This window comes from Leguminivora glycinivorella, chromosome 2 (genome assembly GCF_023078275.1).
Source record: "Leguminivora glycinivorella isolate SPB_JAAS2020 chromosome 2, LegGlyc_1.1, whole genome shotgun sequence".
Lineage (NCBI taxonomy): Eukaryota > Metazoa > Arthropoda > Insecta > Lepidoptera > Tortricidae > Leguminivora > Leguminivora glycinivorella.
Window position 1 is genome coordinate 24,720,802 of NC_062972.1, and position 144,179 is coordinate 24,864,980.

Below are 144,179 nucleotides of genomic sequence, written 5' to 3' on the forward strand. Positions count from 1 at the left end.
TTATTATTAAAAATGTCAGTCTCCATTCAAGGTTCCGTTAACATATTTACGGATTTATGTTCTTTATTAAGAAAAAAAAAACATAATTTTGTTAGCATACTTTATTAATGGTAAATAATTTAAGGGCGGATTTTTATTTTGTTGTAGCGTTTTGAAAAACTTGTGTTTTTATAAATGTTGTTAGTTTGCATGATAATAATTGTTTTTTCGTGTTCATTAGTCATTCATCTACATAAAATTCAATGAAATTAATAACATTTTTGTAAAAACTCAGAAAAAAATGAACTTTAATCGGTGTTTCTGGAGCTGGGTGATCCACTGAGTTACAAACTTACTAATGTATAAAAATAACAAAAAAAGACGTATATATGTGAAATCTTTTATTAATATTAGAAATCAAAACAAAATGACCTTAAATTTTAAAAAAACAGTAGAATAAACACAAAAGAACCCTCTAAAAATCACTTTTACATATCCACTGAGTGACATTGTGGTCAAAAAACTTCAAAACTTTTTCGTAAAAACATAAAAATCTGTAGAAAAATTAACTATAAACTCCTATTAAATGTAAAGAAGATGTTAAATTTATATAATATCATACTCACAGGTAGGTAAGGCTAACAAAATCTTATAAAAATTTAAATTTACATCTAAGAAAATGCTAGGACAATTTCTCAGTGGAACGTAACATAAAACTAAGGGTGCGATTAACATGGAGCTAATTTAACTACGTCAAACAATTAAGCAAACTGTTTTTTACGTGGACGTTAATATCTCAAATACAAAAATAAAAAATTAACTGAGCCCTTTTCAGAAAAAGTGTACATATTCATTGTCTTCAAAATATTAACTTTTTGGACTCATTTTACACCTCACGTATAAAAATTGAGGCCCTTAATTTAGTAATTTGTTTTCTTTGTATATTGCATCACATTCATGAAAATAATTAAATTTCCATATAAAAAAGTGACGATATTTTTTTTTTTAATATAATATGATATGAAAATATAAATGTGTACTTATAACGCGGCTTTATCGTTCCACTGAGTTACTTTTTCATCCACTGTGAAACAATATTTCTCAATGGAACGTAACGGTTACGCCTTTGAGAATTAGAAATTAATGTACAAAGAAATATTTAAGTAAATAAAAACATATTGTTATGATACAAAAATAATATTTTAACGCCTCTAAGTAGTGGACATGGAAAAACAATAATTTGGACTTCAATTTTATTACCACAAAACTAAAATCGTTTATTTATTTATGCATAAATATCAAACGTGTAAAAAAGTGATATAGAATTTGTGCAATACATGCATTTTCTTATCATTATTAAGAAAATCCTTTCATAATTGACCTGCAGTTTTGATTTTCAACACTTGAAACATTTCTAATAGGAAAGCTGTACAAAATGACACCTTGGAGTCAAATGTAGGTACCCCTTGTAATTTTATCCATTACTACCAGAAACGTTCATAATGGCTAAACGTACACTGTTCATAATCTGACTATTCTGACCGGCAACTTTATTAAATAATGCTCATTTTATACAAGGTGCACTGGTCTGGTGCAACGAAAATAATACGGATCCACGTTGAGGGCATATTTTAATCGTGTCCCGATTAGGAAAAACTAGAAAAGAAAATGGAACGAGAGTTTTTAGATTGTTTTTTGGGCACATCGTCTAAGTCCTCCATAAGTACTACATTACGTCAGACAATACAATACAATACATTTATTTTCCAAATCTGCATTACATAAAGCCTTAGTTAATAATAGAAAAACAAACAATAGAAATATATAAGAGCTTCTTAGAACAAACAGTAGCCCTCACACTAGGTCTAGCCTGTATCGTGAGGACTGCAGCTTTGATCCTACGATTTACCAATTAAGTGCGAAGAATACAGATCTAATAATTTTCAGGCACTACAGGCAGTTTTATAACTAAGACGCCGGGAAAGAAAGGCTTACAGGGTGAGTAGGTATACGAAGAAATAGTGATACGAAACCTGTAAGCCCTTTTCATGGCGAGGAATGTAAGTATAGTGCTTATCTCAAACTTGCAATGAAATAGGCTAAAAAACTGACCTTGAAACTTTCCATTTTAAGAAATTTTCATACGCCGTCATGTATTTTACTTTGGATTTCGGGGGCAGTAAGTTACTCACGTCTACTGCTGCCTCCGCTTTCCGGAGGCGTCTCTACACTTTGAATCCACATCCACATCACTTTTGTCCGAACTCATTTTGAAATTCAAAAAGCTCTTGATAAATCCGAGCAAACATATATTTTTATTTAATTTCCGCGTTTAACCTTTTTTTAATCTGTTTGAGGAAACCTTTAACCAGTGACATTTACCGCATTATATAGTCTGGCAAAAAAAAGTAGAAATTAATAGGGGGCGCCGCCGTCTATGTAAACCGTTTTGTGTGTTTTTTTGTCTGACGATGTCGTTGTCCTAAGTATTATTTATACGTATTCTGTGGCGTTGTGTTAGAATTTGACGTATAGAAACAAATGACTCGAGCATTACTATCCTAGGTGGGGAAATTACTATGAAATTCCATTAAACATATCATCCTCACTCAACGAACCAGATACGTAGTACTTCCCGACCTAATTTGACGTTTGTACGTAATGACAACATTTCATTGCAAGTTTGAGAAAAATCTATTTTCTTACACGTCAAACGAATGACCCCACACGCACACAACAATGAACACCACTATTCTAGTTTCATCATTCACAGCTCTCCTCAATGCACTCGTTTTATTCTAAAGAATAGGTATCTTGCTTATGTAGATAATCATTTTAAATTAAACTGCAATACAACGGCGATGTAGCCAGTGATCACTCCGAGGGTCTGCAGTACCAGCCTAAATTGTATCGGTATGCCGTAGACTCGTACGCAGTGGAAACGCGCCCGTTTCAGCCGCAGCACATTCTTGCATACTTGCCGAAGGTCCTCTGAAAACCAAATTCACAGACCATTTCTAACTTACACCTATTTGAGACATCCAAAAATATGTTACCGAGCTATCGTGAGTCTCGTTCTAGCCAACACAATTACGGGAAAGCACGAGCGAAACGCACGACAAATCAGTATACTCGTAAGTGAGAATTGGCCTCGCAATAATAGGCTAGTTTCCTACTAGTCAAATCAGCTTCTTTTTAAGAACTGTCAAAACAATTTGTAATATGGAATTACGAGTACTATGAAATACTGAGGAGTGACGCGACGGTCAATTCATTTACTTTATATCTTTCTCTTTGACTTATTAAATAGAAATTATGTTTAAACATAAATATTTTCTTTTAATTATATCGTGCTTTATTTCGTGCACTGCATAATAGTATTTTATGCAACTGGTGGTTAAAAGAGGTCAAAAAAGGCGTGGGTAACAATTTGAGGCGAAGCCGAAAATTGTTAATATATACGCCACGAGCATTTTTTGACTCAGTTAAACACCGTTACATACAATACTTTTTCTACAACCAAGCACTTACCTTTATTACTAATATAACTTACTAATATAATTATAAATTCAACAAATACCTACTTTCAGTCATCTTAGTTATTTAGTGGACCACCTACCACTTTGAATATGCAGTTTGAGTGCAAACATGAAAATAAAACTGTCTATGGTATGGTTCTCTGAAGCCTGGCCACTAAGACGAATCGAGCCGCGTCGAATCGAGTTCTCATACATTTGAATGCGATTCGACGCGTCGCCAATGAACGCAGCAGAAAACAAACGAGACTCGACTCCGCGAATGCCAGGCTTTATCTGACATTCTAAGGTTGGCAACAATGTATTTCATACAATATTTTAATTTTCTACGATGAAGTGATTGGTTTGTTAAGTTGGTAGCAATGTATTACAGAACTTTAACAGCTATAACGTGCTACTGCTACAAAATGTTTTCAGGGTATAGACTGGATAGACTTGTCCTGATATCTTTTATGTAGGGTTTTAAAGTTCTATGCACGACCTTGTAACTCACGAATAACAGTACGGGAGTAGAAAAAATATTTTTATTTTAAGTATAGGAAACTAGCCTATTACGAATTCGAGGGAAGCCGGTCCTGTCGAGCTGGTATAACTTACAAGACATTCAGATGTAGGTACTCTGTGAGTAATCACTGGTCAAACTATACAATGCAAATTATATAGGTACAGTCAGCCAAGAAAGTGGTTCACCACTTTTCGACTCTATTTCAAACACATAAGGTCGAAAAGTGGTAAACCACTTTTTTGGCTGACTGTACATAATAATATCTTGTTGACGTAATCGTCCCGGCAAATATAATATATGTAAGTTTTATTCTAAATAAATAAATATTTAAATAAATAAATATATGGTAGGACATTCAACTTACACAGATTGACTGAGTCCAACGGTAAGCTCAAGAAGGCTTGTGTTGTGGATACTCAGACAACGATATATATAATATACAAATACTTATATACATAGACAACATCTATGACTCAGGTCAGGAACAAACACCTGTGCTCATCACACAAATAAATGCCCTCACCGGGATTCGAACCCGGGACCGCGGCTCAGCAGGCAGGGTCACTATCCGCTAGGCCAAATCGGATTCTAGTACCTAAGTAATAGTTTGGGAGCACTTTTCACTGTCTCCATACAATTAATGTTACGTATTAAAACTCATGGTAGCCACACTAGAATTTTAGAAGATTTCTATCTGGCTTGCCAACTCATGTCATGACGTGCAGTTGTAGGTACACTGTAAGTTCAACAGTTGCAGTGGCGAAACCAGTTTCAAACATTTCAGTATGCCTGTGTGCGTAGCCGAGTGCACAAAACGCTCACGAAACGCTCACAATAATATCTCTTTCATAGCTATCTATCTCTATCGCTCTTGCGTATTGGCGCGACAGAGCCAGACTTTCTGCGGCGTCTCGGTGGCGTTTCGCGTCGAAGAAATACCATTCGGCGACGCGCCCATATCATTCTTAGGGAAATTCAATTTTTTCCACTCCATAACTAAATAACTTTGTAGGGAAATGCGCCCTACCCGGGTGTCATGTAAGTACTGACTACCTCAAAGTTCAAACTAACACCTTCTGTAATGCACATGACTTTAATGTTAAATAAATGAAATGAAATGAAATAATCTGTACAATTTATTCATTATTACTTACCTGGGATGTCGACAGAAAGTAAGTTGTTACATATTTCATCGCCTTTTTGCATGAGTAAGTAAACACTTTCGCAGGCGTAACATACGAGAGTTAAGAGTGTAAGATTTTTAAGTAACCATATAATGAGCGAGAATCTCTTAAGTTGCAGAAGAAACTGAAAAAAGAAATTTTCAAATGTTTATTGCTCTCAGATAATCGTAACATGACTTTCATAACTTTCTGCAGACAGGCAGACATGGTGAAACTATAAGGGTTACTACGGAACTCTAAAAACATGAAATGAATTATTGTAAGAATATCAATCTCAAGTTTGTTTAAGTATGAAATACAAAAAAAGATATACTAGTAAGTAACTACTACTTATAATAATATTTTTAATGAGTGTCAATGTCAATACATGCTTACCGAAAAAAGACTTTGATCGGGGTATATTGTGTTTTTAATATCCATATTAACTTGTAAATATAGAAGGCTGTAGATAATTAAACCCAATACTTGACTAAAAATCTGTGAATATATAATTAAAATGTGTATTTCATGTAGGTATATACCTACTTGTAAATACTATATAAATTAAAATGTTACTCTTAAAATCATACGCAATATTAATACTAACCGGGACTTTGCAGACATTTTTGTACATATCGAAAGCATTAAACAGAAATTGGTACGTTTCAAGAAATCTTTTTCCGCACGGCATATTTTCATTCTCCGCCGGTAAAAAAAATGTTGACTGATGTTTCTGCATTTCACTTAACCACATTTTAAATTCTTGTTGAATAATACACATCATTCGATATAAGCTCATTATGTGTATATCGAAATAGATAAGAGGAAAGATGTTCAGCATCGATTCCAGATGAAATGTATCATAATAAGTAAAGTATATCATTACAAAATACACGAAAATAATAAACATGGAAATACTATTCCAAACAGTTAACTTTTTTAAGTAAATGTCTTTGTAGCGCATGTTTCTTAAAGCATTTTGAAGGTTTATGACGAGTGATGTATAGTCCATGGTGTTTCTGACGTTAGCGAAGAATATAGCAATAGAGAGACAGGAATAATAAATATTGTCAATATATATTAAAACGACACTGAATGTTGTTTCTCCAGAATTCAAATATAAGGCTACAAGTAAACGATAATAAATAGTAACGAGAAAGCAAATTGTCGTTATGAAATATTTAACAATTCCTGAAAAACTGGTTGGGGTCACAAATCCGCCAGATATTTCGTAATTAGGACACATGAACATAGTAATATATATTGGCTTAAGCATTTTTTCAAAGTTTTTGCTTAAGTAATTTCCAAAAAGTGTTTCTTTCTTCTGGAATCCAATCATTTTGTATATATACAGTTACTGTCTTGGATTAAATACGTCTTGCACATTTCTAAACAACTCAATGACTAAATGTGTTATGGCCATTTGAAATTGTAATTTATCATAGTTCTAGAACGAAATTGAGTTGTTAAAAAAGCTTCGTTGATGATGTAAATCGTTGAACAAATAAATTGCTTTGTAAATGCTGGAAAAAGCTAATGATTAATCAAAAGCTATTTATTACGTTCATGCTGTCACTTTGAATAGTTCTGTTTTGTGCCTAAGGGGATAAATGATGGTCGATTTTTTCATACAAACGTAGTCCTCCGACTACTCAATCGCTTTTTGTTAAATTGGAAAAAATTGTTAATCATAAATAATAAATGAATTAACATGTGTGAGACAACCTTGAGAGTAACATTAAAGTGTCTGACGGCACGTGTTAAAATAAATAATATAAGTATCAACTGCGTACAAAGTAAGTTGTTGTTATCTAATAGGTTCTATTATATAATAATAAATAAATAAATATTGAATACACAAAACACATTATCAACTATAGTCTCCCAATACTAGATTGAAAAGCAAAATTGTTTACTATGAGTGCTTTTCACATCACGTATGTGGTAATTTATACATTATGTTATATGTAATTATTTAAAACAAAAACGCACTTTCTACCGCGTACCATTCAAGTAGGTAGAATAGAATAGAATAGAATAGAAATAGTTTTATTCGTAAACACACAGACAATAAACAATATTTATGAATGACATAGGAGAATAAACTGCCACGAAATGGCCTCACCTCAGCATATTGCTGGCGACTTCCAGCGCTGGTCTTCCGGTGAGACCATTAAGTGAGAAAAATGTACGTGTTTTTTTCTTAAATACTGACGAAATAGTATTTACATGAAATGTCTGAATAGATGTTTCCACAATATTTAAGTAGTACCAAACTTTCGAGATAGATAGATCGCAGCATCTACCTAAATCAAAAACAAGTATTTGGTTGCAATGTAATTAATGTCGTTACAGATAAATCCTTATTGATTTTAATGCGTCATTGTAGCTTTAAATCTCACTTTTATCTAACACTGCAAAAATATAAGTATAACAACCACTTAGTTTTCTGGAAGTCTAGGAATTGTGAAGAATGTTATATCCGGATTTTTAGAACTGTTCTCCATACATCCATAAACACTACAGTAACGAAATTTCCTCGGCACTGACGTCATTTTCACACACGTCAACACAGCGCGCATACGCGGCCCCGACTGTCCAGCCCAAAATTTAGCAGTTTCGCATGGTTTCGCTGCATACGAGGGTAGTTTTTCGACACACCGCGCGGCGTGAAGTTTGTAAGAAGAGTTATTACTGCTTTATACTGTGGCCAAGGTTAACAGACATCTGATCTGAGAGGATGTTATTACTATTTTTCTGTTGGACAGAGCCGGGAAACGGTCTGAAATTTGTGGTTTTCCGCCCGAGGACAGAAAAATCTATAAAACTGCACATCATTAAAATGTATGCTCGTTCTAATGGCACTACATAATGGGTTAATAATGCTCATATAAGTAGATGATGCTAATAGAAATGTTTTAAAATTTTACACAATATATCAAGTTAAGGGTCAAATTGTGAAAACTAAGGTTTCAATTTTTTAATCCTGCGTTGAAAGACCAAACTGTACAAATGAGCATGATTTACATTGGAATAAATGAATAATGAATAATGAAAGTCGTATCGACAATGCGACGTCAAGTAAGCAATGACTTAAGATTTAAAGTGGCATAATATACTAGATCACTGTCGAGCACTGCACTGGTACTTTAGCCTTAGGTACAAAATTACAAATAGAAAAGAATAAAAATTTATTCTTGAACACAGGCAAGACAAAATACATATAATAACAACAAGATAGAAAGGAATGAAGTGCCACGAAATGGCCTTATCTCAGCATGTTGCTGGTGGCTTCCAGCGCTGATCTTCCGATGAGACCATCAAGTGAGAAAGGTTCACGGAGGATAACAAACAGAAGAAATACAAATCACATACAAGAAAGTGGTCAAGGGTGAATCTCAGCGTGATTTTTTCGTAGCGGAGCCCACAATGAAGACACAACCCGAAGACACAATGGAATGAATAGAAAATAATAGAAAATATATAAAAGTCTTTATTTTTTTTTTATTTTTTAGTTTTGTGGGTAGACCAATTTTGGTGGCGACCATATCATGAAATCGTAACAACTCTAAAACTACTAATTATAATGAAAGGTCATTGCTACATAACATTGGTAATAATTAGTTATGTAACATCGATATACCATTTCTACTAAAATTACAAAACTAAAAAAATCAACCAAAATTAGGCAAATTTCGAGTAGTTGAAATTCACCCTTAAATCATTTTTAAGGTACATACAGATATTCTCTATTAAAATAATATGCGCCAATGTTTGCCGTGGTTAATTTTATTAAAACTACATGTGCACTTGTTCAGTAACTTTGCCTACCAATTACTTAAATGCACTTGAAGCGGCTGCGCTTTGAATTTGGCCATTACGTTGCAAAGTGCTGCAGCTTTTGCGTTGCAGACGATGCATTATACCCACTGAACTATATTTAGACGAAACCATTTGTTTTCCTGACAATGTTACACTGACACTGTTAGGTACAGTCACCGGCATACATAAATAACTATGTGATGATTTCTGTACCTTGTCACTCGGAAATCGCGTCGTGTCGGAAATGTCATACGAAATTGTCAAAGGATTAAAAGCGACAAGGTACAGAAATCATTACTTATTTATGCCGGTGACTGTACTTACTTGTGATAGGAAATATATCTCTGGGTCTTTGACAGTTCATAATTTTTATGTTATTGCAATTAAGTAGGCATCACGTAACTAGACATTTTTTATCTTTTCGTTGCATCCATCGAAATTAACCCTATAAAGTTTTCACTGAGTTCCTTTGGCACGGTAATGCTAAGTAGATAGATGCGTTTGGTTGGTCTGTGATTATACTTTAATAAGGTACAGCGGGGCAACTCCCGACTGGGGACAAATGTAACTGATCCATTTTTTTCATTATTACACTATTAAGTTGAGTTCCACATGTATCCACTAAACACGCGTGCCCGGTGGACACTCTATTTAATAATGCAAACAAGAGAAATTGACCCACTGTACCTTATCTATTTTACTCATATTCATGAATTAATTGGACTTTCCATTGGTATAGTGTGGTAAAAACTTAAGAATTTCACCACCCCCAGTATTGTATTATATGATCCGACAACTGTGGGTCAAATATTGTTACAGCAACGGCAGGTAGTAATTCCTAAGTGCTTACTCAGCGCTAAAGCAAGCTGTTTTTATTTTCAGATAGTATTTTTCGCGAGTCCAAAAGAAACATGGACAAATGCTTTGTCATTTTTCATTAAGATTTTGCATATGCAATAAATATTTAGATATGAAAATATATCCTCTTGTTAAAGTGGTACCTATCTTCAAAATACACGAGAGATTGGATGCAAAATAAGCACATTACTAATTCACACAAAAAATTGTAGTTATAATATCCATAACCAAGACAAGCATAACGTCAGTAGGTATCATAGAGATAAAAAGGTTCTGAGAAACCCTGCGGCACACCAGGGGATCGATTTTTGAATTCGCCGTTCGGAAGTTAATGAGTTAGTTTATAGTTACAGTCGTTACAGAGTTTTTTATTTTGCAACATTTATGTTAAAGAGAATTTTATTTATGTCACATAAATAGTAAAAATCAGATATATATCAGAGATGACAGGTCGACGTCGCGTTTTTGACAGGCGGTAACTGTGAGGTAACCGAGAGCGGGTGGGCGATTGATGCAATCAATGCCTCAACGGTACAATAAATGCCTCTAGATTTGAGCAACGCACTTAAAGACGTAGTTTCTAAATGTAAACTTGTTCAGGTAAATAAATTGACTTTTTTCTCCTTCTTTTATTACAGTTACAATCAAACGGCAAACTTTTTTTCAATTAGCGTCAGATATCCAAAGATTTCTCGCAAACAAACACAAAGTATTAACGAGATGATTTGAGGAATTTAATCTAAAGATACAAACGGCTAGTTCACAAGTTTTAACGAACGTCTGCGCTGCACACAAAGAAATAAATTTACGTATCTGTATTGCTGAAAAGTCGACTTTATTTTCTGAGACTTAAATGCTAAATGATAGAATGCTCACTCCGGCGGCATGGCAAACAAATCGGCAGCCGGCAAAAAGGACTCAATAATGATACAAATAATTGCGAGCTGCTCTCAAACAGTCGTCTGCGAGATTTTTTGTCCCTACATCCTCTAGATATTTTGATTAAAAATGCATGTACAGATAAATACTTATTGGTTTAAAAATATCTTTATAAATAATATATGCGTTTCTTTTATAATGTCTGTTCCGAACCGTTGTAGAGGTTGTTTATCAGGTGTTTGAGGAAAAAGATACGAAATAGTACATTACGATACAAGTGCGTAAAAAAGGAAGTTCGAAACGAGTGGCGATAAATTAAAACACGACCGAAGGGAGTGTTTTAAACCGACATGAGTTTCGAATTGGGAAATAGGAAAGTGTGTGTGTCTGTATGTTTGTCCGTCTTTCACAGCAAAACGGAGTGACGAATTGACGTGACTTTTTAGGTGGAGATAGTTGAAGGGATGGAGAGTGACATAGGCTACTTTTTGTCTCTTTCTAACCCTCCACTTCCCTAATAGGGGGCGTGGAAGTTTGTATAGAATTTAACGCGTGCGAAGCCGCGGGCAAAAGCTAGTATGTTATATTATTAAATCCTCACCAGAAATACGAGTGGAGTAAAACTACTGCTGGAACTAGACTGCCAACCATGGATCCCATAGCGAAACCAGGTGGTTTTGACTTGCCACGAACACTCTGGTGTCGAGTAAACAGACTGAGGGGATGGAGAGTGACATAGGCTACTTTTTGTCTCTTTCTAACCCTCCACTTCCCTAATAGGGGGCGTGGAAGTTTGTATAGAATTTAACGCGTGCGAAGCCGCGGGCAAAAGCTAGTATGTTATATTATTAAATCCTCACCAGAAATACGAGTGGAGTAAAACTACTGCTGGAACTAGACTGCCAACCATGGATCCCATAGCGAAACCAGGTGGTTTTGACTTGCCACTGTAAATGCGCCATACGAATAAAATTAAATAAATAAACCAGAAATATGTGACTACTGTCAAGAGGGCGCTGTAATTCTGATGTATGCGGTGACAATTCAGTATAGTATGAAGAAAATAGTTCTCATGAAATTCCGCAACATGGCGCGTAGTCATATATTTCTGGTCAGGCTTTATATTATGTTTATTAACTCAAAAAACATAAATATACCTAGGTAGTTATGTGTTGTTTTCATTGTCAATGTCTCATCATCATCCTACTTGTGTTATCCCGGCATTTGCCACGGCTCATGGGAGCCTGGGGTCCGCTTTGAGAAATAATCCCAAGATTTGGCGTAGGCTCTAGTTTTACGAAAGCGACTGCCATCTGAACTTTCAACCCAAAGGGTGACTAGGCCTTATTGGAATTAGTCCGATTTCTTCACGATGTTTCCTTCACCGAAAAGCGACAACTATCAAATGGTTCCGAAAAACTCATAATGTACGAGCCGGGGTTCGAACCCGCGACCTCCGGATTGAAAGTCGCACGCTCTTACCGCTAGGCCACCAGCGCATTTTACATTGTCAGTGTCTGTTCCGAAAAATGGTAGAAATTGTTTAATAGGCGTTTGAGGAAAACGAAACGGAAGAGACATTGATTTCAAAAAACCCGGTAAATAATAAGTTATAGGTAAGTATTATAATTTATAAATAAAACATACAGTACATTCACCAGCTTATAAGCAGGTAAATTGAAACATTAAACCATGTAATGGCGGCATGTAACCGGCGCAAACTCCCATAATCCAAAACGCCTACTGCCGTGATCCAGAGGATACTTTATAATTCATGGAAACATTTTAGACAGCTCACGTCATGTGATCCCGCGGCGCAGTTAATTATTTAAAGTGCTTTATCTCATTTAGTTCCTGTTTAAGTACGAATAAAAATTTAAACGATAAGAAAATCTTTCAAACTAAACTTAGGTATGATAAATAATAAATATTAAATACATTAGAAGCGCTGGTGGCCTAGTGGTAAGAGCGTGCGACTTTCGCCGGGTTCGAACCCTGGCTCGTACCAATGTGCGAAATGTCATTTGATATTTACCAGTCGCTTTTCTGTGAAGGAAAACATCGTGAGGAAACCGGACTAATTCCAACAAGGCCTAGTTACCCTCTGGGTTGGAAGGTCAGATGGCAGTCGCTTTCGTAATAGTGCCTACGCCAAATCTTGGGATTAGTTCTCAAAGCGGACCCAGTCACCCATGAGCCATGGCAAATGCCGGGATAACGCAAGGAGGATGATGACATTAGATACTCTTACACATATTGCCTGATTTAGATGGCGTGCGAACTCGCATGCGATTTTAGTTACATTGCGGGTTATTGAGGTTACATACAATTTTGCACAGCCATCAAATACCGCAATGTAATAAAACTCGTATGCGAGTTCTCGAACCGTCTAAATGGGCCCTTATTGAGTATACTGTATTCGAACACACAGTCATACTTACATTTGTAAGGTGTACTCGGGTAATTCCGAACGTCAAAAACCGTCGGTAAATTCCGAAAATTACTATGGAATCACGGGTGATTATCATTTGAATTTCGGAATTATCCGACTAACGGCGTTACCCGAATACACCTTACATAGAATATATTTTATCACCTAGGAAGTAATATCTCACAAATAGATACCCCTTACCGATATTCGAACCCAGTACCTTCCACAGAGCAGCAGGCATGATCACTATCCATTAGGCTAGACCGGACGTCAAATGTCGGATGAAATGATTACGATGTGGGCGATAGGCCTAGCACTTTTTTATACTTTATACTTTTTAAGTATATGTCGGAGTATCGGGAGGCCGAACAGGTGTATTTGGAGGCGTGTTCGACATATTGATGTTGTGTGGGCGCGCACGTGCAGGATTCACGAAATAACACTCAAACTATACTTTTAAATCACTGTGTTTACTATTAGGATTAATTAACATCAAAAATATTCACCGATTACAAAAATAACTCGCGATTATAAATCAAAGACAAGAGTGGTTTTGTAAGCGACCATCTCGTGCGGGGCGCTGTCAGTCCATTGAACGAATGAATGACGTCCCGCGCCGCCATGACACTTACAACTCCATTCGGGATTACCCGCTCTTAAAATAAATCAAATGTCATGAACAAATCACAACTACCCGACAATTTCACAATTTAAAAAATAATCGAACAAAGTAAATAAACCGCGCGCCGTTATTATACTTGTTTAACCCTTAAATGCATGAATTTTTCTTTTAACGAGATATTAATATATGTGATAGACAATGGTTTTCTGACTCTGGGAAAAATAATAAAAAAAATTTAAGATCGATTTTTATACTAAATCAGTGTTAGAAGTTAAATAGGCCAAATCTTATTTATATAAATATATCGTAATTGGTAAGTTTTATTTTAATAAAATGACTACTATTAAAAAGGTACACTATTTGTGGAACCTCTATGATAAAATGTTTAAACATAAACTAATTACTAACTCCGAAAAAATCAGCCTAAATCACATACTAAAAATCGCCATCGTCCTTTTTTTCACACTTTTCCGCCATTTCATCTTAATCCTTAAATAATAAATAGTAAATCATTATATTATTTAATTAATTTAATTGTTTATTAAATTATAATAAATAATGAATACTAATGAAGCAATAAATGTGATTTTGGATAGCTACATATCGAGCCACGTGGCCCACGTGCCATCAAATATTATGATGCATATAATATACATCACCATGCATTTAAGGGTTAAACTTGTCACTGTAATATCACAACCATACTTCGGTTTCTTTCAAGAGGGGCACTGAAACTTGAGCAGTTTCTTAAATTATCGTCACAAAACTGACAGCGGGATAATTTTTGTTAACGACTTACGGTAATTTTGGGTCCCAAATTCTGAAAATTCCCACGTAGGCGTGAACCAATTGGAACCCTAGGCCACTGTAGAACTATGTCACAGTGACATTATAAATCAGATTTTAAGAAATCTCTTACTGCTTGCCATTTTGACATGGTTGTAGAATGGCCTAGGGTTCCAATTGGTTGACTGTACACTGTATGTAGATACATACAGTGTACAATCAAAGATCTAGATTTTCTCGGAAAACATTTAGAGTCGGTTGCATTCCATCAAACTCTCTCATTTTTTTCTATGGGACTTTTCATATATTTTTGCTGCGTCGTTGACGTGTCTGTGGCTCAATATTAGTATGTCATACTAAGTATAATATAATGTAAGGTGACATAAGTCTTATGTCACCTTACATTTCAGTATAAAAGTCATAAAACCCCGTCGGAGAGTTATATATAAAATTTAATCAACAGAATTAAAATACGGAAACTAAATTTTAAAATTATATCTCTTTACGAAGAGCGCTTCTAATTAAATCTACCATTTTATCGCGAATAAAAAGTTTGCCGTATGAAATGAAATTAATTTGAAACGATATTTTTTTCTTATTCTAGTTTCTTCAGGAAAGATTTCATTATGAGAAAGATATTTTATTCATTTTGCTTCTAGTCGCTATGGTAGATAAATTAGTGTAGGGCCCGTCCGAGTATATTAATGTTAAATAGTTTTACTTTATGCGTTTTGTGACGGCAAATTGTCAAAATGTCATGTTTGATAACTTTTTCTCTAGCAGAAAAAGTTACGAACATTTTTATAAACATTTGATTACATTTGAACAAGACCATCAACTACCACCACCATTTTTACATGACCATCAAAAATTTGCCATATAACAGTTTTAACTGTATAAAAAATGTAACAACCTACTCGTATTGCTTTCACTGATTTGATCACATAAATAGTGACTCATATTAGAACTAAGGGTACGGACCGGAGCTTTCTGCCCTTCTTCTCTCTATGAACTACATTGGTCACCTTCATAGGAAATTAAGAGCCTAAGCTCAGGCCCGAACATGGCCCCTCCAGTCAACCTTAAATTAGCAATAACCGAACAGTTTTTCCTGTATTTGTCACAGACAATTTGGACTATAAGTAACAAGTCAAAGGTCTTAACAAAAAATCTTAATGGAATGGTGGCCATTTGCAAATGTAAGAAGTACCTAGCATCCATTGGATCGTTGCGTCGACGATATTCGGGTCAGAACTGGATGAGCCTAGCATAGGACTGGGAGAAGTGGCGTACTAGAAGAAAGGCCTATGCTCAATTACTCAGCAGTGACAAAGGGCTTATATATTCATATACTGTTCATCTTCAGATGATGACGATGATGAATGCAGTAGCAATTTTTGACATCGGCATTCCAGGATTTAACGCCAATAGTTTACTTAAAACGCATCGCTTTTAATTTAAATCGCGATCATCAAAAGCAAATGAAACTTACGGAGCTGCATCGAAAAAAGAAAAACGGGGAAAAGTAAAATAAGGAGAATAAAGGTTCGTTCGATTTATTGTTGAAGTAGCCTGGGAGTAATGAAACTGAATAATGCATGCCGTGAAAACTGCCGTGGACTTAGGGTTGCAACGGTTTGGAAATTCAACCGGGGTGTAAATATTTAAGGGACTTGGTGACCTTTCGAACTCACAGGGAATAGGGAGAGGTTAGAGAATGAGATTTGAAATACGGTTCCTAGTTTTACTGGCTGCAGTATTTCGACTACCTAGTCTATTACCTACTACCGAATGTTAAATTAAGGTTTATTCGATTATTTTAAAAACTAGTTACTTGCTGGTTTTTCTACTAATGAACAGCAAAAGATTTACAATGATTTTAAATTCGTTGCTTAGTAAATGTTCAATCTGTTTTCAGACTTTTTTCTATCTAACAACGCAATACTCAGTTCGTAAACATAGTAAAAACCTCAATAAAAATAAAAACATTGTCCGATATCCACCTGTACCATCGCCAGCCCTGCAAAAGGTGCCTGCGCCGTAAAAGATTCGCGTGTGAACACACAGCGATTAGGATTTCATGAAGCTTTGACGCCGATGCGCTTTCTGCCCAGAACCGATGAATAACATTACCAAGCGTCCCGATATTGCTTCTGGAACCTTCCACATTTTAAATAAGAGCAAAGAAAGAAGGAATAAATTACAAAATAATCGAATTTTATACATTATTCTTATTTTCTAAAGGAAACCAAAATTTCAAATATGGAGGCCTATCTTTTCGTTGTTGTTAAAAATAATGACTTTTTGAATTTTATAATTATCATATCCGTACCTGTTTTTCACTTAGACTAAGTGCCATAAAAATATAAATCCATCGTTCAATAGAAATGGCCAGCAGGAACCATTAAGGTAATCCTCTTACCTTCTCAGCCACACTATTACAGAACTCCCAACACTTTGAAAAGCCAACCATCCATTGCTTGCCAACTTTCTGGGACTTGCTAGCGTTCCAATGACAGCCAGCAATGTGTGGCGATCAATGCAGAAATGTGCGAGATTGTAGAATTCTAAGATATTATAATACGGCGTAAGTAGATGGAGTTAAGGCAAAAGGTGGATGCTGCATTAAATAATTGGTCCATAATTTAAAGAATTAACATCGTCTATAAGAAGCTTAGGTACGTCGGCAGTTTCCTCTGGCTCCCATGTTTAAAGTAACTTTGTAGTCTGACCACGAAATCTACGTCAAACAGGGGGATTATCTAATTAAAAGTGTTGCCATTTTGCTACGTTCGGACGCCAATGAATAAATTTGATAATCTTTTTTAGCGTTCACGAGCGCTGTCACCCAACCAGAAAACTAAAGTATGTATAGAGGCCAATTCGAACATAACAGTACTTTATCCAATCGTGATATAATACCATGCTTTTCAGTCGATTACCATGTTTAGGCCACGAAGCTTGGCCTAATAGTACGGTAAGAGAGTGAAAAGCTTAATTATATCACTATTGTACACAATACTTTTTCTATGAGTCATCATCTTCATCATCAATGAACGAAAAATATCATAATTCAAGTTAAAATTAATGTTAATAGCGTCGTTCAACATCTTATTACCTGGCAACCAACTGTTTGCAATAACCGTTTTTGATTGGTCGATAACGCGATACATAAAAAAATGTGTTTCAAATGCAAAAAAAATTGCCAGGTATCGCAAATTAGTATATGTAGAACTTGTATAAAGATCTATTTCTGAAATTTTTTCAGTTACCTAAGGTGAAGTGTAATGAAATATTATAGTTGACTAAGTGTCAAAGACTATCCAATACTGAAAAGTCAGCACGTTGTGGTGTCCTAATTGACAGATGAAAGTCGACGAGTAGAAAAAAATATTATTTTAATAAAATATTATATTAAAACCATATCTAAATAATGTCATAGTTATCGATAGAGAAAAGTGGTGTGCTCTTGTGTTGGAGGTGAGTGAGTTAGTTGTGTTAGTTCGTTGTGCATTTTGAGACGTACGGTCAACAAAACTATTTGCTTAGCACCCTTGCATATAAAAGTATACGTTGAGGTGCTAAGTTTATACTATGCTGACCGTAAATATGAATGATAAAACATTATATTTAATGCCTACCATGTAATTTGAGGAAATATTAATAACGTGTATGAGTTTAGAAATGGAATTAAAAATAACATGTAATAAATACTTTAATTGAGCTGATTTCTTCTTCTTCGTCGAAACCTCATGACTGAGGGTCGTGACCACCATAAGTCACTGTACGTAGCAGTGCTCTGTACTCAGGCCGATCTTTTGCCTTCCTAAAGAATCCCTGGAGCCCAACGCGTGTGACCTTCATGATTGTGCTGAACCAGCGCGTGGGTAATCCGGCTCTTTTACGATGGCCGTCCACTGGTCCGATGATCAACGCCTTCTCAAGTCTGTCAGGATCTCGTCTGGCCAAATGGCCAAAGAAGCCTATAATTCTCTCCCGGCAGATAGCAGAGAGGCGAGTCTTGACATTAACACTACATTTTTGCAAATAAATATTGATTGATTGATTGATTGATTGAAGCTCTTGTAGAATAGATACGTTAGTGCGACGTGCTGTCCATGAAATTCCCAACATTTTACGTCAACACCACATTTAGAACGCATCTATTCTGGCCACCGTTTGCTCTTTTAATGTCCAAGTTTCCGCTACATAGAGGAATACGGAAAAAAGTAGTGTGCGCCTGAGGCGTACTTTTGTACTGCGTTTGATGTTGCGGTTCCTCCATATTTTCTCCAGACGCTTAACAGCTGATTTGGCCATTTCTCCTCGCCTTACAACTTCCCTGTCGCAATCTCCACAGTTGCAGATTAGAGATCCAAGGTAGACAAATTCTTGCACAGTATCCAGGTCACGGAGCTCATTAGTTCTCTCCATTTTACCACCTCTGGTTTTGCTATGTTGCTATGTAATTTGGTCTTGCTATGTTGTTGGTTGATGAGAAGCCCGTACTCAGCGCTTATCAGTTCAATCCTGTGCAGTAGTTCGGAGAGTTCCGCTTCGCTAGCTCCAACAATAGTGCTTTCGTCAGGTAATCGCAGATTGTTGATTAGATGGCCACCAATCTTTATCCCTCCAGTCCAACCATCCAGCACACGGCGCATGATGTGTTCACCGACCAGGTTGAAAAGCTGGGGAGACAGTATACAGCCTTGTCGAACTCCTCTCTCCGGTTTAAAGGATGCCGATACTGCGTCTTCTATCCGAACTTTTGAGCTGCCGTCCAATTACAGGTTCTGCACAAGGAAAACAAGATGTTCGGGTATATATCTCCTTCATCACCTCGAACATTTTAGACCAGCTTACGCCGTGGCTTGCGTGGGCGATGGTCGCGCGATGGTCGCGCGACGGTGATGCGACGCATACGAAATCAAACCTTATCGATATGGAAGTAGACGATGCGATGAGACACGACGGCGATGGTCGTGCGACCGTCGCCCACGCAAGACACGGCGTTGTGCAGTCAAACTGACCTGAGCGAAATTGAGCTGATTTAGGAGGTTTAATTTAGCCCTATTTATAACGTTTTGCCTATATTAACATTAAACCGATGAAGCGTTGATACCACAATCCCTACTATGAGTGTTTCAGAATAATTTACCCGGTAGTGATGTCACGAAAAATGTACGTACTCACTAACAAATAAAATTATTGGTTCATGTCAGTACCTACTAAAGTTGGGGGGCACTTTTCACATTCTTCATACGGTGAATATAGGTATGGAAAATGTAAAATAAATTATCTATTTATAACGCGGCGTTTTACCCATCAAAATTAAAGCGAAAAAGCGTTGATACAGGGACAGCGATATAAAAAATGTAGGTCTCTCTTCTTCTTTTTCAATCGTTCCCTCAATGCTGAGGATCGTGACATCATGTCATTCTGTTGAAGACTAGGTCCCTCCATAGGCATCTGTTCCTCGCCAAGCGCATGTAGGTATGTATTATGTAATTAGACATTTTTGGTTCCAGGTTGTTCCATTAAACCGTTTGAGGACTCTGATCACTTTCTTCATACAACATTTCTGGGACTTTTGCGCTTTCGAGTTACATATTCTATTTATTTAAAACGTCTTTAACTGATGGTAGAGGCTGTGTTACACACACACACACATACATACATTTCAATATTAATTACGCACTCGGCTAGTAAGTAATGAGGCATAACGGCGATCACGGCAGATTATAAATTACTAATTACAATTGAGTACCTATCAACACGAAAATTTCATGTTATATACATTACGATACAAGAGCGGAAAAGAGGAAATAAGACATGAGTAGCGAAAAATGAAAACACGGCCGAAGGAAGTGTTTTAAACATGAAATAAATGTCATATACAAAGAAAAAGTGACCAAGGCCTCCAAGTGTTTCGAGCTGGAAACGAACCAGCGTCCTCCGTTTACCGGACGGATGCCTGAACCATTCGGCCATCACGAAGGCAAGGGTCGAACAGTACAGACTGGCTGAATATGGACTGTTTAGTAGAGGGCGCCACGAGCCTTCGGAAATGTCATATACGTGGAATTTTCGATAAGTACTAGTTTGCTACTGATTTAAAAAAAACCGGCCAAGAGCGTGTAGTACGCTCAGTGTAGGGTTCCGTAGTTTTCCGTATTTTTCTCAAAAACTACTGAACCTATCAAGTTCAAAACAATTTTTCTAGAAATTCTTTATAAAGTTCTACTTTTGTGATTTTTTTCATATTTTTTAAACATATGGTTCAAAAGTTAGAGGGGGGGGGACACACTTTTTTTTCCTTTGGGAGCGATTATTTCCTAAAATATTATTATTATCAAAAAATGATCTTAGTAAACCCTTATTGATTTTTAAATACATATCCAACAATATATCACACGTTGGGGTTGGAATGAAAAAAAAATCAGCCCTTACTTTACATGTAGGGGGGGTAGGTACCCTAATAAAACATTTTTTTCCATTTTTTATTATTGCACCTTGTTGGCGTGATTGATATACATATTGGTACCAAATTTCAGCTTTCTAGTGCTTACGGTTACTGAGATTATCCGCGGACGGACGGACGGACGGACGGACGGAAGGACGGACGGACAGACAGACAGACATGGCGAAACTATAAGGGTTCCTAGTTGACTACGGAACCCTAAAAAGCCCTACCGTATATATGTATACGAGCATGTATTGTATGTAATATTTGTCGCCAGTTCCCGTTCGGTTCTTGTACACCGCTGTGCACATAAATCTTGTCAGTGTTTGCGTTACCGCCTAACGAACCTGCTGCATGTAACTTGCATCTAGTGTTGTCCTGGGAGCATTGAATATCGCTGGCATGTTGAAATAATGGCGAGGTATAAAGTCAGTCCAACAAGAGTAGAAAATATCTTAGCGACATTGAAGTGTCGTCCCCAACTGAGGAAGAAATCAACTTATAGTTTCAAATTAGTATTTTTTTCGCCTTACAGAAAGTACCACGGCGGGCGGGTGGTCTAGTGGTCATGACGTTAGCCGCGTAAGCTGAAGAAGTTTGATATCTTTTTATATTACTTATATTGTATTGTCATCTCAGTCAATACGAGTAAGTGTAAGAAAATGCGATGAATTTATTATGATGGCACTTTATAATTTCTATCTACTCTTTTGTGGTCAAGCTTTAGATTGCTAGTTTTATTCAATCATATCAATCAACGACCTTGCATTGCATAAATAGTGTGTTTTTTTCATTTGTTTATTAAGTATACAGTTAAATTGCAATCTAACATTATTTTAGAAATGTACAAGGTCACTTCTTTCCACCCTCTCCACTGTATAATATTAAATAAAAAAAAATGTTGGCAACATTAAATTGTTTTCGACAATATTACTGGCACATCACTATCCAAGTATCCATCTTAACTCTCTATACATAAACTTAGTAATAAACGATCCAAAGACAATATGTTTTTACGTCGTATCGCCTTCGGAAGGCTGCATAGTCGCCATGTTTATATTGTTTATTATAAAACTACAGTCTTCTCAACTTTGAACAGTTACCTAAAGTGAGAACTTTGTTGAATTTCATTGCAAGTCAATTCAAACGTAATACATCGACATAAAAACCATATATCCTAAATGTTTTAAGACATTTAGTCTTATGTCTTATTGTGGTGATGGCTCGCACGGATCTCGCGAGCAAGGAGGGCAAAGGATACAGGCGAGCCTTGCTCATGTGCATAATTATCAGTCACCATCAGTTTACCCTTAGTCGCCTCGCCTTATACGACACCCACGAGATGAAATGAGGATTGTGCTATATTGATGTTATTCGATAATACATATATGCACGAAATGATTGTAATCAAACTTTACAGTTCGTTTGATTATTAAATATACCAACATCAAAATGAATATCCGAAGTGCGTCTCGAGACATGCTTCAGATATCCTAATGACAGCTAGTTAGATTAGACTAAGAATGTATTTAAGTTAGGATCGGCCTGAAATTGTACTAACCCAGTCACTTTATTTGTTAGAGAAATACACTCTCAGTCTTAAAACGGAATCCATCTGCGTTAGTTTCAACAGGTGACAGATTTTATATTAACACTTCCATAACTTAAAACGAATATGAAAATTGAGCATCCTCTAAAAGCGGACCAGTTAAACGTACTCGTAACCACAGTCGGGCTAAATGGATTCTATCGGGAATTTGAAGAGCTCGGTGCAATGTAGCCGAGTGAAATTTTAATGTGATTAAAGGCAAACTTCACGGAATACGGGAGTGGTGCAAGGCGTGGGAAATCGCAGTCAAACAACTACCAATCGTATTGAATAATTGCTATAGTTCGACCTGTGTATTTTTAGTCGTAGGCACTGGTTATCGTAGCGTAGATGTTCTCAGGGTACTGCACCTCAGAGAGAACGTAAAAGCACGAAGCACGAGGCATTTTTGCCACAACTGTCATTTACCAACTCAGTATCATAAACAGACATTTTAATAAAATACCATATTATTTTCTACACTAAAATTATAAAAGTATGTTATACTTACAATTATATACTTCATTCGAAAGTATTTGTTTTAATCTGTATTATTTAAAATTTCCTAATTTAGTTCTGGAAATGTTGCATATTAAGAAACCTAAAGAAGCAGACATTTGGAACTATCGCTTTAATTGCTTCTTTGTTTACCAAATTTCTAATTCTAAAAAAACGAGATATAAGTAGAAGGTAACGAGGATACTTTTCGAAAATCATCCTTGTCCTCCTTGCGTTATCCTGCAATTTGCCACGGCTCATGGGAGCCGTAGACACTGGTCCGAAAGCGACTGCCATCTGACCTTCCAACCCGAAGGGTAACTAGGCCTTTATTGGGAATTAGTCCGGTTACCTCGCGTTGTTTTCCTTCACCGAAAAGCGACTATTCGCAAATACCAATGATTAATGTCTATATCGTGGTATCGATAGCGTTGTCTCTCGAAAAAACCTAACGAAACTGTTTTCCCGTTTTCCCACAAGGGAACTTCTCTAAAACTGAACAGATAAACAATTTACCGATGGCGAACAGTACGGTGACGGTGGTTAGACACTGACACCCTGGGAAATAATTGAGTCCGTCATTACGCTCAGAATTCAATGAACGTCCTCACCTCAAATTTGCAATTTTGCTCCCTAGTGACAAAATCTACTATTTACTTAGACCAGCGCCGAAACAGGAATAGGTAAAATTGAAAACGAGTCGGATGGAAATTTTATTCAATGGGGAATAAATTGTTAGTTTTAACTGAAATTTACGATCGGCCCCTGGTTTGTTTATTTATAAAGTTAAGGGATGATGTAGGGCGACGCGGTCGAGGTTAAGTTATGGCTTACTAGCAGAGAATTATGAGATTGGAAAAAGATCTAAACGTAGGTATAGTTTATAATAGACCTTTGAGGTTTGCTTAATATACCTTTGAGAGCATGATATGAGCCCATGGTTGACTTGTAGAGAATGCCTCCTAGGATTTGTACTTTTTTATCAAGATCCGAGAGAAGACACTGATTTAAACTTTCACGATTAATACACATAATTATTTTTAAAATCGGGACTAAGGGCCGGTTGCATCAAACCATTTGTCACCGTTAAAGCGTTCGTTAAATTTGATTGTATGGGAAGTTTCATAGATGTCTGCTGCGTGACGATGATGTGTCTGTCAAAATGTGGTTGATGCAACTGGATGAGACCACGGGGATAACGCCGTCCCTGAAACGTCGGAGGTCAGTTTAATGTGTATAGTCATACGCGATTAAGTCCCGATTTTAAAAATAATTATTTGAGAGGAGATCCGAGCTTACTACTGCCAGACCCTTATATTCTTATTTATCTAAACCCTTAAGTTTCGACATAATATACGCGTAGGTATATAACATAACGATTAGATTGTGAAACGTGCATTTCAACACAAACAATAAAATATTTACTGTTAAACTATATAGTTTCTATATAAACTATATAATTTCTCCACTACTCCTTTATACTAATGATACCACGAAATGATGTTATACAAAATTTCTCCACTAGTAACATATTCCAGTATTGCAGTTACTTTTAATGCGTTGTATCCGTTGCACGTGAAGTTCGAAAATAAATACTTAAAACAAATAAAGGCTTAACGAGATAGTTTCAGTTCGTAGCGCAGATTCAACTAGCATATTGGGACGTATCGGAGTGACCCTTTTGGCTCCCATCCAAAATTAAACTATCAAAGAATTTACTTCGTTAGCCGAGTATACGATTCGTATTTAACTGAAGCAAAGCCAAAACTTTTGGTAAGCTTTTTAAATCTCGGCGTAAGTTGTGTTCGAGTTTGTTACTTGTGTACATTCCTTACCCAATTGTCCTCTTTATTCCTATCGAAGTATCGACGTGTAACCTGCATAAAATGTTGCTCTTTGAAGCTAAAATTTCACATAGTATTGGTTAAAGTAGCGTTGCAGCCGTTGGAGGTGACCGTATTATGCCAGCTTAGTGTGTGTAACATAAATAACATATTTAATATACAATTTGAATAGTGAAGACCTTGTAGGTCAGGATTTGATAAACGTAACCAACATAACTTTTGATTGCATGACTTTGTTTGAGCTATATGAAAATTATACCAAACGTGTCTTATGTTTTGAAAACGAATTCTACTAGTAGATACCAAAAAACTTGACTAAATAAACTTGTAAAAAATATAATTAGTTTATACCTACTCGTCTAGACTCGTAATCGCTGTCGCTAGCATGTTCAATAATTTTAAAATTAGAACTACTCCACCCCTTCTGGTCCACACTCCACAGTTCAAGAGGTATGGCCGAAGACTTTTGATTGTGTTTACCGCCTTACTAGCACAAAGTTATGAAGTCAATAGTCGTTTTCCTTGCATTTCCCTCTATACCTTTTTATTTTAATGCAAAATGCCATAATTGTTATGATTCAGTAACATGCTACCCGTCACTAAATCTTGTCATTTGCATTTTTCCAATTCCGAATTCCAAATCATATAAGGCGATCAATGCGCTTTGATTCTATTAATCCGCTGTCTAATGATAAAGCCACACTGCCGTTTGCCTTATGTCTATCTCACAAAGGGTCTCCAGCCTGGATATAGTGGATATGTTTGACATTCAAATCGAATTCTGTTCCGGGCCGCTGCGACTGCACCAATGAAGCCGCGTTTATGAGGCTACCGGATAATGTTATTACTGGTGTGATGATTTCTGGCTCCATCAGCTTGTGTACTAGGTTGAATGGACTTTGATTAATAATTATTAATATTTCTAGTAATATTTACGAACGTAGTTATCTACTCATCTGATTCCACTGTGGTTTTTAAAGCTAGAGCAATGATTTTTCGTTAGGTTTCTTACGCTTACGCTATTGAAGCAATGATTACTTAAAACCGAAATAAATTACACATGTGAAAGAGAAAATGACCAAGGCCTCTAGTGCCTGAGGCTGGATAGCACAAGTTGAAATATTTTCAATAGATTGTAATTTGACTTGTGTTAATTAGAAGCAATGATTACTATGGTTGACTGTTTTGCAAAGAAGCCGCGTGTATGAGGCTACCGGATAATGTTATTACTGCTGCAAATGATTTGATTAATTTGATTTGAATGGACTTTGATTAATAATCATTAATATTTCTTAGTAATATTTACGAACGTACTCATTCCACTGTGGTTTTTAAAGCTAGAGCAATGATTTTTCAGTACGTTTCTGACGCCACAAACTAAAACAATAGTCAGATTCTATGAGGGACTATTTTGCAATGAAGCTGCGTTTGTGAGGCTACCGGATAATGTTATTACTGCTGCTATGATTAAAAGGCAAAGGTATTGTCATTTTTTCCATACAAACGTACTTTACTGTTCCTTCCGTAGTCATTGAAGCAGGAGCAATAGTTGCTATCTATGTCCAAGTTTTTGCTTTTTGTATACCATGTTTGTTGTTATGGTTCTTCAAAAATAGTCAAATTGGACCTTAAATTAGCGCACATCGGCGTCAGTCATCGGCGCTCATACTTACCTTATTTTAATCATTACTACTTAAAATATATGAAAAATAATTAGGGTAGAAAAAAAACTGCTCATAATTCATACATGGAACATTATAATATTATTTCACGTACATTACAAGTAAATAACAAAAATGCTATTAAAATTATCCGTTCAGAAATACGTCATCAGAAATACACAACATCATAAGTTAATTTTTGCTTAAAAACAGCTGTTTCAATGTAACTCACATATTATATCCATATTGAAATGTATGTGGAAATCACAATACGGCTCGTTTTATGATATCGGATATATGGCTCGTTTTATGATATTGGATATACGGCAGAAACTATAGAAATTGCTTGTAATCAGAAACGGAACACATTATTTCATTCACGTTTTGAATCTTCTATTCTCTAGAATACACTATATTAACCACAGATATAAATAATTCTGGGATCAAATCTGCAACAGGTCTAGTATATATAAGGGATTTTTCACCACATCAACTGGTAAAGGTCCTCTTGATTCTTCTAAAACAGATAGCAAAATTGCATTTTATACACAAGAGTGCAAAGAAATTTCATACTATTTTAACTTGATGTCTTAAGCTGGCTGGTAGAATTTACCTATAAATGCTGATTTTGAATCATAAATATTGTATAAATTGATGAATTTGATTTAGTTTGATGTTTTACAGTTAATATTTTGTTCTTGTTGGTGTGGTGAAAAATTTTGTTTTTGACTCGGCGGCAAAGTTTGTTTAACCTTTGTGCCTTGAAACCCTCGAAACGTTCAAGATTCCACATTACGAACCACTCGTTACGCTCTGCTCGCGGGGTTAGTATTGAAATATTTCGTTTGCTCGGGTATCAATATTGACACGTGCGGTTAAACAACAACTTCGCGCCCTTGTAAAACAAATAACTGTTAATGTCTGCCAGTTTACTACGTAAACTTGTAACAAAAGACCTGAAACAATTCAGAAATGGTCGAGAACTTCGATTATTTAAATATTTACAATACAACTATTTATTGACACAAATTGGTTTTACCTATCTTATGCTAATTGAAACATCAGTCTTTGAATAAAGATAATTTAAATATAAACGTCTATATACTTTATAATATAATGGTTGAGATCAACTCTATAAATTACTTCTAACATTAAGTTTTACATTATAGTGTCGTTTCACTTGACTTTACAGTATTGGCACGTCGTAAATCTGGGTGGGTACATTCAGCGTCAACAGTAGCGAATTTAATTAATACGTAGGTACCAAAAGTATTTGTTCACCTTAGAATATTCAATCGGATATTGAAAAGCTAAATCATTTAAATTATGATAATTTTATGAAATGTCAAAATGCTAGAATCTAAACATGGCCGGTGTAGTCGAAAGCAAGCTGTTATTGTCTTTAGTATAGAAATAGGTAAGAGATATTTTTTTAATGTAATTACTGTTAAAAAAATCACAAACTGATTCGCTACATTTGATGCCGATTGTACTTGCATTTTATTTATGTCTCTTGCACGAACTTGCAAATAAGTTCAGACGAAAAACATTTTTGTCAACATTTTTTTAAAAACATTGAGTGACGGAAACCCGCTCGGCGGGATGTATGTTCGTATATTCTTTTCTCCATAAAGCAGGAAAACTATAGAAAAAGCTACACTTGTAGCTATATTAAAATTGGCTGAATGCATTTATATTAATATCTATCCTCCAAAACTTTAGATCAAAATCCAACGTACCAACTTTGGTACCAACACAATTCCTCAGTAATATGTAAAATTATACAATTCAACCAACAAGTTGTTAGGTAAGGACAGCATCTGTACGTAAGCATATTGTTGATATGTCAGTTTAATAGTTCTATAATATTACGTATTATTTGTATCGTACAAAGTAGGTACATTTGCATCTTTATTTAAAGATTGTTTATTCGACAAAGAACACACATTTTTGATTATCATTTAATGCTTCAGTTGTTATCTGTGATGCGGTGTACGGCAGTGTCCTGAAAATGAAGCAAAAAAGGGTCATTAGAAAAAGTATAACATAAATAAACTAAAACAGTGATTGTGCTTAAAATAGTGGAAGGGATTAATCAATCGAGGTTTAATCAAAATCAATATTAAAGTGGAAGAGGAAGGACCTCAGAGGCCTTTCAACTGTTTGGTTCAAAGTCAAAAATGCCACCTCAAGCTAACTCCAACAAGCGATGAGGGCTACAGGAGATCGAGACCGATGGAGACAAATGGCAAGAGCTGACAAGTCACGATCCTCTGTAATGAGGGACCAACAAGGAAGAACAATTAATCTATGAGTTTGAAAAAGTATCTTTACGATAAATATATTCGAAACGAAATTCATAAACAAGTGCACCCAGTAATGCCACTTTTAATCTTAAGTCATTGTCAATAAATGAGCCAAAAGGGTTTCATCAATTTGGGTAGTAACGTGGCACGGATGGGTATTTTTACCTTACAGCAAAGACATATGTACCTAACTCCGTATAGACGGATAAAGCCTAAGAAAAAACGTACCTCAAAGCCATAGAGAAAAAGGTACGGTGGCCTAGATGGCGTTACACCTTTGGGGAACGCTCGGCTAGATGGCGCATATTAATATTTGACATTTTAATACATATCTTCAAAATTTTGCTGTCTTCCTGCCAATATTTCATGTTACTAGGTAGCTCATTAAATTTTACGAGCCGCACTGGGCGGCGCCAACGGCTCGGCTGCTTCTAGCACTAATGACCGCTAATTGACCTGTTACCCAATTTGGCTCAAACGAGACAGTTGTGTACAACGTGACTACACCGAGCGTAATTAATGACAAGGAGGTAATAGCCAACACCTAGGGACCCATTTGACTCGATTAAAGACAAAAGGTGACTTGATGAGAGATGTTTGACAGATTGCGCAGTGGGACAGTGCCTTTGTGTATCGTCTTTCAAGTTTGACAATATCGCGTGAGGCACTGGTTCCACCGCGAGCTAGTAAACTATGAGGTATCGGCTATAAAAACGAACAAAAGATAAGCATTCCCGTGCAAATAAAATAGACATGGCGATTTTTATAAGTAGTGCACCGCTAGGCGAGTAACTATAAACATCGCCGTGTCTCTCTTATATACATTAATATCTGGGCGACTGGGGTTCTATTTTAATATATCACGTCTTTAGATAAAAAAAAACTCTTATAAATACAAAAACAAAAAAAAAGACAAAAAACAAAAACTTAATTTCTGGCCGGGATTCGAAACCCTGACACCTACGATCTATCTGCGTACATTAGACCAACCTCGTGCGACTGAGCTAAGCGGAATCGATGCGCGCGCGGCGAAATTAAGGACCATATTTTACGTTTACAAATGCGAAAGAAAAACTCATGAAAACTCGAAAATATTAATCCGATCGTCGGTATATATAAATAAATAAATAAATATACAAGAATTGCTCGTTTAATAGTATAAGATTTTTATACCCGATAGCTCATAACTTACTAGCTCGTGGTGGGACCAGTGACTGAGTTCTGTCACAATCTGGCCCAAAGTATTATACTAAAAATCGATGTCAATCGTTTTTCGCAAAGTCCCACCAAATGGTGAAACTTAGTATGAAACTAGTGGCCTAAAATGAAGTCGATATCTTTAAACTCGGATTTTAAATGAAATTGTCAAATTTTGACAAGTTTTGTATAGAGGAAAGTTGCGTGACTCATTTCGAGGTAAGGTCAGTCCACGATAAGTTGACAACGATTTTGACAGCCTCGCCAGTTCAAATGTTATTTTAAACGTCAAACTTTGATAGCATTATGACGTTCACTTAACCCTATCAAAATCGTCACCTACTTATCCTTGCTTTACTTTATGTAATTTTTAATGTAAGGTAAAAAATGTTTAAAAATGTTTTAAAATTGATTTCCTATTTGAACTAAAATAGTTGAATCAAGCTAAAACGAGTCTTACTTCGCGGAATCGCTGACATGGTCGCTTTCGAAGTGCTGTCACTGTCGTCTGACTCCGAGCGAGCCTGGAAACTGGTCTCTGTTGGCAAAAATAGGATTTTTAAAATGTTGTCCATTTTATTTAAACATGAAAAACTAAGAATGAAATTTCACATTTTCTCAATAAAAATTATTAAGGCCATTTTTTTCAAAGTTTTCCATTTTTTATTTATTTGGAATATTTTATGTGGTTTCCACTCAGAATCGCGAGCTTTTTTAATCCTAATAAGAGAAAAATAGTGTCCCAAGGTTATTTTCCCATTTGTAGGGCGGTAACGGAATGGAAGGTTTGAAAAATGTATGGAAATCTTGGGACATTTTTCCTCCTATCAGGATCGAAAGACCACGCGATTCTGAGTATGTCATGTTACAAAAAAAGTAGGATGAACGACTTTGAAAAAAATGGCCCATATAATAATTATGTTATTAAATTTAAATCGAAGGAAAGTCTTCTTAGTTCATTTTTCGCTTAACGGAACGGGATCTGGTAGCTGTCTTTACTGGCCTACTATAAAAATAAAACGACGACGATTAAAAATTAAAGGTATGCCACTAAACTTCCCTAAACATAAGGGAAAATATTGTAACCGTTTTTGTATAATTGTTATGTTTAATTTTGCTGTTTAATATTTTATTTTGTATTATTAAATTAAAACGGGACTTAATCGCGTAAAACTTACGTTTTATATTTAACCCGACGTTTCGGACATGACATTACGTCCGTGGTCACGGGTAGACTGGCTGGGAGTTGTATCAACATCTTCTAGCTGTACGAGTTTTTCGAACTACCCGCACTTGATTGTCATCAGTCACTTTTACGCTAGGGTTGCCACTCTGCCTACATACAACACTCACGACATCCGATGGTATGAGACGGGAAAGAAAAGACGGGAAAGAAGGTGAAATTTACGTATGAATTGGAATCAGATCGAAGTTTGCCTTTTCTGGACATAAAAGTGATAGGTCGGATGGATGGATCCTTGGCGCACACTGTCTACAGGAAGCCTACTCACACAGATAGATACCTCAATGCTCAGTCTCACCACCACCCTCGTCACCTACTGTCCGTCGTTAATTCCCTAAAGAACAGAGCACATGACCTTTGTGACCCTGAATTTTTAGAGAGTGAGATGTCACACATTCAGGAGGTTCTTAGAAAGAATGGGTACAGGGTGGATTGTCGGCAACTGAGACGAAAGCCTGCGAAGAAGCATCCGATTGTTGCAAGACGACCGGCATTTATGCCCTATGTCAAGGGAGTGACAGACAAGGTTGGTACCATACTAAAGAAGTATTCGATACAGACTGTGTACATGCCGTTGTCGAAGGTGGCGGGGCAACTAAGGTCAGCAAAGGATGTTATTCCATATCAGACGCCAGGCGTTTATAAGATTGACTGTAGCTGTGGTAGTTCTTATATTGGAGAAACCAAACGCACCATAGCGGAAAGGGTCAAAGAACATATCGCGGCGGTCAAAAAACGACAAATAAATAAGTCTGCGGTTGCCGAGCATTTGCTAGAGTCAGGACCGAACCACTGGATTGAACTGCATAATCCCAAAGTCCTTTCAACTGAACGTCTTTACTATAGCAGGAAAGTACGTGAAGCGATTGAAATCAGGAAACATCGTAATTTCAATCAAAATGAAGGGCAAGGGATTTCATCTTCGTGGAATCAGTGATTAGCAAGTGTAAACGTGAGAAAACTTCCCGTCTCATACCATCGGATGTCGTGAGTGTTGTATGTAGGCAGAGTGGCAACCCTAGCGTAAAAGTGACTGATGACAATCAAGTGCGGGTAGTTCGAAAAACTCGTACAGCTAGAAGATGTTGATACAACTCCCAGCCAGTCTACCCGTGACCACGGACGTAATGTCATGTCCGAAACGTCGGGTTAAATATAAAACGTAAGTTTTACGCGATTAAGTCCCGTTTTAATTTAATAATATGAGTGAAGATCGTGTTAGTTTAAATCAATATATTTTATTTTGTGTTACTTGTTGTAATGTTTATTTAAAATTCACGGTGCTTTAGTTTTATTTACTGTCATACTGTGTAATTTTCTTTGTGTAAATAAATAAATAATAAAAAAAAAAAATAACTAAGGCATTATCAACACTTATCCCTAATAAAATATATTGGTGACCCGAAGTGGGCAGCTAAGGCTATCTAGAAAAAAGGTTAATGGTGCCAAGAGACGATCAATCAATTAACGAGCCCCGGGGATCTCCCAGACAGATTCATTAAACCTCTACGAAAAACTTACTTAAATGGAAGAAACAGTCATTAATTTTATCTTTAATTTATCAAGATTAATAGACAGTATTAAATTTAAGAGGATTCGGGGAAATTAATATTAATGTATAATTGGCTTTATGAAGTTATGGATTCGTAGAGGTAATTTCATGTAGTGAACAGCGTTTTAGTAATATACCTATTTACAAACAGGAATATTTTCGTTGTGACCAAGGATTATTTATTACAATAAATTTATTATAATAAATATTTATTATACAAAGAATCTTACCTCGATTTTTTAGCGCCACCTATTAAATACTATCATAACTACATTGATAATGCTTACAAATTTATTTTTTTCAAAATGTGTATTGACGTGATTTTATGATTTTAAAATAAAGAAATATGTCATTTGTTATTAATAAAAAATAAAAATACGCAAAAATATTTGGGGAAAATAAAATATGATTTTGGCCACTTCCAGGCTGCGAAACAGCGCCATCTAGTTTTAAGCCTATAAACAGCCCATACATTTAGGGGTACGCTTTTTTGTATGGGCTTTGTCAGTCCCGTATTATATCGTTCTTGGTTGTGACTGAACCGTCTATATTTTTTTACTAATTTTATTAACCGAAAGTTATTTTCTACTCTGAGCTTTAGTTGACTTTCTAAATTTTACCCATATGTCGTTTTGCCTCTCAGAAACGAATTTGCAACATACGGAGAAAACTATGTTATTGGTCGTACGACGTAGCACTACACCGTGACAGTGTAGAATTACTTACGAGTAATTCTACACTGTCACGGTTGTACAATCGTTGGTTGGTTGGTGGTCATACAATCTAAATATATAAAAGAAGAAGCTGACTGACTGACTGACTGACTGACTGACTGACTGACTGACTGACTGACTGACTGACTGACATATCAACGCACAGCCGAAACCGCTGGTCCTAGAGATTTCAAATTTGGCACGTAGGTTTCTTATATAGTGTAGAGGAGCACTAAGAAAGGATTTCCCAAAATTCACCTCCTAAGGGGGTCAAATGGGGGTTCAAAGTTTGTATGGGGAAACAAGATTAGTTTGACTATTTTATTCGAAACTTCACAGGAAGATTCCTTACGACATATGACTGAATACGTGTTTCAGGTTTTTTGAAAATTTAACCCCTAAAAGGGTGAAAAGGGGGTGATAAAGTAAAAAAATCAATATGGGTATCGTTTTTATAGTTTATCGGGTCGCTGATCACGATAAATACAACGTTTTTAAAATCTAACGAGGCGGAAGTGAAATACCTTCTCCCCTGTTGTGGTGCAATGGGGTTTAAATATCAAAAAAATATATAAATAAAAGAAGATATTGACTGACTGACTGACATATCAACGCACAGCCGAAACCGCTGGTCCTAGAGATGTCGAATTTGGCACGTAGGTTCCTTATATAGTGTAGAGGAGCACTAAGAAAGGATTTTTCAAAATTCGTCTCCTAAGGGGGTTAAATGGGGGTTCAAAGTTTGTATGGGGAAACAATGTTAGTTTCACTGTTTTATTCGAAACTTCACAAGAGGGATCCTAAAAACATATGACTAAAGACGTGTTTCAGGTTTTTTGAAATCTAACCCCTGAAAGGGTGAAAAGGGGGTGATAAAGTCCAAAAACTAATATGGGTATCGTTTTTACGGTTTATTGGGTCGCTGATCACGATAAATACAACGTTTTTAAAATCTAACGAAGCGGAAGTGAAATACCTTCTCCCCTGTTGTAGTGCAATGGGGTTTAAATATCAAAAAATATATAAAAGAAGAAACTGACTGCCTGACTAACTGACATAATATATCAACACACAGCCGAAACATAGGTTCCTTATATGGCGTAGAGAAGCACTAAGAAAGGATTTTTCAAAATTCTCCTCTTAAAAGGGTGAAATGGGGGTTCAAAGTTTGTATGGGGAAACAAGATTAGTTTGACTATTTTATTCGAAACTTCATAGGAGGATTCCTAAAGACATATGACTAAATACATTTTTCAGGTTTTTTGAAAATTTTACCCCTAAAGGGGTGAAAAGGGGGTAAAGTCAAAAACACAATATGGGTATCGTTTTTATGGTTTATCGGGTCGCTGAACACGATAAATAGGTACAACGATTTTAAAATCTAATGAGGTGGAAAAGAAATTTTCTCCCCTGTTGTTGTGCAATGGGGTTAAAATATCCAAAATAGCCATTAGTTGCATATATGTATATTATGTATATATCTTTATAATTATTAAGTTGACTTAGTTTAATTTAGATTAGTTTTTAATTTAATTGTATTTTATTTGTCTTAAGTTAACTACTAATATGTACTTTTTATGTTAATTTTGTTAATAAGTTATAGAATAAAATAAAATATGGTACTTACTTAAATAAAATATAACATAATCCAAAATAGCCATAAGTATAGGTTTAGTTTTTATCTTTACTTCTGGTTCAAGAGATTTCAAATTGACACGGAAGTTCCTTAGAGGACCACTAAGAAAGGATTTTTCAAAGTTCACCTCCTAGCATGATAATTTGACAGGGACAGGGACAGGGACAGGGACAGGTACAGGGACAGGAACGGGATAGGGTTAGGGTTAGGGTTAGGGTTAGGGTTAGGGTTAGGGTTAGGGTTAGGGATAGGGATAGGGATAGGGATAGGGATAGGGATAGGGATAGGGATAGGGATAGGGATAGGGATAGGGATAGGGATAGGGATAGGGATAGGGATAGGGATAGGGATAGGGATAGGGATAGGGATAGGGATAGGGATAGGGATAGGGATAGGGATAGGGATAGGGATAGGGATAGGGATAGGGATAGGGATAGGGATAGGGATAGGGATAGGGATAGGGATAGGGATAGGGATAGGGATAGGGATAGGGATAGGGATAGGGATAGGGATAGGGATAGGGATAGGGGGATAGGGATTGGGATTGGGATAGGGATAGGGATAGGGATTGGGATTGGGATTGGGATAGGGATAGGGATTGGGATTGGGATTGGGATTGGGATTGGGGGATTGGGATTGGGATTGGGATTGGGATTGGGATTGGGATTGGGATTGGGATTGGGATTGGGATTGGGATTGGGATTGGGATTGGGATTGGGATTGGGATTGGGATTGGGATAGGGATAGGGATAGGGATAGGGATAGGGATAGGGATAGGGATAGCCTAGGATAGGAATAGGAATAGGGGACGGGGACGGGGATAGGGATAGGGGAGGGACAGGGACGGGACGGGGACAAGGATAGAGATAGGGACGAGGATAAGAATAGGGATTGGGGTCGGACTAATCGGTGGGTAATCGATATCTAGGCAGTGTAAAATGCAGGTGGCTCAGTGCGAAGGGATTAGTAAGTAGGCATCGGCGAGTATCCTGCATCCGTAATAACTATTACATTCAATGTGCTGTAAGAAGATCGTTGTTTGCTTGCTTTTTAACCGACTTCAAAAAAGGAGGAGGTTCTCAATTCGATTGAATGTTTTTTTTTGTATGTATGTTACTCGATATCTCCGAGGATTGTGGAGCGATTTTCAAATATTTTTTTTTGATCGAACGGGTATAACTCAGAGATGGTCCCATTGGCACCAAGTCGGGGTCTGATGATGGGATCTTGGAGAAATCGAGGGAACTCTTCAAATGTTATAGGCACATGTAATGTTCTTAGTATATTTTTTAAAGGTACACCAGTATTTACGCCTCATCATCATCATTCCCTTGCCCTTTTCCCATTATTTGGGGTCGGCGCAGCAGATCATCTTCCTCCATTTAAGTCCGATAGTCATACTGCAAAAGGTTTTGGCATTTAGTTTTTACAACCGGCCGCCCGCCTGACGTCAACCCTCCAGTAACCAGTATTTACGCCTGATGGTAATAATTTTATGTGGCTGAGCTGATGATGGAAGGTCAACTCCTCAACGGTTAGGAGTTAAAGGATAATTCTTTCACTACTGTACATATATATTCGGACTGATACATATAATATCACTAGGAACCACTAAAAATCAACAAATAAATTAACTTTTTAACAAAAAATAAAACCGCCTTCAAAAAAAGCGTGTTACAAAACACGGAGAAACTAAAAAGCCAAAAATAATAAACCTTCGAATTCAGATTTCTTATCGGATTGCAATAATCTAAACATCCAAATTATAAACAAATCAATTATTTTTGGAGTCGGGGCCAGCCTGCGTATGGTTGGGTGGGGCAAACAGGAAATAGCAAGGCGACGAACAGGTCTGGTACCGACTACAAAAATAATTGATTTTTTTATAATTTGGATGTTTAGATTATTGCAATCCGATAAGAAATCTGAATTCGAAGGTTTATTATTTTTGGCTTTTTAGTTTCTCCGTGTTTTGTAACACGCTTTTTTTGAAGGCGGTTTTATTTTTTATATGTTTACGTTTGCAATAAGTACCTATAAGCAAAATGGAAAAAATTGTAAGCGATAATGCAAGGAAGTACTTTTTACCCTACCGACCATAGCGTCGAGATACTGGTTATGTGGGTTGTATGAAGTTTCCCCAGTATAAATATTTATATAGGTAAAATACAAACATATTCGTACCTACTACCTACGCTGTGGTCGCTGTGTAACAATTCTACAATAATTGCAAGAATTTCTTTTAAAACAATAGTAATATGTGTAAGGTACAGTCAGCCAAAAAAGTGGTTTACCACTTTTCGATCAATAGAGTCGAAAAGTGGTAAACCACTTTCTTGGCTGACCGTACAGCAAATAGATCAGTTACAATGGCCCCCCAGTCGAGAATTGCCCCGCTTACCTACAAAGAAACCTACGGATCCAAATGAAAATCTTATTTTTTGTAAACGTTTCAATAAGAATACTTTTATTACGCGGGCGAAGCCGCGGGTAAAAGCTAGTATAATATATAATATCGATCATTGATATTTATTGCAACCTATCAACTCTACACTTTACAGTCTAGTTCAGTCAGTCTGTGTTCTAACAACATAGTTTCATAAACAGAAAAATACAGTGATTTAATATCAGTGTCCTTGTCATCAATTACATCATACACCGCACAACAATAGCTACATTAGTATGGATAGGACAGTCCGCAAATCAAAGTGATTGGCAGCCTCCGCGCGCCAGTAACTGGCGCCCGCATCCCAAACGGCGGAGCCAGCAACTATAACAATGGAGTTCCAAATGCAGAGTTGTCACTCTAGCTTTGTGCTTTGTATGAAAATGGAGGGCTGTTGGATCTAAGTTTAGAATTTGGAATAGCTTTCGAGTAGTTCGAGTTCACCGACGGTGTATTTTGTCCTTGTACCAAAGAAACAATTGAAGTATACTTTTAAACGATACTAAATCTCCAGAGATCGTCAAAATATCCCCAAGGATATTTTATTTAAACTTTCAGTATGTAAAATAAATGTGTAAAGGGAGGGGCATTATTACGTGCGGACGCTGAGGGGAAAACCGGGGAAACAAATAATGAAAAACCTATTACAAAAAGAACTTATTTTTTTAATTCTAAGAAAAGAAAAACGCCAAAATAACGGATTAGGAACAACGTTTTCACCCCGCACCGACAAAATACAAAACTTATTAATATTAGACTTGTTAAAGATAAATAAAGACTGTATCAACTTTGTTTTATTTGCTATTACCGATAAAATACAAGCCAAGACTTAATAAGGCACATAATAAGGTACACATTTTGTCCTAAAACTCGACGTAAAGCATATGGTTTAGACAGTATTGACTTAATCCTCCCGAGTACCAATTACAATTCCGGACAAATGCTACTAGAAAATTCACAAAGTGCGTAAAAGACGATACGATTGCGAAAAAAATTGTATGGTGCGAACCTCAACGACACATGATCCACAAAGCAGAATATCTGGACATAGTCTAGCCACTGTTATTTAAAAAATATAGTTCAGGATCTGTGTATGGCGGCCATTTAGAGAATGTGGCATGGTGCTTACTCTAACTCCGACTTTGATGTCGAATTTGACTAGCATACATTGTTTATATCGATCTGGTTTAAGCACTGTTCAAACACCATGAATGTCAATTAGACTTTGGCCTATGGCTAATTTTTTTATCTGTTTCTCTCATCCTGCTAGCATCAAAAATTTACGGCAATCCGGAACGTTGCTCAAAATTGCGTTTTTTTAAATTATATAACTTCGCCGCATTTATTCTACAAGTACCCAATTGGAAAAACCATGGAGACGACTCTTAAAGAATATATTTTGGCAGCATATTAACCTTTGTTTGTTGAAATCGTACAAAGATTCATTGAAATATTCTCAAATTAAGCCAGATAGGGGTTGTCTTTATTTGCTAACCTTAATGAAAGTACCATAAAGTCCCTAAAATAAAAAAAATATCAGACCTTCTTATATCAAATAGTACTTACCAATACCTTAAGATCATACTCTCGGATAATAATACAAATTATGCTGTCAACATTTAGACGAGGTTTGTTTTGTCCTTATACTTAACGATACAGTCCTTACTTCGGAAAAGTATATAACACTGGGATAGCAAATACTTTCGGAGCGTTGTCATCTAATTATTATTCTAGTTATACACACAATTACACATACACATATCTCTTTAGAGGTATAAGTAATATCTAGCTCGCTGAAGTCACAAAACAGTCAACTCAGATTCGGCTACTGTTGCCAGCCTTGAAATATGAGACCGACCGAATTTATTCCCGACATCCAAAATGAAGATGTCTTAATTGGATTTCCGACTTCGTGTCTGGTAATTAAATTCTGAGTTCCTGTGTAAGTAGATTATAATAATATTTCGGGTTGATGAATAAAAGTTTGACGTTGATGTTCCTGAATTTGTTGACAATGCGAAAGTTTCGGTACCAAGTTTTGATGACGGTAAATGTAATTGCTGTCATTCAGAAATTAAGTATTTATAATCAAGAGTCACAACATTACGTAATGACTTTTAAAAAACATATTCTATATTGAGTTTTCTTCCCGTATTTACAATGAGGAGGCAAACAGATTTTTCATAACATCAGGGTACGTAGCCGAATGGCACAAACGCTCACGAAACGCTAACGAAACGCTCACGAAACGAAACGCTCGTAGATATTATCTCTATCACTCTTGCGTATTGGCGCGACAGAGCCAGACTACCTTTCGCGGGTTTCGTCTTCGTTTTGCGTCGCAGAAATGCCATTCGGCTACGGCACCAGGTGGCGCCACCATAACTGCCTGCCGTCGCTGTCAAATCACATAAGGACCTCCTGGGCAATTTTGACAGTGACCAGTGGACACATATGACACTCTGGTTAATAGTTTAAAACGCGATAAAAAATAGATTAAGTACTTGAAATTGCCCCCAATCGAAATTGCTCCGGTGCACCATACATTTTTCGAAGTTTTTCTAGGCTTGGTACCTAATCGTACTATCCTAACCTAGATCCAAATTACCCTCAAAAACATTTTCATGTGCTATTCGAGTTTTTAAATGACAATCCAGATCATTTCGTTTTATTTATTCCTTTAATTTAAGTATCTATGAAATAAAACAAAGACATAAAACCAACTTGAATCAATAAAAATAACAAAATATTCAATAAGGCGCGTACGAGACTTGATTAACGAAGTCCTTTAATTTCCTGTTACAATAAATTGATTCATATAAAGGAAATTAATATCCTGTTCTTACTTTATCCCACGTACGGATAGACAATATAAATTTGGAATGTATTATATATAAGAATACAACGATATAATAAGGGTTCTAATGAGACCCTTTAAGGTAAGTATTCTTTAACAATATGTCTATTTCAATTTTATGAATAACATTATTTTTGTTTTGTTATTGCAATTACGTTACAATTTCGTCTATGTACATCTCATGTTTTTTCCCATTCCGTTACCATTTTTTCATACATTTTGTATGGCGGTAAAGGAATGGAAGGTTTGAAAAATGTATGGAAATCTTTTGACATGAATCGCGTAAAAAATACCCATGTTACAAAAAAAGTGGAGTGGAAAACTTTGAATAAAATGGCCCAAGGACACGTTGCCAGCCTTGCTAGCATACTGTTGACGCTGCGTTCCGATTGAAATACAGTCTGGCTCCGTCGCCATTACAGAAAAACGATAGGGAACGTTTACAAAAAGAAAGCGATTGTGACGTTGGCTAGGTATCAAGACTTCCCGCCCTATATATTTCGAATTGTTAATGCGATGTTTATAAATTGAATATCAAATAAAAGCTGAAATTATATCTCAAGGAAAATAATGTTTCAGCCGCTTCGGTTCTCAATTTCTCATTATTAAGAATAGCGTATGAATATACGCGGTAACAATGATGCAAAACAAAACGTATTTTTACTTTTAACACAAGTTTTTATTTACCTAACATGAAATTTTTTTAATGTGTAAATAAGTGTACAAACGACTATATTTATACAGGTCAAATCGTGAAAGTTTTTGAAGCACTTTCCGACTAAGAAGATGATAAGCATTAAAACATGTAATAATTAAACAAAGTGACCTAGACGTGTTTGGAGTTTCAGTAATTATTTTGATGAGAATTAGAGGCATGCCAAACTAAGTTGACAGTGATTTTGTTTTTTTTTTTTTTCGCCTGTACTAGGGTTAAGCAAACACAATAATTTCAAATTATACGGACGGATTTGTCAAAATCGCTACAAACAAAGCTTGATCTATTTGCCAGTGGAAAAATGACAGTCAGCGATAAGTCTTGTACCAAAAATTTGATTTTCGCCAAAAACTTTTTAAAAATAGAAAGTTAGAAAGTCTGCTTAGTAGTTAAAACTGAGCACCGTTGCGAAATCTAAATAAGATTCGAACAAACGTTTCGACATCTGAAGCTACGGCCGCGATCAATTCCGTCCCAGTTACTGCGAGCATTGCTCACTCTGCCGGCAGTCCTGACTCGGCTGTGGGAGTATTCCAGCAAAAATTGCTTGGAACTAGTGCCGCAAAAGTCCTTCTGACGTGTCCTTTATGCTAGGGAGTGCATGTAGGCCGTTATTTTTAATATGTTGTGTGTCAATAGTTTGTTTTAGATTTTAGTTTAACTTACTACTATTATTATGTATCTTCTAGCAAGTGGAGTAAAAAAAGCGCTTAGCAATGGTTTTGCAGGTTCTCTGCTGCGTTTGCGAATAAAAATATTGTATTCCACTCTATTCCTTCCAAGTGGCATTACTTCAAAAGTAATCAACCGCCATCATATTACATAAAAATTTAGTATATTAATTAGTAGTTTAAATGAATGCTATGCCCGCGCCGCCCACGCCCTTACGCATTAAATTTTGAATATGAGTTTATAAAACCAACGAAATGAGATTCGTAAAACAACCACAAGAAGTATAATTATATAATTTTATGCTGGCATGCGGTGTCTAACCACATTTTACAAAACCAGTACCTAATATGAATATGTGGGAATAATATAAAATCATTTTCAACAATCTCAATTTCGTGTACCAAGTTAATTACTTTTACCAATTTAAATCGATAGCAGAATAAGCATGTTTAAAAGCAACAGAGAGACATTCAGTGAGATTTATCTCGGCCTGTTTCCTCTCTGAGTTGGCGCAGATCTGAACCGGACTTTATGTTAATTAAATCAACTTTTTAAGCAAAATACATTTTCTTTTTGCAATTAGAAACTGAACAGTTTCAAATTAAAAAAAACTCGCTTTCGGTTTATTTTAGGCTCTTTTCAGAAAAGGTTAAATATGAATATGCTACCGCTTTTTATAACGCGTGTTAATTGATTCAGAGAAAAGAAAAAATCCAGCTTCTACAATGGCTTTTATTATTGGTACAGAAATTAATTAAAAATTTTAATATTCTACTCGGCAATTCTGATATCAGTAATTATATTCTTAAAACTCGGTTCTTTATATTTATACGTATTGTTCCTAAGACCTAAAAGGGCCATTTTAGGGTTCTCGGTTCTTATATTTCTCCGATTTTTATATTTGTTCCTAAGACACTTCTAACGGGTGGGACACTTGTACGTAATTCTTTAGTATGTGCGACTTATTTATGCAAACTCTGTTAGTGACACACATATTAGTTTACATAGAAAACAACAAATTACTTGACGTACTTTCATATTTATAGTGAAGGCGGAGATAATACTTCATCAAAATAAATAAAAAACCACAATACATTTTTGCAACGGGTGGGACAAAAAATTGACATCCTTGATACACATGAATCGTATAAATGAAAACTCTGCTATTTGATATTACTTTTTAATACATATTAAAATTAAATTTTTAGTCAACAAACTGAACATATCATATGAAAACAAAAATTGACATATTATTTAGTATTTTTTTTTATAAAAAATAAATAAAGTGTGTCACGGGTGGGACTACCATTGTCACGGGTGGGACACGTACGTTTTATTAGGCAAAATGAGCGGCTTATAAGTTTTTTTTTGTCGATATTGATGCTAAAGTTTCATAATCAGAGTCACTCCAACTGCTCAAGTCTGTATCGGGGTATATATTTGAAACTCTGAGCTTGAAAGCTTCGCACCTTTTCAGATCCGAATTAGCAGTAGTGCCCACTAATAAATCTTCGTTGTTATAGCCTTTAAAAAAGTGCTGCGACTGTATTTTATCAATACCAGTGGCGAGTTCCCATCTACAATCTAGGATTCTCTTGTTAGTCTCGATTTCTTCTTCTGACAGATGTAAGATGTTGATGTTTTTAACGGTCTTACACGCTGCAGCCACAAAATCTTCAGCGTTGTTTATTTCAACTTTCCGCTGCTTAACTTGGCTCCAGACAGCTCTTTTTACTATTGCACCTACCCCATCCACGGCTCCTTTGCCATGGGATGTAGCAAAAAAGTACCAGGATCCAATAACACCAAAATCCTGGGGCATGTAACACAAATTGTTGAAATACAAGCTGTTTCTTTATAAAAAAACGGTTAATAACACGTGAAATAGTTGTAAATTGCACAAACACGTTCTTAAATCAGTACTTATGCTTAAGTAAACCCACCTTATAAAACCGTCCCACCCGTGACGAAACAATTGTCACGGGTGGGACCGATTTCAACAGCTAATAGATTCCAATTTTATTGACAGAAAGGGCCTGGCCGGACTGCCATGGTAAAATCGCCCCTGGCTAAATATGAAATATTGATTGCAGGATTATTCGTATTGTTACTACATGTACTACTACTGGATATTATGCCTCAAACTGTTTCCGTTTACGAAAAAAATTAAAAAAAAGAAATTTTGTTTTTTATTTTTTTCTTTAAAACCGCGTATCCGATTGAGTTGTTCTTTGGATATTTTATAGATATATTAGGGATACATCAATAAAAAAAAATTAACTTCCTGACTTTTTGTTAAATACATTTTTTTTTTAATTTATGTTTTAAATATTTTTTTACCACATACGAGTTAGCGACACCTACTATATTTTTATATAATAATCGCCATTTTATACTCTATTACATATATTTTTATCAAAAATATTAGTTTGGATCAACAATGTCAAAATAAGTTATTTATATATTACTAGTATTACCCTTTAGTACGTTGCTCCTGGAAAGTGATGTATGAAAATTTTGGCATAATTAATGGAAGATTTTTTTTTAATTGGGATATGTAGATTATAGGCCGAAATTATTTTTCATCAACCCTCCCCACCCCTCCCCCCTCTGCGTCACCCCTCTACCCCCCTTAAAGAGCCGAAAATGCGATTTTTCTCGATTTCTGACAAAACCGATGAAGATACAAAAAAAGCGTGTAGGAACGAAATACTTAATAAATTTACTACAAATCTCTCATAAACACTTTAGTGCTAGCACTTATAGTTTTCGCGCAATCCGTCACGAAAGTTGCTCCTTTCTGCAATTTTCTTTAATGAATGATAAGTTTTCTCCTTAAATGCTTACGAAATCGTCGGTTTGATAGTACTAAAATATTATAAACTCAGAATGAATTTCAGGGGAAAAAAATCACTACCATGGGTGGGACTTGAACTCACGGCCTCTAGATTGATAGATAAATGACGCTAGGGGTACCATTGATTCATATAGTAGAAAGCTGAAAGATTCGCTAGAAACTAGGGATGAGCTTTTGGTGGCTCAGTTGGTAGAGCCCTCGAGTTTCTATCCGGAAGCCGTGAGTTCAAGTCCCAACCATGGTAGTGATTTATCCCCTTAATTTTATTATAGTCATGAGTTTACAATATTTTAGTCGTATCAAACAAATTTCGTAAGCATTTTGGGACAACACTTTAATATTCTTTAAAGAAAATTGCAGAAAGGAGCAACTTTCGTGACGGATTGCACGAAAACTATAAGTGCTAGCACTAAAGTGTTTATGAGAGATTTGTAGTAAATTTATTAAGGATTACTTCGTTCCTACACGCTTTTTCTGTATCTTCATCGGTTTTGTCAGAAATCGAGAAAAATCGCATTTTCGGCTCTTTAAGGGGGGGTAGAGGGGTGACGCAGAGGGGGGAGGGGTGGGGAGGGTTGATGAAAAATAACTTCGGCCTATAATCTACATATCCCAATTAAAAAAAAATCTTCCATTAATTATGCCAAAATTTTCATACATCACTTTCCAGGAGCAACGTACTAAAGGGTACTAGTAATATATAAATAACTTATTTTGACATTGTTGATCCAAACTAATATTTTTGATAAAAATATATGTAATAGAGTATAAAATGGCGATTATTATATAAAAATATAGTAGGTGTCGCTAACTCGTATGTAGTAAAAAAAATATTTAAAACATAAATTAAAAAAAAAAATGCATTAACAAAAAGTCAGGAAGTTAATTTTTTTTTTATTGATGTATCCCTAATATATCTATAAAATATCCAAAGAACAACTCAATCGGATACGCGGTTTTAAAGAAAAAAATAAAAACAAAATTTCTTTTTTTTAATTTTTTTCGTAAACGGAAACAGTTTGAGGCATAATATCCAGTAGTAGTACATGTAGTAACAATACGAATAATCCTGCATATCAATATTTCATATTTAGCCAGGGGCGATTTTACCATGGCAGTCCGGCCAGGCCCTTTGATATCAGTATACATAAAGTTTTATTTTGTTACACTAGAACTAATTTATAAGTTTCAAACATAACCTTAAAGTCAGTCATTGAAAAACAAAACTTATGTATGTTTTCGTAACGGGTGGGACCACTTGGTTATTGGTTTTATTCATTTTTATTTTACAACAAAATTACTTACGTTTATGAAAATCCGCCAGCACGTATTGATTAGTAATTAAAATCAACGTAATTTTAATGACAATAACCGCGGCAAAGTTTAAAAAAAAACTGATGCCACAGTGTAGCCAATATGAAAAAAAAGTACCATAAATACGTAAGGTTCATTAATCAATGTTTGCACGTTTATAAAAAAATTAAAAATATGAGTATACTTTTTATTTTTACGGAAGTTTGAAATTCGAAGTATTTTTTATCGATAAATATATTAGTTGATGGTTTACGAAATACTATTAAAATAAACTTCAAGGTTTACTTTTCTGTAGAATCCCCCAGGGGCCACTTTTGGGGGGTAAAATTGAAAATTAAAAATCAAAGTTATTAAAACTATATTGTGTTACATATCAAATGAAAGAGCATTTTATAAGCATCTGAAATATATATTTTTTTATATTTTTAATTTTGGTAATTTAGAAGTAATTTAAGAAAATAAGAAAAAAAATACATGAGATAGCCCTCTACCTGTAGATTACAGGAAAACCTATTAGAAATCTACAGTCAAGCGTAAGTCGGACTTAAGAGAAAAAAACTCAGATTACGAATTTCACTCAGTGCCGCTGCAAGTAGTTACTAAACGTCTCAAAATTTTGTAAGCGCGTTGGACAGGTATAAAACTACTTAGCGTAAAATTTTCAAAAAAATACATGAGATAGCCCTCTACCTGTAGATTACAGGAAAACCTATTAGAAATCTACAGTCAAGCGTAAGTCGGACTTAAGAGAAAAAAACTCAGATTACGAATTTCACTCACTGCCGCTGCAAGTAGTTACTAAACGTCTTAAAATTTTGTAAGCGCGTTGGACAGGTATAAAGAAATTAATTTCTGTTTCGTTTGTTTTAGAAATTATTAAAAAAAAATTCATTTGCCAAAATGACTTAAGTTCCTACTAAAAAGGAGGCGCTTAAGACCGTTTAGAACTTCACTGACCATAATATTGCCAACATAGGTCCAAAAAAAGGTGTATATATACGAAAACAAAAAAACTGTGCCACCGACAACCAAAATCTGAAGTCCATTTTGCTCTATCTCTTATCGTTTCCGAAATATACGCAAAATCTTGAAAGTACGAAATTTAGTGTACGTTGCCATCACATGTCGTCAGGCGCTCATGACCTTTTTGTATGGAAATGTCGAAATCCGACTCGCACTTGACCAATTTTCCTAGAAAGTTGTGTTTTATTATAGTTTTGAAGGAGGTTTCTTGTTTTTAACCACCAACGCAAAAACGACGGAGTGTTATAATAATAATAGGTTTAACGCTTGACGTGTCTGTGTGGCATCATAGCTCTCGAACGAATCAATCGATTTTGATTTAGTTTTTAATGTTTAAGGTGAATTCGTCGAGACTTTTTTTTTTGTACCACGTAGGTGGCAAACAGGCATACGGTCCGCCTGATGGAAAGCGGTCACTGTAACCTATGGACGCCTGCCACTCAAGGAGTGGCACATGTGCGTTGCCGACTCATTAGAAACTTGTACAAACCTGTACTTAGAAGGGGCCTGGGTGCCGACGACTCAAAGGACAATCTATTGTCCTAATTAGTTCCGTAGGTCCTCCCGTCGTCAGCATACCGCACCCTCGTTGAGCTCTGGCTGCCTTACTCACCGGCAGGAACACAACAATGAGTAAGGTCTAGTGCTATTTGACTGTGGTCTTTTGTAAAGCGGAGGTACTTCCCCAGTTAGACTCTGCTCTACCTTAGAGTATATTCAATTTAGTATTAGAGTTATCAGTCAAGATATTCAAATGCAGCGCCATCTATTATTAGTTTCGACAACTTTTCATGTGACTTTCCAGGCCTAAAGGTTCGCACAAGTCTCAAGTCGCGTAAATTACTTAGTAAATTTTGCCGAGAGATGGCGCTAAATACAATAATGCTCATTAGAGTACCTACACTTCTAGCCAAAGACATATATAACTCCGTATAGACAGATAAAGTCTAAGAAAAAAACGTACTTACCTCAGTACCATACAGAAGAAGGGTACGCTCAGCTAGATGGCGCTAATATTAGTATTTGACATTTTAAAACATATCAAGCTAAGAATATGGGCCAAATTGTCAAAACTGAGGTTCAAAAGTCTTAAACCTACGTCGAGAGATGGCAGTCTATGCACTGTGATTACACATTTTACTTTGACTCTAACTCTATAATAATACTCGATCTTCTTTGCTTCTAGCACACCTCGGACACTGGCGATCAAATATATTGAAAGAGGCGCATTCCTAGCACACAGTCTTAGCTCGTGTAGGTGAACGTACTATGCTTGTATGAGTGAAATATAACAGGTCGACTGTTCGTGTTTTTGACAGGCGGTAACTGTAAGGTAACCGAGAGGGGGTTGGCGGCACTTTCAGCGGGGAGCGGGAGTGGCCATACTGTACGATAGTACTTTTTATTATACTGTGCTTCTAGACAAGTCTTATATGAGTACCAATTGTGGTAGGGGATAGTGAAAAAATAAGATCAAATCCCTCAGGGGCAACTATGGGCGTAGCGCAAGGATTTTATCGTCTATCGCGCGACCATGCTTCCCGTGCAGCAAGTAGATAAACTGTGTGATAGTCTGGGCAGTGCGTGCTTTGCCTTAGGTCAAGTTGCAAAGTCTGTGGCTCCAGAAGTAGCCTGGACATCCTATTTCGCCACTGTCCATTCATTAATACAGTACGGTGCGGAGCTCTGGGGACGTTGTGCCGCTCGCTCGCCGCGCTACAAGTACATGTCAGCGGCCGCGAGTTCGCTGCCCATTCATTGGCGACGACCTTCGCGCGGCGCAATAAAATTCAATGTTGGCTGCTCGCGTGCGGTCCGTTTGTTAATGTAGGTAAGAATTTAGAATGGCGGCATTTTGTGAATATCAAAGGAGTGAGCCCTCTGTACTGGTACTACTTATTATATATTCTGTGCCAAAACTAACAACATGTGTTCCAAGTACAACACTCGAAATGCCGTGAGCGTCAGAATGGCGGGTGTACATCAAGCAATCCTGGTGTGGTATACGTCAGGAGTTAGTGCTAGCAATGTGCCAAATGTGCGCCAAAATTCGAGCAATGTGCTCTTTAAACTCCAGAGATATTTAAGAAATTAATGATACCCGCCATTCTGACGTCAGGTTGGCGGGTGCACTTCCAGTTCTAGCTAATGGCTGCCTACTCAAGGGTGAAAGTACTGCCTAAGGTTAGTGCTCGCAATGTGCTTCCACATGTATGAAACACAAACTAATTCAGAGAGCCGTTGAAGAGTAATATGGGATTGAATAAATATATCTATAACGGCTGCTGAAATAAAATAGCAATGTTCATTGCCTGCAATGCAGCATTAACATGCAGGCGCTTTACACAAAAAAGTGATACTTATATAAGCTAAGGGTGAAGTCACATCTATCAGCATCGAGCCGCATTTTGTGTCATGAGAAATCGTTCGTTAGTTGCGTAACTACGCATGTTCATACTAACGAGTGTATATTTAAGTGTCACTTTTTTGTCCTGTACTAAGTCCTGGTTTGGGGAAGGTCTGCAGATTTTGACAGTATATTTTGTTCTTCAGAAGCGAGCAGTGAGGGCAATATATAACCTAAGCCCGCTTACCTCGCTACGAGACCGTTTTAGGGAAGTCAACATCATAACACTGCCCTCGCTTTTTATTTATGAAGTTATCATGTACGCCAGAAAAAAATATTTAAATTATAAAAAAATTTGCGACATACATAATTATAATACACGAAACAAAAATAAACTTGCAGTGCGCCGCATACGGTTGGCCAAAGTGAGGAAGTCGTTTATAGGCCAATCGATACATTATTACAATAAGATACCTAGTCACATTACAGACTTACCAGACAAAACTTTCAAAACAGTTGTAAAAGCACGATTAACTGAAAGATCTTACTATAATGTGTCAGACTATTTGAAGGACAAACTTGTTTGGGTGAATTGCAAAATTGTAACTTTAGAATAAATAGGCATTAGTGTACTAGTAATAAGTGTAGTAGTTAGTAGTAAGTAATAACAGTTGTTTTAGTTGTATGGAAAAACCTGACGGACATAAGTGTATCTTGCATACCTATATGGGAAATAAATAAATATAATAAATATAAAATATAAAATGTTGACAACTACAAAAACAAGCACGACCGTAGTCTGGAACGTTAAATTAAAGAATTAAGACATGCTTAGTTCTTTTAAGCTCAAAGCTTTGCAAATATGAAGTATGTAAGTAGGTACCTATTTACGGACAGTACCTAATCCATTATTTCAGTGTTATCTTGGAATTATTACAAAATAAAAGTAATTTTACAAAGGCAAGATTTACCTGTATCGAATCGGGGTCGCCCAGGCAGCCGACTTGGCAAGTCTTGATTCTCCACGTGGTCGAAGGTTCGGAAACCCAGGGCAAACTCGGCGTAGGGACTGATTTCGAACATTTCTGTTCGAAAAACCAGAATTATAAATGATCAAAAATCATTATCAAAAACAGATAAAAACTAAATAAAATCTGCCTAAAAATGTTTGTTAGTTCATAAAACTTATCCTTTTTCATATAAAATAAAGTTAATATAAGAAAATGAAAATTCACACCTCTTAATAAGTTATTAAGAAAATAGTACCTAGATATAAATAAATATTGGGGACACCTTACACAGATCAACTTAGCCCCAAACTAAGCAAAGCTTGTACTATGGGTGCTAAGCGACGATATACAATAATATACATACTTAAATAGATAAATACATACTTATATTACATAGAAAACATCCATGACTCAGGAACAAATATCTGTGCTCATCACACAAATAAATGCCCTTACCGGGATTCGAACCCAGGACCGCGGCTCAGCAGGCAGGGTCACTACCGACTGAGCCAGACCGGTTGTAGAAATAATTACAACAAGGATAAATTTAACTGAGGTTGTCCACCACAGAATGCTTCAAGTGTAATATGGTCCGTTCCATCTGAATCACTATTTATGACAAAGGCTTTCGAAACACTTCAAAATAGTTTGGTTTTCCATTCGTAATATGACTTTCATCCCTCCGCATCATATTACAGAGTAGTACTCTAAGGGCCACTTGCACCAAGCCTCTAATCCTAGGGTTAACCCACCATTTTATATGGTTAAGTGGTTGGTGTAAGTGGGCCTAAGCAGTAAAGGTATTACGAAAAAGTGTGCAGAAGTGGGAAGAAAAATTGAAGAAAAGGTGGCTGGACTGTGTGAGAGATGGTATAAAAGGAATGCAAGAAAAATACATGATACTCCAACCCCAAGTGAATATGAGGAAAGTTTTCCATTGTCATCTAGATATGTAAATATTTAGGCTATTCCCTTTAGTCTTACCGCGTAGTTTTACCAGAACCACTGGGAATTTTCTTCCCAATAGACTTACCAATAGTAAGGGCTAAGCAATAGGTAGGTAAGGTTTGTTAGGCACCTATAGATGTCCGAAGGGCAAACAATCTAGAAATAGGAGCCTCGCGCCGCGGGGTTCCTCGAAACAGTTGTCGCGTCTGGATTAGTACAAAAAAGTAAAGTCTTACAATCAGTAAGTCTATTGGGAAGAAAATTCCCAGTGGTTCTGGCAAAACTACGCGGTAAGACTAGAGGGAATAGCCTAAATGGAATGAGGGAATGGGTCAAATATTTTACTAACTTAGAAATACTTACCATTCTTACTGGTCTTCCTATTGTGAACGGGCGACGTGTATATCCGCGGCGTGTGCGCATACCGTTCCTTGTGCTCTGACTGTGACGTCATACTCTCGTTCCGGGATTTCACGTCCTCGGCTATGGAGTGACGGTATTGGGACGAGAAGCTTTGCCTAAAGAGAGATCAAGATATGTTATGGAAGAGCCCAAACTAGTTAAGACCGAAAATAGAAATATCGAAGAATTATTGACCAGCCTGGAGTCGTGAGGAGTGCCCTAGGCTGGGATCGAACCAGCGTACTCTAGTTACAAACCGTCGCTGCGCGTGCAAATTTCGCTATGTGTTTTTAACCTACTTTACAGGAGACACAAAAAACTGTTTATTTCGGCAATTACTTAACATTAATAAATCAATATTTTTATGGCATAAGTATTTTCACTTTTGCATACATTAAGAAATTACTTGAAATTATATTTTAGTTATTATAAGGTTAAAAAAATATTTTTTCATAAATATGTTACATAGCGATTATAATTTGAGTCGTAAATACCGGTATGTGTCTTACAATCACATAACTAGATTTTATTCTTAAGGAACAAAATACAGTTTGTGCACTTTATCGTCACATAGTTATTTAATCATATGATTTGAATTAACTATGTTGTTGTTTATTTGTAATTTATCAATTCATTTTCGAATAAATTATTTCAGAAAAACCACGATTTAATACTATAAGCTTAATACACAATACTATAATAAAAAACTCGATTTAATTAATATATTACTTTACTACCAATATATTACAACTATAATAATATATTTATTCCATTAATTTTTATGAATGGAGGTTATTTCAGTTACAAAGTTGCTCAATGTGGTATTATGTAAACATTTACGTATTGAATAAGTTTTCATTATGCATGTTTAACTTGAAAAAACCGGATAATGCTAGTCTGTCTCGAACACCGAAGGTTACGTGTACATTTTACTATTTTTTTCTCACAACTATATATTAATAATCATGTACTGATGTATGGTGTAATACGATTTATTTTCCAAATTTTATAGTTTAGGTCAACCGGAAGTACCCTATTAATTTTGACTTCCTTGAGAGTGTAGATTTTTTTTCAACTCAATTAACCTATGTTGTATTTACTTGGAAATAAGGTTTTTTTACAGCTTCAAGGAACGGTACAGTACACTTGAGTATAGGGTTTTTCCGAAATAAAGAATATTGACAAATAGATAAACGGATTGACAAGAAAGTACATAATTGTACAAGGGTTCCATTTTTCCCTTTTGATCCGAAAAAGATAAAAATCTTTGTCATTCAAAACTTTATGTGATTTCTCAATTCAGCTTTTTTTCATTTATTAAACATTTCATTTTCATTACATACATACATACATACAATCACGCCTGTATCCCATGAAGGGGTAGGCAGAGCACATGAAACTACTCAAGTTTCAGTGCCACTCTCATTAATTTATTGTAAAATGTTTCCAGAAAGGATAGGTCGATCTTATCACACAAAATTTCATACAAAACGATGTCTTGCCACTTCAAGGCAATGATAAATCACTTGCTATTTTTTTGAGTTACTTAGCATACATTTATCTTATTTCGATAGTTTGTAATATACGTTTACACACACTGAACCCTACACGAAATTTCTCAGTATACTAAACACTAATAAATTTCTGACAGTTAATCTTAAAAATCAATTTGAAATGATTTATTTTTAACTAATATTAAAAAAAAACTATTCGGTCAGAGTGAGTACTTTCAGACATAGTCTCAATAAAAAGGGAAACTACACTCTGTCTCATTTATAGAGGTTATACTTGACGATAAACCCAGCTACCATACACCATTTAAACAAGTTTTAAGAGATTTTTATAAGAAAAGCCTGCTATGTGACGCAAAACACACGATCTGGAAACATTCACGATTTCTACAAATAGTACTAAATTATCGCTATGTATGAGATTGTACAAATCGGGCACAAACATCTAACACATCTTATTATACAATATTTCCAAAAATATAGCTATGTGTCATAATTCACATAGCAGGCGCAATTCCAAAACTGCTGTTATAAGATGATAATGTAGTTATGTGATTTATTGCAGTTAGCGATTATAGGAAGAACATTCAATGTATGGGCGTCACATACCTACTTTTGATAAAACCTGTAATACTGAAATGAGCTCGACGCTGTTTTTGGAGCATATGTATCTAGAAATAAGGTTTAAAATGGCATTGAAAACGAAAAATCGTTAAAAATCACATAGCGAATTTTGCACGCGCAGCGACGAAACGCGGAAGCAGACAGTAATCTGGTCGAGCAAATACGTTAAACTTAATTGTTTTTATGTTACTTTTTGACCGCTTTTTTTTTTTATACTACGTCGGTGGCAAACAAGTATACGGCCCGCCTGATGTAAAGCGGTCACCGTAACCTATGGACGCCTGCAACTCAAACAGTGTCACATGCGCGTTGCCACCCCATTAGAAACTTGCCCGCTTATTATTGAAATGGTACAAGTTAAAATTTTTGTTTTTAATTTCCTGAAAAGTATGGAAAAAATCGTATAACATAAATCAACAAATGAGCACTCAAACTCTATCAAGAAAATATTTTACAAACCCTTACCTTCTTCTGAAGAGGATGCAAATAAATGCAAATACACATACGACGAGGAGAATGGAGCTGCATATAATGACCAGCATGTTTAGATCAAACATGTCTGAAGGTGGCCCAATTTCTTCTGCAAAATTAATATAGAGTTACCAATGTCATGTCGAACAAAAAAGTTGCAGCTTAATTAAATGACAGACAGATTTTGTGACTAACCCAGTGGTAGGCAAACTTTTTTCATGGGAGGCCAAAATTTGAAGGAATCACAGAGCATTCACAAGGGCCAGATTTACACCAAAAATGCATATCACACACTATTTTGGGGCTCCACACGGTTTTATCGATTTTTGACCACCTTTGAGTGAAACTCCTAAAATTTGCACTTCAGATAGAATTTTAAGACCAACGGCTATTGGTTCTTCAATCTTTTACCTATTTATATTCGTAAGAGCCATATTTTGAAAAAAAAAAAATCATACTTATTTTTTTATGAATTTTTTAAGGGTCTCTATTGGTTCCCATATTTTTTGAAGTCCGATTTTTACTATCCATAACGTTTTCCGTCATAATTTTTCGTAGTCATATTATCACTAGTCATAAAATTAAACGTTATAAATTGTAGTTCCGATAATTTTTGAAAGTCATAATTATTTTTAGTCATGTATTAGCCATCATAATAATCAAAGTCCATAGTTATACAAATCCATAATGTTGAAGGAAATAAACTCATTCGGAATAATTGTTCTAAGGACTTTATCACAAGTCATAATGATTAATAACCATGTGTTTCTTCACTAATAGGCCTAATAGCATTCAGTAGGATCTCTATTGTTTCCTATAAAAAAATGTTGTAATGTTTTTTCGTCTGCATTTTCGTAAGTTGTAATTTGGCTTACTAACTTCCCCAGTATTTATTAAATTTTCATGGTACGTATTAAACCAATCGGTCTCGCCAAGGAGACGACGTCGACGACTTCTATATCCGCTCTTAAGGACAAAAGGTAACTAGCAAAAGGAAACTAACGAACCTACACGAGGCAAAGGGTTAGTTTTTGAAACAATTTTGTTCCGCCAATAAGTCAACGGAGTCCCGCTACGCGGGCCTCCTATTTCCGCTCTAAAGAACAAAAGGAAACTATCGAACCTACACGAGGAAAAGGGTTATTTTTAAAACAATTTTGTTCCACCAATGAGTCGACGGAGCCCCGCTACTCGGGGCTCATATTTCCGCTCTAAGGAATCAAAGGAAACTAACTAACCTACCTGAGGAATAGGGTTACTTTTTGTTTGGAAGTCATAAACAGTATTTTATTTATTATTTTAATCATTAGGGCGTTAAACTATATGCCTTATAATATTTCTGAATAATTATTGATATGCTGTAAAAATGTATACACATCAACTTTATGACTTTTGAGATTATGGCATACAATATGATGGCATGTTAATTAATGTTAGAACCATTAAGCGTTATTCTTAACAAAAATTATGACTAGTGATGTAATTTATGACCACAAAATATATGAATAACAACTTCTGACTAACAAAATTCTGAACAATAAGTTTATGGGAAAGAAAGGGATCCCATTTTTTAAACATGGTCTACAAAAACACTTTTACCGAAATTTGTTTTAGTGAAGGGTGGATTTTAATGAAATCGACAATCGACCTTTGACTTTTGTAACAAATCAAGAGAGATTTTAATTTCACTTATTAAAACAATATTTATGACCAAAAAACCAGTTTTTGTCCCTAAAATTGTTCAACTTTGATGCCAAATATCACAGTAACAATGAGCTGTGAAGTAATTATGAGATACTATTTTGTTTAAAGATGTTGTTAATATTATAGGCTTTAGAAACTATCATAATATCAATGGATACAAATCAAAGGTCATAGGCGCAGGGAACGCCCTTAAAGGACTGGAGAAGGAGTCTGGAAAAGGACTGGAGAGGAAGGAATGGAGAGTCGGATAACATCGGGCCGTACTTTGTCCACCACTGCTCTAACCCGAGCGCTATGAAATGCATGCTCGTAGGGTGCGATGTTTTGAACTCTTTACAACGTGTGTAAAGTAATAATATACCTAAATCAAATTTGCTCTTTCAGTAACCGTAAATAATATCGAATTTAAAATATTTATGTGCCTCATCAACTTCTTTGAAACATAAGTAAATACTTATTTATTCTATTTTTTTTTATTATAAACTGGCCAGTGATTGACCTTAATCGCACCTATGGAAAGTGACGACAACGCCAAAGTTGTAGCTCACTAGTATATTTAAGCGCTTATTCACTAAAACTTCAAGTATGTCAGTGCTAGATTGTGTCGAGTTTAGTGTGAATCGTCCGAAATGAGAAATATTTCAAACCCTAAAGTTTGCGCCTATCCGCAGTTTTAATTAGAAATCTACAAACCGACTAGTGCGGTTATGTGGTTGTTCTGTGATTCGGCGCTGAAAAGGCTTGGTAAATGAAACTGTTGACTTGTATTTGGAGTAAATATAGGACATATATTAAGTAAGTAATATAAGTATTCTAAATGGGTTAAAAAGTGGTTTGGGTTATATTTTTCATACTTCTTATAGGTAAGTATAATTAAGTTTATCATTAATTGTTTTTCTGTTTTTGTTCTTGTTTTAGATTTCAATTTATAATTTTATTATGGGTGCCCTGAAAATCAGTGCCGTGTCTCTTAGATACGGTCTACGCTGAGCGGCATCCTATTTGGTATAATCGTACCTAATTATTCACCTGCATCTATGTATCTTGTTATATGTTTATACCAAATAAATATTTTTTCTTTCTTTCTATCAATGAATGTAGGCAATGTAGCATAAAAATGAGCTGTATTTTAAAAATATATCGTAGCCGGAAAGTGACTTATTTTACATAGCGTGCCGAAAGACGGTTTCCGCACAGATACATGACGACCGGTCTGGCGCAGTCGGTAGTGACCCTGCCTGCTACGCCGCAGTCCCGGGTTCGAATCCCGGTAAGGGCATTTGTTAGTGTGATGAGCACAGATATTTGTTCCTGAGTCATGGATGTTTTCTATGTATATAAGTATTTATATATTATATATATAATTATCGTTGTCTGAGTACCCACACCACAAGCCTTCTTGAGCTTACCGTGGGCCTCAGTCAATCTGTGTAAGAATGTCCTATAATATTTATTTATTTATTTATTTATACATACTTAACAGAAAAAAAACATAACACTATGTGATCGGGTAAAAAATAGATTCAGTAATTAAGAAAGCATAGCTTAGTAAAAGTAGCACTAGACACAGCTGTTATGTATATTGTTCAAATCTGTAAACTGTCAGAGATCTTAACACCTCAATTAATTTTGGATAGTTAATGAATTACACATAAGTTCCTAGCACTTTGAAATTTCAAAATACATAACCTCACTACGATCATATTTGTGAGACGGCTGTGTTTGTCAGATTTCCAATTAAAGTTAAAGCGAAATTATCGGTAAATTCGACTTCGGAAGATTGAATACCTTTGAGTTCAAAGGTTTTGGGGTTGATTTAGGACTCCCTAATGTTCAGTAGTTAGGGGCTGTTTATACGTAACTTTGAGTGGCAGCCCAGGCCAAAACGGGGACCCGGCAGACCACGTATGCGATGGCGGAACGAGCTAGACTCCTTTTTGGAAGAATGGCCGAGGACTGCTCAACACAGGGAAGAGTGGAAAAAGCGGGGGGAGGCCTTTGCCCAGCAGTGGGACATGATAGGCTCCCAATAATAATAATAATAATTGAGGCACGTTTTAGACCGTACATAATCGAAAACCTTGTAATTGTAGGTTAACGATATTTTGTACACGTTTCAAAAAACTCAAATGAAAGTATTGGTAGGTAAATATATGCCAATCTGTATAATAAAGGTTCAAAATTCAACAAAACTATTTACAACGAACGTGTTGAACCCTTTACTGCGTTATTGGTCAACGGGTGACTTCAAAATACACAAAGACAAAGCTTCTCAATACAAACCTCCATCATCATTTTTTGTAGCAAATGTGTAAACGGTGGATGCAACTCCAGCATCGTTTGTTGCGGTCACTCTTAGCTGATACCAATTGGCGGGAGAGAGAGGTCCAACCGCAAAAGAAGTCGGCATTGCCCGAATAGGAGGGGCTTGGTACAGCCCTTCGTAGAAACTCCAACCCATGTTCATATCGACAGGCTGTGAAAAAGAATGGACCTGTAAGTACTATCAATTTAAGTAGCTATTCATCAAAACCGAAAGGTTAAGGTTTTGTTGGCTGAAAAGCCAACAGGAAACATAGGATGCTTAACAAACAACAATATCATTCGCTTGTCTCATTCGTTTGGAGTTGGCGCAGAAGAGGAAATCTCCTCTTCCATACCTCTCTTCATCAGTCTTTCCCTCAATGCAAATAGGTTCCTCTATAAGCTTTTGTTCCTCGCTAAGAGCATGGCCTCGTGCAGTTTTAATTGCATAGGTCCAGTAATCTGACCACACCATGTAGTAGGGGTAGGGCCTGAGATCCTTGACTTACCTCTTCATGACCCGTACATATCAACATTCATTTACTTTCGTCTCGTGTCATCTCTCACTCAGTACTAACAACATAATAATTAGAACTGTGATAAACTTACTGCTTTATTTTCTGCTCTGTGCCACAAGTTGGAGCCCAGAGGCCGATACTCCACGTCCCATTTTGTGACATCACAGCCGCCATCGTCCCAACCACTAAGTTGGATGTAAATGTGGGTCGCATTGCTCCATAACCAATCGGTTGAACTGGGAGGGACTGGCGCTATTGAAAAAAAAAAGGTTGAAATAAATTAAAAAGATTAGGAACCAAGTAAAACATAACTAAATATGAGTGCAACTTACCTCCGCCCAAGGTCATAACATCAGCTTGAGCCGGTATAGATGTTCCCACAGAATCGGTGGCAGTGACCCGGACTGAATACTTAGTCCCGCATTTAAGACCAATTAGAGTATGTTGTTGGATTCCTGGTAATCGGGTCTCTCTAGCCACCGGCCAAGCCTCTTGCCATGGACCATCACCTTCCCTCCAGGTAAGGTTGTAAGCTAAGAATACAATAACTATTTTAACAAAACTTTTAAAAAAATATATGAGCATCCAATGAAAAAATATTAGAACTGAATTCATACAAAAACCTACGTATATTACTTGGCTTTAAAAAAAAAAAAAAATCATTTATTCATGTACCAAAAATAGCAGTTATAAACAGGCCATAAACTATATTAACACAAAAATAGGCTTCACCATGTCCGTGCCTGAACTAGGGAGATCCTGTATCTCAGGCAGAAAAAATAACTTACAAACTAAAACAGGGAAATTATTTGATAATATCATGTGCATAGCATAGGTATTCAACTAAAAAATAAATAAGTTACATTACAGATTTATAAATAGAGTAGGTTACCTACTTAAAACTATCATAATTCTAAAAGTACAGCAAAAAAAGATGGTAAGCCATATGTAATACTTATTGCTTATTAGCATTTTAATGAGTCAACAGTTGTACTTTATCGCATCAGCGTAAGGATACATAGGTAGGTGTATTTATTTGTAAACATTAAGTAGCTCTGTCTAGGTTATTTCTAGTTATTTTAGAACTGTTAATAAGTTTTCCGTGTCTTCATAAGACATTAGTTCTAGAGCTTTCCTTGTAACTTTTTTACATTCTGCGTAGCATAGATGATATATGTGATAATCTGCGTTTAACTTATTGTACAGCCGCGGTCCCAGACATATGTAGAACCGCTGTGAAAAGGCATGCTTTTGGTCAGTCAGCCGGTTGCAAACCAAATCTTTCCGTCTCTTGTTAGTAATGTCTGAGTTGTAAGGAAGTGCTTTATGTTGTTTTAGAACAGTGCTTAACACGAATAGCTGTCTTACAGATAATACTTTACAGGACTTATATAATAGGTTAGTAGGGTATAGGAACGGTCGGAATGTTGAGACTTTCAGGATAGCTCTTTGTGCGTGTCCGTCAGGATCGCGTGAACGATGTCTGAATCGTCACAAAATTTGCACCAAATAACTGTACCTAAACTGTACTAAACTGTACCTATAGCGAAAAAAACTGTACCTCAAGCAATCACGCATTAAATAGATAGCTACATGGACACGCCATTCTGACGTCAGGTTGGCGCGCATAGCCGTGTATCGCCCCAACGTGTGGGAACTATGTTCTGGATCATATATCAATAAACTGTATCTAAACTGTACCTCATAAAACTGCCAAAAATAATATTTAAATCACACGTGATATCGGTCAAATCAACGACAAAAAATTTTACTGCTCATTATGTTATTATGTATGTTTTGCCTGTCAATTTGCAACAGGCGCTTGTTTTCTCGTAATACATGTTTAAAATGTTTTATGGGGACCTAGGTTTCTTTAGACATATGATCATGAAACTTCGTGTTTAGGGTAATAAATTAAAATGGAAGAAAAATAATTTCAACGTTGGGGTGTGGGCGATGGGCTGGCTACTTGTCACATCAATATCACAGTAACGTTTTCTTTCATGTCATTAATGGCTAAGAAGAATGGCACTTACCCTTGAGCAGTTTCATGTGCTCTGCCTACCACGTTTGGGAATACACGCACAAAAAGATGCATAAATTAAGAATTACAGTATTTGTTTGCACGTGCGAAGCCGCGGGCAAAAGCTTGTAATATTATACATATGCTTGTAATGTATAATATTACAAGCTTTTGCCCGCGGCTTCGCACGTGCAAACAAATACTGTAATTCTTAATTTATGCATCTTTTTGTGCGTGTATTCCCAAACGTGGTAGGCAGAGCACATGAAACTGCTCAAGGGTAAGTGCCATTCTTCTTAGCCATTAATGACATGAAAGAAAACGTTACTGTGATATTGATGTGACAAGTAGCCAGCCCATCGCCCACACCCCAACGTTGAAATTATTTTTCTTCCATTTTAATTTATTACCCTAAACACGAAGTTTCATGATCATACATATCAATACATATGTATTGCCACAGAATTGCCACAGAGCTTTTGCCCGCGGCTTCGCACGTGCAAACAAATACTGTAATTCTTAATTTATGCATCTTTTTGTGCGTGTATTCCCAAACGTGGTAGGCAGAGCACATGAAACTGCTCAAGGGTAAGTGCCATTCTTCTTAGCCATTAATGACATGAAAGAAAACGTTACTGTGATATTGATGTGACAAGTAGCCAGCCCATCGCCCACACCCCAACGTTGAAATTATTTTTCTTCCATTTTAATTTATTACCCTAAACACGAAGTTTCATGATCATACATATCAATACATATGTATTGCCACAGAATATTATAATTATGTATACCTACCAAGTGTATTACGAGATAACAAGCGCCTGGTGCAAATTGATCAGCAAACATGCAATACATGACATGTCATTCATGTTAATAAATGAGCAGTAAAAAATGTGGTGATTTGACCGATGTCACGTGTGATTTATATAATTTTATTTTGACAATGTCCCAAAAAAAACAAATACTGCTTAACGATGTCTTCTGTGACCTTCTATGACTGATTGAACCTCCGAGACGCAAACCTCCGTGAACTCGGCGTCAGCAAGAACTGGCGAGAGGTCGCTCTGGACCGCGTAAACAGGCGTGCTCTTGTATTGGAGGCCAAGACTCACTTTGGATCGTCGCGCCAACAAAGTAAGTATCTGGTATAGGTAAGTTCAAATCCTAACATATAATCCGAGCTCATGTTTTGAGCAATCATAGAATTACTAAAAGAGCAAAAGTAATAAATAATGATTTATGTTTTAAATGATTATTTATTTCTTGTTTTAATATGTCCATGTTTGGAGAGAGTTAGCTAATTACACACAAATATGATGTTTGATAAGAATTTAACTATTACCGCCAAATGCTTTTTCTCAAACATGGTATGAAATATTGATGTTATGTGCCTTATAATTGGCAGCGAAGTATGACGTTGCAGGTGCGGCTAGGACGATTGATAGATAATGGAATTTCATACAAACCTTGCAGGCCAAGGCCGGCAAAGTCTTCTTTTTTAATTTCCAAACACAGATAATTGTGACATAACATCCAGGTATTTAGCCAATTAAAAAAAAAAAAAACTATAAGGGGCTTTATAGACGTGCCGACTGCAACTGGTACGGGCCCTAGACAATATTTGATTTTGGGGTGCGTTTTCATACAAAAAAAAAATTTTTCGTTTTTTTTTAATTTTTTTTTTATTTTTTGTTTTTTTGTAGGCGTATACGGGATATTAAAGGGGAACGAAAATTCGATTAATTTTGCGCTACGACGCACCGTTTAGGAGATACAGCCATCCAAAGTTACTATTTTCAGTAGACTTTATTTATTTCATACCATGTTTGAGAAAAGCACTATACATACCTCGGCGGGAAATGGGGTTGCCCGCCTCAGACCTATCCGGCCTCGCTTCGCTCGGCCGTCTATATGTCTTCGGCCGGCAACCCCATTTGTCCCGGCCTCTGTAGTAATGTCCTATTACTCTGCTTAAAAAATAAATAAATAAATATGTATTGTGGACACCGTACACAGATCAACTTAGCCCCAAACGCAGCAAAGCTTGTACTATGGGTGCTAAGCGACGATATACATACTTACATATGTACAGAAATAGTGATTTATAGCTGAAAAACCGTTTATAATTAGCTATTAATAATGGAGGTCACTGTCCTATTTCCCAAGACTTCGATTTGGACACCTATTTTGAATAGAAGGCTGGGTAAGCAAAGTTGCAGCATTTGACGATACTTATTATTTTTAATTCGTAGGTAAGTGCGTTTTCACATTATCCGATCCGATATCGGATGTCGGAAGGATTTCAATAGAAAAAATCCAATATGTGAAATAATATGAAAACGGATAATGTGAAAACGCACTAAGGCAGAAGTAATGAATAATTTATGTGCATTTATTACATGTATTACGAGAAAACAAGCGCCTGTTGCAAATTGATAGGCAAAACATACATAATAATATAATGAGCAGTAAAATTTTTTGTCGTTGATTTGACCGATATCACGTGTGATTTAAATATTATTTTTGGCAGTTTTATGAGGTACAGTTTAGGTACAGTTTATTGATATATGATCCAGAACATAGTTCCCACACGTTGGGGCGATACACGGCTATGCGCGCCAACCTGACGTCAGAATGGCGTGTCCATGTAGCTATCTATTTAATGCGTGATTGCTTGAGGTACAGTTTTTTTCGCTATAGGTACAGTTTAGTACAGTTTAGGTACAGTTATTTGGTGCAAATTTTGTGACGATTCAGACATCGTTCACGCGATCCTGACGGACACCTTTGTGCTCTTTCTACAATTAAAAGCAGGGTTTTGGCTGCTCCTCCCCATGATGTAATGCAATATGTTAATAACGACTGGCAAAGAGCAAAGTATACTTGCATTATTAATTTAAGGTCCAAGACATTACGGAGTCTTTTAAACACGTATATCAGCTTACGAACTTTATTACTTAACGCTTCAATATGTGGTCGAAACGATAACGTGTCATTAACTATAACACCCAGGTATTTAATTTTAGTTGCGGGAGTGATGAAGGGACAGTTACAGCTATTGCTAGCAAGGCAGGTATTGCGATGAGCGTAGATAGGATGGTTAGATATATATTGGTTATTTTTCATGAAAAATCTAACATAATTGGTTTTATCTGCGTTACGTGTTAGTAGATGATATTGTAGCCAATTATTTACAATGTTAAATCCTAGTTGCGCCCGCAAGTATGCCTCTCTCTCCGTCTGTGCTGAGAAAATTAAGGCGGTGTCATCAGCATAAGATATTATTTTACCACAATCGAGCGGAAGATTGCAAAGGTCATTAATGTAAATCAAAAATAAGGTCGGGCCAAGGATACTTCCTTGTGGGACCCCAAAAGCTTCATTTTTTAGGTCAGAACTGATGACGTCGCCCACCTTCACACACTGAAATCTGTCACTGAGGTAGTTTGCAAAAAGGTCAAGTTGTTTTCCCCTTATTTGAAGTTAATAAAAAATTTGCAAATGAAAATGATATTCATGATGAAAGATAACGATAGGGGAAAATAAGAAAAATCAAGATGGTAATCATAATGTAATATATATTTTAAATACTTACTGATACCATAAGCCAATGACTCGTTGCTATATACTTTTATCTCATCCCATTGGACTACAACAGAGTCCTTGTAAGGAATGGTTCTCAAGCTTGGAGGATCAGGCAAAGGCAAAACTTTGACTTGATAGACCACGGAGTCAGATCCGTAGAGGTTTTTGGCTAGGCACGTGTAGTTCCCGCTGAGTGCTTGATCAATACCTATAAAAAGTTATTTGATTAAACTAAGCATGCTCCATTTTATAAAGTAGGTAATAAATGTAATGTTCACTTTTAGTATTTTGGATATCTTTTTCTGGACAGCATTCGATAAAATTTGATGGTTGAATAATAGTACATTTCGATACAAGTGCGAAAAAGAGGAAGTTCGAAACGAGTGGCGATAAATTAAAACACGACCGAAGGGAGTGTTTTAAACCGACACGAGTTCCTTTTCGCACGTGTATCGAACGACGTTTTTCAGTACAGACGGACCTCCGAAGTTTCGACCTGGCATATAATGAACCACTTCTCGCACTAGTGCGTAAAAAAAACACCATCTGTACTGAAAAGCTATTTTGCCGTAGTAGGTTATATTACACCACCTACATTTCACCCGGTTTCAGGAGTTCTTTAAGCCGGAAAATTTTAATCCCGAAACGAATTCGACAACTAAATTAAATTGGCCTATTTAACAATGATTTCAGAAGCAATAAGTGAAGACGCACTTACTTTTGATAAGCAGACTATCATCTCTATTCCTGGTGAATCTAGGATGGTGTGTGATGATGTTTTGGTTGTGGTACCAAACTGTTCTCGGCGGCGGCGCGCCAACGCTCTTGCACTCCAAGAGGAGGGAATTCCTGACTGCCACTGATACCTCTCCGCCTAACGATGCTACGCCGGCCACAACTGATAAAAGAGAGGATAAGAAATAGTGTATTGTATCACAAGGGAGAGAGAGTAAAATTACATATTCATGGCGAGGATGTTAATTTAATCCTGAATTGTAATAATTGAATCTTTGGCATTGGAGCTAGGATTCTTAAATATAACACTGAGCGTAGTGTGATTTACTTGTTAACGCCCAAGGCAAAAATTTACACCATCTAAAACATACACTGCTTTACATCTAGAATTATTTGAGGAAAATATTATGCTACAAAATGTTATTTAAGCTATTAAAGCAAAAACTATGCAAAAAATAAACAAATTGCCCTGAAATACCAACAGGTACCCACCTAGCAGGAAAAATTCCATTTTTCGAAATGGTGCTGTAATTGTAAAAACATTGTTGTACGTTTGCAATCTTAGCGAGCAGTGTGGACAGTATAATAAAGAGTACTATCGTACAGTATGGTCACTCCCGCTCCCCGCTGAAAGTGCCACCCACCCCCTCTCGGTTACCTCACACTTATCACCCTGTCAAAAACCGCGAACAGTCGACTTGTCATATCTCACTCATACAAGCATGGTACGCGTTCACCTACACAAGCTTAGACTGTGTGCTGGGAACGCCCTCTTTCATAATATTTGATCGCAAGTGTCCGAGGTGTGGTGTTGACATTAGTGAAATAGACTAATCAAACTTGAAGGTCTATTTGATTACCTACCTCTTTGAGAAGGCGTGTTGGTAACTCGCCTGCTCTCTGGACCCTCTCCAATAGAAGTGCTGGCGGTAACCCAAACGTCGTACTGTCTTCCTTCTGAGAGCCCTTTAAGCTCCATGGTCTGAGTTTTTTCGTAAGCATCCGTATTAGGCTGGGTGTCTACGCGGTATGATTGCGGACCGTCGTTGCTGTAAACATCTCGATGTTAGTACAACTAATATTCTAATCAAGGACTACTAACGATTACTTAGGTTGAAGGCCTAGCGGTATGATCATGCGACTTTCAATCCGAAGGCCACACGATAAAACCCTAGCTCGTACCAATGGGCTTTTCGTAACTTACTTACTTATATCATTGAAATATCATTTGATATTTTAACAGTCGCACTGAGAGAAAATACAACCAGTTTTCATGTTCGTTCAACAAGTTTTTTGGTTAAAATAGCGCCTACGTGCTCTTTGGTTCAAACAACAAGCTACTTGTCATTTGAATCGGCAATATATTTGAATCAACAAGTCGATTTTATAAAAACAACCTGACACATATTGTTTTAAACATACGTTTGGCTGATTCAAACGGATAAACCGCAACAAGTCGAACTTGTTAAATTCACAATGCAAATTTCTCTCAGTTCGCTTTTTGGTATAGGAACACATTGTAAGGAAACCTAAATCACCCAAAGCCCAAATGCAAAATTTATGGTTTTTTTTTACCTTGATGCTGGTTTGCAGTAAACGGTGTAGTGAAGTAATCTTCCATTGGGTTGATTGGGTTTTTTCCAACTGACTAGCAACGCGTTGGACGATTGTGAAAGAAGTTTGATTTCAGCTGGTGCTTCAGGTACTGAAAATATGAACTTAGAAGTATTTTCTCTTTTACAGATTTCTAAGAATATTCAATTTTCCTCATCTCATTTAAGTCTAAGCCCGTTTGTTTACAAAATGACTAAGATAAAGAGCTTATTTTAAATCTAATAAGTTTTAGCCTCATTAACTATGTTCTATCATTTCAAAGTACTAAAATTGAAATATTTAAGTAAAGTTATTTCGTGTACTATTCAATTATACAGGGTTTTGATAGTAGCCTGCAATCATTAAACAATCGGAACATATAAATCATACTGATTAACAGTTACTAGGTCCAATCCCAAAATCGCCATGAAAAGTTGACACATGGTAGTCAAAACATGTGAAACAAACAATTTTACTCGATTTTATGGGTTGTACCTACAGTAAATAAAAGTTATGGCATCATTATGACATAAGTAATATTCGCCACATAAATTATCGCAGGTGACTAAATAACACCCTGTATAACTAAAAAAATGTTTTAATGTAACTTTTCATTCTCTGCTCTAATAATTATTTTAATATTATTAAATAACTTTTAAAGATAATGAAACAATAAATTATTACATTAGACAGCAGTTGCCAAGAATCTAGTCAATCCTTTGAACAATGCAAAACTTTGTCAAAGCAATCCTTAGTTGTTGTCAAGGCCGGCTAGCCAAGAGCACAATCTTTGCTATCCATAGCATATCTATCTCTCTCTCTCTCTCTCTCTCTTTTTTTGTCGCTCTTCCTTATTGGCCTGACAAACTCAAAATAATCAAAATTCCAAGAAGAAGAAATCGAAGTGCCAAATCTGACGTTTCGTGTGATTCTCCGATAGAATCGCCAATTATCGAATCGGTACAAGCACCTATTAAAATTATTATCCACGGTAAAGTGGCAAGCACAGTACGAAACCAAACTATTATAAAAGGTATAGTAGTAATAAAACAAGTTTATTGATGATAGTTGTTCAAACTTGGTTCAAACCAAGACTTGATAAAATTGCCCTGCGATTTTATCCATTGATTTTAAAATCATGCTACTTTACCTACAGTTAATGCGAGTCGAATAAATCCCTACAAGTTGCATATCTTTCTCCACGACATCTGTGTTCTCCACGAAGCTCGGAGCGACAAAATACATACAACTATTTGCTACAACCTTACGAGTACTAACTTACCATCCTGTAATGTGGCACAAACAATTGGGAAAGAGAACGGGCCGAGTCCGTAGTTTGAGAAGCCAGCTACTTTGATCGTGTAGTTGGTGAACTTGGCAAGGCCTTGGAGCCTAAGTTCCGTGACTAGAGTTGTCGCGTTGTGCCATTGTCGACCTGTGAAGAAATAAATACATTACAAGTGCGCAAATAAGAAATCTAAACAACAATAAATTAAACTAGGAAGAGAGTTGCAAATTACCTATTCGCACCATGTGTCATACAACTTTTTACACTACACAATACACATGGCCATTTTGACGACCCTACCTGCTGAGCCGCGGTCTTGGGTTCGAATCCCAGTAAGGGCATTTATTTGTGTGATGAGCACAGATATTTTTCCTGTCATGGATGTTTACTGTGTATATAAGTATGTATTTAAATATTTAAGCACCCATAGCACAAGCATCACAAGAACTTTGTTCGGGGCTAAGTTGATCTGTGTAAGGTATCCCCTATATTTATATATTCAAATAATTTACATCATTGCGTAATACGCTAATTATCGCACTAACATGACTACAAGTACATACTGTGGTAATATGTGTCAAATGGTATCCTTATAGTAACTTCCAAATAAATAATTCAACAATGTTTTCCAATGTTGAACTACGTTCTGAGAAAGGTATTGAAATCCTGTTAAAATTTATGACACCTTTGCATTTTTTGGTATAATCCTAAAAGCTAAGCTGAAAGCTTTTAGCACGACCTACATATCCACTTAGCGAAGGCTAACTTCGGAAAACTATAAAATTGCTTGTGATGTATGCAAAACTAGTAGATTACGTCACTAGAGAGCAAAATGGTATTATTTATATTTGCAAGGGCTCACATTGAATTCTAAAAGATTAATTAATGAAATCCTGCTCGTAGCGAGGGATTCTAAAATAGAGCTCGAAATATAGTAAGAGAAACCTATTTAAGTATTTGTATATTTATTATGTATCGTTGTTTGAGTACCCACAACGCAAGTTTTCTTGATAATACCGTGGGACTCAGTCCATCTGTGTAAGAATCTCATTATATTATTTATTTAAAACTTCATATACTTATCATACATACTTACTTTCCCGGAATTTTTAATGGCACCAATTCAATACTGTTCCTTTGTAAACGCTGCTCAGTGAAATTTTCGTAGAAATTTTGTTTGAAAATGAAAATGAAAATGAAAATGAAATATTTATTTTTCAAGTAGGCATATTACAATGCGCATATGAACGTCAAATAAAGCTACGCCGGCTCTAACCCTACGCCTCAGCCTCGAGAAGATTTCAGTCCCCCTCAGTTGGGAGGGGGGTATCCACTATGGGACCGGCAAGAAACTCGGCGGGCAACTTCTTTTCAAAACATTACATCTTATAATTAACATGCATTAAATAACAACATACAATTTAACATGCAAAAGTATTCATCAAAGAATATGAACAGACTAGGTACTCTATGGAAATCAATTTCAATAAATTATATTATTGCTTAATAATACGTCGTTCTTCTTCAGAGAAAACATATCAAATTGTCATAGAAGAAAAAGATAATATGAATCTCAATATCATTAAATATGTAATTTACCTACACAACATAAAATATAAAATATTTGATGTGCTTTCTTATCTGAACTGTGTCCTCTATACATAATACAATTATTTTAATTGCTATTCGTTTTTTGTAGTTTCTGGTTCGGGCCATGCATGTTTGTCTGTCAAATAGTCCTCGACTCTGTAATAAGCCTTTAACATCAATGATTTTTTTAAGTAGTTCTTAAGAGCTGGGAGGGGTAATCTCAAAGCAGTGTCAGGTAACTTATTATAAAAATGAATGCATTGCCCAACAAATGACTTCTGTACTTTACGGACACGAAACTTCTTTATGGCAAGCTTATTTTTGTTTCTAGTGTTATAATTATGGATATCAGAATTCTTAGTGAAACAGTCTAAATTCTTAACAACATAAATTATACTATCATAAATGTATTGGGAAGCTACAGTTAAGATATTAATTTCTTTGAAGAGTTCTCTTACTGATTACGTACAGATTACGTGATGATTACGTGACAGGATTACGTACTTCCAGAAACATAATAATATAAAATATAACCCTAGCCTTAGCTATTTAAAAAGTTATAGTTTTTTATTTATATGTTTTTGCACTACCCTAACAGCAGGGTCTCATGTTGTGTTGTGCCTTGCCTTTTATATCTGTCACCTGTTAAATCTTGTACCAACATGGAAAAAATAAAGAATTGAATTGAAAAAAAAAACATTGTTGGTGGGTAGAGAGGTAGAGACGACTGAACATTTTTTTTCTCAAACATATAATACTAATGTTGCTATTGCATGCAATTATTATAAACAGCATTATTAGAGATTTCTGTACAGATGTAGTGCGAAAAAGGTTTCCTTCGTATTTTTCCGGAAACGTTCGTATTTGTCATGCTAGTTCAGTCAATGTCAGTCCCCTTAGCCAAGTGGCATTTCTGCGAAACAAAACGCAATCGAAACGCCGCAAAAATGTAGTCTGGCTCTGTCGCGCAAAATACGCAAGAGCGATAGAGATAGATAGCTAGGAAAGAGATATTATCGTGAGCGATTATGCATTCGGCTACGTACACAGTACATATTGTACTGAGACTGACTTGAAATAGCATGACACGTAGCATCAAACGTACGAACGTTTCCATAACAAATTAACAACACTACGTTTGTAGGTAGGTATTATTATAATTGTCATCTTGGCTAAGTCTTCTTGTTTATAAAAATGCAAATAAATCCTAACCTTGTGCTGCATATAACACTGTGTAACCGATCAGTGCTCCAGCCTGTTTGTGCGGTGGAATAGGCTGCCAGCTCACTCGGAGGGCTGATGACGTCATACCACCACATTCCACTGACGACGGACCTTCCTCGGGTGCTATAAGGGAAAGAAATATGTTGAAGTAATGAACTATGAATAACTTAATAGTACTTGAAAAACAGGTCCATAAAGAAAGTGTCGGTTAGGATAACAGACCACAGACGACCACAACACTGGTTTTTCATCCAAAGATTAAGTGAGGCGGTGTAAACGATTACTACTTATCTTGAAATAAAACTATGGAAACGGATTATATCGCGTATAATGAATTTACAATTCATCCCGACGTTTCTAACACTTTACAGCATTCGTGGTCAACGGGTGACTGAGGAAAAATTACAATGTGCCGTTGACCACGAATGCTGTAAAGTGTTCGAAACATCGGGATGAATTGTAAATTCATTATACGCGATATAATCCGTTTCCATAGTTTTATTTCATAAGTAACTATCGCGGTAACTGAAGACAATATGATTACCTATCTGATTTAGTTTATGCTTGAATATTTGTTAAATGAATATAATATATTTTAAGCAGGTATTTGTAAAATAAATAATTATAATAAAATAAAATAAAAACATACATTTAGCAATTTATCAGCTTCAAGTTGAATTCTACTAGTAATTCCAGAATAACGGTTTAAGTGGTAAAACCGCAGCTATGGACCACAAAGTCAAACCGCGTTTGGACTACGTAATCTTCTTTACGATGACCTATATCTACTAGTTCTACTATAGTCACACCAAGCTAAGTTCGCAGCGATTTTGAAAGTTATTATTAAATCACCAAACAGTTACATATTAGTATTGTGAGAGTAAACCAAATGTATAGTCAACCAATTGGAACCCTAGACCACTCTACAACCATGTCAAAATGACAAGTAGTAAGAGATTTCTTACAACCTGATTTATAACGTAACTATGACATAGTTCTACAGTGGCCTAGGGTTCCAATTGGTTGACTGTACCTCTATTCCTCATTTATTAATTACTAGCTTTTCCCCGCCGCTTCCCTCGTGTTAAATTCGAAAGTTGTGGAATGCTCCATAGTCCATACACTTTATGCTCCCATTTTAGGAAAGTGGTGGGTTAAAAGATACATCCCTAAATTTTCCACTACTAAGGTCAATGGGACCCGTAGCGACATCTACCGTAAGAGTGTTAAACTTCTTAAACGGCAACCAATAATCCAGAGGCCGTGAGTTCAAGTCTCACCCAAGGCAGACATTTTCCACTTTTAAATTTATTCTAAGCCTAACGGCATCGATTGCAGACGTTTCTGCTAATCAGAAGTTAAAAGATACATCCCTTAAACTATCTTCACTTAAAAAATCACAATTTGTCGCTACGTTTTGCCGTGAAAGACGGACAAACAAACAGACACACACACTTCCCATTTATAATATTAGTTAGTAAAATTAGTAATTAGTAAGTATAAAACTCGTGTTTCAACGCAAATTTCGATAAGCGTAGTATTAACCGACTTCATAAAACCCTCATAATTTCGTTTTAGCGAATAACGAAGAAATTAACATAGAGATTGGAAAGTTTGCAAGAAATAAAACAAAAGTCATTTCATTACACGAGTACAAAGTTCCTAACTAGGCCGTTAACTTAAATGATTTAAATGTCTAAAACAACAGCCTCGGAGGCATGTTTACTTTTTGTTCGCAACAATAGCCTAGATTTATCGTTCTTGGAACTTCTCAGAAATTTACAACAAACTTAACGTACTCGCAACAAAAATAAAGGGAATTTTAAATTATATTTTCAGCTTTTACCAGCGTTAATTATTCTCAGCAGCCGATTCGGGTGTTTAATACTTCAACGCAACTTTTATTAAAAGGGACCTTTAAAAAAGAATTAATTTAAATTTAATTTTTTTACTCCCGAACTGTTATTCGTCATTTACAGGATCGTGCATAGATTTTTAAAACCCTACATAAAAGTCTATTCTCAAAAAGCGTCCGCCGGCTTTCCACGCATGCGCGAAATAGGTATCGAAAAAACTGAAAACGCATTGTTGGCTCTGTAACCATGGCAACGCATTGTTATAACGATACCGCGCGTGCGCGGGAAAGCTTTGGGCAGCTGAGCTGACAGTGCAAACCTTTGCGTCAAAATACAGGAAACAGTGTGAATTTCACGAAAGCTGTTCAAGAAAACTATTAAAAACTAAGTGCATGGTCGTAGAAAAAGTATTGTATGCAACGATGTTTAACTGAGTCAAAAAATACTCGTGGCGTCTTAACAACAATTTTCGGCTTCGCCGCAAATTGTTACCCACGCCACTCGTCTTTTTTGACCTCCTTTAAATGCCTGTTGCATACTATAAATGGCAATGGGTTCCGAATAGGCTTTTGTAATAAATACGTCATTCATTCTTCAATTTTGCTGAGCATGTAATTGTTTTTTGATATTGTTTAAGAAAAAAGTATAAATAGGTAGTGACATTGATAAACAAAAATATGTAATAGTACATTACGATACAAGTGCGTAAAAAAGGAAGTTCGTAACGAGTGGCGATAAATTAAAACACGACCGAAGGGAGTGTTTTAAATCGACACGAGTTACGAATTTCCTTTTTGCACGTGTATCGTACGACGTTTTTCAGTACAGATGGCCATCCGAAGTTTTGACCTGACATATAATGATTATAATGAACCACTTCTCGCACTAGTGCGTATAAAAAACACCATCTGTACTGAAAAGGTATATTAAACAAAATGTTATTTCGACCGAATCCCGCTCCAAAAAACGGGCAAGGTGAGAAGCAATTATAAAAGCAATAAGAAACTTTTGGGCGGTAATTTTAATGACGACAATAAAGCTTTACGAGGGGAGTTCACAAAGGCTTTGTTAATTCACCCATAACAATTGTTACGTATTCGAATTGTTACATATTACGATTGTTACAAAGTTTCACGGAACAATCGAGTCTCGGATTATACTGGCATTAAACAAGACCACAATGTGGTTATGGGTGACCGTCCAAATGCTTTGGTAAATTTGATAATATTGTTTCAACAGCGACGCTATTGGAAACGTCGATTTTGATAGCTACCAAAATTATATCGAACTAGCGTCGAAGTATAGTCAAAAGTCCCCGTTCGTTGCTTTTTAAAAGAATGAGACTTATTAAATAAGTCACTGCGCGTGCAAATTTCGCTATGTGCTTTTAACCTACTTTACAGGAGACAAAAAAAACTGTTTATTTCGGCAATTATTGAACATAAATAAATCAATATTATATTATTAATCATGTACCTACTGATGTTTGGTGACGTAACACGATTTATTTTCCAAATTTCATAGTTTAGGTCAACCGGAAGTACCCTATTAATTTTGACTTCCTTCAGAGTGTAGTTTTTTTTTTTTTCAACTTAATTAAACTATGTTGTATTTACTTAGAAATAAGGTTTTTTTACAGTTTCAAGGAACGGTACAGTACACTTGAGTATAAATAGGGTTTTTCCGAAATAAAGAATATTGACAAATAGATAAACGGATTGACAAGAAAGTACATAATTGTACATAATTGTAAGTAATTAATTTAATTTTTGGGTTTCCATTTTTCCCTTTTGATCCGAAAAAGATAAAAAAATCTTTGTCATTCAAAATTTTTTGTGATTTGTCAAGTCAGTTTTTTCAATTTTTAAACGTTTTATTTTCATTAATTTATTTTAAAATGTTTCCAGAAAGGATAGATAGATCTTATCACACAAAATTTCATACAAAACGATGTCTTACCACTTCAAGGCATTGTCAAATCAATTTCTGTTTTTTTTTTGAGTTACTTAGCATAACTTTATTTTATTTAGATAGTTTGTAATATACGTTTACACACACTGAACCCCACACGAAATTTATCAGTATACTAAACACTAATAAATTTCTGACAGTTAATCTTAAAAATCAATTTGAAATGATTTATTTTTAACAAATATTAAAAAAATAACTATTAGGTCAGAGAGAGTACTTTCAGACATAGTCTCAATAAATAGGGAAACTACACTCTCTGTCTCATTTATAGAGGTTATTACTTGACTACAAACCCACCTACCATACACCATTTAAACAAGTTTTAAGAGAGTAGGCTAGATTTTTATGAGAAAAGCCTGCTATGTGACGCAAAACACACGATCTGTAAACATTCACGATTTCTACAAATAGTACAAAATTATCGCTATGTATGAGATTGTACAAATCGGGCACAAACATCTAACACATCTTTTTATACAATATTTCCGAAAATATAGCTATGTGTCATAATCCACATAGCAGGCGCAATTCCAAAAATGCTGTTATAAGAAGATAATGTAGTTATGTGATTTATTGTAGTTAGCGATTATAGGAAGAACATTCAATGTATGGGCATCACATACCTACTTTTGATAAAACCTGTAATACTGAAATGAGCTCGACGCTGTTTTTGGAGCATATATGTATTTAGAAATAAGGTTGAAAATGGCATTGAAAACGAAAAATCGTTAAAAATCACATAGCGAATTTTGCACGCGCAGCGACGTTGTTTTGTATCTTTAAAAAATAATTTTCAAAGCTCCGTTTTGCTTGCTCGGAAGCAACACTAATATAAATAACAAAAAAAATTGTTAAATGGTTTTAAAAATTTGCCGTTTCATAAGAATAGATGACTTTCAGTAGTGTAAATAAATTTAGATACAAAAGCATCAGATATGTTACCATCCATATTATACTATACATATTATACTTACATTTCATACAGAATGTTTTTAAAAGAAATAAGGTACAGCGGCGCAAATCTCGACTGGGGGGCAAATGTAACTGGTCCATTTTTTCCATGTTTTACAATGTTTGCATTATTAAATAAAGTACCCACCGGTTATATAGTAGGCGTTTTCAGTGGACACATAAAGATTTCAACATCTTAGTGTAATAAATGGAAAAAACGGATTAGTTACAATTGCCCCCCAGTCGAGATTTGCCCCGCTGTACCTTATCACGATTGCTGACCGAAATTTATTTTGGTTTTCCAAAATACGAAAGTCACTGAATTTCTAGTGATATTTTACGTTTTAATAAGTCGTACACGTTCAAACTTGTAATAACAGATAATATTTGCTTTAACTCACCACCTTCCCTGGTATCTTGAAATAAAGGAATTGAGAATGGCCCAGTTCCAGCACTATTAAAGGCTGCCACTGACACAGCATACCTAGGAGAAGAAAAACTTCTAAGAATTTCTAAAGTCAAAACGAGTCAGTGTCATACAGAATTATGTCTGGCCTTCGCATTTGGTCTGTTTTACACCATGATTACTTGATTAGTAGGTATGCATTAGGAGTCCACACATTTACCACTAATCGCGAATACGGACTCGCAAAGACCTACCTGTGACAGGGAATAAAAAAGCCAGTAGTTACACGTACCGCCATATGGCACAGGTATCTAACTTTATTGGTCTTGTGAGTATAATACAGGAAGCATTTGAAACAAGAATTGCATTAAAAAAAAAACGGAAAATTTTCGAATCAATTGTAGAATAAAGCAACATAAACCGTTAAAAAAACAATATACAATAACAAATGTGTACGGTGTTAGCTAAAGGCACATCTCGGACACTGGCGATCAAATATATGAAAGAGGCGCGTTCCTAGCTCACATTCTAAGCTCGTGTAGCTGAACGCGTACCATGCTTGTATGAGTGAGATATGACAGGTCAACAGTTCGCGTTTTTGACAGGCGGTAACTGTGAGGTAACCGAGAGGGGGTGGGTGGCACTTTCAGCGAGGAGCGGGAGTGGCCATACTGTACGATAGTACTCTTTATTATACTGTGCTAAAGGAATGTCCCAGCGGGCGATTTCAATCGCCAGCAAAGTTATTGTATATCGAAGTCTAGAAAGCTGATATTGGAACCAGATTATATGAAAAGTTTTACCTGACTCCTTTCAATAGTCCTGTTATTGTGTTTTCTTGTTTCGAGTAGAGTGAAGCTGTTTTGATGATCTTATCACTTGGCTCTTGATTTTTATTTTGTGCTTGGTGAAAAATTGAAAATATCGTCAATTATTTTTCATCTGTCAATGATTGTAGTGAAAATGCATTGAGCGTTTTAACCAAATACGAGATTTTTTCAAAATATGTAATTTGATCATTGACTTATTTTTATATGATAACTTTTTACCGCATGAATTAATTCATTGTTCTCAATAGAGTTCAACATCACATCGGCCATAAATGGCTTCGTATGCAATAAAGGGTTAAAAGCCGAAAAGTTATTCTCGTGTTCTATAATATTTTGTTGTTAAAACAACAAGAAACACAAGGCAGTAGTACTGGTTCAATTTATCGGTTATAATTTTTAATAATGACATAAAATCTTCAGACATATTTGCTTCGTTCATAAAATAATTTGTACCTTTAATTCCACTCAATTGTGGCACCGCCCTAAGTCGGTAACCAAGAATAAGTCCATTATGTGCGTCGGCTGGCGGTGGGAGCCACCTTACTCTGATCTCCCCTGGAGACTCCGTCTGTTCCAGCTGAACTGCTAACGGAGGGGAAGTTGGGGCTGCAAAGAAAATAGTTTTAAATGAACTGAACGCATTCCTAGAATTTAAAATACCAGAATAAATAATAAATAAATAAATATTAAAGGACATTCTTACACAGATTGACTGAGGCCCACGGTAAGCTCAAGAAGGCTTGTGTTGTGGGTACTCAGACAACGATATATATAATATACAAATACTTATATACATAGAAAACATCCATGACTCAGGAACAAATATCTGTGCTCATCACACAAATAAATGCCCTTACCGGGATTCGAACCCGGGACCGCGGCGCAGCAGGCAGGGTCACTACCGACTGCGCCAGACCGAATAGCATGAGTTGTTCTCGCTCGCAACTCTATACATCATTGTGCTTACCATGAGGTCAACTTTCCTCAACAAGTAAGGAGAACGTAACGGAAAATATATGGACAATATTCGCTATCGGCAGACATTTTCCGAAATAATCTATCTATAATATCTAGTAAAATACTCTGACTTATATTTGAAGATGGATGGACATCAAATTTGTGTGGACAGCACGCTTCGTTCGCTATCTACATAACTTTGATACCCGCCTTTTGTGACCTGTGACCATGATGCATGTAACTTCGTCGACAAAGACCGAAACGGTAATCAGGGTCTATGTCCCGGTCTATATAAGTCTAGTAAATCTAACCATGAATCATTTAAAACTCTTAACAGTCTTTGAACTTCTGGCAAGTAACACAAGCAGACCTGGACAACAGAAAGCGGCTCATGACAGCCGATTAGTACAAAATTTGCATCACCTTCTTCAGTAGTAGTAAGCCGGACTGGCGTTGAAAAGAGACTCAAATCAGCCTGGTTTCCCCCAGCTACTCTCGCCGTGTATCCCGTCGATGGCTGAAGGTCCTCGATTTCCACCACATGGCGAATTTCATCTGTTCTAATATCAGAAAAACATTAACTTTGTGTGCATGGCGAAATAATTGAAATGTTTCGCGTTCATTTCGTTCACAAGTTGAAACTGAAGCACTGATTAAAATCCTTTCCCGGAAATGCCGAAATGAAATATAGAGAGGAAAATATTATACAGCGACTAGATTTTATATTGAAATATTAAAGAATTTATAATTGTGGAAAGCTTAATTAAATTCTTGAAATAGAAACAATGTATCTCGGTATACAATAATTATGTTTTGTACAATCGCGTTAATTTTTAACTACGTTACACACTTTATGAGAACAAAAATATCAGAATATCTATGGCTCTTATAAATCATGAGTTTGTAAGTGAAATTCGTTTAGCTCTGATGTGAGCGATTGTGCCGTTACCTATGTGTCCAGGGTAAATAGCCGAATGGCACAAACGCTCCCAAAACGCTCACACAACGAAACGCTCGTAGATATCTATCTCTATCGCTCTTGCGTATTAGCGTGACAGAGCCAGACTACCTTTCGCGGCGTTTCGTTTTCGTTTCGCGTCCCAGAAATGCCATTCGGCTACGGCACCAGATGTTTTCTTCCCGTGTATAGTTGGAACTGAACACGACTGTGTAATCGCATGGTGAAAAATATATTTATAATAAATACCTGGAGACATTGATCGCCCTTGCAGTACTCCATGACAGTCTTTGGCTGTTAGTGATCTGCACTGTATAATACTGGGCGAGAGATCGGGCCATGTCGCGCCACGATAGTTTCACTGATCGGCTTTTTATAGAATCTACAGACAAGTCCGTTGGGGGCGATGGCGGTTCTAAAAGACAATCAGTTGAAATGAAAGTGAAAACAAAAATATTACTTAGCTAATTCGCGACATGGTAATTTGCTAGTTAATCAATGTGAACATCATATTTTTTAATGCAGATAGTGTAAAAAATAAATAACAACGAATATTCGTACTGTAATAATCAAGCCTCTGTGTGTTAAAATTTTTAACAAAGTTTAAACAGAGGGACTAAACGAATATCAATATTTGAGTTTCAATATTTACACTAATTCGAAAACTCATATAAATTAAATCGAGGGAATGAATTCCATATTTATAATTTTTTTTATTCAATAATTATCAATATTCTGAATTAATACAGGTAGTGGTAACTTTGATTAAGCTTCAAACGGGTAACTCAAATAAGAGCATCAAATGAAGCTATCGTCAACTGTTTATAACATTGCATAATAAGAGAACATTCTCAATGGCAAACTTGTATGAAAATTAAAGGTGTAGAACATTCTCGAATCATAAACCCAGATGTATGCTCATCTATGTGAGAATTACTTACCCAAAATATTGAGGTAGACGCTGTAAACATCAGCTCCGAAGGGGTTCCCAGCCCTACACTGATATAAGGCGGCGTCGCTCGTTTCTGTCTGCAGAAGTTCCAACACACTGGTTATGCCTTCATCTGTTTTTGCTTCGGATATTTTTACCCTGAAATATTGACAAGTATGAAATACCTATACATAAAGTCTTATTCTAATTAAGGTACCTACAGGGGGACAATTTCGACTGACGGGTAATTAATTCAACTGATTGAAATAGTATATTACTATGTAAACTAAGCACTGCTTATTGATTTAAACTAACACGATCTTCACTCATATTATTAAACAAGAGTTAGTAGCATAGCTAGTGCGAGCATTAGAGTGGCAACCCGTAAAAGTAGCGTAAAAGTGACTGATGACAATCAAGTGCGGGTAGTTCGAAAAACTCGTACAGCTAGAAGATGTTGGTACAACTCCCAGCCAGTCTACCCGTGACCCGTGACCACGGACGTAATGTCATGTCCGAAACGTCGGGTTAAATATAAACGTAAGTTTTACGCGATTAAGTCCCGTTTTAATTTAATAATATAAGCACTGCTTTCATACATAATATAAGTAAATTAAAAAATATTTCGAATTGTCCAGTTGAAAAACTTCCCTGTTCCATTGAAATGAATCGCACATCACAATTTCGGGCGGAAATTCGACATAGTCAAGTAAAATACTTCATTGCGCCCTTGTGCGGTAATTTAGCGCCGTATATTATGTACTGTAAATTATACCTTTGTGTCAATGGGTTGATTGGCTTCTCATTCCGAGTCCACATGATCCTTATAGGATCGTCACCTTTTGCTTGGCATTCTATAGTGACTTGCTGCCCCAACTTGGCTGTCATATTCCTTAGAATGGTATCAAAAGTGACGGGTTCTGTAGGAAAAACATATAGGTATTAAGTACGAGTGACTTCTTTGTCTGCTTTACACGTGACCATAGATATCGTATAATGTAGCCATTAAATAAAAATGTTATTTCAAAGTGTATTTATTTGTGTTATTGGTTGGGCATCAAAATACATCATAAACAAAGATAGACCCAATGCAGAGTTTTGTATTATTTTTAAATATTGTTTTCTTAAGTAAAAATAAAACTTCCGTGAGACTCAAGCATATTTAAAAATATTTTAAGCGGGTTTAAAAAAACTCCTCGAAAATGGAGCGAAACATGACAAGCGTTATATCGACGTGAGTAACCCGCTTAAAATATTTTTAAATAGACAAAAATACATAATTAAAAACTTACTGTTAACAGATATCCATATAGTCTTGCTAAGCGCCTCCCCCACTCCGTTTTCAACATGGCAAGTGTACAGTCCAGCGTCAGATAGCGCCACGGTGTCAAATATCAGGGAGCCGTTCGATAAACTCAACACGCCACCGCCGGCCACTTCGAGCACTGGACGCCATGTCTCGGAAACAACTGAATGGAAATTATTAATGGTTACTTACTTATATTAACATATAGGTTCTTAAATTAAATAGCTAACCAAACGATGTGAGTAGACACGTGAAGATGCAACAGGAGGAATCATTTTTCCTTTCAAACTCTCTTGACGGTTTCCTCCCTGGTTTTAAAAGCTGGAGCAATGTTTTTCAAGACAGGTTACTAATATTCAGAGACAGAGGCTTCAAAACTGTTATCAAACTAAATTGTCCGACACTGATAAGGTAGGTATTTCATCATAATTCAGATTTTCAAATTTTGTCGCGATGTTTTGGAGGAGAAGATGTCGAGAGCGGCGCCTCGATTTATAAGATTTTTAGCAAAATCTTTAACCTAAGTTTATCGCACATTTGTTTTTCTAGAGATCTAGTGAGTAACACGAGTATATTTAACAATAAACTCCAAAATAAAAAGAGGAACTGTTTTCTGTTTCAATATTTCCGATCTTGTTGCGTCTTAACCCTATGTCGAAAGATGGTGCGCAGTCAATGTAACATGACTACTAATACTTTGAATGGCAGTCAATGTATCATGGCCATTCTGGCTTTACGCCGCAGTAAGTACTCAAGGAAATATCTCAAATAAACTTGAACGCCAGTTTCACGCAATCGCGTCTTAAAGTACCTAACCACATTTTCCGGTTCATAAATAAATTACCAACACTCATTGATCACACGTCAGACATCATTATAACGAACTAAAATTGTGTTGAGTCCTGTTCCAGTTCAATGAATTTTATTTGCTCGCTGATGGATTCACAAAGTATTTTATTTACGAGTACTTTATTTACTTTACAGATTGCTCCCACCAAAGCGATTTATACTCGATTTCTGGAAACCTATTTTGAAGCTTTAAGCAAATACGGGGTGGTCGCTGTTTACCCCCTGTAGTAGAGTAAAAGCTTGTCTACGCTATTTTGGTTTCATCAAGCTAACGCTTTGGAATGATGGAATTCATGGAATACTAGGTGTTTAGCCTGGAAATTCAATTGAGGCAATAAAAAAATCAATCATAGCTTTCTAAAAGAGCATTTCGCTTTATTAACATTTTTTAGAAATTCAATCACTCTGTTAAGTGTTTTATCTATTTTTAGTATTTATTTAAATCTGCATGTTATGATCAATATTGTATCGCACAAAACTATATTTAACAGTACACAGGTTGCTACTTTTTGGCACCAGTGCGCAAAGAAGTATTTTTTTGCCTAAGTATATTGAAATTTTAAAGGGCCATGTACTTACTGTAAAACGTCACTTGTGAAGTAATTCGGAACTCGTGTCGATTTAAACTTCCTTTTCATCACACCCGCACTTTAAATGTGCTATTGCACGCAGGCGGAGCGTGAGTTATAGAAAAATCGTTCTCCCAAGGAAATAATGAAATTTCTTGTACCGTACTTAACTTTTTTACATCTGTTTACATATTTTTTAAATTGCGAGTGTGATGAAAAACATTGTGTGTAGGTAACTCGGGGAGTATGAATATTACTAACTCGAGTCTTTAAATCGCTCCGGCAAGGTTGATACTTTTAGAGCATTGTTCATCGGCTAGTGCATCGGAAGCGCTGGTGGCCTAGCGGTAAGAGCGTGCGACTTTCGATTCAGAGGTCGCGGGTTCGAACCCGGCTCGGACCAATGAGTTTTTCTGAACTTATGTGCGAAATGTCATTTGATATTTGCCAGTCGCTTTTCGGTGAAGGAAAACATCGTGAGGAAACCGGACTAATTCCAATAAGGCCAACTTACCCTTCGGGTTGGAAGGTCAGATGGCAGTCGCTTTCGTAGAAACTAGTGCCTACGCCAAATCTTGGGATTAGTTGTCAAAGCGGACCTCAGGCTCCCATGAGCCGTGGCAAATGCCGGGATAACTCAAGGAGGATGTTCATCGGCTATTATTGATATTCTTACTCGTAATGTGATCTAATTAATCAGTAATGTTACATTAGCACATATTTGCCTAATGTTGCCTAATGCAGTAAACAGCAATACGCCGAAGTCCATATCTGCTTAACTATTACTGTGTACTTGTATTGTAATTCATCATTAATGGACATGCGTTCGGTCTGATTTAATTATTGATGCCTTCTGCTGACGTTGAACTCTGTGATAATTATTGAACATTGAACACTATTACAACTTTGCAACAAAATTGAATATTGTACAATATTGCAAACGAGAATATAAATCTAGCCGGTGCGATTTAAAGACTCGAGTTTGCGAATCACACTAAATGATTTTTATTAAACTTGTAAATAAAAAATTATTATTTATTTATTTAAAATTTATTTCACAACTAAAGAAACATGTACAAATGCCGGACTTAATGCCAAAAGGCATTCTCTACCAGTCAACCATTGGGTTAAACAGAGACATATATGTTGGCGCAGGAGAAATAATAGCTAACAGAGACAAATATAATCGTGACATCAAACATAAATTTACTAAACTCAGGTTGAATACTAATACTTATATAAATTTATATATAGATAGACTAATATATATAATTACATATATACGTATGATGGTGAACATTACTTGAATTCTTCTGCCAGAAGATGCTTGCGGAGCAGTCGTTTGAAAACGAGTTTGCTTGGGGCTTGTCGAATAGAGAGAGGGAGAGAATTACCTATGTAAAAAGATAAAATTAACATGTACGGTACTAGAAATTTCATATCTCCATCGCGAAATAGAAACGTAAGTATTATTCTTATTAAAATTAAGAAACATGCCTGACAAAAGCAATGTAGCTAATGAATGTCAAATGAAAGGGCCAGCCCCGGTACCGGACAAATAGTTTTGTACTTAGTCCGAAACTTGAGACATTTGCAACTTGGCTTTTTGAAAACTTAAACCATAAGATGCTTGCTAAGAAACTTTTATGTCAACCATAGCGAGAAATTTCTACCTACAAATTCGTTACAAGGACCTTTCTCTCGTAAGGAAGTTATATTCGAATAGGTACATCCACCACTACTAAAAAGGAACTGAGGACGTAGTTTTTTATTTATTTTATTGGTTTGTAGGGTATCGTATTATGACTGACTACAACTGTTAGCAACTAGAGATGAACTGGAACTAATGGTTACACAGATGAAATCCCAAACTGACATAATAACTAACATATTATGTTATAGCATTCAATTTGTTTTCCATTCCATAGTATTTTAGAGGGTTATGTAATTTTAACACATTTATTAACAAAAACACATACAAAAAATACAACAAAAAACCTCAGTCATTATGAATACAATTAAAAATTAACCTAAAATTAAAACTAAATATAAAATACTTCCCCTAATTCACCTACTTCCCCTAATTCACCTGGGTTAGGGAGGGTTATGTTAGATATACCGTCCAGAACGGGAGTTGTAGATGTATGTAAGCGCCAAGACCGTTAAGTTAAAGTGGGATTGGGATGGACATGTCTGCCGTATGCATCTGGAAAGGTGGGCCAAAATGGTGACAGACTGGGAGCCCTGATGGAGAGATCGCGAGACGACCTGGACGCATTCTACCCAAATTGGTGGGAGAACGCTGACAACAGGGTTGAGTGGAAAAAACGAGGGCCGAGGGGAGGCCTTTGCCCAGCAGTGGGACACTTAAAAAGGCAAATAAAAAAAAGTTAGATATTCGTGTTTTTCGTGCTTACGAGTAAACACAACTATTTTAAGAAGAAAATAATGAACACTGAGTAACTTACCATCTTTCTTAAGCCAATGAGTTTGCGGTTGAGGGTAGCCGTTAGCACTGCAGGAGATGTGTCCGCTCCGTCCCAGAGCAATGACGTATTCTGAGGCTCCTCACTCCACTTTGGAGCCACTGTTACAAGCGAAATTAGAATTTTCATATGAATTACTCTCATTACAATTTTACTTAATGTGGGGATATTTAGACTGGCTGATAATTTCAACTACATAATTGATTTATTTTCCGTGTTTTATATTACTGAGTGTCAAATGTGTCCACTGAACGCGCGTGTTATATGTGACCAGGACACTCTAATTATGTAGTTATGTAAAAATCAAGAAATTTAGTCGATTGATTGAAATTACTCATCAGTCGAAACTACCTCCCTATACCTTGTACATTTTAAGTAAATGAAATCAGAAATTATTAGAACTTCTATCATGGGTTTTCAGTTTTTAAATATATTATGTTACCTACTCAATACCGTAAACGTCACACAAAAAAAAATTGGTTCTAGTAAGTAATCGTTCGATGTAGTGCGAAAAACTTTTCCTTCGTATTTTTTACGGAAACGTTCGTATTTGTCATGCTAGTTCAAATAGTGTCAGTACATCTTGTACGAACGGAGGAAATTATTTTCGCAAGTTGCATGTGTAGACAGGGTAGGTAGCCAAATGTACAAACGCTCACGATAATAATCACTGTTCCGTAGCTATCTATTTCTATCGCTCTTGCGTATTGGCGTGACAGAACTAGACTGCGTTTAAGTCTAATATATAATAGTACAAGTACAGAAGGCTCACTCCTTTGATGTTCACAAAACGCCGCCATTCTAAATTCTTACCTACATTAACAAACGGACCGCACGCGTGCAGACGACATTGGATTCTATTGCGCCGCGCGAAGGTCGTCGCCACTGAATGGGCCGCGAACTCGCGGCCGCCGGCATGTACTTGTAGCGCGGCGAAAGAATCGCGGAGTGAGCCGCCCCTGCTTTAAGTGTGCATCTGGCGTCGACGATTGCCATTCGGCTACGCCAGCAGGTGATAATTAATGTAATCGACTAATGTATGAAAAAACGTCACAAACCCTTTTTAGAAGCGCTTATATATTTAAAGTCACACACAAGTCGAACGCGATTAATTAACATTATTTTAAATATGTGTACAAAGCGCGAGAACTTTAAGTGTTATAAAGCGCTTATATGTTTCTAAGTACCCTCTTGAATGAATATCATTACGCGGAACGGACGCCAGGACGCCTTTTTAAATTACACTAGGGCGGCGCGGAGCTGGCATGAGTTCCGCGTCTTACGACCTGAGTGCCGTTTTGCCTGAGTGTGGTCCTTCGGGGACTACAATGAACATTAAAATGAATCAAGAAATAAACCCGCAACTGTCAATACAGAAGTAACAACAAAATGGTTCCATAATAAGGATCCTAATAAGGTTCAGGCCGTTTAAAGTATCTTGGATTCCGCTCCAACTTCTGTTAATTAAGTATAACTTGATTTGAGAGTCCATGATTGGATGAAACTTGGCTGCGTGATGAACTTGATGGCTGCAAGGTCGTGTATATCTGATTTAACTTTTTTACTAAAACTAACCAAATTTCTTGTCAAATATTTGAGAAATTGATGGGCTTAGTACATTCATTTACATGATTCAATTTAATATTCATTGTTTTTATTAGATTTGTGTGAGAAATGATGAGATCACGTTCAATGGAGAGATGCTCAAGAAAAAGACATGAGACGCTGATCCCAAGTAATTGGAATAACGGGCAAGCCAATTGTTCAATTTATTTAGATTTGCATTCACCAGGCAATATCTGTTTTTGGTCGTGTATTTTCATCATCATCATCATCATCATGTCAGCCCTTTATCGCCCACTGGGCCACTGCTGAGCATAGGCCTCTCTTCTAGTACGCCATGTATCCCGGTCCTGAGCTAGTCTCATCCGGTCGTGTATTGGAAATAGTGAACATAAATGCTATTTTTGAAAAAGGACGTCTAGTATTTTTAAATCTAACGGTAATTACCACTCTTTTCGATTCAGTTAGTAGAATTTAAATAGTATTAATTGATTAGTAGTGAGACTAGTAGAGAGATATTATTGAACGAAAGTTGCAATCCAATTTTCCCAGTAACAATTGCCCCGCTGTACCTATTTTATTTTAATGTACCACGTACCTTTAATATAGAGGTTGACTGTCCGGTTGACTTTAGCCACGTGATTTGCAGCCACGCAAGTGTACGTGCCGCAGTGGTCTAATGAGACATTTTTAATTATCAACACGCTGAAAACTTCCAGGCTCCTCTCCACTATCTGAAAATGACAAATAATTAGTACCAAAATACCAAAAAAAATATTTCCGAAAAGTTGGTCTTAACGTATGCGGTAGTCAATAACCAAAACCACATCAAAACTGTAACACTTAAATAGTCAAAAAGGGTTTATTTTGAGAATAAACCATTTTTTTATATCAAAATACACACTGTATATCTTAGTTTTGACTTTTTATCAAAGAAGACTGAACAATGAACCCATGTTTTCTGAAGGGCTCAAAGTTTTATCTCTTGGCACCAAAAGTGCGGAACAAGGATAAAATTGGTCTGAACCTTTATTTAAATAAAACTACTCTGGTGCTACTAAATCTTGGCAAACCTCTCTAGTTGTCGTAAAATGTGCAGCATTTGTGTTATAAAAACGAAAAAAGTACCAAGAGTGAACAATCAACTCAGTTAATCTTTGTTTTGCAAGAGATTTTAGAATTCATTTGTTTTTTAGGGTTCCGTAGTCAACGTCCGTCCGCGGATAATCTCAGTAACCGTTAGCACTAGAAAGCTGAAATTTGGTAACAACATGTATATCAATCACGCCGACAAAGTGCAAAAATAAAAAGTGAAAAAAATATTTATTAGGGTACCTCCCCTACACGTAAAGTGGGGAGTGATTTTTTTTTTCATTGCAATCCTAACGTGTGATACATTGTTGAATAGGTATTTAAAAATGAATAAGGGTTTACTAAAATCGTTTTTTGATAGTATTCATATTTTCGGAAATAATCGCTCCTAAAAGAAAAAAAGTGTGTCCCCCCCTCTAACTTTTGAACCAGTGTTTAAAAAATATGAAAAAAATCACAAAAGTAGAACTTTATAAAGACTTTCTAGGAAAATTGTTTTGAACTTGACAGGTTCAGTAGTTTTTGAAAAAAATACGGAAAACTACGGAACCCTACACTGAGCGTGGCCCGACACGCTCTTGGCCGATTTTTTTTAGTACCTACTTGTTTAAATAAATCCAAAAGACAATTACAATGGCAATTTATAGTAGCATCGTTATATGTAATTGTATATATAATCCGTGTATTTTTCGGAGTAGAGTAATACTCGTAAAAACTAATAATCAACTAGTCTAAAAAGCTGACAAACCTTTAGATGATTCGGTATTTTCTTCCCATCCTTCAACCAAGAATAGTACACCGGAGAATCTCCACTCTTCAAATTGCAATGTATCTGCACTATTTGTCCTTCTTGCAAGTCAGATGCTAGCAAAATCTCTTCCAGCTGTGGTGCTTCCACCACTTGTAGTTCAAAAGACCTCTTAGCCATCTCACCTGATGGGCTTCTCACGACACAGGCATAGCTACCTCCATTGTCGTTCTTATTTACTTTAGCTATGTTCAATACGCCATCACTAGTTACAGTGGCATCTCTTTTGATTCTTAACTTGGGTTTTCTGCCGAATATTTCTATGCTGGAGGGCACGGAACGCCGGTACCGACTCGACTGTGATATGTCGGGTTTGATTTCTTTGCCTTTGTACTCCCACGTGATATCTCTGGAATTAAAAAAAATGTTATAGATATCCTTATTGCCACTAATTTTTAGCATAACCACAAAATTAAAAATTTGAAAAAACCCGACCGCGACATAGTAGACCGATTTTCATGAAACATGGCTAAGAACACTCCTGACTAACTCAGCTTTCAGACAAAAAAAAACTAAATCTAAATCGATTCATCCGTTCGGGAGCTACGATGCCACAGACACACTGACAACACACAATAACGTAATTATACTCTAATATGGTATATTATTCCATACAAAGTCTACTCTCCTTGGTAAACTGTTTCCTCCAGGACATCTGGAGCCCGTGTGTCGAGGCATTTGACCATGACCGTACCCTTCGTTGCAAAAGTAACAGCGGGGGGTCCCTCAAGCCCCTGACCACGCCGAACGAGACAACGTGCACCGCTGCAGTAAGAGAGAGCGAGACAGCGCACCAATCAGAGCCTTGGAAGGGATAAGGTCCCATAGGAGAATTGTAGCGACGAAAACCTTATATTATTGTTAATAAAGTTGATATTATCGTAACTAGAAGTAAGTTGGTTTAGTAGGGATTTCAGTCAACACGAGGGATGAGAGTTGAGGACACTCTGATTTTAGACTCCAAGGAAGACCCAAGTCTTTCCAACTTTGTTACAATTTGTTCCCTGATCATATATATAATTGTATTAATTGTTAAAGATTAATTTAGTAGTTCTTTATAGTAGAAAATAAAGCCAGTGGTTCCGGATCCGGCGATAAACGAGCTAAGTACCTCTTTTATCAAAACAGTGTCTCAAGTTGTATTTTAAGTAACACAACATAAATACTTAATTATCTTTGTCAAGTGCAAGGCAAGTTCAATTCTTGCTTTATAATCGGGATTTATTGTTAGGACAGGTTCTATAACCTTGTGACGGTTAATTAGTATTTTAAAGTAACTGTATAATGCTTCTTCAGTTTCTTTCAGCCTTGTGTTACATATCTTGTATGACACTTTATTGGTGAATATTAGTGCGAGTTCGAGCCTCGCCACTATGTTAAATATATTCCTTATATATTTGTTGAAACCAGGATTCGAGTTCCTGAGATATCTAATGTACCTAAATACATTTCGTAAAGGTTTGAAACAAGGCGACCGATATTATATTGTTATATCCTACAGATTAAACATCATGTGCATTTATTATAACTCAAACTGTGTTTAGAGTAAACTGTCTTGGAAATTCTGTTATTACAATTCCTAATGAATTATTGTATTGTTGTATTAACTAGAACATATAGATGTTATGTAGACATTGTATGTAGACGTTACATTAATAAGGCGAAGTAAGGGTTTTAGCGGGTTTTCCCTTACTTCATGAGCCATTGACTTAATAGATTGTCCCCGCAAAGGTATGGGCTATAGGTTGACTTGTATTGTATACACTTTTGTCTTATAATTTATATAAATATTTCAAGTGATAAAGGCCTAAATTGTTTTCCTCAAGTACGTATTTCTGTAGTGTATTCAAGTTTGCATTCATAGATTATTAATTTCATTTTATATAACGAATGCCTTATAGATTTCATTGATAGGAACGCCCTATACCTTCATAAATTTGCGATAATATATTTCAATTTTATAAATCGCCATGTGCCTTTCCTTACAACTACCCCATATAGTAGCTCAGACTCCTTAGATTCATCTACATCCTAATCAATCTAATTTATTTAATTCTCTAAAGCCTTCAGCATGGTATTTTAGGTCCCCCAATACCATTACAACACACACACACACAGACAAACAGACAGACACGTCAAACTTATAACACCCCGTCGTTTTTGCGTCGGGAGTTAAAAAACAGCTCATGCTAGAACTAAATAAGTAGATTGCTAAGAGCGTCGATGGTACACTGTAGCAGCTTATGACACTGATGTAGCGTCGACTCAGGACACTTGTACGAGTTTCAATTGTTTGATATTCACGCCGCACGCCCCGCCCCGCTGCACGTACGGCGTAAGCGTGCACTCAGGCCTTGCACTTAGGTATGCACAATACTGGCTGGCTGGACATGTATGGTGTTCTTATCAACAACATGATTACATATTGGCTACCAGTGCTTAGCCACATAGCGCCGCCTCACTTACGCAGAAAACACGCACTCTTGAGGGAAACAGAAAAAATATACTCCCGTCTCGATCTACCTGCCCACCAAGAGTTTACTAACCCACCGCCGCAGCGACTCAAATCGCGCCGACCTACGAGCGAAGCAGGAAGAAAACTGAAGGCTGTCGGGTTCCAGCTCGAGCAGGCATGGAAGGAAGAATGGTCGGAGATGGCAACTGGCCATTGCAAAAGTACCCAAAATCCTACTCAGAAGCCGAAGGGCTTCTCGCTGCCGAGGAAATACTGGTGCCGCCTAAATAGAATTCGCACGGGTCATGGCAGATGCAATCACTTGCGACACAAATGGGGATGAAACGAGAGTCCGTTATGTGACTGCGGCCTTGAGGATCAAACTACCCAGCACATAGTCGAACGATGCCCTAAGAGAAGTTTCCAAGGCAGCCCGGCGGATCTCTATACCAATTTGAAACCTGACGCGATCGGTTGGTTGCGTAACCTGGATGTCGACTTATAATATTAATTGTCTGCAAGTATACGCCATATGCTTAAATAAATTACATATTGACCAAGAAATAAAAAAATATTATCACAAAAAATCTCTACCCTGTCTAAGGATATGACATGCAAAAACAAATATGTAGACCTAATATGGTAAATTGGAATATTTGTATACTTCAAATGTACGACCCTTTTCTCGTACACTTCCGAAACCTTTTTTACAAATGAAATGATGAAAGGTACCTGACGGGGTATCCGTAGTAAGGGCACCTGAGAGTGACACTCTGGCCGCTTTGAACCTTGAATGGGGGCAACGTTCTGATATACGGGGGACCTGGAACAAATATGGACGTTTTAGGGTTGCGTTAGATAATAAATAAACAGAGTTTTTCTTCAGGGTCTTAATATTCTTAATTCCATACAATATAAAACTTAAGGCTCGTATTGATTCTCCATTGTTTTTTAGTTTTTTTTAAATTTATGCTTTTGTTCCTTATGTTTCTTCTTTTGTATGTTACCTTCCGTGATTTTTCTCACTTAATGGTCTCACCGGAAGACCAGCGCTGGAAGTCGCCAGCAATATGCTGAGGTGAGGCCATTTCGTGGCACTTTATTACTATTCTATGTCAGTGTAAAATTGTTTATTATCACCACAATATATATATTGTGTGCTTTCGAATAAAAATATTCTATTCTATTCTATTCATTGATTCAGATAATATGGGAAGTTGTCGTAACGGAACAATCAGACATTAGCAATCCATTGTTACGTATGGCAAGATCTACATTTAAATATACGTATTAGTTGTAAAATCGAATCAAGACTTGATGGAATCAACATGCGATAGTATATCCACCGTTGGTTTTTAAATGATACGAATACGGCCCCAGTTCAAAGCATATGGTCGTGTTGTACGTACGTACGTACAGTCGTACAATTTAGCACAGATGCCCTGTTTGTAGGTTCTATAGGTTTGTATAACTTAAAGCAACTGATAGTAATTACGCTATAATCTTACTCCTAATCCTATACTACTATTAGTAGTAGGAATTTTACGAATCAATGATTAGGAGTGAGTCGTTTAACTTCAAACTCGAACAAATCCAACTGCTAGACTTTCCAAGTCGTTAAGACCATACACAAAACGTGTTTGAATAAGAACTTATCGCAGTAAGCAATAAATGTTATGAAGACACCCATTCCTGAACTAATGTACTGGCATATCATTCAGAAGAAAATGGGTATGCAATAGCAGTGTTACATTTTATCCGCAACAAATACCGCTTAGCCGAAGCGACAATCGTTGACGGTGGCGATCAAAGCGCAGTTTAGTTCTGTCGCGCTACTACAGAAAAGCAATAGGCAGAGCTAGCTAAGGTCTCGTTGGGCGCTCTGAGTGGAGCGGTCAGCGGGGAGTGCAGCGGAGCGGGCGAGCGTGCGTCAGCGCGTCGACTCAGGACACTAGCACACCTCGGACACTGGCGATCAAATATATGAAAGAGGCGCGTTCCTAGCACACAGTCTAAGCTCGTGTAGGTGAACGCGTACTATGCTTGTATGAGTGAAATATGACAGGTCCACTGATCGCGTTTTTGACAGGCGGTAACTGTGAGGTAACCGAGAGGGGGTGGGCGGCACTTTCAGCGGGGAGCGGTAGTGGCCATAATGTACGATAGTACTCTTTATTACTGTGACACTAGTATGAGATTCAATTGTTTGAGACGCACGCCGCACACCGCTCCCTACTACACGCCCAATATGACCGTGCACTCAGGCCTTAGACTTAAACGTGTACGAAGCGTAAGCGATTGTACCTTTGGCTAGATCTCGGCACGTTTCGCATTTCGCTTCAAAAATATTCAATCTTCAGCATCACCAGTCCCAATAAAACAGCTCAAATCTAACTTCGTATATGTGAATTTAGACTTTATGTCACGCACACAAAGATGCTTTTGTATAGCTTTTCGTGTGTGAGTGATCGATCGTGGCTTGTTGTTATACTGCAAGTTTTAGGTTTATTTTGTGAAGTAAGTTTGGCTGGGAAGGGAAACTTTGGTACAATATTCTACAAATATCTATGCATAGTGGTATTTGTGGCTGCCAATACATTTTGAAGTCTGTGAGTCGTGTTGAGGCAAAAGTTTGTACACATTAGGTGCTTTTTCCGCACTAATGGGCAAAGTAGTTTTCCTTGTCATATAAAAACTTCAAAGGATCACAAATGTATTGTAGTTGTGCATAGGGAATTCGTAACTCGTGTCGATTTAAAACATGGTTTGCCAACTGAAGTAAAATGAGTTTACTACCATGAGATTTTGAACATTTTGATATTTTAGAATACCGAACTCAATAACGTAAAAGGTATGATATTTTTGGTTCTAATAATAAGTTACTTGTTGAGGCGCTATCCTTATAAAATATAGACATATTTTCCGTTACATTTACGCTATGTTAAAATGTCAAACACTCACATGCAGTTATCAGACTCATGTCGCCCATTTGTAAATTGATACATATTTGTTATTAATGTGATTGATGCATTAAGTGAGAGGCATTAAAAAACAAGCCGAAAAGCGAGTTTCATAATAAGATAACACGAGTGTTTTAATACCTAATTATGTGCATACATAATTTTATCTACGTCCATAACTATAATGTTTTACTGACCATACACATTAATCCGGTCATGATGGGCCAACTGGATCTCTCCATGGTGGGCGACGCATGCGAACAGACCTCCATCGTCCACCCGAATGTGTGATATGTTGAGTTGTGACGTCACTCCTCCGTTGGGAGACAGGGTTTGACTTATGCCGTACCTGTGGATAAAAAGAACACGTTAACCCTTAAATGCATAGTGATGTCCATATACGCATCATGCAGTTTTGACTCTATTGACAGAATGTCAAAATTCAAATTTGAATAGATCTTTGTCAAGGTCACGCATTTAAGGGTTAATAACCTAACCATAAAATTAAAATTTTGAAAAAAATCCCGACCGCGACATAGTAGACCGATTTTCATGAGACATGGCTAAGAGCATTTTATCGGTTTCAATATTTAAAATCAACGCAAGCCTCACTCGACATTTATATTTCGGAACATTTATTTATTTTATTCTCCCAAAATGCGTTGGTGCACTCGCCATTACCGTGCTTGGTATTTACGTATCATGTCAATTTAACCACGCCTCAATTGTCAAAGCTTTAGAGTATTTACATGTCCATTGCACTGATTGAACAGTATCTGTTTCCTTCATAGTAATTTAAATGGATACACGATCGTAGCAGATATTCGGCTCGATTCGAACGAACTTGATATTGGACTTTTTCGATATCGGATGGGACGTTCCTTCAAACAAAAAAGTCACTTTTGACAATGATATATCCGATCCATATCACATTTAGAGTTAATATTTGACATTTTTAAACTTCGTATTTTTAAGAATATTTAGGTTTCAAAAAAATAAAACGTTCGAAAATATACACAGGATTTCGGCTTCAACATGCCCCATACTAGTCCCAGCCCCCAGAGATATGTGAAAGAAGCTGAGTAGACATGAAGGCACTTACATCTAGCTGCGAATATGTTTTGCTCAGATGTTAATGTTTGTGTTTTTTTACAAAAAATGGATTTTTAGAAATGGCAAATTACCTATTTATAGAATAGGATCAAATACTCAAAAATAATAGGGTAAATTATATAATTTCGTGTTCGTTAAGTAACCAACTAGGGTATCTAAGTCGTTCAAAAATAACACCGCAGCGTAAATGAGAAGCAGTCTCAAACGCGCTCACCCTGAAGTGTTATGAATAAATTTGTATGGAATGTCTGACTTACATACATACATACAATCACGACTGTATCCCATGAAGGGGTAGGCAGAGCACATGAAACTACTGTAGTTTCAGTGCCACTCTTGGCAAATAAGGGGTTGAAAGAAACGGATGTCTGACTTCTTAGAAATAAATCGATGTTTTTCTATAATTTATCTAATTTGGTATCCAAATAGTTGTATAACATGCTTGGAACCCCCCGGGATTGATCAATTGTGTCTGTATTTTGTATCTGCTATTTTTCATACAAGAATACAAAGGACGTACTATAAAGGACGTAGTTAGGGTTTATTTGATGTACTTGTTTGTAAACATCTGACATTCATGGTTTTAGGACATGGCTCATTTGTCACCCTGCACTAAGTCACTATTATATTTACGTAATCAAGCGCAATTATACTTAAATAAACCGTAAAGATTCTCAATTAGTACCACCTATAAATACAATAACTCTTGCCATGAAAAATAATGTTAAATCACAGTACGAAAAAGTCTGAAGAATTGACCATAGATATTCGCGTTGGTTAGGCGTCGACGCGTTCTAGTTAAACAAATATGAAAAGTAAACTAATCTCTTTCTAAACCCAAATCTACATCACCTTACAATTAGTCAATATGAAAAATCCCTCATAACAGTGTAATCAAAATACAAATCGCATGAATACAACCGGAGCAGCTAAAAGCTTTCGGAACAGCCCTCGTACTTCTGTTACTATGAAAATCGTGCAGAATAGGTAGTACATGTTGCAAATATGCTGAAACAGCTTACATGCGTTTGTAAAACAAAGATCTTTTTGCTCACTTTGTGCCTTTAATGCATCCAAGATCCTATTACCGCTTTTATACATGCATTAAACCTCTTCACGTGGCGCGGAGTACTCAGGGGGCCTACTGCGAACCGCCTTCGACGTTTTACCTCTCTGTCGCACTTGTAAAATTTTACGTAAGTGTGACAGGGAGGGAATACGTCGAACGTTCGCGGTAGGCCCTCATTCAAGGACGGTTGCATCTCCGTGGCAATAATAGGACGCTTTGATATAGGGAGGCAACAAGATTTACCATCACTCAAAAGGAAAATGTGATATTGTACGGCTTTGACGGTATACTCGTATTTATGCGTATTTCGTGTAAGTTAGGGTGCTGTCTTATGATAGGCTTCTTTCGTCTATTTTGGTCGTATCGTATGACTTTTTATAGTTAGTGTTTTAAAGTACTCTTGAGCGCTTTGCGACGATGTCGTACCTAAATAGAAAACACCCATGACTCAGGAACAAATACTGGGTTTCGAACCCACGAGCATCATCGGCTTCTGTTCGGTCACTACCGACTAGACCAAACCGGTCTAGTCATCAACTCATCATTCTAATCGTAGTACCTACAAAATATCTATAAAGTAAGTAAACAGTGGTAATTCAATTTTCGTTCGGTGGGTTCGAATTATGTCGACGATTATTCATTTACTTCGTGAACATCGCTAGGGTATTCGACTGTTCGTACCTACTCCTAGGTACCTTGAAGGCCTAAATGGTCGCGCACTGTACGGTCTCAGAGGTATTCCATGAGGAATGACATCCTCGGTGTTGATTTACTAGAGGGACATCAAGAGGAACTTCAGAAAAGGAGTTCCTATACGACATGTCCATAATGACACTCCTAAAGTTGCACTAGTAGTCCCTATGCTAAGGCAATCGGGTACCCGTACTACCCGTAGTCATTACGCCGTACAAAAAAATATCTTATGAAGATTTCAGTTGTTATGCTTCCCTGCTATATAAAATTGGAATGGAACAGTACCCACAGTAAACAAACATAGACAATTTACAAGCAGAAAGCTTTGAACATAGTGTCGTTTTTTATCAATTTATCTATGTCCCTGAATTTGAAAATAAACAAATACAAATGTCTCCCATAAATTGTTCCGCAACTGGCAGCATTTCGCAACGCGACTGAGAGTAGGTACCGAGACTTGTACGCCAATTCTAACTGACACTACTATCTTTAGGACATCTGAAGAAGGTCATTCGGATATCGTCTATTTCATTCTTACTTGCCCGTAACTTTATAAGAGCGGGAGAGACGCACGATAACTAAATGATATCTTTCAGGTATCGTTCTATGTCTGTGTTGATTTGAATTGGCTTACATCTCGACGCAAGACAAGACTAAATTGCCACTAGAAACAAATGAGCGTTGGAGCGACGGAGGATTAAATAAGAAAAATGAAAAACTTTCAAATTAACTTCCAGTGCAGTTCTCTTTTATTAAATGAACGTCCGGTTGATGTGATTGAAGATCTACGTAATAAAGGTCAGTTTGTACGGAACGAATATCCAAGACTGCAAAGGCATATCTACTAAATAACTTAGGAAAATAATGACAATTTATTACTACAGGTGGTACTACTGTAAACGCTTGCTTCCACCTGAAGATTTATTTCTGGTTTGTCATACTAGCTATACATACTCCATTCCTCCTCCGTTCCTATAGCGCTGGCAAGATCATCAGTTTAGACCGTTTAAAAGAAAATAAAACGAACTCATTCGTATAACAATTTTCTCAAATCAGAAGAGCGCCAAAAATCTTCTCATAACTAGATATTAAGGCTAAATAGTGTATATTTTATGCACTCCTTTACATAAAAAGGTTTTAAATCTCATGAGAATATTACCTAGAATCGGTGTTTGAAGAGATGAGTATGCCGTCCCTCTCCCAGATGAATTTCCCCGGATGCTGACCGCTCACTGTGCACTGGAGGTGTATCTGTAAACAAACAGTCACTATTAATCTATACTATACATACTTATCTTACGAGTTTTTTAGTTATGTTGTAAAATTAACTATGTTTCGAATTATTATTTCGAGCCATTTAGTTCAGCCATTTTGTTATTCTATTTAGTAATTAGTCTCAAAAATAAGGCACTATTTTTAAGAAATAATGTACCAGGGCTTCATAACACAATTGAAGTCAGAAATTTTACCATATTATCCCCTTTGGGACTTGCATCGTAAATAATTCATGCTGCTTTGAGCCAACACCCGACAAACCAACCCTATTTATATTGTGTCACTTATGTTTTCCCCTGTCCAAGAAATCTGCGTAATAGGAAATAATGACAGAACCAAATAATAAGAATCAACGATATCTACGTAACCCTAATAATCAAATCCTAACTGAAAATTTATATGAAAACAACAGGGCACGTCGATATGAGTTGGTTGCTCGGTAGCGCATCATAAATAGTTGCGCCTTTTTAATCGTGTCTCCAAATCACTAACTTTGTAGGCTTTTTTTACTTCGAATCGTACTTAATTTTGTTTGAAAAAATAATTTTCCAGGGCCTCACGTTCATGCAAGTAAAAAGCTTCCGTACAAATCGTCTTGGAAAGAATATTTTGTTACATATTTTTTCAGGTAAGGTGCATTAGGGTAATTCCGAATGACAAAAATGCTCGGATAATTCCGAAAGGGGAATCTTGATATGATGTAAATAATGGCGATATTTTATGCGACTTTCGTAATTAGAAGACTTTCGGAAGTACCCTAATGCACCTTACCTAAACTGCGTGAAGTAATGAACAATTTTGATTGAAATGAGCCAAAAGGTCAATAGTTTAACATGAGTGAAAAAGGCTCAATTATCTCTTTCCATCCGTCACTTTTGTGACGTCACTTTTAGTGCGATAGAAAGAGACAACTACAACCACAGAGCGTGTGCTAAAATAATATGAAATAATAGACAAACTCACGTCAGCTCCGGGCATTACGGTGGTTTCGCCGAAGTGTTGCGACATCGTCATGGAAACGCTTCTTTGAATTCTCATTGTTCTTGAGTCTGTGGAAAATGTTGGGTAAGAAAATACACAGTGTTTAAGAAGATCCAGTAAGATTTTACCGAATGCAACAGATTACTCGTATTTAAATCATAATGGTCTCATAAATCTATCATCAAAGTCATTCGAATTCTTGTGAACACCGTGTACGTATACAGAATAGGCCGATGCACTTAACACTATGAAATAAATAAATAAATAAACTTGACACTATCAGTGGAGATGACATGAATAATACTGTATTTTTCCAATTGTTGGCCAAAAAAACATGTACTATACACACCTACGTACGTGCGCTAATTTTACTGACGTATGGCAATAGTATGCTTTTTTACCTCTAGAAAACCATACTTGATATACACTTGCAAGTTTGACTTGGTACGAAAAAATAGCTGGCTGAGAAATATTATATCAAGATTTCTTTCCAAACTTTTTATGACGTGACTTACCGACTGCAGACGACTCAAATAATGATCTGTAACAAAAACTTGACATAAAGATTTTGATTTACTTATGAGATACAGACATACACAATGGAAACTCATCATCATTATCATTGCGTTATCCCGGCATTTGCCACGGTCATGGGAGCCTGGGGTCCGCTTTGACAACTAATCCCAAGATTTGGCGTAGGCACTAGTTTTACGAAAGTGACTGCCGTCTGACCTTCCAACCCGAAGGGTAACTAGACCTTATTGGAATTAGTCCCGTTTCCTCACGATGTTTTCCTTCACCGAAAAGCGATTGGCAAATATCAAATGACATTTCGTACATAAGTTCCGAAAAACTCATTCGTGCGAGCCGGGGTTCGAACCCCCTACCTCTGGAACGAAAGCCGCACGCACTTACCGCTAGGCTACCAGCTCTTAAACAACAGTTTACTACGGAAACTCGAACATAATATTAATAGTTATATTTCGTCGTGTCAGGTAATTTTACACTCTTTACAGCATGCCTATGCCTAGCCAACCTGACAATCGATTACGCTACAATTTGTGAGTATATCTCTCTGTCTAGCACAGGCAAAACCTGTTAACCTATTGTATTGTGTTTACTCTTACTTACTTATACTATAGCATAATACTTATAGTAAAATATAATAGATACATGTACAAGAGCGCACCGCCAACAAACTGTTATACAGTTTGGCGATTATTTGTAACTTTAGACTTTAAGGTTTTTCTTTTTTCAATAAAAAAAAAAAAGGGGGTTGAAAGAAATCCAAATTGTGACAGGTTGCCAGTCTCTCCTACGCCACAATTTAACCCATACGCCACAATTAACTGTAATAATTACAATTAAATAACATTGATTAATATGAACTATCATAAAATAAACTAACTAATTAAACTAAATAAGTAAACCTAAATGTATCTAAACTTAAATAAACAGTATAATAACATGTGTGTAGAGAAAAATAATATAAGAATTAATCCCGCCAAGGATTACCCCCCAATTGTTCCCTACCTGGTCCAAAAGGGCCAGGCGAGCTCACTCCATCGTAGGCCACGTCTTTGGCTTTGGCTAGTCTGTGGCCAAGAGTAAGCCCATTTATAATAATAAAAAACAGTCCCAAATATACCAGCTGCGTTAAGTTAATATCATTTTTTAATTTTAATACTTGAATATTAATATCACGTGGAAATCCATCTAAAATTAGAACTCTCATCTTTTATATACCAAGCACAATCATAAATAACATAATTTTAATAAAGATTTCGTCAATCCTGAATCTCAATTTATCTCGTATTTTATTCGCAATATTAATATTAAAGTAGGTAGTATATTTAAGTAGGGCCCAAAATAATCTTCAATTGCTATTAAATGCCCCCAAATAACTTATCGGATATTCAGTGACTCGGCAACGCTTACTTCGCCTTTGAAGTAAGTTCCGAGGATAAAGACAAACGGCCGAAGTATGGAAATAGTCATCAAAGGAGCGACTGGAGCGACAAAATGGAGATTATGAAAGACTTGGCTGAGGTTTCAAGAATGTTTTTTCAAAGGAAGATTATGGTTAAAGTTTGCTCTGAACTCGCTTTAGTGGGCCAAGTATCTAAGTGAAGTAGCGGCAAATGATCTATCTATTTGCATACACTTTGTTTGCATTCATATTGCGTAAATTAATGGAAAATGTCCCTAGCGATTTCTATGAAATTGACAATATAAAGGTAAGTACATAAGTGGCATACGACCACGGTTATTTTCGGAATCTCTGAAGGATTAAAATTTACAAACTTATTATAACATTGAATTAACGTATTGAAAATAATACACATCTGTGAATATCATGCATGATAATTTCATAAACTAATTCAGTAATTCTATCTTGTTTCATACTTTTTAGAGCACATTTTATAGTAGTCGGGTTTTAGTTTTTGAACTTATTTTTTATATAAAATCGACTTGTTGATTCAAAAATATATTGTTGATTCAAATGACGAGTAACTTGTTGACTGTACTAGTTACACTTAACGAAATCTAACTTGTTGTTTGAACCAAAGAGCACGTAGGCGCTATTTTTACCAAAAAACTTGTTAAACGAACATGGAAACTGGTTGCTTTTTCTCTGAACCCCCAAATCAGCAAACAACTTGAAAGTGCGTTATCTTATCAGCCTTTAAGTAGGAAAAGTACGCTCTTTTCTCGAAGGTTTGAAGGTGTTATTGGTCCGGAAATACCGCAGGTAGTTCATTCCATGATTTAGTTGTGCGACGCAGGAAGTTTCCATTACATTTGCATTACATTTTTGGGTTTCTGGTGTTTCGGGTGTAGCGGTGGTTAGTTGTCAAAGCGGACCCCAGGCTCCCATGGGCCGTGGCAAATGCCGGGATAACGCAAGGAGGAGGGGTGTTTCGGGTGTCCATGGGCGGCAGTGATCGCTTACCATCAGGCGACCTGTTTGCTAGTTTGCCTCCTATCCCATAAAAAAAAAATGATAAGCTGAATTGCATGTACCTAACCTCAATAGTCCGCAATGTATCTAAATTCACATGAATGTTCGCGTACCGTCTAAATGAGCCTTTACTTTGCAATATTTATGTTGGGAAGTGAGGTTCACGTGACTTGTTTTATTGTTGTTATAAAATTTCTGTACGTCTGTCGTTATTTTCCCGTCACCCGTACCACGAGTATGAGTTGTAAATTAACTCTGATTTGAATCGGAGTCATTCACAAAAATTCAATTTCATTGATTTCATTATTTATCATTTTATTGATTTATATTAACTTTATCTTGAAGTCAAATGCAAGTAATTTCTGTAATAAATACCTCTAGTGTCTTAACTCTTACTATTATCGAGTTGTTCGTGGTAAAAGTGAGTTTGTTTACGTAAGCCTACATCACTAAAGCGCGAGCTACGTGCTACGAGCGAGCGTAGCTAGTAGCGTAATTCTACGTAGGAAGGCCCGTAGTAGTCGAATGGCATTTCTACGAAGCGAAATGTAGTCTGGCTCTGTCGCACCAATACGGAAGAGCGATAGAGATAGATATCTTTGAGCGTTTCGTTTCATGAGCGTTTCGTGAGGGTTTGGGCATTCGGATACGCACGCTGGGCTCGTAAACAAGTCGCCATCGATAACGCTGTGCGCTGAAAATGATAGTGAGAAAGTTAAGGTATACCTACAGCCTTTTAATGTATTGCTCTTAAAAGAAATACCCGATATAATAGTACATCAAAATCGATAGTTTTATAGCATAATGTTATTTATAGCTGTTGGTGTTCGAAATAAAAAATCAAAGTAGTAAATGGTTGCGAAATTTATCAACACTTGTCAACACTTGATGAAATCAAGTTCTGCTATATTTTAAAATTATTATTTTTATTAAAATATATTGTTTTGAATATTGCAAAAAGTTACTTTTACACCATATTTGTGAGTGTGCACGGGAAAACGTCCCACTTTGTCGATTGCTTAAAGCCGCTTTGTCAGTTTATTCATAAAAGATACAAGTAAATCTCGCCTTAATGGTAACCGACAAAGTGGGACGTTTAACTAAATACACTCACATTTAACTATATACAAACAACATTTTTTTTTTTTTCAAAGTTATCCATCCCACTTTTTTTGGATTTGGTAATTTTTATGTGGTTTCCACTCAGAATCGCGAGCTCTTTCAATCCTAATAGGAGAAAAAAAGTGTCCCAAGGTTTTTTTCCCATTCCGTTAACATTTTTTCATACATTTTGTATGGCGGTGCAATGGAAGATCTGAAAAATGAGACATTTTTTTTCTCCTATCAGGATCGAAAAACCTCGCGATTCTGAGTATGAACGTTGTATCGCGTAAAAAAAAAACCCATGTTACAAAAAAAGAGGGGTGGACAAGTTTGAAAAAAATGGCCCAGCTCCGTCTTATAGCGTTGAGGTCGAAATACCCTGATTTAGACGGCGTGCGAACTCGCATGCGATTTTGGTTACATTGCGGGATGTTGAGGCTACAAACAATTTTGCACAGCCATCAAATACCGCAATGTAATAAAACTCGTATGCGAGTTCTCGTACCATCTAAATGGGCCCTTACGAAGTTACGACACAACCGTTTATAAATAGAAGTCACGGTCGTTAAGTTTCAGCGTACCCGAGTAGGGGAGTTATTACCCCGAGGGTTCCTACTCTTTATGGCCACTTATCATTGCGAGACGCATGATTCCCCTTTATTGACTTTTGAGTATCAAGTGTTGGGATTAATCGTGAAATGTCGTAATTGTGAAGTTTCTCACTGCTTTTAAACCACTTTCTTTTCTTTTTAACCCCCGACGGAAAAACGACGGGGTGTTATAAGTTTGACGTGTCTGTCTGTCTGTCTGTTTATCTATCTGTCTGTCTGTGTGTGTGTCTGTCTGTGGCATCGTAGCTCCCGAACGGATGACCTGATTTAGATTTAGTTTGTTTTGTCTGAAAGCTGAGTTAGTTGGGAGTGTTCTTAGCCATGTTTCATGAAAATCGGTCTACTATGTCACGGTCGGGGGTTTTTCAAAATTTTAATTTTGTGGTTAGATTAGGTTAGGTTATAATTGTATGGAAAACACCTTTATTTATTATTATTTAAAAAATATTGCAGAGCTTAAGTTAACCAGTTCAGAAGTATTAGAGTAAGTTTATAATAATAAAAATAAACTTCATTTATACAGATTGTTTATTTCAGTAACATTAAATATTTTTGCGAATACGGTCTGCTCCATAAGTATGTACACACCTGTATTCAATTTTGAACCTTCTACTTCAGTAATAAGTTTCGATAGATATTTATAAACGTGACTGTACCTACTCACAAACCCTATCGTACCGGTATTACCCGTATTTCCTAGGTACCCGTATCATACCTATAATACGGGTACCTAGGTAAGTAGACGCAGAAGTTATGTTTTTACTTAGAAGTAACCGAGCCTTGCACTTTCGCTTTATAACTTACTAGCTTTTGCCCACGGCTTCGTTCGCGTTAGAAAGAGACTTTATGTCTTTCCTTTCAACTATCTCCACTTAAAAAATCACGTAAGAAAGACGGACAAACAAACAGACACACACACTTTCCCATTTATAATATTAGTATGGATTTGTAAGACTACTAGTATTCGTACCTTTTTTGTTTTTAATGGTTTTCAGGACCATGTTTTCTGAATGCAAATCCTCGAGGGATTCTTCAGCATTGGAAGTTTTCTCTAGTAGATCTTAATGTACCTAACGTTTATGATTATGATGACGTCAACTTAACCCTTGCTTAACCTGACTCTAACTGTCTATTCACTGTCTTATACTAATTGCATAAGCCACAAGAGACATGAAAATCAATCACAATGTAGGTCAAACTTGACTCACGGTGTGTATTACTTTTTCTCTTTTTTGAGATATCAAATTACGTATCTCTCTTTCTCTTTTTAACCCCCGACGCAAAAACGAAGGGGTGTTATAAGTTTGACGTGTCTGTCTGTGTGTATGTCTGTCTGTCTGCCTGTCTGTCTGTCTGTCGGTCTGTCTGTTTGTCTGTCTGTGTGTATGTCTGTCTGTGGCATTGTAGCTCCCGAATGGATGAACCGATTTAGATTTAGTTCTTTTTGTCTGAAAGCCGAGTTATTCGGGAGTGTTCTTAGCCATGTTTCATGAAAATCGGTCTATTATGTCGCAGTCGGGGGTTTTCCAAAATTTTAATTTTTAAATACTAATATTTAGGTACTTCATCACTCATTTTTTTTATTAATGAGATTACTCCGCTCGCCAGTCAACCAATGGTCATCTCCAAAGATCGTTTACCTTTCAATGTATGTAAACGCTGTCCTACTTACAAGCTCATTAGTAGTTCCCAGCCAGAAGTTTTCAAACTGTCAGCGCCGGCGATATTAGTTTCAACTCAGTCACTAATTTAGCTCAAACTACACCATACTTTAGAAACTATGCTAAATAGTTTACAAGGCTCTTTGCATTGCAACTCGAGGGGGAAACGATCACAGCCTCTTTCTATAATAGGTACTACAACACTACAAGTACTAAAATGAGAGTTATTTCCTGTTCTAAGGCACAAAGCCAAGAGTCATTCATTTCTCAAAGCTGAAAGTTACAAGCGGAAGTCTCTTTCCAACTTGTCATATTAGACATTGACAACCGCTTGTAAATTGTAACTTGTAGCTTCGAGGAATGGGCCCAAGGACTTTTCCTCTCTTCTCCTTCCTCGGTCCCTCATTGCTGAGGATCACGACCATGCAGCGTGTCTAACGGTCATGCGCCAGGTCATATCTACTCGTGGTTGATTCTTTGAATCCTTGAATCCCTCGCTCAATATTCTCTTGCTTACCCTAGGGTCTCATTACACGAGTAAGCACCTATAGGTTATCTGCGACGTTACAGTCTCTATCGAGATTCAGGACGTGGAAGACAACATATATAATTATATATATATGGCGTTATTCATAAACGTTTTATAAACCTAAATTAGCTAATGATAGTTTGTCATTATCTGTCATGTTGACATATGTATTTGTGAGAATGGGACAAAACACTTTTTAACTAATCAATTCAGTAACTTTTTTATGAATAAGCGGGATAGTCTTTAGGATATACAAGGCTCTTTGCATTGCAACTCTTGTCTTTAGAATAGGTTAGCCTCACGGACATCAAGATTGGTGCCAACACAGCAGCAACACTGACATCTGAGTGGTGTATTGACAGCCAAGCGTGCACACTAACGTCACTAACGCAACTAGTTGCAACCAATCACGCGTGAGATTTGATCTCATCGACCAATCACGTTCTAGCATTCCACCTACGCACACGAAACCAGAACGTTCAGTCGTAATTATAAACTTTTCACTTTAAATTCTTTTTATTTTTAATTTATTACTCACCTCTGAAAAATAAAGGTTTCCGGAGCTTCGCTTAGAAAAGAGTACTTCTTCGTTGAAGAGGTGACATCTGAAACAGAAGGGTTTTTTATTAACCGACATTTTAATCAAAGCATTTGAATAAATATGGGGCTTCCAGCATATTTATAAATCTTGAAATAAATGAACTCTGTCCTTGAATCGAGTCAAACGGTCATTTTAAGGACAAAAAACAAACTAAATAAATAAAAGTGTCATATTTTAGGTTTCTGAGGTTATTTTTAGAAAAACAATGTATCTTCGCTTAAGTAAGATTTAGATACATTATAGACCTTCTTTTGTGTTAGCGGTAAGAGAGTGCGACTTTCTATCTGAAGGTCGCAGGTTCGAACCCCTGCTCGTACCAATGAGTTTTTCGGAACTTATGTGCGAAATATCATTTGATATTCGCCAGTCGCTTTTCGGTGAAGGAAAACATCCTAAGGCAACCGGGCTAATCCCAATAAGGCCTAGTTACCCTTCGGGTTGGAAGGTCAGGTGGCAGTCGCTTTCTTAAAACTAGTGTCTACGCCAAATCTTGGGATTAGTTGTCAAAAGCGGACCCCAGGCTCCCACGAGCCGTGTCATATACCGGGATAACGCAAGGAGGATGCTGATGATAGACATTCTTTTCTTTTGTGGCGCGTTCATCATTGACGTGTTTTTAGAGAAATCTCATTGACTGCATTAGATAAGACAAGTATTTTACTGGTTGAATGTGATTTCCGAAAATTGCCTTACCTTTTACTACGTCTCGATACAGATAGAAGCTTACTTAAAATAATTATTTCTAAAAATATATTTTATTAAAAAAAACATAAGTAGTACATAAAATACTAAGTGGCAGCACTCGTAAACAAGATATCTTCCACAGGCACGGACTCAGAGCTTCGTTATTTTCACGCTGTGTTCACATGGCAGCGGGATTGTTCAACGACTGTGTTTCTGATAAAACTCGCTTTGAAATGACGTTTACTTCTATAAAATGTTTTTTAAATAAGCTGGGTAGGTACTAGGTACATAGCTTATTTAAAAATACCTAGCTTACAAACAATTTATGCTACCTAAATTTACATAATTATGACAATGACTTGAAAAAAAAATAAGGTAACAACGAACATAATTATTATATTTGTAGAGTAGTTAAAACCAATCCCAAAATGGCTTTAAATGTGTTTTTTTTGTCTGTTTACATATCGAAGTTTTGTAAAATACTTTTCTATGAAACGTCTATGTGTAAACAGAAAAAAAAATGGTCATCCTAAACTCTTAAGGTTAGACATAACTTACATTTCTATTTACATGTATTTTTTATTGAATCTCTTTATTTACATGAACATATTTACATAATTATATAAGAAACTAAGACTAAACTTAAAAGCTAGCTAATGTCTAATTTACATATATAGTAAACCGATAAACGACAGAATTATAAACACAAGTTTTCAAATTGATATGACAAATAAATACTTATTTAAGATAATGACCTACTTGTTTTACGATAATAATGACTGCCATAAAACTTTCACAGGCTTGAATATGCGTCCCATCCCTAAGTGAATAAGTTTATCAACTCAACTTACGGAATCAAACATAATAATAAAACTTAGCCTCTTGGCAACGCCAATGGCGGATTGCGGCCTACGTTACGAATATATTCAAACTCGAGTGATTCGGGTCGCGAGGGTGCTGTGAGTTTCGACTCGAGTTTCAAACTTGGGACCAACAAGCGGGATAATACTGTCGAGAGATATTACAAGTATATTAGAGCGACAGACATGGTTAACACATTGGAGAAACATTTAGCAGTACCCGATGAAAAACAATAACACATATTTATCGATATTGGTGCAATTATTCTTTCACATTTTTAAGATAATATTTTGTTATTCATCCATTTATTTAATGTATCATCATTTACTTACCAATTTAAATTTAAGTCAACCTGAACTCTGAATGTTTATTTTCTGGTTAAAATACACATTTTATCACTACTGAACAGATTTTCAGGTGGTTTTTAACTTATGAATAGAATGGTTCTTGAAGAAGGCTAAGTTATAATTTTTAAGAAAAAAAAACCGTCGCCTGAAAGCTACTTGCGAATGTTGGATTATGTAGAAATGTGTAAGTATTTTTTAAAACTGCTTTTAATGCTTTAATTATTAGATGACAACACAAATGAATATACGTATAACGTTAAGGTTTGAGGAGTTTCCTCAATTCCTCATGAATCCGATTATATTATAAGAAATCGAAGCTTGACAAACTTTGACTTGAAAACTCAATATGCTTAACAAACATAACTAAATAAATGTCACTGTTCTGAACTTAAATGCATGGTTTTCTTACAAAAATACCAAAGTCACTTCATAGTGCCGTTCAGATTTGAGGAGTTCGGTTCTGACTATCATCAGCAGTTCCACTGCACCAAATGTCACTGTTCTGGACGTAAGTGCATGCTGTTATTATAAAAATACCAAAGTCACTATAAGCGTGCCCTTCAGATTTGAGGAGTTCGGTTCTACCATCATCAGAAGTTCCACTGTACCAAATGTCACTGTTCTAGACGTAAGCGCATGCTGTTCTTATAAAAATGGCAAAGTCACTATAAGCGTGCCGTTCAGATTTGAGGAGTTTGGTTCTGGCCATCATCAGCAGTTCCACTGCACCAAATGTCACTGTTCCGTACCTAAATGCATACTATTCCTTTAAAAACACAAAAATCAACATATGTATGCCTTTCAGATTCGAGGAGTTCCCTCGATTTCTCCAGGATCCCATCATCAGAACTGGGTTCTGAGAAAAATGGGACCAATCTGTATGCATATACATTCAATGAAAAAAAAATTCAAAATCGGTCCAGTAACGACGGAGATATCGAGGAACAAACATTAAAAAAAAAAAACATACAGACGACTTGATAACCGTCCTTCTTGAGAGATATGAGGCGACGGTTAAAAATATAATTAGTTTAGTTTTTAATTCATTGTAATAACTGGTAATAATCAAATCAGTAAAAATGACGCGACAATAGGTATATGGTAAAATTGTATAGGTCTACAAAAAAGCCTGCAATGGCATATGTCTATATTTTACGGGTAACTTACTATCGTCATTTTTATAATTCAATCACCGTGCGTAGCCGGGGCAGCCCGCTAGTTGTTTAAATGTGTAGTTAACAAACCTAAAAGCAAGCTTAAATCTTAACATTATATAAATCAAGGACCATAATTATACCGGGACAGACAAAGCCCATACAAAAAAGCGTACCCTGAAATGTATGGGCCTTTTAGGCTTAAAACTAGATGGCGCTGTTTCGCAGCCTGGAAGTGGCCAATATTATATTTCATCCAAATATTTTTGTGTTTTTATTTTTTTTATAAGAACAAATGACATGCTTCTGATATGACATCATGATATCACGTCAATACACATTTTGAAAAAAAAAATTGTACGCAGCAACATTCATTAGTGTAGTTATGATATTATTTAATAGGTGGCGCTAAAAATTAAGGTACGATTCTTAGTATGAAGATTGTAAATCATATAATATAAATTATCCTTGATATAAATCAATATGTCTCACAGAACAAAATATTCTGATTATGGCTAATTAATGTGTGGTAAATTTCAAAATATGAATGCTAACTTTATAGAACCGCACTAGTTACCTAAGTCAACAGTTTCCACATCACTAGCTTCCATGACATGTGACGTTCTTGCCAAGTTGGTAATTGGCCAAGTTTTAATGACGTCACCAAGTTGGCTCAATCTGTTAAACTCGGCTCATTATGGTTCGAGTGCGGCCCTGTATTTTATGGCATATTACGCTTAGTGGATGTTTTTATATGTCTTCGTTCTAGTACTTGAGGTTAGATTACTCGTTTTGCGAAACTTCCAGGGCCCTTTAAGATGGTTTATTAGTGAATCATGATATACATGATAATTTTAGGGAATTACGTAAGTAAGTATCCGATCCGGCCTTTTGCATAGTGGCCCTGCCTACTACGCCGCAGTCCCGGTAAGGGTAATTTTGCGTGATATTAACTGTCAGTTACTGTGGTCAATAGTGTTAAAATTATGTTATTGTAAATATATCACCTGAAGTTTAATTGTAACAAATTAATAGATCGTTTCATGCACGAAGACACATGCACTGTAATGGCGTATCTTCGTCATATATCATACATTTAAAGGTTGTATCTTGTATCTGATAAAATATCGCAACATCATCGTAAAAAACACGATTTATAAAGTAATATTCCAATACCGATTCGTCTTTACGCTATGCATAAATTATCCATTATTTTGCATACGTGAGCAGTAAAAGAGAATACCAAAACACCGTAAATTCCAAAGAAGCATCGCCTGAGAAGATTAAAAAAGCTATCTAGGCTACATCTGTACCGCCATTCAACGCGAATTCAATGGCGGGCGAACTTGTGTGGAAGTCTTGGCAGCAGTTTAAGAAACACTGAGCATGCGGGTAGAAATGTGGGGCACATTTTGGGATAGAATGGTTAGTGAGTTTGGTTTTAGAAAACTTGAGCAGGGCAAACACACTTGATAGGCGACAGTATCTCATCCAGTATTTGCTCTACAGGGTTTTTAATCGTAGCCAAGTTCACAATCGTTTTACGTCAGCGTTTCCCTCTGATGTCTTTCGCTCTTCTGTAGTAGCGCAACAGAGCCAGACTGCGTTTCGATCGGCGTCTAGCGTCAACGATTGTCATTTCGGCTACGGATGGTTGGTGTAGACCGTAGGCCGGCTTAAGGTTCGAACTTTTCCAAGTGCTACTTGAGCACCAACAACAGTTTGTTGAGTTACGGCTTGCGTGGGCGACGGTCGCGCGATGGTCGCGCGACGGCGATGCGACGCATACGAAATCAAACCTTATCGATATGGAAGTATGAGACGCGACGGCGACCGTCGCCCACGCAAGACACGGCGTTGTCGTGGGACTTAAACATTATGTGTAAAAATCTCGAGAACCTATTGAATAAAAAATGCTACAATGAATTTTCAAGTATCATTATAAAATTGATTAGGAGTTACACGAAAGCGGAACTTAGTTCCTACAATCTTTACATATTTACATTAGATGAACATTAGGTATATGCACGCCATTGTACGGCGCATACATTGTAAAAATGTTATATCACCCAGATATATTTTGACGTTCATACGTTGGAAGAGCGCCAGTTCTTTTCGCCCCAGGGACCGTAACGAGGCGTAAACAACCCCATTAGGATACATACCCCCACTTTGTATATTACGAGCTCATATAGAATCAACAAGTTATAGGTCAACTCACGCTTTCGTAGATTACTAAACACCTAAAAAAGAAGTCAACTTACTCGTGCATAAGTTCCAGCCTGATTCAAATTTTTATAAATGTCGAAAATCTGATCTGGATTAAATCTGAGAATATAGATCGGATATGTCGTCGTGTGTTGAACGTGACATTTCTTCTATCAAAACTCCTGATAGACAACCGAATAAGTTTGTCTAACAGACCCTTTAGCACAACTTGCCTTGTCGCGTGCGAGTCCATATTATATCAAGCGCGACTTCAAGTATGGAGTCGCGGGCGACAAGGCAAGTTGTGCTCTTGTGCTAGAGGGGCCAAACTACTATTTTTAAAGAAATATTTTTTTTTGGCGTTTATTTGGTGAATTGGTTGCTATGATAATATTTTGTTATTACCTATTGCGCATGCAGATTTAATTTAACTTGTTTATCTGTCAGAAGAAATAGGCGGCACTTTTGAAAATATTATTCCTAGGGTCGGTCTTTCCGATCTTTCATATACATATCTTGATTTTTTCGCCGTTTTCTGCTTACGAAATTGGTTTGCCATTGTTGATTTGGTATGTAGAGGTACTGTACTTACTGATCAAATATGTATATTTTTTGGGTACTTATTAGAAGTTCATTGAATATTCATTTAATTTACGATGCGTATAATAATATGTACCGTAGGTAGTTGAATGAAATGAATATTCGACAAAGTTTTAATTAATACCCAAAACTATACCTCCGGTTAATTAATTTTCATACGGTAGATTTCCTGTGCGATGTATTTTACACAAACGAAATAACATTGAAATAAAATATTGGTAATGAGTTTGCATCAATAAATCTTTATTATACAATTCGAATTGGCCATCTTCCTCGCAAATGGATGGCATTAAATATTGCGTTGCACGTTTTTCGTTTTATTGCCTCAAATGACCTATACGTTGAAATATTTTTTACATACCAGTTCTTACTAAAATTATTTTGGGTAAGAATTTCTAAGGCACTTAAACACTAGTATAAAATAGCCTGTTTAACTGTATTGGCATTCAACATATTATTTGGGTACGAGTGTCACACACCACTACAAGAGTCAAACCAAGCTAAGTTGACAACAATTTTCATACAATCATAAATATCTAACTCATTTTTTAGGGTTCCGTAGTCAACTAGGAACCCTTATAGTTTCGCCATGTCTGTCTGTCCGTCCGTCCATCCGTCCGCGGATAATCTCAGTAACCGTAAGCACTAGAAAGCTGAAATTTGGTACCAATATGAATATCATTCACGCCAACAAAGTGCAAAAATAAAAAAAGGAAAAAAATGTTTTATTAGGGTACCCCCCCTACATGTAAAGTGGGGGCTGATATTTTTTTTCATTCCAACCCCAACGTGTGATATATTGTTGGATAGGTATTTAAAAATGAATAAGGGTTTACTTAGATCGTTTTTTGATAATATTAATATTTTCGGAAATAATCGCTCCTAAAGGAAAAAAAAGTGCGTCCCCCCCTCTAACTTTTGAACCATATGTTTAAAAAATATGAAAAAAATCACAAAAGTAGAACTTTATAAAAACTGTCTAGGAAAATTGTTTTGAACTTGATAGGTCCAGTAGTTTTTGAGAAAAATACGGAAAACTACGGAACCCTACACTGAGCGTGGCCCGACACGCTCTTGGCCGGTTTTTATGTATAGCTCTAGAAATAAGATTGTATCAAGTATTTTTGTGGCCTGCTTTTTGTGCGATGTTATTGCTAATTTTCTTTTTATTTATTATAAATGGGCTTAAAATTCCACTCCTTGGCAGTGCGCATAAGAAAAGAAGAAACAAAGCGCTTCGTGCGGATTCGCGGAATATCTACCAAGTAAGGATGGAAACCGGCTGTGCGTCTAAGAGTCTGATGGTAGAATGGGGACGGTGGAATAATCTCGTGTAGTTATTGAGTACACTCCCCGAAGTGCAACCAGTAAAACACCGACAGACTGGCGACTTTCCGCCGATGGGCCAAAAACTGTAGCTTGACCGTTAGCTTCTTGATTACCACTGATTGAATAATAGTTATTTGTTATACAAGGGGGCAAAGTTGTATTTTAACGCCGAGTGTGGAATTGAAAAACGAGCAAGTGAAAGGATTCTAGTTGAACCACGAGCGAAGCGAGTGGTTCGAGAATAGAATCCTGAACTTGCGAGTTTTTTAACACACGAGAAATAAAATACATTTGCACCCGAGTGTAACACAAAACTTTTCCCCTCACTATAGCGAGGAAACTACAACGCTAAAAATGCGTTTATCACTGCTTCCAGTAGTTCCACAGGTGGTAATTCATCTTTATTACTAGATTCACCTACTTTTATCAATTTTAAAGCAGTTAATTTGACTTTATTCAAGGTCAAATTACTTTACCCACTAGTGGATAAAATGCGTTTTTACCCGCTGGTATTAAAGGACAAAACACGTGTTTCCGAGCTAGTGAGGGGAAAATAAAATATCCTATGCGTCCAGGCGAGGACGTAAAATAGAATAGTTTTTTTAACAGTACTTATTTTAATTTTAAAAGGGTCAAAGTTGTTTTTTGTTGGTCCCAAAAATGTAAACACAAGCTAGCCTACCTTCAAAGCTAAAAGACACCACCCAGTAATAATTTTTTTCAGCATTCTGAGGAAAGTATAAAACATAAGAGATCAAACGAAACCGAACCAAATCAAATACAAGTGAAAGACATAAAATATTTACCATTCAAATTTCATCATTTGAAAGTCATTTTTGCCAGCTAACATAAGGAAACAACTCGACATTTACATGAAATTACTTTTTTACCCAACTGTGAGTAAAATTGAACTTTCTCATCAATTTTAAAACAATCAAATTTCTAGCCCTTTAGCACTTGGTGTGTTCAAAAGTATATAGGTATTTTTTCAACTTACCAGTAAACAAAACAAAAGAAAACAGAATCCAGAAGCGTACATCCATTTTGTTCAAATTACACTCATGCCAATGCCATAATATCAGTCACAAATAATGTTCAAAAAGTTTCCAGTTCACGTCAAGATTGTTCCCGCCTTTTCGAAGCGAGGGCGCGCGCGATCCCCCTGGCGGTTGTGTGCGAACTGAGGGCACTGAAACCTCCGAAGCTTTCCCACGAGCGTGTTTTTTTTAATATCTGAAAATGGAATTCCGCTTGATGGCGTGATTTAATTTGGTGGTAACCGCCTTTACCGCTAATGGTAATTGCTTGTTTCGGTTAGATTATTTATGATTTCGTTTAACACATTCATTGCCGCCGTTGTCTTGTCAGAAAAGCCGCAGAATATACGACTTTTTTCAGTTTAGTATTATTAATAAAACTAATATGTTTAGACAAAATGTGAATATAACATTAACATAGTTATTTAGGTATGTAAAATGTAAATATCTACAATATGTGCGCCTATGAAATTACGATTTATCTTTGGTTTATAAAAACTACTTATTACTTACGAGATTTGAGAAAGACATAAAATAAACTTTTGCCGGAACTTTTACTGTCTCTTTCTCTGGACTATCAAATATATCAATTTTCCTTCAAACAAAATAGTTAAGTTTTACACTGAAGTAATATGCTATCCATGTCGTATATAGATCTTATTTTAGCCGAATATTAAAGGCCGAATCAAGCCGTTAATACTACAACCAACTCACAGATTACTAATATGTAGCTAGCTATACTAACGTCACTATGCTAAGTTTATTTTACCTAACGTAGGTATGCTAAGGGAAAACGTAGATTACAGCACTCAAGTGAAGAGGTCACATTTCGCTCGGCTCAAGATGCCATGTTTCGACGGCCACGTCTCAACTCAAGTAGCGCTTTGATGATTAAAAAAAAGTTAAGATGAAAAATTGAAATTCCTCGGAATTTTTACGCTCATGCTGACTGCTGACTGAAATCATCTAAACACCTGGAAGCCTTAAGTCAGACGTAAACTTATATATTAAGACTAGCTTTTGCACGCGGCTTCGCTCGCGTTAGAAAGAGACAAAAAGTAGCCTATGTCACTCTCCATCCCTTCAACTATCTATCTATATACAAACAAACAGACACACACACTTTCCCATTTATAATATTAGTATGGATTATGATTCTGATTAATTCTTTTTTTTTTCAACAGTTAAAACAGTCAATCCCATCTTAGGTACCTGAACTTAGAAATTCCGAGATTTGGCATAGGCACTAGTTATACGCACATTATGACTGCCATCTGACCTTCCAACCCGAAGGCCTTATTGGGATTAGGTAGTCCGATTTTCTCAGGATTCATTTACAGAAAAGACTAGCAAATATTTATCAAATGACTTTTCGCGTTGAATATCTGAACTTAGAAAGTATCGATCATGTATAATGCATATCGCTTTTGAGCAAGTATTTATAAATGGTAGGTAAATAATATTTTAAAAACCTCCAATTTAATACTTTCAGAATAGAAAGACAAACAACGGAAATTCAATAGAACGGGAGTACACAAAAAAGAAACCTTATTTTCCTGTGAGGTAAAAATAAAAGGTGTCAGTCAATATCATTTTTCTGGGTCACTATATTGGGGGTAGGACTTTTCCTTCAAATTCCTAAAGTGAATTATCAAATGTCCCATAACGTGTAAGGGAGATCTGTTTTGTAGTAGTTAAACCATCAAACCTTTTTTTCACCACACTAACTGGTAAAGGCTCTCTTTACTATTCGAAAACGCATAGCAAAATTGCATTTTATTCACAAAAGTGCAAAGTAATTTCATACAAATTTTAACTTGATGTCCAAAACTGATGGATGTTGGAATTCACGTATAAATGATGATTTTGAATCACAAACGTTAAATAAATTGATGGATTTGCCTCCTTGTAAAACAAATAACTACTTATTACTACTGTAATAACAATAACAAAATACGGATGAGGATGGGCAGAGTCACGGTATGAGGTGTAGTCAAGTGATAGACAGACCCGAGTAGTAGGTAAAGCGTGAACTTTTAAGGAACTCTATTTAGTATATATTACGCCTATATATACATGGTGTTGGTTGTCGGCGTTGTTGCTGACCAAGCAATATGTGTTATGTCGCAGTAAACCATTATGTTACTGCTAAACATAGAAAGTGGCTAATATGCCATTACACTACTATTATTAACATCTGCTGAGTGATTGGAAAATGATGATGTACTTTAGTTAAGTTATATTACAGTGCCTTACAGGGTTTCATAGCTGAGCAAACAAAATGTAACCCCATGGAAGCAATAAAAATACTAATTACTAATTTCGATTTGTTAAAGTGTTAGTGTCCAGGCTTCTCAGCAAACATACCAAGCTACGGATATATAAAACCGTCATACGGCCTATCCTTATGTATGGCTGTGAGGCCTGGTCACTAACACTGAAAGAAGAAAGTCAGCTCCTGGTAGCGGAGAGAAAGATTTTTCGCAAGATCCTGGGACCTATTCAGAGAGACGATGGCACCTGGAGGGTCCGGAAAAATGCTGAGATCGAGGAGTTAGTGGCCGAACCCAATATCATCGGCGAAACGAAAGCCCACAGACTTCGCTGGTTCGGTCACTTACTCAGAATGGGAGACGATCGGGCTGTCAAGAGAGCGTTCTTGGGTCGACCGGCTGGTGGCCGCCCGGCGGGTCGACCCAGGTACCGCTGGGAGGACAGTGTGGTGGAGGATCTGCGTCGGCTTCAAGTCAGAGACTGGCAAGAGGCTGCGCAGGATCGGGACAGGTGGCGATCTCTCGTTTCGGAGGCCAAGATTCACTTTGGATCACTGAGCCACAATAGTTAGTTAGTTAGTTAGTTAGTTAATTTCGATTTAATATGGAGAAATCCCGTGGTATACATCAGCTTAGGGCTTATTATGTGATTTCTGACGTATACACGATGCTATAGTTAGAAGTTATGTAGTAAGGTGCATTAGGGTAATTCCGAAAGTCGTCTAATTACGAAAGTCGCATAAAAATCACCATTATTTCCATCATATCAAGATTCCCCTTTCGGAATTATTAGAGCATTTCTGTCATTCGGAATTACCCTAATGCACCTTATAGCAGATAATGTATAAAACTTTTCGCGCATGACAGCATCGTATGAAGATACAGATAAAACCGCAACATCGTATAGCACGAAAATTGCGACAGTAGTGTGCTCCTACGCTCTTCCTACAGCCATATTTACATAAATCGATACACGCTCTACACAAATTCTGCAGGAAATTAATATAAAATTTAATTACTTCGCTTTCGGTACTTCGGTGGCATTACTGGGCCCTGTTCGACTACTTTCATAACCAGCGCGCCATATGGCTTCTATGAGATTGTCTGTTGATAAAGTTAAAGAGAGGCATTTTACACAGAAAATGCTGATGTAATTACATATAAGTCTTAAGCACTTCCACAACTGAGACTTGTCTTATACTTAAGCATCATTTTCAATTGTTGTTAATATTTAATAACAACCAACGAAAAATAAGTCACTCATCAAATTTTTCGTTTTCGTCTTAATATGCATAATGCAGTAATAGTATCATACATATACCGAATCTCAGTGGTATTATGATATTTATGATCCCAGATGTATCTGTGGACTGCGACACTAGGATAATTTAAAGAATTCAGTAAATTCTGAATTGCTTGGGGTCCAATACATTCATTCCACGGCTCTTCTCTTTCCGAACATACTTTATCACAGTCGTACCTGTAATAACAGCGCAAACAACATTCCTTACTTTTGGAAAAAGATGTGTGTATAATTGACATGACAAATGTGAGTGCATGCAATGGCGGGATACCCCCATTTGCCAGAATTTCATTTGCCATAATTTTATTTGCCACCCTATTCAACAATCATAATATTGTTTCTCATAACATCTTATGCCATAATCATTGTTTCCCATGAAGTCAGTTTCCATAATGTCATTTGTCAGAATCATCGAAATCAGTAATTACCACATTCCATACCATCATTTGTCATCCAAATTAGCGACCCGAAATGTCAATTTCCATAATGTGATTTGGCAGAATCATCGAAATGCGTAATTATCACAGAGACGACACTACTAGAAGTACTAAAAAGAATGGGATAAGAATGAATCTGCTATCAGAGAGTAGGTTAGGTTAGAACTGTGACCACCTGAAAAATAAAACTGCTATCAGAAAGTAGGTTAGGTTAGGTTAGAACTGTGACCCCCTGGAAAATGAAACTGCTTGAAAAGTAGGTTAGGTTAGGTTAGAACTGTGACCCCCTGGAAAATGAAACTGCTATCAGAAAGTAGGTTAGGTAATAATATGGGCAATAATTAATATGGCAATAATTGCTTATGGCGTTTGAATATTATATTAAACCATATTATTGCACTTAATAATATGGCTAACAAATAGTATGGCATTGTATGATTATGGAAGGTAATGTTCGGATAAACAACCAGTATGTCATACAATTTTTATGGTAAACAAATCATTCGGGCAAATGAAATTCAGGCAAGTTAAATTCGGGCATATGAATATTATGTTAAATGACTGTCGGGCAAACAATAGACAACCATGCAATGGCAGAGTCCTTAGAAACGCAATATAGAATATTACTGGCAACGCAACGTTGCGGAGTAGGGCTGCGAGTTTAGAGACGCGCGTTAGCTAATTCTCGTGTGTGGCAGCAGCTGGTACGCCATTACTGTACATCATCTTTGTAATCGCACAGGCGTGGGGTGCCTAGTTATCGATAGGTACATTTGAGAGATAAAATTATCGATAAAACAATAACATATCAAGCAAATATATACGTCATTTCAAAGGTGTTTATACCAATTTGTGTTCCAAAAAATGACTTTTGATACCTACATTAGTAGTCATATACTTTTTACATCTTAGTCATCAGATAAAATTTAGTTTTTTGGCGAAAATATCTAATCAGATGATTAGAATGCAATTATTTTACAAGTTGTTATTGAGGTTTGCAATCGTTAACAAACCAATGTGTTTTCTCTTGAACGAATTATCTGTAGTTATAATTTATTTTTATTTTGACACATATGGAAATATTTAACCATAAAAGACAACTATATATTAGTGGTGCGTCGTGTTAAAAAAACCTATACACAAAATGCGGTGACAGTACAGAGTTCATCCATAATAAGTTACAAAGTATCGATCACAGATGTCATATATACCATAGATCAAGCAAACGTATCTACTTAGCATGTCAAATGAACTCAGTGAAATCCACTGAGTTGTCCGTCTTTACTCGCAGCTTGCAGCTTTCGGGCGTCAATTTTTGTAAGTTGAAGTCAACCAAAACATAAAAAATGCCTCGTTACGTGATATTCAATTGCAACAACACAAAAATTATGAACAATCAAGAGCCTGAGACATATTTAAAATTACAGGCAAGAATCAACTTCAGTACAAAATTTGACACGCTCGGCCCCTATACAAATATATGATTTTTTTCTTCTATCTAAATTAAGTTCTGTGGTATCGATAGTAAAGTGTACATCACTATCAAAAGGCTTGCTGTCTAAAAGCTATTAGCAGCTGCGGCGGGCACCTGCGACTGTCATTCCGCCGAAGTACCGCGGAGTAATGACAGACCTGCCATGTGACTTTACTTTGACAGCCAATAAGTGCACTGCAATCTACTTAATCGCGTTCACTTACATCTACACTTACGCGAACACAGATATTTGAAAATCACTGTAATAATATGAGGTGCTGTTTGGTTAGGTTTTAAACATTAAAGAGCTTCAGTCTATTTCGCCTCAAGGTAATAATATTATGAGCTAATAATATTAAATACTTAATGATACCTATTTATTTGTCCGGTAAGGATGACAAATATTGAAATGGATCATACTTTATTTAAAAAAAATGTCATGTTGATACAATCAATTTAATCACAAAATATTAATCTGTGATTAACTAGGCAATATATTATAAAAAAAAGTTTTTATTAATCTATTTCATTATAATATATACATTATTCTTCAAAAATTACTTAATTATTGAACCACTTTTTTTGTTCCTATGTAACAATTTCAATCGTATCACTAACCATTTTTATCATATTTAATAATTCAATTTCAATCTGTTCCACATTCCATATAAAACGAAGTAAAAACTGTACGGAATTGAAAACTATTTTTAATTCATTTCTTTTACTCACTAGCGTCCTGGGAAATGTTATTTTAGTACTACGTGCATGGATCCGTCCATTCGACTTTATTTTTTAGCGCTGGTAACATCAGTATCTTGTCACCAAGACACCCTTCCCTGAGTTTTCTCAGATTTGTTAGAAGTTAGAAACTGATTTAAATGGGTATCATCATACATTCAAATATTTACTTGATGACTTTACCAATTTTTGCAAATGCAATGTAACTTAAGTCGAATTGTACTACGATATATTGCACTGGGTTGGTACTGCAGCGCTGGTAGCCTAGCGGTAAGTACGTGCGACTTTCGTTCCAGCCAGAGGTCGCGGGTTCAAACCCCGGCTCGCACCAATGAGTTCTTCGGAATTTATATGCGAAATGTCATTTGATATTTGCCAGTCGCTTTTCGGTGAAGGAAAACATCGTGAGGAAAGGACTAGTTCCAGTAAGTTCTAGTGTATACCCTTCGGGTTGGAAGGTCAGGTGGCAGTCGCTTTCGTGAAAACTAATGCCTACGCCAAATTTTGGGATTAGTTGTCAAAGCGGACCCCAGGCTCCCATAAGCCGTGGCAAATTCCGGGATAACGCAAGGAGGATGATGATGATATTGCACTGGGTTATAAAACATAATAGGTACCTATACCAAGAATTTTTAAACGTTGTATGGAATTTGTGGTGTCTGTGTACAGAAAAATATTTTTACACAGAATGTTTGTAAGAATTTTTAATAATTATCTTAGTAAACGTCTTTTTGAAAAGACTGTCTTTTGAATAGGATTGTTTGTGATTTTAACGCGCCTGTTTACTTTACTTCTCGGTGTTGAGTTAATTCCTTCAGGATATTTTAAACTACTTTAATATCTTTAAAAAATTGAATCGACCTGTTGTTATTTGATAGGTACATTAGGTACTTACCTAATGTATGCCACTGGAGCCCGTATATTTAAACTAGCGACGTTCATGTTGTTGGGTTTCGCTTAGTCAATTAAAACTCTGGAGGCACTTAGTACCCCCTTCTACCCCTCCCACGAACCTCCCGCGTCTGATGCGGAGTGGGTACCTATTTTGAATTATTGGGTAGAATTCTATATACATACTATTTATACGGGAAAATACGATAAAAACAATATTTTGTATTTAAAACCACCAAACTAGTACAAAATCTTGTATTTTTAACTTCTGATTAGCAGAAACGTCTGCAATCGATGCCACTAGGCAAAAAAACTAGGTAAAAAAAAACTTGTATGTTCTAAAATGAACTCAAAAACATTTACTTTAATAGTTCTGAAGAAAAATGCTGGTCAGTTTAAAAAGAACGGTTTAGTTTTTGGCTTGGTGTCACAGGACCCACAGGACACGCCCGTTATATGTAGGTATCAACGGGATACCCCCATTTGCCAGAATTTCATTTGCCATAATTTTATTTGCCATCCTATTCAACAATCATAATATTGTTTCTCATAACATCTTATGCCATAATCATTGTTTACTATATTAATCTAGTGCCAGAAACTTTGTTTCCCATAAAGTCAGTTTCCATAATGTCATTTGTCAGAATCATCGAAATCCGTAATTACCACATTCCATACCATCATTTGTCATACAAATTAGCATCCAGAAAAGTCAATTTCCATAATGTGCTTTGGCAGAATCGAAAACTACTATAATAGGTACTAGAAGGACTAGAGAATGAAGCTGCTATCAGAAAGTAGGTTAGGTTAGGTTAGAACTGTGACCCCTGGAAAATGAAACTGCTATCAGAAAGTAGGTTAGGTTAGGTTAGAACTGTGAACCTCTGGAAAAGGAAACTGCTTGAAAAGTAGGTTAGGTTAGGTTAGAACTGTAACCCCGGAAAATGAAAATACTATCAGACAGTAGGTTAGGTTAGGTTAGAACTGCGACCCCTGGAAAATGAAACTGCTATCAGAAAGTAGGTTAGGTTAGGTTAGAACTGTGACCCCTGGAGAATGAAACTGCTGGAAAAGTAGGTTAGGTTAGGTTAGAACTGTGACCCCTGGAAAATGAAACTGCTACCAGAAAGTAGGTTAGGTTAGGTAATAATATGGGCAACAATTAATATGGCAATAATTGCTTATGGCGTTTGAATATTCTATGAAACCATATTATTGCACTTAATAATATGGCTAACAAATAGTATGGCATTTTATGATTATGGAAGGTAATATTCGGATAAACAACGAGTATGTCATATGATTTTTATGGTAAACAAATCATTCGGGCAAATGAAATTCAGGCAAGTTAGATTCGGGCAAATGAATATTATGTTAAATGACTGTCGGGCAAACAATAGACAACCGGTATCAACACTTGTACATTTGTAATCCTCATTAAGACGATACAGGAGGGGTCAATTCTCCATACAAACGCGCTCGACTATTTCCTCCCTGGTTTTTGAAGATAGAGCAATGATCAACACAGATTATTATTATTTTCATCTGTGTCGGACCGTTTTGATTTTTTTGATATTCTTATTTTTAAAAACGCTGGAGCCCATCAAAAATTTCCAAAAAAAGGCCTTATTGATTATGGCGCAAAAAAAGGTATAGTATTCAAAATTGTTAACAATTTGCCAAAAAAAACTAAACGGTCCGACACAGATTATTTCATTGTTATTCAGATTCTCAAATTTCATTACGATTGATTAAGTTTTGAAGGAGGAAACAGTCGAGAGCGGAACCTCGATTTTAAAGATTTTTTCGCAATATCTTTTAACTGATTTGTTCTGAATGGATAATTTTTTTTTTCGATAAATCTAGTTAATAACACTAGTATATTCAACTAAAATTTTGAAATTGAAAGGGGGCCTTTCCATTTTAGCATTTTCGCTCCTGTAGCGTCCTAAAAGGACATAAAGTCTACCGATGGCAGGGGCGGCTCACTCCGCGATTCTATCGCCGCGCTACAAGTACACGCTGGCGGCCGCGAGTTCGCGGCCTAATCAGGGGTGGCGCGCGTTCTCATAGAACACACGTTTGCACTTTCTATTGTTACTTTACGTCGCGAGTTTTTTTAAAGTTTTATATGCGATGTCCACGTATGAATGGCTAATAATGCTTAGTTAAATAGACATCATGAATAAAATAGGTCAATCTTACACAGATTTACTATTGATTAAGTCCCACGGAAAAGTTCAATAAGGCTTGTGATGTTGGGACTTACACAAAAATATATAAATACTGTATATATACCCAGAAAGTACCCAAGACAATAATAGTATAACATTTTATCTGAGTATTAATTCATTTTAATCCATAGGCAACCCTATCGTCCGACGCTGCGCACGTGCGGCTCGTTTCTTTGTTAGAATTTTGTAGGCATTTAAAAGGCGGCATTTCGTGAACATCAAAGCAGTGGGCCTTCTGTACTTGTACTATTATATATTCTGTGCCGATGGTTGGTGAAGGGTGTTGCTGTTTGTATATGAAGTACGAAAGAAATAGAACATTTGAGTCTTCATTTGAGAACTCGTAATGTTCAACAGAATATTAGTAATACATGATTTTATTATTATTAGTCTTAGTACTACTAATTTCAACAAGTTTTTTCTTGTTAGGTATTAATTTTCATTCTCTCAGCAGATGTTTCTTTAGGACACACGGGTTTAGCTCCTGCCTGAGTAAAATTAACTATTAAAATCAGAATATTTTACATTTATTGTTGTGCTCATTCTAAGTATCGTTATTTCTTCGCACTTATGTGCTACCTCCATTTAAATATTGAGTTATAAATTCTGTGATTATTAGACATATTATAACTACAGAGATAATGAGTTCATTATAACTACAGAGTGAGTACACAGACTACACTACAGAGCTAACGATCCAAATTAACCCGCAGGGATAAATCTGAAACTATAGGATGTATTATATATAACTTGCGTAATAAACATACTTGTACGAGAATTAGATTCCAAACCAGTTGCAGTGGTTTTCGACACTTGTACAAATGTCATTAATTCAAAGAAATGAATATTTCCGTGTAATATCAATGTAGATCATGGATTATTTATATAGGATTTACATACTTCATACTAAGAATCGTACCTCGATTTTTTTAGAGCGCCATCTAGTTTTTAGCCTAAAAGGACATTTCAGGGGTACGCTTTTTACCCGTGGTTCTAAATGTTTTGATGGCAGTCAATGCACTATGAACACACATTTTATAATAATTTGATAATAATCTTCTATACCTATTCTGAATTTTCTTTGTTAATAGAAAGAGTTCTGTGATAAATATTTATGTACCGTTAAACCCCATCTGTTCACCTATGATATCTTAAACTTACTAAATTCAACTAAATCTAGTCAGCAAATAGTTTATTTGCAGCCTTACACTAAAATCTATACGATAATTGTATTTCAACTATTATAGAGGTTAAATTCAGGCGAAGTTGTAAGTAATCTCGATGCAAAACAATAAACCATCTAGATGCTATTCTTAGATATTTTTTATTCATAAATCGGAGTTTTGCGACCTCGGCATATCTCGGCATCCCCGTTCCGTGGATTTTTCAGACTTATACGTAAAAGAGCACAGACGTACTGGTATGTCTATGTAATAACCGACATTTTACTTTGAAAGAGTAGATATTGTTCATGTTTTATTCATTCTGGTTCCTACGTATGACAGTAAGTTTGTTATAACTTTTGCAATTAGATCCAGCTGTGCAATTTACATCTTAAGAACTTAGGTGTGTTACTTGTTGAATTTTGTGAAGTTTTCCATTTACCGTGCTTCTAGTGTCTCAGATTTTCTCGATTCAAATGAAAAACAGAAATAGCAACATACTTAGGTGCTACTTGATTGGTGTTACGGATTATAAAAACAAGTACACGTGTCGTCTTATCACATATTCTTTCTTTACCCTTGTGAGTGGACTTGGGTCATTATGCGCTCATCCAGAACCCACGGGAAAGGTCACTTGCGACAATCGTACAAGTTCGTAAAACATGTTGCTCTGTATCCCGGATGAGGTGTAAAAAAACCCATACTAATATTATAAATGGGAAAGTGTGTGTATCTGTTTGTTTGTCCATCTTTCACGGCAAAACGGAGCGACAAATTGACGTGATTTTTTAGATGGAGATAGTTGAAGAGATGGAGAGTGACATAAGCTACTTTTTGTCTTTGTCTAACCTCCCACTTCCCTAAAATGGGGGTGGAAGTTTGTATGAAGCATTCCACAATTTTCGAATTTAACGCGAGCGAAGCCGCAGGCAAAAGCTAGTCTCATATAAAAATAGGTTTTTAAGGGAATTTTGTTTTTTAAATTATAAAGTGTAGTTATATTTTAATTTACATTTAGATACAGTGCGGTTATAATACGAGTATTAAGTTTTTGAAAAACCATCCAACTTTAAAAGAGGCATTAAAACTTCTTCTGCACATTGAATAGCATGTTGGGTTTGAAGCCACCGCTGCTGTGAGGATTCATGGATCTGTTCGCTCCAAGGTTCAAGCTCATGGCTGATGTAGGAGTCTGATGCAGGTTGAACTTGGCACCGATGTTTTGTTCCGTGTGCTTGAACATCGGCGTGTGAGCGACCGAGGCACTGGCTCCAACCGTGTTCCTGTAAAAAAAATTATTGATGTTATCCTTAGCTTAACTGGCCAATAAAGTCCCCTGAAACCCGATTTCAACTATACAATACCCGTTTAAATTTCGTACAAATCACACCAAAACTTAACAAATTAAAAATCTAAATCTTTTCTCAAGAATCATATTGGTGACACAGAGGTGAAGGCCGTATAATTTGTTCAGTATTTTTAGAATTTATCGCGAACAGACACGTTTACTGAACAGTTTTGTAATAATTACCTCCATAACTTTGTATAGAAGGTTTAGGAAGTAATTTTTCATCCCTTCGTGAACATTTCTAAATGATATAAATATACGCAACTATAGGAACAAATCAAATTATTTTTAACAAATTTTTGATTTGTGTTTTTAAGTAGTCACACTACAATATTTAAATTAAAAATCGAAATAAGATGCCATATATTAAAGCAAAAATTACGGACACCACCAAGGCGAAAGCCGGATTCGAACCGGTCTTTAGCAGTCCGGGCTAACGCCATGAACCCCTAGGCCACCCTGTCACAGCGGAAGACGTCGAAATTTCTCTTCTATATGTCATCTTTGTTAGACTAGGCGTCTTTGACCAACTCTAGGGGCAAGCAGTAGGTGCTTGATCTAAATATGTTTAACTAGACCAATTTGTTCTTAAACTACGAGTATATAAATTACTTCGGAGAAGGTGGTGGGGGCTATCATCATTGGAATAAATTCCCTCGTAATATCAGTGTTGTATAATTTGGTCATACGGAACTTATTTGTTCCGTCTATTATTGTCCTTTGAGTCGTCGGCAACCCGAACCCTCCTTAGAGCTTGTACACTCCTTTGTACAAGCTCTAAGGAGTGGACCAGTTTCTAATAGGTTGGCAACGCGCATGTGACACTCCATGAGTTGCAGGCGTCCATAGGTTACGGTACCGCTTTCCATCAGGCGGACCGTATGCTTGTTTGTCACCGACGTAGTAGTATTTAAAAAAAAGTTCATAAATTGGCACCAACTTTATGGTCAGTACCTATGAATACAATAAACGCAATACAAATACATACTTGTACATATAGTCGACGCCTCCTCCATGTGTGACAAAACTGGGGTGATTGTGAGGCATAGTCTTGGTCGCGAAGGCGTGAGCGTCCATTTTATGGTTGTTAGTGTGGATCAGGTTCATCTGGGCCGCTGCTGACATCTGGTCGACTTTAGCAGAATGTGCTGCGCCGAGTTGGCCTCCGAAACCAGATCTAGAAGTAGCAAAAAAATATACATGAAGACTTAAATATCAATATGTAAAATCAGATTTCATAAGGTTCACTAAAATTGCATTAACTCTTTCATCCTTGCGTTATCCCGGCATTTGCCACGGCTCATGGGAGCCTAGGGTCCGGATTGACAAAGATTTAAATGTGCAAAATTGGTGTTTTTAAAATTAACTATTTAAGTAGGTACTTCGCACTGAGACTGAAGTGTTTCATTTCGGATTCAAAAGCCATGTTTTCTATATAAAGTACACAACAAAACATCTACAGATATGTTAAATATTCCCTGAAGTGATTGATATTTTTCGATTAATTTTTAGATCTAATATAATGCATAATATTGGTAAAGTGGCAGTTAGTAGCTATATACAGTTCCCAATAGCATACGACTGGCTAAATTCGATATACGGCCCAATTCAAACTAAAATACGTCAAATATAAGCACCAGTTTCGATATGAAACGGATATGTCAGTGTCAAAAGCGACGTTTTTAAAGAAAGTCATTTACAGCATTTGTAAAGAATATAAAAGTACTCACTTTTCTATACCAACGTTTCCTCCAACACTCTTATAAGCACCCCCATCCGTCAAAGAATTGACGAAGGCGGTGCCCTTCAGACAGTTCCCTGGTTCACCGTGGGTCACACCGATTTCATAGTTCTTGCTCCCTGCCTATCATGGTTCTCAGTCATACTTCCCTGTACCGACATTCTCAATTCGAAATTCAAATAAGGCGAAAATAAAAGACGCGCGACCGGCCAATAGCGTTACCAGAAAAAAAAATTTAATATTTTTTTAAACGATAGTTGCGCTTTGGATACGGGCTGGAAATAAGTGAACGAAGGTTTGTCGTACGCGGCTTTATATCGTTTTTCAGTTTTAGTTGGGAGTTCCCCTGGAGGCCTGGATCGCACTGGTTGGTCGTACTAAATTGCGTAGGTAGAAATTTTTAAATACGAGGTGTACCTACAATCAGGCTGGTTGGAAAATTAATGTATAGGTCATTCTATATTCTTTCATTATTCCCGGTCGTACTTTTAATCTTAAATATATTAAAGTTCGAAAGATGAATCAGGCATGTGACGTTACAGTCAATGCGTATTTTTGATAAAATTCTATGAATGAATCACATTTATTATAGCTACCATTTGTTTAAAAAATCCTAATCTTAATATCATATCACCTGTTATCATTATTTCCTGCATTCGAACAAAGCATTCTACTCATGCGCATGATTCACGATACTCATTGCAAATATATTCATTTATAAAATGCTAGCATGATGCACACTGGCTTCATTGCATTCTCAACCTTCACATATCAAATTAAGTCTTATATTTCAATGGTAAAATGTTTTCATGTTAAATTGACAAAGGTTACTTTCTTCAATTTGTTAAATTTAGAATATCGCGGGGACTCCCTAGAGACTCGCTGCGACAAGGTTATATTTGATTATTACGGACTTCTATCTGGTTTGAATCGTTACAATTATATTTTAATTCTTTTTTTAGGGGTTCTTGGCGTTAGCCCGGATTGCTAAAGACGCCGGTTCGAATCCGGCCTTCACCAATGGTGGTGTCCGTCGTTTTCTATACTTCGTCGTTTTATACTATATGGCATCTTATTTCGATTTTTTTTTCGTTTATTTACTAGTTTCTGTAGAATTATACTGGGAAAATGGAACCCCGTAACAAATAAGTATGAACATTTTATTTCTACATTTTCTAATCGTATTTATGTTTCTGTTGTATGCCGTGTGGGCCCTGTACCCAAATTTTGGTCAGTATAAGTAGTTATAGACTACAGTTTTTTTTTTTTTTTTCATTTTGTTACAGGGTCCACTCGGTACAGACTTACGAACGGATTCATAATACGTCTTGTTTATACCACCTACTCGTAAGACAATGATGTGTAATATGTAGTAACTGAATAAATAAATAAAATATGTTGCTGTAAGTTCCCCAGAAGCACAAGTTCAGTTCTTATACTCAGAGTTACCCCACAATAATCTTATTACTTAGTGCAAAATACCAAGTTCCAAAGTTGTACCAGCTTTTTATTTGCTAAGTCGAGTTCTTGGCAGAAAGTAAACATTTCCTGTCGACCTAGCCGAAGTGACTATCGTTGGCGGTACGTGGCGATCGAAACGGCACTGACTCAACGATATTGTCGTAAGCGTTTGTGCATTTGGCTATGTGCTCTGTTATGGCGCGTAATCTCTATCGCTCTTCCGTATTGACGCAACAGAGCCCGACTGCATTTAGATCGACATCTAGCGTCAACGATTGTCATTTCGGCTAGACCGGCAGAAGAGCGATAGAGAGAGTTACTACGATACGCCACTTGCGTGGATAGGACGACGATTGCGCGACCGCCGTCGTCGCGTCGCATCGCATCGCCTATCATCCACATGTACTTTATCGACATATAGATCGATGGTTTGATTTCGTCGTCTACGCAAACCACGGCGTAAGCGAGTGTGAAGTTGGCTAGGTACCCTGGACGTAAGACGGAAACAATAGGGATTGTACTGTGTACCTACAAGTATAATAAATTCACCGTTCCCTTACATTTTGGGTCGCCTTTTGTTCCCCGCGAAATTATGTTGTTGATGAAGACTTTAACCTTTAGAATTACTGATTCTAAGAAGTCAAATTCTTGTTGGGTGAGAGTTTTGTATAGAAAATTTGGAAGGAATAATTAGGGAAGTTTTTCTTGTAGGTGGGATTTGGAAATAACGAGAAAGCAGCCCTAACGGTACAGTGTTGGACTTATACTTTAAGAATTTTCTAATCAACTGCAACTACATGGGTAATTAATTTAAATTAGTGCAAAAATTATCAACACTCATAGTTGTTTTATGAATATTCAGTTTCCTATTTGCTTAAGCCTAAAAAATCCATGTCTAATAGTTCAACATGTCCTTGCCATGTAAGTCTGCTTTTTCTACAACTAAATACAAACATTCTTGTTCAGGTAAACTAGAATAATTGATAAGTATGAAAGCAAAAGACTGTTAGAGCAGGACGCTCTAATAATAATCTAGTTTCATGCCAAGCCGTCCTCATGAATATGTAGGATATGTCCGCTCGAACATATTAATTATGCACGATTTTCGTCCTCCGCTGTTAAGGAGAATGCTCTAGAAAAACGTTCTGCATAGACATGCCATCAGAGGAACATGTGGAACGAACGTGGAACGTGAAGAAAGTGTACATCTACCGACATAAGCTAACCACAAAATTAAAATTTTGAAAGAACCCGGGGGTTCTATGTCGGGACATAGTAGACCGACTCCATGAAACATGACCTAGAACACTAATTCAACTTTCAAACAAAAAAAGACACACCCACAGACAGACGTAATAGACAGACACGTCAAACTTATAACACCCCTCGTTTTTGCGTCGGGGGTTAAAAATAGGTGTGCTAGGATCGACATGAGATTAATGCTGAAACTAAACAGTTCTGAAATTTGGTGTATAGCATGAATGCAGAATGGCATGTCCTCTTATGGCCTGAGTCATCATCCTCCTTGCGTTATTGCCGCGGCATTTGCCGCGGCCCATGGGAGCCTGGGGTCCGCTGTGACAACTAATCCCAAGATTTGGCGTAGGCACTAGTTTTACGAAAGCGACTGCCATCTGACCTTCCAACCCAAAGGGTAAACTAGGCCTTATTGGAATTAGTCCGGTTTCCTCACGATGTTTTCCTTTACCGAACTGGCAAATATCAAAATGGTATTTCGCACATAAGTTCCGAAAAACTCATTGGTACGAGCCGGGGTTCGAACCCGCGACCTCCGGATTGAAAGTCGCACGCTCTTACCACTAGGCCACCAGCGCTCTTTTGGCCTAAGTGCACGCTCATATTGGACGTGCGGCGTGCATGTCAAACAATTGAAGCTCATCTCGTACAAGTGTCTTGAGTCGACGCGGCATAGGGTGTACGCACACTCACCAGCCCCTCTGCCGCCCCGTGCTGCCGGCGTATCATGCTTCCAATTTTATCACTTATCCACGTGGATAAAGCATCCGTCACGCTTTAGCAAGTATGTCAGTGTGAGAGTGACAGATGTCTTGTCCACGTGGATAAGTGATAAAATTGGCAGCATGATACCCCGGCAGCTCTCAATTTGTGTTTTTTTTTTATGTTTAATTTTATGGAGTCTTTATTCCATCGGCCGCCGCTAACATAAGTGTTGGACAGGTTAAAACCGAAATAAATTACACATATGAAAGAAAAAGTGACCAAGTCCTCTGGTGCCTGAGGCTGGAATCGAACCAACGTACCCTCCAATCGCGGGAGATGCCTCTTCAATCCGCTCGGCCACCCAGGTCACAGCTGTCGAGGTCGAAATTATCTCTCATATGAGTAATCTACACAAGGACTCGTAGCGCCCTCTGTCCATCCGTAGGGTAGAACGGTCTGGTCCTTGCCCCCCGTGTGAACCAAACTCAGGTTGATTTCGACACAGCTCGAGAGATGGCGCTGCTAAATCAATTCTAATGAACACAAGTTAAATTATAATCTATTGAAAATATTTCAACTTGTGCTGTCTTAAAGTAGTCACACTACTATGTATATAAATTAAAACCGAAATAAATTACACATATGAAAGAAATAGTGACCAAGTCCTCTGGTGCCTGAGGCTGGAATCGAACCAACGTACCCTCCAATCGCGGGAGATGCCTCTTAATCCACTCGGCCACCCAGGTCACAGCTGTCGAGGTCGAAATTATCTCTCATATGAGTAATCTACACAAGGACTCGTAGCGCCCTCTGTCCATCCCTAGGGTAGAACGGTATGGTCCTTGCCCCCCGTGTGAACCAAACTCAGGTTGATTTCGACACAGCTCGAGAGATGGCGCTGCTAAATCAATTCTAATGAACACAAATTATAATCTATTGAAAATATTTCAACTTGTGCTGTCTTAAAGTAGTCACACTACTATGTATATAAATTAAAACCGAAATAAATTACACATATGAAAGAAAAAGTGACCAAGTCCTCTGGTGCCAGGAGGCTGGAATCGAACCAGCGTACCCTCCAATAGATTATAATTTAACTTGTGTTCATTAGAATTGATTTAGCAGCGCCATCTCTCGAGCTGTGTCGAAATCAACCTGAGTTTGGTTCACACGGGGGGCAAGGACCATACCGTTCTACCCTAGGGATGGACAGAGGGCGCTACGAGTCCTTGTGTAGATTACTCATATGAGAGATAATTTCGACCTCGACAGCTGTGACCTGGGTGGCCGAGCGGATTAAGAGGCATCTCCCGCGATTGGAGGGTACGCTGGTTCGATTCCAGCCTCAGGCACCAGAGGACTTGGTCACTTTTTCTTTCATATGTGTAATTTATTTCGGTTTTAATTTATATACATAGTAGTGTGACTACTTTAAGACAGCACAAGTTGAAATATTTTCAATAGATTATAATTTAACTTGTGTTCATTAGAATTGTTGGACAGGTTCATAAAATGACGGATATTTGTGACAATCTGCGCCACCCAGTCATGCAAATTGCCAATAAACCAATCACCATCATCATGTCAGCCCTTTATCGCCCACTGCTGAGCATAGGCCTCTCTTTTAGTACGCCATGTGTCCCGGTCCTGAGCTAGTCTCATCCAGTTGTGACCCGCAATTTGCGGATGTCGTCCACCCAACGAGCTAACGGATGCCAAGCGCTTCTTACATCTGTAAGCGGCCACCATTCCGTTAACATTTTAGTCCAATAAACCAATAAATAATGTCAACAACATTTTTTTTTCAACTGCAACTTCAAAACACCTTAAAATACCGTAAAGCAGCTTCTACTTAACTACATACGGTTTTATAGTCTGGATTTTAAGCGCTGAAACTTGAGTGCGCTGAGTGGGCAAAAAAGGAGCAGCGTCACAGCGAAATATTTTACGGGCTTCATTTTATGTCATTTTAATATTTAATGCTCTCTCGATTTGAAAAGAGTAAAAAACGTTTAACTTTTTAAATCGTGTTTTTGTCATAGTTTTGTCTTCCAGTTTGATTCTTTCATTTTGACAGAATCAGTACACTTAAACGATTACGGCTTTCAAAACGGATAATATACACCCTCCAACAGAACTGTAGTGTAACCCATTATACACGTTAAACTTCCGTGAGACATATTCAAATAATTAATTGAAATACGGTTGTACTCACGTTATTATATCGCTATTGCTGCGACGTGAGTACAACCGTATTTCAATTAATTATTTGTAGTGTAACCCCCTTATTCATAAACGTACTCTAAAGTTATCAAGCCGATAAAGTTCGTTTGTCCCTTTCCTACGTATTGGTGTGATAGAAAAGGACAAACGAACTTTATCTGCTTGATAACTTTAGAGTACGTTTATGAATAAGGGGGTAAGTCTAAGTACAGTCAAGAACACAACTGTGAATACGTGCCAAAAATATGTATACGCACCTTAATGTACAGGCAATAAAGTTCTGTATACATGTTTTTGGCACTTTGTCTGTATTCACAGCTGTATCACAGTATAACAAAGAGTACTATCGTACAGTATGGCCACTCCTGCTCCCCGCTGAAAGTGCCGTCCACCCCCTCTCAGTTACCTGACAGTTACCGCCTGTCAAAAACGCGAACAGTCGACCTGTCATATCTCACTTATATACAAGTATGGTACACGTTCACCTACACGAGCTTAGAATGTGTGCTAGGAACGCGCCTCTTTCATAATATTATATTTGATCGCCAGTGTCCGAGATGTGGCTGTATTGTTGACTGTGCCTACATAGTCCAATACTACAACGATATACTACCTACTGCATCCTGACTTTTATACCATACATACCATTACGAGAATATTCTATAACAAAGTCATTCAAATAATAGTTGCACAAAATTCGGTTGTTTAAGACCATAGGAGATTTGGTACAGTCAAGTGTAAAAATATGGGTGCGTACAACTTATCAAAAATATGTCCCATAGCACTTTATGTCGGCGGAATAAGGTCTCGGTACATATTTTTGAGCGGATAAAATCGATACGTATTTTTGCACTTGACTGTACTACAGTTATATCACTGTATCCTATATAACTTCGTATAGACAGATAGTCTAAGAAAAAAACGTACTCCAAAACCACTTCATTTAGTAATTGCCTTTGAGATAACGACATTTACACAAAGGTACCTTCATAGCACAGACATTTAATCTCACTTAACGTAGGTTAAAACGGTATCCTCTCTCAGAAGCGTTTTGATGTCAAAGTGGTTAGAGAGCCAGAACATCGTTAGCTACACATCCCCTTTGACACAAAATAGAAGACCGGTGCGCTCCGTATCTGCCTCACACACCGGATTGCGCAATGGCTCTAAAACATTGGATCCAAATCAATCCAAGCATATAACTTTATCTTCCGTGTCGGGTTTACTAAGAACAACTTTCCCAACTACTCCCGAAAAGCCCCTGACGAACATGCCTGCTCTTAATACCAGCAGAATAAAAACGAGTATAGCCTCGTAAAATGAATATCGGCTGGAACCGTCGGCAAACATAAGTTGGTCTATTACCGATAGCTGTGACAGTATGCCAGGTTATGCTTTTCGAGTCACTGACCTCGATCATATAAAGCTTTCATGTGAAAATGTACCTATCCACTGGGCAAATTGCGCGTCCTAAGCAAACCCAATGTAACTTTGACTTAAGGCCCGATACGATAATAATTATACTCAAATGTATACCTCGAAAATTCGATTTTTTTATATGCTTCACTTGTGGCACTGATGGATCGGTATCATATTGCAGTGAGAGACTCGCATCTTAGAAACAGTGATCGAATATGACAGTTACTTGAGATATAGTACTTATTTATGTATAAAACGAATGATATAGTAAATACATGCCATATACAGTTGCGCATTTTCGCGCAAAAAGATTCAAAACCTTTTTTTTTTTAAATAGGTAAATTTAATGTTTTTCTTACTCAGAATCAAGAACCCTTTCGATCCTACTAGGTAAAAAAAGCGTCCCAAATTTATTTTGTTCACTTCGTTACCATATTTTAAACACTTTGTACAGCGGTTACAAAGTGGAAAGTATGCAAAATAATAGAAAATTTTGGGACCATTTTTTTGTCTCGTGTTTTTTGTCCTAGATCGAAAGGGCTCGTGATTCTGAGTAGGAAAAACATAAACTTTACCTACCTTAGAAATATTTTTGGTGATTGTTCTCAAACCACTTAATATCATTGTTGTAAGCCTTATGTACATACTGGGATCCCTGTGATCCCTGGGGACCTATTATAATTTATGGCAATTACACGTTTGAACCGTGAAAGTTCCCATGACTTCGCGCTCGATCGCCATACGCTTTCAAGATATAGAACGGAATGGAAATTTTCGCAAATTATAGAAAATATCTTAGAAAGGTGATTTGTCCACATTAACCGTTGATCTCCTTCTTAAGAAGAAGAAGAACCATTGAAATAAAAAGGTATAGGAACATTTTCGAACAAGTATTTCCATTACAAAGTGGCAGCCATTTTAAAGTGGATCGCAAATTAAATTACGTACTTTGAAAGGGTCTAAAAGAAACATTTTCCGTGATAATGTCGCAAAGAAATAACTTGCAAATTGGATAAAAAAATAAAATTGCTACAACGACATTTCAAACGGCGACGCGACGGCTTGTTAGTAAGAAAGTTGATTTGACTAAGTCAATGTTTTCAACTGAACACAATTTACATCAGGAACGTTACAATACGCCTGTAGCGTTTTCATTTGTTACTATTGAAACGTAATTTCATTTGAAAACTCTCGTATCTGCGTGTTTATGTAAAAAATAATAAATAATGTTTATTTAAAGATATGAAACCTTAAAGTTCAGTGACACCTCTCACCTCTCAGCCCTCACACCGGTGTTGCCGTTAAATCATCTTACATCGGATAGGTCACGCTAGGATACGTCGTCATTCTTTATATGGCCATCTAAGGGCAAAAGTCACCGACTGCCGGAATAAAATTTGCTAAGTACACTAATTTGTTAGGCGTACGCTCATCTATTCCGTATTAGCCCAATATCCTCGCGGTCTCTTCGCCTAGTTAATTTTAAACTCCATCACCTTTTTCAATAGTCTTTACATTCATATTCATCGCGACCGGTCTGGCGTAGTTGGTAGTGACCCTGCCTGCTAAGCCGCGGTTCCGGGTTCGAATCCCGGTAAGGGCCCATTTATTTGTGTGATGAACACAGATATTTGTTCCTAAGTCATGGATGTTTTCTATGTATATAAGTATGTATATCGTCGCCTAGCACCCATAGTACAAGCTTTGCTTAGTTTGGGGCTAGGTTGATCTGTGTAAGGTGTCCCCCAATATTTATTTATTTATTATATATCGGGTATTCCATCTGTAAGGTCAGCATACACTCGGTGTACCCATTCAATGTCATTAAAATATCTTAGGGAGTTCAAAACCGCTGTTCCGTATTATACGTAATGGGAAGTTTTTCAGAGTAACTTTGAACATGAATTACCTCACCCGCTTCACACTGGCTTCAGATCACTAACCTGAGCTAGCTAGGAGGAGGGAGAAGCTAATTTTGTTAAGCAACAACTCAAGTAAATTAATAGTATCATAATCCTTAAGATCCATTTCGAAGAAATATCTAGATCAATTACTTACATCAGCTAAAATATAATCATTCTACAAAATCCCAACAAGCAGAGTTCCGACGAAACTGGAATATTTCTCTTTTACAATGACAATTCTCGTCCCCAGGGAATTCGTACAATATTTTGTACAAAGCCTAGCATTACTCGAGAGCTGTCCGAGAAATTTTATATGCCCCGAGCGGGACGTGACGCGATAAAAAGGCATTTGGAGTTGGGAGGACTATTCGGATAGGTCTTACAATCCCGTTAAACAAGCTGCGATAACGTTGTAGCTTTTAGCTCAGATATTGCAATATTGTTTAATACAAAGTAGGTACCTAATGACACAAACATCATCGGTAATCTTCCAGTAAAACCATTTGAGGCCCACGATCTTTTAAGCAACAGTAGTCTTTTAAGTCAATTCCTCAACGACGCAAAAGTTTCATAGTTATCAAACTTAGAAGTCGTGTCCTCGAGAGACCAGAATGACCAGATGTGTAGTTACGAAAATAAGATCATGATTATTATTGCAACTATTTGGTCTAGAAAGACCGGATTTTTATGTTTAAATAAGTTCGAATATCATAATTTTCAGCAAGTAACTGACTAGTTGACTACCTATCATGCTTATATGGCATAAATCATTTGAAAAACGATGTTTTTGAAAAGTAACTAGTTACTTCACAAATGCCTATTTAGATCACAATACCTCAAAATATGTCTGCCAAAATTTTTATTAAGTAGCAATCTTAAGACCTTCCTCGCGTCCTCGAGAGACTTCAATGAATTAAAATTTAGCACTACACCTTCACCATAGGTGTTATATTTTCAAACTAGCTTTTGCCCGCGGCTTCGCTCGCGTTAGAAAGAGACAAAAAGTACCCTATGTCATTCTCCATCCCTTCAACTATCTCCATTTAAAAAATCACGTCAATTCGTCGCTCCGTTTTGCCATGAAGAACAGACAAACAAACAGACACACACACTTTCCCATTTATAATATTAGTATGGATATACAAATACATATCACACAAATATTTACACTAAAATGTCTTTTAGTTGTCTCTCCGAATAAGCATCTCAACTTTTTGAGCATTTAAACATCGGCGTACCATTTTGTAAAGCAGTGCATTTATTGCTTTGCTAGCAGGAATTTGGAACTTTTGTGAGTACAGTCGCCATCTGTTTCATCGGAGCGTGCAGTATGCTCATAAATATGGGAACACCCACTTTAACGCTTTGGTGATAAAAGCGTGTTCCGATAATTTTGAGACTTAAAAAAAAAGCATTTATTTCATACAAACAAGGTCCATATTTTGTTAGTATAACTTAACCTAAAAACATAAAACTATGGTTAACTTAAAAATAATCTTAAATAACTAACTTAGGTACTAGAGATAAGTGGAGAGAGGACCAGGGGGGCTACCATGAAGTGCTAAAGCCGTTCAGTTTAGGTTGAGAGAGAGGGACGGAGCTATGGAACTGCTGTAGCTTCGTCCCTTTTTTCTCAACCTAAAGTGAATGGCTTTAGCACTTTATGGTAACCCCCCAGTGCTTGATGAGGCCACTGTCCCATCTCTCAGCAACTACGCTCAGGAGGCTTTGACTTTGTCCGCTCTGGTATATTTACAGCATCTCAAATTACAAGCAACTATAAACAATTATTGTGGATGTGGGTAGCGAGGTTCTGTGCACTGTCATGTGGGCCAGTGTGCGTAGCCAAATGTACAAACGCTCACGATAAAATCTTTATCTATCGCTCTTGCATATTGGCGCGACAGAGCCAGACTGCATTTCTGCGGCCTTTGGCGTCGCAGAAATGCCATTCGGCTACGGGGCCAGGAGATAGTTGGAAAGAAGTTATGGTTAAGGTTTTACTAATGGTGTAATTAGAGGTACATATGTATTTGTGAAGTTTTCACACTGAGAGAAATTTGCATTGTGAATTTAACAAGTTCGACTTGTTGCGGTTTATCCGTTTGAATCAGCCAAACGTATGTTTAAAACAATATGTGTCAGGTTGTTTTTATAAAATCCACTTGTTGATTCAAATATATTGCCGATTCAAATGACAAGTAGCTTGTTGTTTGAACCAAAGAGCACGTAGGCGCTATTTTAACCAAAAAACTTGTTGAACGAACATGAAAACTGGTTGTATTTTCTCTCAGTGCAATCAAAAAATAAGATCGATTTCAAATTGAAGCTATTAGCAAGAACGATATATTACGGGACTGACAAAGCCCATATACAAAAAACCGGCCAAGTGCGAGTCGGGCTCGCGCACAAAGGGTTCCGTAGCAGCAAACCAAAATTACAGTTAAATCAACCTATCTCAAAAACTATAAGAGATACTTTGATCAAACCAAAAATCGTTGAAAGAGTTAATTAGCATGCATCACCTCTATTTTTTTTAGAATTTTATACCCCGTAGTTATAAAAATAGAGGGGGGGGACATACTTTTTACGACTTTGAGAGCTGATATCTCAAAAACCGTTCACTTTAAGAAAAATGTTTTTTAGAAAACTTTATATCATTTTAAAAGACCTTTCCATTGATACCCCACACGGGTATGTACATCGAAAAAAAATTTTCATCCCTCAGTTACATGTATGGGGGCCCCACCCCCAATTCTTTTTTTTTACTATTTAGTGTCTAATTTTGTAGCGGTTCATACAACACATATTCCCATCAAATTTTATCACTGTAGTACTTATAGTTTCCGAGTAAATCGGCTGTGACAGACGGACAGACGGACAGACGGACAGACGGACAGACGGACATGACGAAACTATAAGGGTTCCGTTTTTGCCATTTTGGCTACGGAACCCTAAAAAGCGTAGCCCTGAAATATATGGGCTTTTTAGGCTTAAAACTAGATAGCGCTGTTTCGCAGCATGGAAGTGGCCAAAATCATATTTTCCCCAAATATTTTTGCGTGTTTTATTTTTTATAAGAACAAATGACATATTTATTTATTTTAATATCATGATATCATGTCAATACACATTCTGAAAAAAAAATTGCAGGCATCATAAACGTAGTTATGATAGTATTTAATAGGTGGCGCTGAAAAATGGAGGTACGATTGTTAGTATGAAGATTGCAAATCCTATATAAATCATCCTTGCTATTAGGTTTACATACATACATACATACATACAATCACGCCTTAAATATGAACTTTTCAGTGTGTTGAAAAAAAAAAAAAAAAAAAAAAAAATTCAATCTATTAGCGCTATCGTGAAAATTCAATCTGCGCTATCGTGACGTAGAAACCGTGGCAAGCGCCACTATTAATAATTGCGGAATAATTGCGATAACTAAATCCATGTCCTAACAATAAATATAAACAATAAACTAATAACAGTAAATTAGCGAGCCCAGAGGACGGCAGCCGCAAACTTATATAGCCGGGAACTGTAATGCCCTGTGGAGACGTTAGGGCCCTACTCCAGACCTTTAAGAGGCCTTACGCGTATCAAGGATGGCATTTGAGTCAAAATGATAATAATTATGATTAATGCAGTATGGAGCGCGAAAGTTAATGTAGGTACTAAATAATGTACCTACCAATATTCATCACTAAAAAAGACATATAATAAAGTTATAACAGTAAATTAGCGAGCCCTGAGGACGGCAGCCGCAAACTTATATAGCCGGGAACTGTAATGCCCTGTGGATAGGTTAGGGCCCTTCTCCTAGACTGCTAAGGGGCCCTGCGTGTAAAGGTCGCATGCATTTCATAATTTGATTGGTGTACTGAAATGTATGTAACCTCAACAGGCCGCAATGTAATTAAAACTTCATTCGAGTTCTTAATAAGCCTTCAAATTCTGAATTACAGAATTAATTGTTTTTGAACATTATTTATATTTAAATGATGTGGATAATAAGTCTTGTGTCTGTACTGTTGTATAGAAATGGACCCGAAAAGACAACAAATCCAGATGACCCCTGTTTTTAGGGTTCCGTAGTCAACTAGGAACCCTTATAGTTTCGCCATGTCTGTCTGTCCGTCCGTCCGTCCGTCCGCGGATAATCCCAGTAACCGTTAGCACTAGAAAGCTGAAATTTGGTACCAATATGTATTTCAATCACGCCGACAAAGTGCAGAAATAAAAAATGGAAAAAAATGTTTTATTAGGGTACCCCCCCTACATGTAAAGTGGGGGCTGATATTTTTTTTCATTCCAACCCCAACGTGTGATATATTGTTGGATAGGTATTTAAAAATGAATAAGGGTTTACTAAAATAGTTTTTTGATAATATTAGTATTTTCGGAAATAATCGCTCCTAAAGGAAAAAAAAGTGCGTCCCCCCCCCTCTAACTTTTGAACCGTATGTTTAAAAAATATGAAAAAAATCACAAAAGTAGAACTTTATAAAGACTTTCTAGGAAAATTGTTTTCAACTTGATACGTTCAGTAGTTTTTGAGAAAAATACGGAAAACTACGGAACCCTACACTGAGCGTGGCCCGACACGCTCTTGGCCGGTTTTTTGTGTACGGTTTGAATACACACACTGTCCCGTGTTTTGTTACTAAATATATTCGCATTAAAAAGAATTCTAGCAATAGGGACTTTAGTATTTTTAAAAATTTGCAAGGAATAGGGATACCTATTTATTATTTCGTTTATAGTGTAAGTATTAATGTTGTTTTCGTTTACAAAATAAATTTCATTTTTTACATTACAAAATAAACTAAAAACGTCTGCAATCTAAATATTTTGTATTAGCCATGTAAAGGCCCCTTAACACTTTGTCTACACAGATAACTTAAAACACACAGGACTATTGTAGTTACGAAATTTCAAACCTGTGGCCCGACTAGTTTGCATCCAGGGAAATCATCTAAGAACATGAAATCAGAATGTTGCTACTTAAATTGGTGCTTAGGGTTGAATATGGTTTAGAATGTGCCGGTCGTTGCTCGTGTTATTATGGTAAAGTTATATGAAGCTACTAAAACAAAAAAAAATTGAACATTGTACTCATGGTACATGTACTCATGGTATTTATTCAATATTGCGTAGCAATTAATTAAATATAGATGCGGGTAAAGTGCCAAAAACATATAGGTACAGGACTTTATTACTTACACGTTAAGATTGTGTATACATAAAGATGCAGCACTTCATTGCAAATGAATGAATGAGTTTTTAGACGTGGCACCTAATGTTGATATTCTTGCGTTTATACGTGACAAATGCCTGAGGTTTTGTGTGAGATTGGATGCTAGGCCTCCATCTGTTATTTAGTATATTTAGTGTGTTATGTTATGTTTACTTTTGCTGTTTATTTAATATTTAATTTTGTGTTACTTGTTGTAATGTTTATTTAAAATTCACGGTGCTTTAGTTTTGTATACTGTCATACTGGGTAATTTTCTTTGTGTAAATAAATAAATTATTATAAATAATTCAAAAAAAAACTCGCATAACTCGTTGAAACTTCAGTAGGTAGGTAAGTAGTTTTCTTGAAACGAAATATTCGCGAGGTCGAATTAAAAAAAACGACATTTTTTTGTTTGACACTGAAAATAATGCTTTCTGTTGATTCTTTTATCGCATGATTGATGATTTTAAGTCTCCATAATTTGATCTATTTAATTTACTTTTCTAAATGAAATATTAAAGAAAACTTTGTTCAAACTTTTTAAAACGTGCTTAAATAAACTTTTGATAAATTAATACTTTCAGTGAAATAAGCAGGATAATCCATCAATAAACCTACCTTCCAAGAACTCTTTTAAAAATATATTATAAAGAATATTATGCAATAAAGAGCCAAGCTTCGTCCGAAAACTTATAAAAGGTCACCCTTTCGGTAAAGTTTTTAGAGATCCTAAAAGTTCTCAAGAGAGATGTTGGGTAAGTACTTTTAGTTATGGTATTTTTAAGCGTGGCCCCATAGTTAAGTTTTCTATCAAGATTATACTTACTTGTATTCACTCTTCAACTATAGTAAAAACAAGTTTAAAATTTTACTATTCATTCAATTCCCTTCCAGTATTTGGTTACGACAAAAAATACAAATTTTAGTTTGGTCGAATTTTTAACAAGCAGTACTTCTTTATTCCATCTACAATACGAGTAATCAATAACCTTTTAGAGTGAAAAATATATCAAAGAGCTCACCACGCAAGCACACATTACATTCCCAAGTGCGAAAACGAAAGCTCTTGAAACAATCTTTAAATACGACCCCAATCTAAAAACGAACCCTTGCGATCGCAAAACGAACCTTACCGCTACTACATTGAAAAGTATTTTTGAAATTAAGCTTCAGGGTAGAACCATGCTTTCAATCGCTTAACGTATCATAGCTAGCTCTCGCTATCGCTTTTCTGTAGACGCGACAGAGACAGACTGCGTTTCGAACGCCACGTAGCGTCAACGATTGTCACTTCAGGCTAGGCCGGCAGAAATTTAAGACCACTGAATTATAGATTCTAAGACCCATTGTTACAGAGTGGGAATCTCAATCCTCAGTTCGTGAATATGTACGGAGTGACAGTCGATTGTTTGCAAATGGATTGGGGACAATGGATGCGTGAGCCCACTTGTGGGCCAGGAGTGGGCTTGAATGTGAAACCAGGATTTACATACAGGCGGAGAGTGCTAGAATGGGTTGATTTGTAAGTGTTTGGGGATCGAATGTCGCGGGTG

The 144,179-nt window shown here is 36.6% G+C and overlaps 2 protein-coding genes across 2 annotated transcripts; both read right to left on the minus strand.

The window, feature by feature from the left end:
- Positions 1–27,312: 27,312 nt before the first annotated feature.
- On the minus strand, positions 27,313–114,905 carry LOC125241851 (Down syndrome cell adhesion molecule-like protein Dscam2). Its single transcript, XM_048150533.1, is given in 33 exon segments — positions 27,313–28,640; positions 30,599–30,676; positions 50,485–50,598; positions 51,835–51,989; positions 54,474–54,588; positions 58,467–58,659; positions 59,097–59,257; positions 59,338–59,538; positions 64,624–64,821; positions 65,332–65,511; positions 66,213–66,397; positions 66,924–67,053; positions 68,224–68,376; positions 71,032–71,166; positions 76,223–76,305; positions 77,031–77,121; positions 77,511–77,663; positions 78,438–78,574; positions 79,222–79,387; positions 79,914–80,062; positions 80,679–80,823; positions 81,196–81,372; positions 85,096–85,173; positions 85,176–85,214; positions 87,275–87,410; positions 88,517–88,925; positions 91,764–91,854; positions 94,189–94,340; positions 98,026–98,117; positions 99,105–99,190; positions 99,638–99,663; positions 106,528–106,594; positions 114,771–114,905. Coding segments are annotated over 33 exon segments (4,350 nt in total). The 5' UTR covers positions 114,817–114,905; the 3' UTR covers positions 27,313–28,611.
- An 11,409-nt stretch (positions 114,906–126,314) lies between these two features.
- LOC125241153 (defense protein 3-like) lies at positions 126,315–128,696 on the minus strand. The gene is made up of 3 exons (XM_048149496.1): positions 128,402–128,696; positions 127,660–127,848; positions 126,315–126,606 (listed from the first exon to the last, which is right to left on the minus strand). Exons 2-3 carry the CDS (start codon positions 127,794–127,796, stop codon positions 126,405–126,407), a joined length of 339 nt encoding a protein of 112 aa, XP_048005453.1. The 5' UTR covers positions 127,797–127,848; positions 128,402–128,696; the 3' UTR covers positions 126,315–126,404.
- Positions 128,697–144,179: the final 15,483 nt, after the last annotated feature.

Bases quoted from the DNA above. Each gene is read 5' to 3' on its own strand.
- LOC125241153 (XM_048149496.1), bottom strand. From the start codon at position 127,796: ATGTCAGCAGCGGCCCAGATGAACCTGATCCACACTAACAACCATAAA. The intron at 126,607-127,659 runs GTATGTATTTGT...TTTTTTTTACAG, and splicing joins GGCGTCGACTATATGTACAA to GAACACGGTTGGAGCCAGTG.